Source organism: Oncorhynchus mykiss, chromosome 20, assembly GCF_057628025.1.
Source record: "Oncorhynchus mykiss isolate SJ-2025 chromosome 20, ASM5762802v1, whole genome shotgun sequence".
NCBI classification, from domain to species: Eukaryota; Metazoa; Chordata; class Actinopteri; order Salmoniformes; family Salmonidae; genus Oncorhynchus; species Oncorhynchus mykiss.
Window position 1 is genome coordinate 26,600,572 of NC_143041.1, and position 144,179 is coordinate 26,744,750.

The following is a 144,179-nucleotide window of genomic DNA, read 5'->3' on the forward strand; positions in this document are numbered from 1 at the left end:
AATTCCCTGAGTACTACTGCTTAATCCATGCACCATAAATTCCCCTGGTACTACTGCTTAATCCGTGCACCACAAATTCCCCTGATACTACTGCTTATTCCATGCACCACAAATTCCCCTGGTAGTGCTGTTTATTCCATGCACCACAAATTCCCCTGGTACTACTGCTTAATCCATGCACCACAAATTCCCCTGATACTACTGCTTATTCCGTGCACCACACATTCCCCTGGTACTACTGCTTATTCCGTGCACCACACATTCCCCTGATACTACTGCTTATTCCATGCACCACAAATTCCCCTGATACTACTGCTTATTCCGTGCACCACACATTCCCCTGGTAGTGCTGCTTATTCCGTGCACCAGCTCCGGAGGTTTATATCACCGGCCTATATGCGTCACTGAACTGTTTCATTACGCACACCAGGTTCCCATTCCCCCTGATTAGTAATTGTATATATGTGCCCTCTGTTCACCATTGTTTTGTCGGTTAATGCTCCCATGTCCGTTGGTCTTGTAAGTACCTGTGCTTTGTTGTTTTGGCTTTTGTGCTGCATCTATTGTGTACTTGTTATTACGGGTCTCGTCCCGTGTATTGGTATTACGGGTCTCGTCCCGTGTATTGTTATTACGGGTCTCTTCCCGTGTATTGGTATTACGGGTCTCGTCCAGTGTATTGGTATTACGGGTCTCGTGCCGTGTATTGGTATTACGGGTCTCGTCCCGTGTATTGTTATTGCAGGTCTCGTCCCTTGTATTGGTATTACGGGTCTCGTCCCGTGTATTGGTATTACGGGTCTCGTCCTGTGTATTGTTATTACGGGTCTCGTGCCGTGTATTGGTATTACGGGTCTCGTCCCGTGTATTGGTATTACGGGTCTCGTCCCGTGTATTGTTATTACGGGTCTCGTCCCGTGTATTGGTATTACGGGTCTCGTCCAGTGTATTGGTATTACGGGTCTCGTGCCGTGTATTGGTATTACGGGTCTCGTCCCGTGTATTGTTATTGCAGGTCTCGTCCCTTGTATTGGTATTACGGGTCTCGTCCCGTGTATTGGTATTACGGGTCTCGTCCTGTGTATTGTTATTACGGGTCTCGTGCCGTGTATTGGTATTACGGGTCTCGTCACGTGTATTGGTATTACGGGTCTCGTCCCGTGTATTGGTATTACGGGTCTCGTCCCGTGTATTGGTATTACGGGTCTCGTCCCGTGTATTGTTATTGATGGTCTCGTGCCGTGTATAGTTATTACGGGTCTCGTCCCGTGTATTGGTATTACGGGTCTCGTCCCGTGTATAGTTATTACGGGTCTCGTCCCGTATATTGTTATTACGGGTCTCGTGCCGTGTATTGTTATTACGGGTCTCGTCCCGTATATTGTTATTACGGGTCTCGTCCCGTGTATTGGTATTACGGGTCTCGTCCCATGTATTTATTAGCAGTTTTGTTTGGGTTACATCCCTGTGTTTTTGTATACGTGTTTGTTTTGGGCTTTGGCCCCGTGCCTTCATGGCATGTTGTATTTTTGCGTGGAGTATTAAAACTCCCTATTACGTATTCCTGCGCCTGTCTCCAATCATTTATACAATTTGTCAACACTTCTACTCAAAATAAGCTGTTATTGAATTTAACTTCACAATATTCTCTATAATAGAATACTGCATAAAATGGCTGATTTTCTAAGGCCTACCTGTGATTTGGTTGGCGGAATGGGAGAAAGGAATATACTGTACATGCACAATGATCTGCATGTCAGTAGCTTGGTTTCCATCCAATTTGTGACAGATTTTCATGCAAATATTCTAAAATCTGCCTAAAACAATATGCACATTTTCCCACCAGAGCTGTGCTTCCATCAAACTGACTTTTTGCAGATAAAAGACAGTAATGTTATGTTACCAGAATAACATACTCAATATTTATTGAAAAGGAGCATCAAACTCATCACCTTGCACATTCACCACCCTGTGAAGTACATCATAAATGATTTAATATGTAGCCTAATAAACTGCATGCTTCCCAACAAGTCGTAGTGGGAGGACCACACAACATATCATTGAGTTACTCCATGTCTTCTTCGATTTGATGGTTATTATACTGAACAAAAATATAAACGCAACATGCAACAATTTCAAAGAGTTTACTTAGTTACAGTTCAAACAAGAAAATTAGTCAATTGAAATTAATCAATTAGTCCCTAATCTATGGATTTAATATGACTGGGCAGGGGTGCAGCCATGGGTGGGCCTTGGAGGGCATAGGCCCATCCATTGGGAGGCAGGCCCACCCACTGGGGAGCCAGGCCCATCCAATCAGAATTAGTTTTTCCCCACAAAATAGCTTTATTGCAGACAGAAATACTTGCGAGAAATACTTTTTTTGTGCATATGAAACATGGGACCAACACTTCACGTGTTGCATTTATATTTTTGTTCAGTGGTATATCAATATTTGAGCATAAAGGCGTTTCCACAGCCATTTCTCGCATAGTATATTTTACCGACACAAAAAGATCCCACCATGCCGAATGAACAAATTGTCTGTTGGCATTTCTAAAATGTTGGCATTTCATGATTTCATCAGCCCGGTTGTGACTTTTTTCATGCCTCAGGTAATTAATCTGCATGAAATGGTTGAATGGAAACATGTTTAGTGTGGCAGTAAGGAAAAAACACTGCCTGAAACCTGCTCACTTTCGCACACACACACACACACACACCACTCTCTCTCTCTCCCACAAACACATAAACACATTTCTCTCAACTTTAAAAACGTAACATTAGACACCAAACAGAATGTAAGAAGCACAAGAAAGGGATTGATTTTGATATACTCATAGTTTAGGCTTTACAGGGCTTTTGGGAAGTATTCAGACCCCTTGACTTTTTCCACATTTTGTTACATTACAGACCTTTTTTAAATTCATTAAATAAAAACAAAGTAATCTACACACAATACAGCAATCTACACACAATACCCCATAATGACAAAGCAAACATTTATTTTTGCACATTTATTGAAAATCAAAAACAGAAATACCTTATGTACAATAAGTATTCAGACCCTTTGCTATGAGACTTGAAATTGAGCTCAGATGCATCCTGTTTCCGTTGATCATCCTTGAGATGTTTCTACAACTTGATTGGAGATCACCTGTGGTAAATTCAATTGATTGGAGATGATTTGGAAAGCACACATCTGTCTACATAAGGTCCCACAGTAGACAGTGCAAGTCAGAACAAAAACCATTCCATGAGGTCGAAGGAATTGTTTGTAGAGCTCCGAGACAGGATTGTGTCGAGGCAAAGATCTGGGTAAGGGTACCAAAAAATGTCTGCAGCATTGTAGATCCCCAAGAACGCAGTGGCCTCCTTTTCCTCTCGGGCACTGCTCCGTGACGGCGATCTTGCAAAGCCTACTCCGACTGACCTGGGAACTGGTTATACCAGGGATGAATTTATATACCATATATCATCTTTGCTCGCTCTCCGTGCTGCTCCTACAAAGGTAACAGAATACTGATCAGGGTCTGCATCTCCACTCGCCACCACAGCTAAATTATATTTTAGAAACTGATGGATGAATAGATGAGCAGGAAGAGTGGATGGATAGAAGCAGGTGAGTGATGGCTGGAAGTGGATGCTGCTCGCTGTTGACAGCTGCACTGTGATATGCGCATGAAAGTGAAGTGGACATTATTGGACCAGTGCATACAAGATACTAGTTGCTGTTGCTTCATTTTTTTAACTGAATTTATAAACAAAACTGACTTTAGAAATAGCCAGTTCTTTAGACTAATTTATCTGATCAGGGGAAAAACACACCACCCAATTCACTGAGAATACATGACATAGGATGGAAAAACAATACTCCGAACTGCAGCTCCATACTACTTGTCAAACATACAGAGCTGATACCATATACTCATTGTTGGGGTGTGGTAGATGTGTGTGTGGTTGGTGGCTTGCATGACATGGAACAAACCTTATGTCTTACAAAGCCACTGTCTTTAACACTCATTATGCAAACTAATCCAATGACCATGTCTTGTGTTCGTTGTCATTTGTCTGTATTTTTAATATCAAGCCTGAGAATTCGCTTGGGTGGGAATATTGTTTGTCTAGTCTAGTAGCAGCACTGAATGTCTTTACTGACGAGGGGTACTAGTCAGTGGAGGCTGCTGAGGGGAGGACGGCTCATAATAATGGCTGGAACGGAGCGAATGGAATGACATTAAACCATGTGTTTGATCATTCCACTTATTTCGCTCCAGCCATTATCACGAGCCCATCCTCCCCAATTCAGTTGCAACCAACCTCCTGTGGTAATATTATGACTCTCGACAGCCCTGAGACGACTCCCTGTATGGCTCTATCTTCAACCCCACTCATCCAATCCTCAACTCAACAAATCGTCATGGCAACAGCCGTTGTCCTCCTTGAATGGGTTTGATGGTGGTGCTGGGTGGGCCAACAATAACTCATGACCTCTGCAATGAAGAGACTGTAATAAGATAAACAAGACTCTTTAGTTCCCTTTACTGCAATGTCCTGTCTGTGAAACTGATGTTCTGTACTACTTGTTTTCTCAAGCCTTTCTTCTTGACCTCGTTGAAAACGTGTTGTGTTAGATCTGTGAATTGATTTACTACTTAATAAGTTGGAGTTTGGTCAGGATAATTCCCTAATGAGTTTGTTTACTCGCACTACAATTCCATGTAATGTTCTGTTGTATTTTTTTTAAATAAATAAACATTGGAGTTTAACTATTGCAATGATTATGTAAGTGATGTTGCTGAATTGTTGATCATCAGTCCATATCTGCTACACACACACACACACACACACACACACACACACACACACGTTTTCTGCACCATTCCCTCCCCAGTGCACCCACCCATCTTCTCCCAGTAAAGGTATTGTACTGTGTTCTGAATTGATCAGGACTGGCCTGTCTCTGTGCCCCAGACCCCCTAAACATATCACACATGAATTACTGGACCAAAACACCACAGCAGCTTTTACCTGAACCTATTAGGTGGAGCGGAAATGGTGAACCCAAGAGCAGACTCGGACAAGGAGACGGGGATGAAGTAACCAAAGAAGACCAGGTGCGGAGGCTGAGGCTGGAGCGAGAGAGGTTGAGATAGGGTAAGCAGGTCCGGGGATGAATCCAGGGGAGTAGTGGAGTGGGGAATCCAGGACAGAGTAGCAGAATGACGAGACGTGGGACAGGAGACAGGGACCAGAGTCAGAGTGGGCAGAACTGTAATGGAGAGGAAAACAGCGTCAGGCAGGGAAACAGGATCTGAGTAGTAACAAATAGCTAGAGGCGTAGACTGACTGAGCAGAGATTACGATCTGGCAGCGTGGAAGTGGCAGAACTGAGTATTTGTAGAGGTCTTGATTATGGAACAGATTGCAGCTGGTGGGGATCTGCTCTGACTCCAGCACACTTGTCTCCGCCCACACAATCACACACTGAGAGAGAGGGAGAGACTACTGGGGGAGTGGTGGTAGGTCAAGGAGACACAGGATGAGCAGTAGAGAGCGTTGCAGGAGCAGATGTGACAGGGTATGGGAAGAAGGCGGAGCAGACCGGAAGTGGGTTTAGTGGAGGTTTTGTTGCGGGCACAAATTAACAGGCTGAGACAAACTCCCAAACATCTCTCTCCATGGTGGGCCACCAAAGGCGCTGATGCAGGAATGGCGAGGGTCCAGTTCATACCAGGGTGACAGGTGAGGTGGGTGGAATGGCCTGAGGAACATCAGAACGAACTTAATCTGAAACAAACAGAGCATTACTAGGACCATTACCCGGGTCAAGCTGGTTCTGCCGAGCCTGGCGGATACGGGACTCACAATGGTTTCTGGCTCGGTACCCGTGTTGTCGGTGGTGAACTGGCAAGAGAGGCTTGGTATTCTTCGAACCGGGGTGATAAGTGAGTGTGAAACTGAATCTACCGAAGAACAAGACCCACCTGGCTTGCGGGAGTTGAGATGTTTGGTGGTCTGGATGTAGGACAGTTTTTTTTATAGTCAGTCCACACGATGAAGGGAGTTACAGAGCCCTCCAGCCAGGGACGCCATTCCTCCAGAGCCAGCTTAACTGCCAGGAGTTCCCGGTTTCCAATGTCAAAATTCCTCTCTGCAGGTGAAAGCTTACAGGAAAAGAATGCACAAGGGTGGACCTTCTGATCAGAGGGTGAACGTTGAGACAGAACAGCACCTACCCCGGTGTCAGAGGCGTCCACCTCCACGATGAACTGGAGTTCTGGGTCGGGCTGAGTAAGGACCGGAGAGGAGGTGAAGTGACGCTTGAGAATGCTGCCTCTGCCTCAGGAGTCCAGTGGAACGGAGTGGGGGTGGAGGTGAGAGTGGTGAGAGGTGCTACTAGACGGCTGTAGCTGCGGATGAAACGTCTGTAAAAATGTGCAAACCCCAGGAAACGCTGTAGATGCTTCAGGTTGGAGGGCGCAGGCCCCTCTGTGACTGTCATGACCTTGGCGGGGTTCATACGTAACTGTCCCTGTGCAATAATATAACCCAGGAAAGACACTGAGGCAGCATGGAACTCACATTTTACAGCTTGATCAAAAAGCTTATTCCCCAACAGCCATTGAAGAACTTGGTGAACGTGTTGCTAGTGAGCCTCAGGGTCTTTGGAAAAAATCAGGATGTCATCTAAATAGACAAAAACGAAGCGTCCAATCACATCCCTCAGCATGTCATTGACTAGGTTCTGGAAAACAGCAGGGGCATTAGTAAGACCAAAAGGCTAGACCAAATACTCAAAGTGACCCAGTGTTGTGTTGAATGCAGTATTCCACTCATACCCCTCTCTTATGCGGACAAGGTGGTAGGCATTCCGGAGGTCGAGTTTGGTAAACACTGTGGCACCATGGAGGGGGTGAAAAGCAGAGCTGATGAGTGGCAGGGGGTAGTTCTTAACAGTGATATTATTCAGCCCACGGAAGTCTATGCACGGCCTCAGTGACCCATCCTCCCTCTTCACAAAGAAAAACCCAGCATCAGTTAAACTGACCTGACAGTGGTGGTGATGGGTGGGATAAACAAGACTCTTCAGTTCAGTTTTGTCCTGTCTGGGAACTTGATGGTCCCCATTACTTATTTATTTATGTCTTAAATCTTCTTGACCTAATTGTGAACGTGTTATAAGAAGCCCTGTTTAAGGCTATAACTAGTGCTAGCATGTGTCCTTTGTCCTGATCTTGTTCACAATACATGCTGATACCAGCAACATGAGTGGGTCCGCGTGCGCCATCACAGATGTTGATTTTATCCATCCACATCAGAGGCCATCTTAACACGCAGGTTAAAATATCAAAACCAACTGTGAACCAATTATATTCATTTGGGGGCATTATGAAACATTAATGGACCTTTATCTTGCTATTGCTAAATAATTTGTCCTGGAAGATGAACATTGTGTTATTTCACCTGTAATGTATATTGTCCTTTTTTTAGCTGGATCTTTGTAAGATTTTGACCCAGAGTCGTACAAAATGGTGGGTTTCTCTACTCCAACTATCTACTCCAGCACTAGAGAAGATGGAAATTGAGCAATCCCGTTCTGAACCAATGCATTTTAACAGTCTAATAAATATAATAATTTGGTTGTGTCATTTAGTTGTGTTTATGTTTATGAAGGTCTTAGGTAACATTATAAAATGAAAAAAAAGAATTTTCAATCATTTATGTTACTGTAGGTCGGGTGACCAAATGTCAAGGATTGTGAGGGACAATCTAGCATTTTGTCTCTTTGTCCCAGAACCAAACAATAATTTCCCTAATTTTATCAACAAATTCAAACACCACTCACTTAGAAAAAAAGTTGGATTTGTCCTGTATTTCAGTCAGACATTCCGACCTGTCTTTTGCAATCATGTTGCATATACTCAAATATATACAGTACCCTATATCATAGGGATGTGGTAGCCTAAGCCTACTGGTGATGTTAAACACTTCTCCAATGTTTGTTGAGATCTGATATTCAGCGCAAGACAAAAAGGGGGCCAATGTCATAGGCCTATTCAACCAATCATATTTCTCAAATCTTTTCGGGCAAAATTCCAGTCATGTCTAACTACTTACATGCTTTTGATGAAGAGCTACAAAAGTAAGTAAATAGCCATATTAGACTGAAAGATATAAGTTAATTTAGTCAAACTTTGTGAGGCTCTCCATGTTCATTCATTAGCTGCACATTACAACATATTTCCTGCTACTTCATTCAATCCTGTTTTAAAAGTGTCCCTTCCTGTTTTACATACGATGAGACCAACTGTGTAGAGCTGCCAAAGATTCACCCAGCCACTTCTAACAATGGTGCTGAATCAATGTCTTCTACGGTCACATAATGATTCATTCGTATGACTAAATATTATAGCATAACGTTACTGTTATTCCAAAAACACAACTAAGCAGAATGTGTTTTGATTGAAACAAAATATAGGAAGGCTTTATAGGTAACGCCGTCTGCTCTAATTTGCTCAGGAAACAGTCATTCAAAAAGGTCTAAATGCATATTCCCATGAAACTGATTGAGATCAAATGATTGGTATGTAGACATAGTTTGGACATTTCACTGGTAAAATGTGAAGAATTATCATTCATGATTGACAGTGATGTTGCCATGGCCTGTTTTGAAATTAGGTATGCCTAACTTGGTGTTTGAGGGTATTAAACATATAAAATCTTCTTGAGGCAATATGTGTGGGCATAGGCAGGCATTTTTGCATTTTTATGCACATTCTATAATGATTTCAATAGACCCCTTTCCAGTACATGACACACTGACATCACACACGGATGCGCGCGACTCTTGACAGCAGTAAGCAAGCCATTGCCATCTGCACCCATTCAACATAGCCTAGATTCACGTTTTTATTACTTCTAAACAAAATTACTTTTTAGGTTCTCATACGCACTGGCAATTTTAGCATGTAAATCTTGGTGGGGCAAAACATTTTTTTATTGTTTTTGATGCATGCCACTACAGAACACAACACTAAACAATTCATTAATTGCACTATAGCGGTAACAAATGGTGCCCACAAACTGTTTGGGCCTACATAAAGCTGTCCCAACAGCAGAGTCCCAACAGCAGTCCCAACACCTGACCACTGCTGGCAGCAAAACAGTTCATTCTGCCTCATTTACTGTGACTATTAAAATCTACGCTAACCAGAAACTGTGGATGGAAGGAGGCATTCGCACAAAACTAAAAGCGCGATCCACTGCATTTAACCATGGAAAGAGGTCTGGAAATATGGCTGAATATAAACAGTGTAGTTATTCCCTCTGCAAGGCAATCAAACAAGCAAAAATTCCGGTACATGGACAAGGTGGAGTTGCTATTCAACGACTTAGACACAAGATGTATGTGGCAGGGTCTACAGGAAATCACGAACTACAAAAACACAAACAGCCACGTCACAGACACCGACGTCACGCTTCCAGACAAACTAAACATCTTCTTTGCCCGCTTTGAGGATAATACAGTGCCACCGTCGCGGCTCGCTAACAAAGACTACACCCCCACACTCTCCTTCTCCGTGGCTGATGTAAGTAAAATATTTAAACTTGTTAACCCTCACAAGGCTGCTGGCCCAGACGGCATCCCTAGCCGCGTCCTCAGAGCATGCGCAGACCAGCTGGCTGGTGTGTTTACGGACATATTCAATTGCTCCCTTTACCAGTCTGTTGTCCCCACATGCTTCAAGATGGCCACCATTGTTCCTGTACCCAGGAAGGCAAAGGTAACTGAACTTAATGACTATCGCCCCATTGCACTCACCTCTGTCATCATGAAGTGCTTTGAGAGGCTAGTCAAGGATCATGTCACCGCCACCTTACCGACCACCCTAGACCCACTTCAGTTTGCATACCGCCCCAACAGGTTCACAGATGAAAAAATCTCCACACTGCACACTGCCCTATCCCATCTGCACAAAAATAATACCTATGTAAGAATGCTGTTCATTGACTACAGCTCAGCATTCAATACCATAGTACCCTCCAAGCTCATCATCAAGCTGGAGGCCCAGGATCTCAACCTCGCCCTGTGCAACTGGGTCCTGGACTTTCTGACGGGCCACGGCCAGGTGGTGAAGGTAGGAAACAACATCTCCACTTCGCTGACCCTCAACACTGGGGCCCCACAAGGGTGTGTGCTCAGCCCTCTCCTGTACTCCCTGTTCACCCATGACTGCGTGGCCAAGCACGACTCCAACACTATCATTAAGTTTGCTGACAACACAACAGTGGTAGGCCTGATCACTGACAACGATGAGACAAAGGAGGAGACAAAGGAGCAAGACAAAGGAGCTGATCGTGGACTACAGGACAAGACGGGCCGAACAGGCCCCCATTAATATCAATGGGGCTGTAGTGGAGCGGGTCAAGAGTTTCAAGTTCCTTGGAGTCCACATCACCAATAAACTATCACGGTCCAAATACACCAAGATAGTCGTGAAGAGGGCACGACAACACATTTTCCCCCTCAGGAGACTGAAAAGATTTGGCATGGGTCCCCAGATCCTCAAAAGGTTCTACAGCTGCACCAGAGAGCACCTTCACCAGTTGCATCACTGCCTGGTATGGCAACTGTTTGGCATCTGACCGTAAGGCGCTGCAGAGGGTAGTACATATGGCCCAGTACATCACTACTGGCCAAGCTTCCTGCCATCCAGGACCTACAGTATATACTTGGCGGCGTTATAGGAAAGCCCAAAAAATTGTCAAAGACTCCAGTCACCCAGGTCATAGACTGTTGTCTCTGCTACCGCATGGCAAGCGGTACCGGAGCGCAAAGTCTAGGACCAAAAGGCTCCTTAACAGCTTCTACACCCAAGCCATAAGACTGCTGAACAATTAATCATATGGCCACCAGGATTATTTACATTGACATGTCCTCCCCCTTGGTTTTTACACTGCTTTTTTTCTTTGTCCCATGGCAAAGCGTGTAGAATTTTTTTCCATATATATTTTTTGGACCCACACAAATTTCAGCAGGCCCACCCACCAACGAATTTCTGGCTACACTACTGGTCACGAAAGCTTCCGTTTTCTCTGTGTGCTCTTTGTAAACAAACATGCCATTGACTGGCTCAATCAGCTGCTTTGGGGAACGGCTCCATAATGAACAAATAATGCAACAGGCAAAATTAACAACATGATCTGCAATATCTGCACAAGGTGACTGCAGGATTATTTTTTAAATCGTACCGTGGGTATATATGGTATACCGCCCAAGCCTAGCTGGAAGTGGTCAATAAGATCAGATCACAATCCTATCACAATGCGTCTTTTAATCGTCTACACCTGTCTAAAAATGTGGGCACAATCAGAATGTGGGCACGGTCAGGACAAAGGATACATGTTAGCACCAGGTATTAACAAGGCTTTTTATTTGCACTTTCCTCTTCCCAGCACGCCCACCCATACCCTCCCAACAGAGGTCTTGTACTGTGTTAATGTGTTGACAGGGAGCCTACTCTGTAGTGGTCTATGGGATTATCTCTAAGTGCATACCAAATGTCACCCTATTCCCTCCATAGTGTACTTCTTTTGACCAGGGCACATAGAGTTCTAATGATCAAAAGTGGTGCACTATGTAGGGAATAGGTTGCTATTTGGGATGCAAGCCCTGCCTTGAAAGATGAAAGCTAGCCGTTGTTTATTGATCAGACCTGTCCTGTCTCTGTGTCCCAGAGCCCCTAAACGCATCACGCATGAATTACTGGACCAAACCATCACAGCAGCTTTTAGGAAGCAACATGACAACATGAAAAGACAGCCATGTTTCATATCTCTGTGGTCATCATGGTGGAAGGTAAGTTGATCAGGGAGGGACTTACGGGGTGGACTTCTGTCAGGGAAGTGCAGGAGGTACAGTGTAAGGAACAGAGTAGGGAGGGGTGACATGAATCATTCTGTCTCATATGTGATCCTGTGGTACCTCTGTTCACTAATCTCACGAGAATGATCTTACATTAGCTACAGTATTTGATTCCTTGTGGAATATAGGCAGGTTCCAAACCAAAAACACTTAAAGCATGAGGAGCAACAATACATTGCTGGAGAAGAGAAGTGTTTGAAATGATTTAATGTTACGGATTTAAAGCAGCAATATGTAACTTTTTGGGCGACCCGAACAAATGCACGTAGAAATGTGAGTTATAGATCTGTCATTCTCATTGAAAGCAAGTATAAGAAGCGGTAGATCTATTCTATGTGCACTATTCCTATGCTTCCGGTTCTTTAGTTACATTTTTTTATATTTTACCTTTGGTTGTGTACACCAGCTTCAAACTGTAGCGGTGCTTAGGTAAAATCAATGAGGAAGCCAAGCCAAGCCAGTGAAAAAGGCATATTACAACCTATGTTGTCATAATTGCGCTGTTTGCTCTATAACCCATTCGTTCATATGCCACCGTGATATACAATCATGCTGTGACAACAAAAAGACAACAGTCACACAGTTGCGGAATAAATTCAATAACACATACATTTGTTTCATCACAAAACCGGATAGCAACATCTGTTCAGTGAAGTCCACAACACAAATATTGCATAGAAGAAACAGTTATATCACCTGCAGCATGGTCAAGCAAGTTAATGTTTGACAGTTTACTAAACAACTACTGATTTAGAACCACAAAGTTACTGTAAGTCAGCACAAAGACAACAGGAGCACTGCCTCGACAATTCAAGCACCATTTCAACTTAAACATGTAAACATCATCAAATCAACAAGACTGTATATGCTTAGCTAGTTTAATAGAATCAAAACCAGAGCAATTTCTGCATAGTGCATCTTTAAGTAATGGAAAAAAGGAACTCCTTTTTGTTAAATGATTTAGTTTGATAGGCAACATCGTTTCCCTCTTAAAATAACAAATTATAGTATCTCATCCTCTAATGCGTGAGCTACAGAAAACAGCAGTGACCCTCCTGGTTTGGTTCTAGACACAGCTATTATCTCTCTGTAGAACCTGCAGAAGCCAGAATGAGTGTGACACAATGCTCACCGGAACTAAAACTCTTTATTTCGTTAAGTTTTTGTACAATGTACAAAAAAATAAACGCAACAATGGACATTGATGGGAACTGGAACACACTATTCATACAAGTCAATCAAGAGCATCCCAAACATCAAATCAAACTTTATTTGTCACAGGCGCCAAATACAACAACCTTACCGTGAAATGCTTACTTACAAGCCCTTAACCAACAATGTAGTTCAAGAAAGAGTTAAGAAAATATTTACCAAATAATCTAATGTAAAAAATTATAAAAAGTAACACAATAAAATAACAATAACGAGGCTATATACAGGGGGTACTGGTCAATGTGCGGGGTCCAGGTTAGTCGAGGTAATTTGTACATGTAGGTAGGGGTAAAGTGACTATGTTTAGATAATAAAACAGCGAGTAGCAGCAGTGTAAAATTAAATGGAGGGGGGGGGGGGGGGTCAATGTAAATAGTCCGGGTGGCCATTTAAGTAATTGTTCAGCAGTCTTATGGCTTGGGGGTAGAAGCTGTTAAGGAGCCTTTTGGTCCTAGACTTGGCGCTCTGGTACCGCTTGCCGTACGATAGTGGAGAGAACAGTCTATGATTAGGGTGACTGGAGTCTTTAGAGAATTTTTTGGGCCTTCCTCTGACACCACCTAGTATGTATGTCCTGGATGGCAGGAAGCTTGGCCCCAGTGATGTACTGGGCCGTACACACTACCCTCTGTAGCACCTTATGGTCAGATGCCGAGCAGTTGCCATACCAGGTGGTGATGCAAACGGTCAGGATGCTCTCGATGGTGCAGCTGTAGAACTTTTTGAGGATCTTGGGACCCATGCCAAATCTTTTCAGTCTCCTCAGGGGGAAAATGTGTTGTCGAGCCCTCTTCATGCTCAATGGGTGGTGACATGTCTGGTGAGTATGCAGGCCATGGAAGAACTGGGACATTTTCAGCTTCCTGGAATTGTGTAAAGATCCTTGCAACATGGGGCCGTGCATTATCATGCTGAAACATGAGGTGATGGCGACAAATGAATGGCACAACAATGGGCCTCAGGATCTCATCATGGTATCTCTGTGATTTCAAATAGACATTGATGAAAGGCAATTGTGTTCGTTGTCCATAGCTTATGCCTGCCCATTACCATCAGCCCACCGCCACCATGGGGCACTCTGTTTACAACGTTCACATCAGCAAATGAGCTTCCCTAAGACAGTTTCTGACAGTTTGTGCAGAAAGTCTTTGGTTGTGCAAACCCACAGTTTCATCAGCTGTCAGGGTGGCTGGTCTCAGACGATCCCGCGGGTGAAGAAGCCGGATGTGGAGATCCTGGTCTGGCGTGGTTACACGTGGTCTGTGGTTGCGAGGCCGGTTGGACGTACTGCCAAATTCTCTAAAACGTTGAAAGCAGCTTATGGTAGAGAAATGAACATTCAATTCTCTGGCAACCGCTCTGCTGGACATTCCTGCAGTCAGCATGCCAATTGCACACTCCCTTAAAACTTGAGACATCGGTGGCATTCTGTTGTGTGAAAAAACTGCACATTTTAAAGTGACCTTTTATTGTCCCCAGCACAAAGTGCACCTGTGCAATGATCATGCTGTTTAATCAGCTTCTTGATATGCCACACCTGTCAGGTGGATGGAGTATCTTGGCAGAGGAGAAATGTTCACTAACAGGAATGTAAACAAATTTGTGTGCAAAATGTGAGAGAATTAAGCTTTTTTTGTATATGGAAAATGTCTGGGATTTTATTTCAGCTCATGAAACATGGGACCAACACATTACATGTTGCATTTATGTTTTTGTTCAGTATAGATTAGACAGCGTATCCAATCATGGCCCGGTACTAGGGAGCCACCCTCCACCCCACTGGCCCCATGCCCACAGAGAGTACACCATCTGGGGACCACAGAGCCCTCACCTCTACCCCCACCAGCCCCTCGCCACCCTGCCTTTTTTATTCTGTGTATAGTGTGGAGCCATAAAACAATGTAACTATTAATTAAAGCTCTTCATATCTCTGGACAAATTCTGTACTAAAACACAGTTTGCAGGCTGAAGACATACACTCACTAGCCAGTTTATTTGGTACACCACCCCGTTCACGAAAATGGATCGTTCCTACAGACAGTGAGTCACATGGCCGTGGCTTGCTATATAAAGCAGGCAGACAGGCATCGAGGCATTCAGTTACTGTTCGATTGAACATTAGAATGGGCAAAACGAGTGACCTAAGCAACTTTGAGCGTGGCATGATCGTCGGTGCCAGGAACGCCGGATCCAGAATCAGAAATGGCCGCCCTCCTGGACTTTTCACACACAACAGTGTCTAGGATTTCCCCAGAATGGTGCGACAAACAAACGATAATCATGCAAGCTAACATGCAGACCACAAACAGCATGGACCAACATCCCTTTGGAACATTTCCAACTTGTAGAATACATTCCCCCAGAAAACTTCAGGCTGATCTGGAGGCAAAGGCGGGTCCGACCCGGTACTAGATGGGTGTACCTAATAAACGTTCTGGTGAGTGTACTGTACCAAAGTGATGTTGCAGCAGGAGAGGTGTTAGCGTTTTCCATTATTTCCTTCCCTCTACTTCCTCTGAATTGTCACAGTGCAGTTCCAGGGCTGATTGCCGCCGGTGGGCATGAACACAACTGACAGGGAGAGAACACACATACGTACACACACACAGGGAGTTTAAACTCTATGACTTCATCTGTCTGGGTGGGTTGTTGGCCTCCTCCGTGTAAGCTGTAATTCAGTGTGTCATCGCCCCCCTGCAGCACGTACAGTATGACACACTGACACACACACACACACCACAGTGAGGTAAACATTGCCTCTCTGACATGCCTGATCATCCCCATCTCCTCCTAGACTCAGGAGTGGGATGAAGGGCAGCAGAAAAAAACACATTCCATTTGCCGAGGGGCGTTGGAGCTCCGCACTGTAAACAGTTTTTCACTGTCACTTTCTGCTCCCTGTCTGAGTAGTAAAAATAGGTAACTATTTGTGAGGTTCCCATATATGTATGGATAAAGGGCTGTCTAGTTGTGGATAAACAGGAGTAGGCATCAAGGGAGAAGGGTGTGAGTTTGAAATAAAGACCTGCCACTCACCTTGCACCAAAAGTCTCAGCAACACAGTTCTGTGCCTGAAGAATGTTCCGTGTTTGTTCAGTTCGTCTGGCCTGGGAACAGAAGGCTGAGTAACGGTTAACACGTTGTCATCTTTCACACCACTGACTGGACTCCCACTCTTTGAAAGTCAGTGGGGCTTTTTAACAGCAAGTTATAACAACTTTTTTCTTACCAAACAACCACCTGTTTACTTAGTTTCAATAACAAATTGTATTTATTTTATTTGAGCTTTTTCACTGGTTTGCTCTTTGTGACTGATTTATGGAAATTGGATGGGTGTCTTGTCTTTGCCATTTCAACTAGCCTAACAAACTGTCACGACTTTCCCCAGTCTTGTATAGACTGCAGCTTCAATAGCCCTACAGCCGTTGGTTTTGCAGTTATGAACTCTTAAACTCTATTAACTGTATTCTTCCTCAGGGGAATAAAAAACACAGAAACGGAACAGGTAGCCGAGGTTTGTTTTTCTAAATCTGTCAGTCATCTCTGCTCAACACATGGCCAGCTTGCTGAGTCGTCAGCCCATCTGCATGCCATTACTATAGGCTTCTTTTGACACTAATGGAGCTATTTCAGAAAGCAATAAACTGTGGGGAACATTAGCTGAGATGCAGAGGGGAACACACTGAAATGAAGAGTAGCTGACGTGCGGCACATCGCTAAGATGTCTCCCCCAGGCCTCCAAGGGGAAATTATTATTCCAAATAATACTATTAAATTGAGAAGGGGGAAAAATGAAAGAAATAAACCACATGTATTCGCCAAGAGATAGAGTAACGAGACGGAAGGCAATGGCTCACGTTGAAGACGTGAAAAAAACACTGTGTTGTTATGTAGCCAATCAGGCAGTCTCACCTGTCGTCCTTTATGGTGCTCTGTCTCTTTAATTCTCCCACGTTCCCCTCCATCTATGGTGTTTTTACACATGATTGCATGTGCTTGGCATGCTGACACTGACAATTAATTCCTCCATATTACTAATTGAACGAGCAGAAATAGAAGCAGAAATAGTAGCATAATTAAAAACAGAAATCCAATCAAATATGCTTATTTAATGCAAGTCCACAGATGAGGTTAACTATTCAATAAAGATGTACAGCACACATTTAGAAATAAATCCCTCTCACTGTTCAGCAAGCAATCCCTTCAACAATGCTAATTAATCACACTATCTTTTCCCACACTGGATACATCAGCCCTGGCTCCCCTCTTCAATTAGATTTACCTTCATACTGTAATGTTAGTGTTTGGATTAAGTAGAATTACCCAGGAATACTAATGTTTTAAATCCTCCTTAGCCTTTGACTCATTGTGTATCAGCCGCTTGACAGCTATCTGGGATTTAACATGCTGTGTTGTGGGGTTTTATATAGTATGTTACGCAAAAATATGCCACAGATATTAGCAGGAGCTTCCCTGTTGGGTTGGAACCCTAGTCAGTCAGTTCTGTGTTCCAACTCAGAGCTGTGGAATGATTCCATCATTCTGGAGATTCTTTCCGGGTTCCGTCAGAGGATTTTGCTGTCCCTGTATGGTCTCCTTTAGAATCTCTGGATGGTTATTAAAACCAAAGAGTAATGGGGCAGAAGTGAGGAGGCAAAGGAGAAAATGAGGATATCTGGGGGGAGGAAGAAGAGAGAAGAGAAGGAGGGGCGGAAGGGCTATTGTTCTCTGCCTCTTCAATCTTCTCCTACATGATAGGGTTTGATTTTCAAAAGGCAGCTTTGTTATAAAATGGGTCCAAACAGAGGCGACATAGGGACCCAAGTTGAAACACACATTCAACATTTTCCTAGAGCTGGGGGATTCGTCGTGAGAGGAGAGTGACTGTGGAAATATGTAAATGTTCCCTGATACTCTCCCTGAGCGTCTTGCCTCACCCTCATCCCCACCACACACCCTCTCCCCCATTGTAAGGAGTCATTGACAAACTGTAGTGTGTAAAGTGGCTCCCCTGTAATCCATCACTGCAAACACCCTCCAAACCTCCCTACTCTTGTCTCTTTTTCTGTCTGTCTCTCTCTCCAACTCTGTCTGTCTCGCCATCTCTCTGTGTGTCTGTCTGTCTCTCTGTCTCGTATCTGGCAAGCCTTACTGAATTATTCATACAATATGCTTTCTGATTAGTCCCATCACTGCAGTATTTCAACACTCACTAAATGTATATTCTTTTTTTCCCGGCTGGTTTTTCTTTCTCTCCCCTATTCTATGCCTCCAAACACCATATTCCATTCTCCTTACTGCCATTCACTGTCACACAGATTTGCTAAACTGGATGTGACAGGGGAGAAGCTTTTTCATGCCACTTATAAAAGCCATACATTTGGTTTAATGGACATTTCTCTTCCCTTTCCATTTTCTCTCTCTCCTGTTTTCATGCATTTGCCTTGACCATGAGGATGCTTCTTTTCGTAAGATGTTTAATTTTAGTTTGTCACAGGGATTCAAGGGCTACTATTTGCATATACAGTACCAGTCAAAGTTTGGACACACCTACTCACCAAAGACATCAAAACAATGAAATAACACATATGGAATCATGTAGTAACCAAAAAAGTGTTAAACTAAACAAAATATATTTTATATTTGAGATTCTTCAAAGAATCTGGTGTGTCCAAACCCTTTGCCTTGATGACAGCTTTGCACACTCTTGGCATTCTCTCAACCAGCTTCACCTGGAATGCTTTTCCAACAGTCTTGAAGGAGTTCCCACATATGCTGAGCACTTGTTGCCTGCTTTTCCTTTACTCTGCGGTCCTGTAGGCCAGGTCATCTGATGTAGCACTCCATCACTCTGACTGACCTTCATGTTTTAAAGTAATGATGGACTGTCGTTTCTCTTTGCTTATTTGAGATGTTCTTGCTATAATATTGTAACGACCCTAGGTTTATAAGCGCGGAAATCGGCTCTGCCACACGAGCATGCTTTTGCGGCACAGTCGATAGCGCGCCGGACCTCGGGCTAGAAGGTCGAGGGTTCGAGACCTGCTCCCTGCTGTTTCATTATTTCATTATTTCATGGTGTCAGAAGTGGGATCGGACCTTGCATCCACGACAGTGCGTGTGCTTGGCCGGTGAGCGCGTTCCTGTAAGACGTAGAGCCGCAAGCTAGCACGAGGACACGCTCTTTGAAAGGAGGAAGTAGTGTAACAACCCTGGGTTTATAAGTGTGGAGCGAGCATGCTTTTCCGGCACAGTCGATAGCGCGCCGGACCTCGGGCGCTATTTCATTACAATATGGACTTGGTCTTTTACCAAATAGGGCTATCTTCTGTATACCACCCTGACCATGTCACAACACAACTGATTAACTTTTAACAAGGCACACCTGTTAATTGAAATGCATTCCAGGTGATCTCATGAAGCTGGTTGAGAGAATGCCAAGAGTGTGCAAAGCTGTCATCAAGGCAAAGGCAAAGGCAAAGGGTGGCTACATTGAAGAATCTCAAATATAAAATATATTTTGTTTAGTTTAACACTTTTTTGCTTACTATATGATTCCATTTGTGTTATTTCATCGTTTTGATGTCTTCACTATTATTCTACAATGTAGAAAATGGTAAGAATAAAGAAAAACCCTTGAATGAGTAGGTGTGTCCAAACTTTTGACTGGTAGTGTATATGTGCAAATGGTAGCCCTTGAAAAGTAAGTATATATATTTTTTGGTAATCAGCTCCTGTTTACATAAACAAAGAAATTAACTTGGCGTGTATCATTGTTTCCCAGCAGCTACTCTCAGGCTGCCTGACTTGTTTGAGCAGCCTAACTCTGCCAATATGCTTTTCTCCTCATCTATATTTTAGTGTACAGAGAAAGCAATAAGCTCAATGAATGAATTATAGGGACTTGTTTTTGGTTTGTAGGCTACCATTGTTGAATCAGAAAGGGAGAGTCAATGTGCTTGATACTGTATGTCACTGTGCGCTGAAAAAGTGGGCTGCTTGAAAAGTCTAAATCTTCTGTCCTATTTTTCTTTTTTAGCTCTCACTCTCTCTCTCTCTGTCTCTCTACATGAAACATCTACTGTAAGTAGCCCAGTATATTTTGGTTCCTTTATATAACAATGCACTGCTATTCAAGACCTACACATCTCTCCTTCTCTGTTGCTCTCATAGAAATGACATCCGGTGATCCATTTCTTCACAGGTACTATACATGAAGAAACCTAAACATTCCCCAGGCATTAGCCATAATGCCTTATAATAACTAGACAGATCTGGAGGCAATACAGTTGTAACAGTCCTCAAAATGGTACGCTATTCCCTATATAGGGCACTGTTTGACCAGAGACCTATCAATCCCGGTCAAAAGTAGTGCACTATATAGGGAATAGGGTGCCATTTGGGACAAACCCATTTTCAGACACCCGTTTTAGATGTCTTCCAGTCATATGTGGAAGAAATCATGTAAAATGCCCTATAAAAACTATCCAGTTCTGAAGGCCATACAGTTATCAGACTTGTAGAGCAGCAGACACTCGTTTTAGCCGCCTCCCACAGCTGCGACCTTCCTAATGAGGGTTGGAGGGGAGAGCTGCTGCTGTTTACTCCATCTCTCTGTCTCTCTCTCTCTCCCCCCCCCCCCTCTCTAGTCATCATTAAATATCATCATTTTAAGCTGTTCCCGTGTCATTTACACTGCCACACAACCAGTAATGATGTCAGGAAACTGCAAGGTACGAGCTGACAAATAGTATTTTTTTTTTACTCATCCTATAGGGAGATAAATATGAGTGGAAAATGGATGTGATAGATGCATCTATGACATCCATTTGCATCTATCACATCCCCTGGGACCTGGGGACCTATGCAGTCATAAGTAGCATGTTTATGGATCATTTGATCCCACTTCATGAAACAGGAAGGGAAACGTAATCAAGATGTGAGCAGCTGCCTAGTTTTCCCTAGTCTTTCTGTCTCTTTAATCCTAATCTCTTTTTGCGCTCATCAAACCCTCATCAAGACTCGTCATGTTTGACGATTACACACTTGAATACATCCTCAGAACAGGAAAATGGTTTTTAGAGAAGTTCAGACTGTAAACATTAGATGAGTTCTACAGTACATCGCGGAACAAAGCAATAGAATAGAGAACTATGGAGATTGAGCAACAGTAAAACAGTGCTCTAGTGCTCTCTAAAGGCCATTCTGGAACAGGGCATGACTTCTCTTACTTTACATACTGTATGCTTTCTGTACACATTGGTTACATTGCCTGCTGCTGTATGACCTGGAATCAACACTGAAAAGTGATGAAATGGATATTCCATTTAGTTTCCAGGTTAACTGCTGACTGAAGTTTACTGAAGTTCAGTGATGCCGTGCTAGAGAAGATCTCCTGCTAGAATGGACCCACAATAACAGTGATGCCGTGCTAGAGAAGATCTCCTGCTAGAAGGGACCCACAATGACAGTGATGTCGTGCTAGAGAAGATCTCCTGCTAGAAGGGACCCACAATGACAGTGATGTCGTGCTAGAGAGGGATCTCCTGCTAGAAGGGACCCACAATGACAGTGATGTAACAGACTTTTAGGGCACAGCCAGGCAGCAGATAGTTTGTTTACCCTGGAGGATAATATGTTTGACTGCACCATGGAGATGAACCTATTGAAACATTGATGCCTGTGTTCCATTGAGGTATTCCACAAGCATGGTTTAAGCCTCACAACCTGCCTAAGTTTCTTCTCTGTGGCCACTTCACTTTAAGAACAACAAGAGAAAGGAACTATCTCTTTCTGTGTTGGTAAGTGGAAGTGCTTCACAGCTACTTACCCATATTTTATGGGGAAGGTGAAACAAACTGACTGTTCTGAGAATATCTTTCTCTGTAGGTCTCACAGTATGCATGGCTCTAGATCGGAAATGCACCAAAATGTGAATACCGGTACGAATGTAAATATTAAAGCATGTAAATGCAGGTCACAGTGTTATAGCTACAGTTCTGAGGTGAGTCATGTCAACAACATCTCCATCTGACTAGGAGAGCCAGGGTTGGAAGAGCGGGAGCTGTGTGTGTGTGTGTGTGTGTGTGTGTGTGTGTGTGTGTGTGTGTGTGTGTGTGTGTGTGTGCTGTCTGAAGCAGACAGAACCCTCCCCCACTCCTTCTCCTCCTCATCCAGTGTCATTTACAAGCCTGTCCTATTCTGAGCTACGATTACACACTGCCTCTTCACTGATTATGGAGAAACGTGGGTTGGCAGGACATAGCACAGAACATAGCCCAGCTGGGTACAATTTAGCAGCACAACATACACACACTTATGCAACCACTCTACCTTGTCATGGTCTTTTCACTGCTGTGTTCCCCTATGCCTCCCCAGAGGAATCATTAGTGTTTTGTTAGTGGTAAATATTGTAGATTTTGTCACCTGATTGCATTTCCCTGCTGGCTCTCAAAATCCCCTGAAGGTGGACATTATGCATGATAATAAGTTGGGTTATACAGTACATCACAGGTGGCTGGTGGTACCTTAATTATGGAGGACAGGCTCATCGCAATTGCTTGAACGAAATGAATGGGATGGTATCAAACACATCAAACACGTGGTTTCCATGAGTTTAATACCAATCCATTTACTCCATCCAAGACATTTATGAGCCGTCCTCCTCTCACTAGCCTCCTGTGCAGTACATGTCCAGTCTGTATGATGGATACTGTACATATTCCTACTGTAAACAGTTACTATTCCACTACAGCAGATGGCGCTAAAAATCCTGTCGCTTCTTCCCGCTTCACCGTTACGTGACCGGATATGCGATTTCCAAAACATTGGTGGGATGTGCAGGCTAATACATTGAAGCTCAGAATAACTCCTAATGTATGCACTTGGGGTTATTTTCTTACAACTGATGATATGCAGGTACCCCGAAAGCAGTTTTAGTTAGCAAACAAGTTAAATGTATTTGCTTTACCGACTCGTTCTTGCAGAGTACAACCATGTTGAATAGCTAGCAAGCTAGATAGCATTCAAGCTATATTGTCTGACTGACTGACCAACATTATTACTGACAAAAATGCACAGGACACGGAGGGAGATGGCTGGTCAACTACTTGAATTTGAGACGGAGATGTTCCTGAGTTTGTTTGGCTCGGACGGGCTGCTGGTGACTGCGGAGGGCATGGGGATAGACCGCATCCTGCTGCAGTTCATGCGGGTGTACTCCGAGGAGGGGAGTCTGGTGCTGCTGCTGAACACTACCACGCCCGAGCAGGTGGGTGAATAATAGCGGTGCTAGGGGAACGAATGGTCAGGGGCCCAGTTCAGGAGGGGCCAACGTTACACATCGATTATAGGTGGCTACTTGTCATCACCTGTTTGACTTTCAAGGTTGCATCAGGAGGGCTTCAGCTAGGATGGACGTCCTTGGTTGCAGATCTTGCATGAATCGAACTCTAGGTGAAGTTTGAACAACGTTACATGTCTTTCTATGTAGAAAGTTTGTAACAGTAACCAATAACCCATGTTCCTATTTGTGCTTCTATTTCCTCTGCTAGGAGTTCTTCACAGAGCAGCTGCGAGCTGAGGGAGTGAGCCACCTGCCCCGGACAGTGACCAGTGATGTTCAGAGTACAGAGCGCTACGAAGTTTATACACAGGGAGGGGTCCTGTTTGTCACCAGCCGTATCCTAGTGGTGGACTTCCTCACTGACAGGATACCTGCACACCTCATCTCGGGTCAGTATATAGTGTAGGCAAAACTATAGTTTTTACCTACCAGTTATATTAGTATGGATAATGGTACCAAATGGTCCTGGATACAAATCAGACTGGGATGTGTGAAGACAATGCCCTAAGATGTAGTTGCTCAAAAGGACACTCATATTGCTCTCTCTGTCTAAGCACTATCCTTTCTCTGTTTGTGCTGCTTCACTTTATTTATTTACCTTGTTTACACCGACCCACAACTTTCTCTGTTTTCCCCAGGTATACTGGTGTACCGGGCTCATAAGATAATTGAGTCTTGCCAGGAAGCCTTCATCTTGAGACTGTTCAGACAGAAGAATAAGACAGGCTTCATTAAGGCCTTCACAGACAAGGCCACATCCTTCTCCTCAGGCTTCTGTCAGGTGGAGAGAGTCATGAGGAACCTCTTTGTCAAGAAACTTTTCCTCTGGCCCAGGTGGGTGGGGGAGACCTTTTTATATACTTTTTTACTCCTTTGTGTGGTACCTTCTTGGAATATTGATGATGATGGATAGTTCTCTCTTTCTGCTCCCACCTCTCTCTCTTTTTCTCTCTCTGTTTCCCCGCCTCTCTCAGGTTCCAGGCGTCAGTGAACTCGGTTTTGGACAGACACAAGCCAGAGGTGGTGGAGCTGCATGTGTCTCTGACCCCGGCCATGAGGGCCATCCAGAGCTCTGTTCTGGACATCATGAACGCCTGTCTGAAGGAGCTGAAGCGCTACAACCCCACGCTGGAGGCAGAGGACCTCTCCCTGGAGAATACCCTTGGGAATGCCTTCGAAAAGGTCAGACTTGTTTGTTACATAGGAATTAAGCATCAATACCCACTGGAGTAAACTAACTACAACTTCTTGCAGTTCAGCAATAACCATTGTATGCATAACACAACTCAATGTGAATGTACATTTATTGTTCTTCATATTAGCGTTAGTGATATAAAAATATGACTGCACACTGCTCGTCTCCAGACTAAAGGTCGACCGAATATGATTTTTCAACGGCGATACTGATTATTGGAGGACCAAAAAAAGCCGATACCGATTAATCAGACGATTTTATATACATATTTGTAATAATGACAATTACAACAATACTGAATTAACACTTTTATTTTAACTTAATATAATACATAAATAAAATCAATTTAGTCTCAAATAAATAATGAAACATGTTCAATTTGGTTTAAATAATGCAAAAACAAAGTGTTGGAGAAGAAAGTAAAAGTGCAATATGTGCCATGTAAAAAAGCTAACGCTTAAGTTCCTTGCTCAGAACATGAGAACATATGAAAGCTGGTGGTTCTTTTTAACATGAGTCTTCAATATTCCCAGGTAAGAAGTTTTAAGTTGTAGTTATTATAGGAATTATAGGACTATTTATCTCTATATCATTTGTATTTCATATACCTTTGACTATTGGATGCTCTTATAGGCACTATAGTATTGCCAGTCTAATCTCGGGAGTTGATAGTCTTGAAGTCATAAACAGCTCAATGCTTGAAGCACAGCGAAGAGCTGCTGGCAAATGCAGGAAAGTGCTGTTTGAATGAATGCTTACGAGCCTGCTGCTGCCTACCACCGCTCAGTCAGACTGCTCTATCAAATATCAAATCATAGACTTAATTCTAATATAATAACACACAGAAATACGAGCCTTAGGTCATTAATAAGGTCAAATCCGGAAACTATCATTTCAAAAACAAAACGTTTATTCTTTCAGTGAAATACGTAACCGTTCTGTATTTTATCTAACGGGTGGCACCCCTAAGTCTAAATATTTCTGTTACATTGCACAACTTTCAATGTTATGTCATAATTATGTACAATTCTGGCTCTTCCTGCACAGAACGCAAGAGAAGTGACACAATTTCCCTAGTTAAAATAAATTCATGTTAGCAGGCAATATTAAGTAAATTTGCAGGTTTAAAAATATATTCTTGTGTATTGATTTTAAGAAAGGCATTGATGTTTATGGTTAGGTACACAGTGCTTTCTTCGCGAATGCGCTTGTTAAATCATCACCCGTTTGGCAAAGTAGGCTGTCATTCAATGATAAATTAACAGGCACCGCATCGATTATATGCAACGCAGGACAAGCTAGATAACCTAGTAATATCATCAACCATGTGTAGTTAACTAGTGATTATGTTAAGATTGATTGATTGTTTTTTATATGATAAGTTTAATGCTAGCTAGCAACTTACCTTGGCTCCTTGCTGCACTCGCATAACAAGTGGTCAGCCTGCCACGCAGTCTCCTCGTGGAGTGCAATATAATCCGTGTCCAAAAATGCCGATTACCGATTATGAAAACTTGAAATCGGCCCTAATTAATCGGCCATTCTGATTAATCGGTCGCCCTCTACTCCAGACGTTACTTAAATCAAGGCATCCACTGTACTCTATTGACCACTTACAGATTTTCTCTCATATTCCTGTTTGTTGTGCCTGTTTGACCCCCCAGACCATCCGTCACTACCTGGACCCTCTGTGGCACCAGCTGGGAGCCAAGACCAAGTCTTTGGTCCAGGACCTGAAGATCTTACGTACCCTGCTGCTCTACCTCACCCAGTACGACTGTGTCACCTTCCTCAACCTCCTCGAGTCACTCCGCTCTAGCCAGAAAAACTTTGGAAGCAACTCTGGTAAGAAGTTGTAAGAACTGTCCTTGGAGAGTAAGAGAATATGAATAGCTAACTGCATTGCTTAGTTTCATTGGAGAGCTATCATATGAAGGTCTCTGTGTTTCCCCTTCCATTATGTTCGGCAGCCCTAGATGCTGATTCAAAGAAAAATGTCACTTGACTGTGGTTCATTTCAACAGGGTGGTTGTTCCTGGACTCCAGCACCTCCATGTTTATTAACGCCAGGAGTCGGGTGTACTGCATTCCTGAGTCCAAGAAGAAACTCAAGGTGGGAGCTGACACAGAAAAACAACAAAGCACTTCAGGTAACTAACTGCTCTCAAAATATACATTCAAGCACAATCTCTATGGCTATATTATATGTAATTCTACTTCTTTCAGAGGAAGAGCTTGAACATTTCGCTACATCCACGATAACATCTGCAAAAAATGTGTATGCGAACAATACCATTTTATTTTATGCTTTCTGGAGCTGAAGAAAATGATTTTTGTGTGTCTGCCCCAGAGGTGAAAAGGGTGCTGGTGCTGGAGCAGAACCCAAAGTGGGAGGCTCTGACAGAGGTGCTGCAGGAGATAGAGAAGGAGAACAAGAGCTCTGAACTCAAACCAGGTCAGCCACTAGCAAATTACAATATAGACAAAGTATTGTATATGGACACAGAAAGCGTAACATATTCCTACCAAAGCTATGACATGCGTTGGTAAACTGTTCAGTCCTAGGTGGTGAGTCTCACTATTCTTTGTCTGATTCCCCAGGCCACATCTTGATCTGTGCCAGTGATGACAGAACCTGTTCTCAACTTCATGAGTACATCAGTCGTGGCTCAGACTCCCTACTCAATAGACTCTACACTCGCACCATTGGCAAAAGAGATGCCCTGTTCGACCCAGACGCACACAAACAAGAGGGCCAGAGTTGGGCCAGAAAACAACAGCCTGAGAAAGAGACCAAAGGAAAAAAAGCCAAAGGGAATGCAGCAACCAAGCCAAACTCAAAGAGTAAAAAGAGGCCGTCTCTGACCCTGACTCAAATGGTTGGCAACAGAGAGGGAGAAGTGATGGGCAGCAGTGGGGATGAGGGAGGCCTGTTGGAAAAGGAGGAGGAGGAGGAGCTAAAGTTAGACTTGTCGTCTGACGCCTATTACGGTGTTCTGAAAGAGCCATTGACTGTTATCCACCCTCTGAGGGGTTGCACTGACCCCTACAGTCTGACGCGGGTACTGCACGAGGTGGAGCCCAGTTTTGTGGTGCTTTATGACGCCGAGCTCAGCTTTGTTCGTCAGCTGGAGATTTACAAAGCCTCCAGACCGGGGAAATCACTGAGGTAATCAAACAAAACCTTTATCCCCTCATTCATTTTACACAGATCTTCTGAATTACATGTTGTTGTTTTCCCAGATGAAGTCATTCATGAAGCATTTCCTCCTCCTCTCAGGGTGTACTTCCTGATCTATGGTGGCTCCACAGAGGAGCAGAGGTACCTGACTGGTCTGGCTAAAGAGAAACAAGCCTTTGAACACCTCATCAGGTCAGACATCTGCTGCATTATATTATGATCATCCTTCAGTTTCCATACCATGTGTTAGTTTGTGAGCTGTGCTGACTGACTGGGTGTCTGTGTGTGTGTGATTGCAGGGAGAAGGCCACTATGGTGGTTCCTGAGGAGAGAGAGGGAAGAGAAGACACCAACCTGGATCTGAGCAGGAGTCAGGAGCCTGCTTACTCTACTACCAACACACGCAAAGCAGGTAAGTGATGTGATTAAATTGCATCTGATTTATTACACTGTGGGCGGCTTAGGTCTTACAATCCACATCATCTATCTGAGTCTGATTTGTTGATGTAATTTCATGTCATGTCTCTCCAATCAGGGGGCCAGGAGCAGCCCAAGGAGCCGTCCCGTGTGATTGTGGACATGCGTGAGTTCCGCAGTGAGCTCCCTTCCCTCCTCCACCGACGCGGCCTGGACATCGAGCCTGTCACCCTGGAGGTGGGCGATTACATCCTCACTGCCGACACCTGCGTGGAGCGCAAGAGCGTCAGTGACCTGATTGGCTCGCTTCAGAGCGGACGCCTCTACACCCAGTGCCTGTCCATGACGCGGTACTACCGGAAGCCCGTCCTGCTGATCGAGTTCGACTCGGCCAAGCCCTTTTCCCTGATGGCCCGCACCGACTTCCGCCAGGAGATCTCAGCTAACGACGTCACCTCCAAGCTGACCCTCCTCACCCTGCACTTCCCCCGCCTCAGGATCCTTTGGTGCCCCTCCCCACACGCCACCGCAGAACTTTTCCAGGAGCTGAAGAAAGGTCGACCCGAGCCGGATGCCGCCGCGGCCCAGGCCATCACTGCCGAGTCGGACACGGTGGCAGAGTCAGCTGACCTCTTCAACCCTGGGCCATACGACTTCCTGCTTCGGATGCCAGGGGTTAATGCGAAGAACTACAGGGCTCTGGTTAAACACGCAGATAGCCTGGCACACCTAGCCAAACTAAGCCAGGAAAGGCTAGCACAGATTCTGGGGCATGCTGGCAATGGGAAGTCGCTCTATGAGTTCCTGCATAATACTGTGGACATCCCTGCCCCTGCACAGAAAAGTAAATAGTCATACACTTTAAAGGAACAGATGCTGATATGTGATATCAGCTATGCTCAGGTTTGACTTTTAGAAAGACTATGGAAGGAACTGTGCCTTGTGTATAGACTGAACTCAATTGTGTTGTCATTTTACGTGTTTGTGAATTTTGTTATCCAACTTTGACTTTGTAAATCTTTGAATATGTAAATGGATGTTTTGCTTACATGAGCTGAGTTATATTTAGGATCTGCTGTTGGATTTGATACTTGCAGTACTGTAGTGGAAAACTGCTGATACAGAGGAGTCAGTAAGAAGAAAGTGTTTTAAATCGGGTGTGAAACATCCGGTCTGTGGGTGGTTTCATAAAAACAATCAAATAAATGTGTGGGAGGAACGAAGTCAATATACTTTCAAATTACTAAAACCAAATAGAAACTAAAGCATCAAAAATTCCAGTTTTGACAGCAAGGAAATATAACACATTTTCAGTGCGGCCCTCCAAACCTCATTGATGATCAAATGTGGCCCCCGGGGCTAAATTTATTTGACACCCCTGTTTTAAAACAAATTAAAGTTTATTTGTTGCATTTACAGCATACAACAGATATTAATACTGCCCAGGGAAATGCTTAGTTACAAGCTCTTACTCAACAATGCAGTGTTTAAATACTAGGTTTTATTATGATGAATGAATTGTCTGATAATGTTGGTAATGAAACATGTTTATACTGTTTGTCAGAACTAAACTAGGGCTCTATTAAAATATTCAGGTATTGAACATTGGCTCTACATATATCGTTTGGTCTTATCTCTTGCAAAATAAACTTTCCAGAAAATGCTTCATGATTTGTAATTCTTTGTTTGCGTTAATGATATATTGCTGCCAACGATAAACATGTATTTATTTATACACTTAGGGGGTGTAGAATGATTTGCCATCTAAGTTGAAGACTCGAGCGCCCCCTGTGTCTTGAATGCAGGCGAGGCAACGCAAAGCTTCCGTTTGACTACTGATTACGTCACCAAATTTATCCGAACATATCAGCAGGAGACATTTTATTCCGCGAATGAAACTTCCGATTTCCTAAAAAACACAAGACATTCTCCTCGACATCAATTGCAGTGCGTCGTTGAATCGAATGGTAAACCTTTTCATACGGCAATGCGAAGGAATCGGGTAAGATATTTGAACTGGGTAGGGCTGTCTTGTTTTTAACGTGCGAGCAGAACTAGCAGCATGGCTAGTAGCAGAGTAGCGTCAGTGAGTGCAGAGGTTGTTGATGCAGTCATGCCATGTAGAATACAGCGAGCTAGTTAGCTATCAGTGCGAGGGGTTAAAGCCACAGTAGACAATGTGTAAACTGATTTAAAATACAAGATGACAATATTGTTCCGTGTCTTTTCTTTCACCACCCCCCCCCCCTATATTTTATTCGGTTTACATGCTATCTTGCCTGTCAGATAACCGCACTGACACGCTGTCTCTGTGATGTTGGAAGCTAGCTAACGTTAACTTCTCACAAATTAAAACCAACGTCTCGCAATTAACTGTAGTGCCTTCTCTTTAATCAGTCAGCCTACCAGTAACCGCTAGTGAACTGAATGCAATGTTTTTTGTGTATGCGGTGATATCTCTAGACCTCCCAGTAATGCCACCTGTTACAATGTAACGTTAGCAGCTAGCAAGTCAACACTGATATCCTACGCCATTTGCTTCATTATCACCAAGGATATATGTTAAAGGGCAGCCACACATTTTGTCAATTGTTAGCACTGTGAATGCTTGACTCTGCACACAGACACAGGTAACTCGGTGAGGTCAACGTGGATCTCAGTCATAAATGGGTGAGGGAGGATGAGCCAGCCCCTTGGGAGAACTAGCACCAAAGAGAGAGACTGGCAGATCAAAGAAGCTAAAGATGAAAGTGAGGCTGAGAGTGAAGTGGTTGCTGCCTGCAACACATCACTGGATGATGACACAACACAAACACCTCACCTGACAACAGTCTTGCTTGAAATGGGATAAGGTAGATTTGAGATTTTGCATAGCACTTTGTCAGAGCCACATATGGCGCTGCCTTATGAAGCTAACAGATGGTGAGGAAAATAATAGTGAATTGTTCTGGCGTACTGTGTTGTGATTTATAATCTGTCTTGCCAAACTTTTTACTTCTAACCGATGTTGCCAAGTTTTTAAAGCTCCTCTCCTCATCCTAACAATGTCTTGATTGTTGGTTCATTGGTTGCCAGAGTTAGGTTTTTTTTTCCTGCACAAAAAAAATCTTATCCGGTTCTAACCTTCACACCAGAGTAACCTGAACCATCCACCCAATTTAAACCTCGTATGATGTCTCAATGAACTTTAACCTTTGGTCTATATATTAATGGATGCATTCTCCTCTTGGATTTCTGCCTATTTTCTCTGTTTGTTGTGATATGGCCTCATGGGTCACAGATTAGGCTAGGTTTGTTGTGCCTGTCTTTCTCTAGAAGTCAGTAGAAGAGTCACAGTCAACTGTCACGTTCCACGCAATAACTTATTTCCCTCAAGGAGTAGGTGGGATGTGAGTGTGCTTTGGTTTTGGATTTGCATTCGACTTTCTACTTATTTAGCAGATCTTATCCAGAGCGACTTACGGCAGTGAGTTGTACTAGTCCCCTGTGGTAGTCTAGTTCCCACAACCCTGGAGTTGCAAGTGCCATGCTCAACCAACTGAGCTACACGGGACCTTTTATCTTGTCTGCATTAATAAAAAAAATGTGGGGGGGTGGGTGAAAGCAGTTGTCTAGCGGGAAATGGTTTGTCTGGCCAGCTGGCTGAGGTGATAGAGCAGACTTCCACTGTAGTGAACTCTATGCAGTAAAATACTAAAAAAAGTGTAAATGTATTTGGATTTAAATATACTTTAAATATAAGTATAAATATTAAGCAAATCAGATGCCTCCACTCTTTATTTTATTTATGGATAGCCAGGGGCACACTCCAACATAATTGACAAACAAAGCATTTGTGTTTAGTGAGTCCACACGATCAGAGGCAGTAGGGATGACCAGGGATGTTCTCTTGATAAATGTGTGAATTGGACCATTTTCCTTGCCTGCCAAGCATTCAAAATGTAATGAGTACTTTTGGGTGTCAGAGAAAATGTATGGTTTAAAAAGTACATTATTTCCTTTAGGAATGTATCGAAGTAAAAGTTGTCAAAAAGACACAGTAAAGATGCCCCAGAACTGTTTTTACTTAAGTACTTTACACTACTGACTCTGACATGAACCATAATAACATCAGCATTGGCCTTATCTCAAGAAAAAGCAGTCATTTTTGTTGGACTAGACTTGTGGGCTATTTCGGTCTCTGAGAAACCAACTTCAAATCGCTAGGATTTGGTTTGAGGGGCAATAAATGTCCACAGCACAAGATACTGTTACTGGGCTGTGACTTGCTGCAAAGGGACTGGTTTTATATCTGAGACACACACACACATATCAGGAGATTGTGTGTTTAAGTCTGCCGAGAGAGACTAGACCACCCTGACTGAACGGAGAGGAGAATACTGGGTGGGTATTTTCCTAAAGACTGTGTTAGGAGTTCCTCCCTGTAGTGAATATGAAGAAGCATGTTACCACTGCAGTAGCATAACCCCTTTACAGACTGGAGAGGGGCTTGTGTTGTGTATAGATACTTAGCTGACCTATGACCTCTTCTTTGTAATGATGAGGAAGGGGCAGTCCCAGACCCTGTGGGATAATGTGTTTAGTTCATCTGTGCTCTTGATATACAGGCCAAGCTGTCTTATTGTTTATTTGATATTCTGGAACTATGTTATCCCAGGCTGTAGACTGCTATTATGCAATATTACAATATATTAATTGCAAAGTTATGTTTACTGTTAGGTGTACGTCTCCATCCTGCGTCTGTATGCCCATGGTTGGTGATATGTACCTTGTATCGTTCCTTTAATACTGCTGGTTCAATACATACTGAATCAGTAGGATACTATTAGGCAGGAGCAGAAGGTAATCGATCTGTCGTACCCTCGTGCATTATCATGCACAGCACACTTAGACCCTTGTAGACTTTGCACCCAACAACCTTCAGTTTTATGAAAACGCAAAACAACAGTATTTTAAAGCTGAATTGTAAACACCAGCACATTTACATACACCTATAATCTCCAAAGCCATCTACCATTAGGCCTAGCTGGGCACGACCTTTTCCCTTCTGTGGGTTTCCCTTTGATGAACACATGGTACTTGTTGCTAATGCCTATAGCAGGACAGAGCAGTTGGGTAGGAGCACGGTTGATATTTGCCACACATTGTCTAGTCATGCATGATGTTTGCTTTCCCTCTGACAGGACCAGGTACTTCCCTCTGTTTGAATGTAAGCAAACCTGTTGACCTCGATCTTCAGTGGTCAGTCACCAACTGTTCCTGGAGAGCAACAAGTTTTGTGCATGCTCACTGTTTTGTTCCAGCCCAACAATTAAAAACTCCTACTGATTCAACGATCATCAATACCTTGATGAGTTGAATCAGGTGTTTTAACATGATTCCCGAGCGCGCACACGCTATCCAGGGTGCAGTGATTGTGGCCCAGGACCTGAGGAGAGTGCACTAGATCCTCTGTAGCTTATAAACTGAGTTCTGAGGTGTTTTGTATCTTGTTTGAACTGGTTGGTGCTACTGTCACGGTTTGCTTTTCAGTAAAGAGCCCCTCATGTAGGTGAGAGCTTGTCCCGCTAATGTGTCTCCTTTCTGTCTCTTTCAATTTAAGGGGCTTTGTTGGCATGGGAAACATATGCTTACATTGCAAAAGCAAGTGAAATGGATAATAAACAACAAACATTAATAGTAAACATTGCACTCAAACTCTGGCTCTCTGACTCTCAATTCAATTTCAATGTAAGTCCTTTATTGGCATGGGAAACATATGTTGTCATTGCCAAAGCAAGTGAAGGAGATAATAAACAATCAAATGATCAGTAAACATTATGCTCTCAAAGCTCTCTCTCTCTCCCCCCTCCAGAACACCCTTCATCTCATGCCACAAAGACCGCAGCATGCTGTTGCTATAGCAACCGCCGCTTGCCGCTGCAGTCCCGGTGTTTCTTTGCAATATCTGTTTTTTGTCTCAGGTAGCCTGTATGCTTTGGTACTTTGGCAACTAGTAAGTCTTTTTTTAAATTCTCCGCTTTGGGCTGGGTGTGTCAATGTCTAGTTTATACATGCAGAATTACTGTTACCTCAATTAGTCACGAAATCCCTAGTTTGAAAGTGTCTATTTTCAGTAAGTTGTGCTGTGCCATTTTAAAAAAAACATTTCCCCCCACATGGACCAGCACCCTAGCAATTCAAGTTCCAGCCAATCAGATTCAGCCATTTGAGTGACCACTAGCAAGAATCACATACAGCAGAGCAAGAGTGCAATGACGTGGTGCACATGGCTGTACCAGACAATCCCTTTGTCCTTTTTACTAGTGAACTATAATATCTCTTAACGGTCCCCCCAGCATGAGTTTTCTAATGCGCGTGATGTCAGAATTTACTCACTGTTCATAAATGTGATCTTTACGCAACAGGACAACTGCCCTCAAACCAGGACATGCTAATTATCAATAGGGTGTGTTTCAACTTGTCAATATTACATGATTTTCTAACAACAGTTTGAAATGAGGTATGTTCCCCCTCTTTAATTCACAGAAGTGGTTCCAAAACTTGTTATAATCCCATACCTCTTCAAACATTCAACCTCCAGCTGCGTACCCTCTCTAGCACCAGGGTCACCACACTCACAAATTTTGTTTTTTTGCCATAATTATAAACCTGCCACACACACACATACATTTATTAAACATAAGAATGAGTACGTTTTTGTCACAACCCGGCTCTTGGGAAGTGACAGAGTTCTTATAGGACCAGGGCACAAATAATAATATAATAATCATCTTGCTCTTTATTTAACCATGTTACATATTAAACCTTATTTGTTCATCGAAAGTTGTGAATAACTCACCACAGGTTAATTTGAAGGGTGGGCTTGAAAGGATGCACGTAACTCTGCAAAGTTTGGTTGCATTGGAGAGTCTGTCTTAAATAATTTTCCACACACAGTCTGTGCCTGTATTTAGTTGTCATGATAGTGAGGGTTGAGAATCGTGGTTGCAAAGGGCATCAGTGTCTTAGCACGATTTGCCAAGGAAGGACACACTCGGCGCAGGCCAAAACAGAAATCTGGCAGTGGCTTCTGATTTTAAATTCAATTTTCACAGAACCTCTTGTTCAGATATTGGTAAGTGGACTGGAGGCAGGGCATGAAGGGATAATGAATCCAGTTGTGTCATCCGTCTCGGGAAAGTACCTGTGTAATTGTGTACCCAACTCCATCAGATGCTTCGCAATCTCACATTTGACATTGTCCGTAAACTTGAGTTCATTTGCACACAAAAAATCATAATGATTGGAGTACCTGTGTGTTGTCCTTGTTAATGCAGACAGAGAAGAGCTCCAACTTAATCAATTTTGTCCCGCACATTGAATATAGTTGTGGAGAGTCCTTGTAATCCTAGCTTCAGATCATTTAGGCGAGAAAAAACATCACCCAGATAGGCCAGTCGTGTGAGAAACTTGTCATCATGCAAGCCGTCAGACAAGTGAAACTTATGGTCAGAAAAGACCTTTAAGCTCATCTCTCAATTTAAAAAAAAAACATGTCAATACTTTGCCCCTTGATAACCAGTGAACTTCTGTATGTTGTAAAAGTGTTACATGGTCGCTGCCCATATCATTGCATAGTGCAGAAAATACATGAGTTCAGGTGCTTTGCTTAATAAAGTTAACCATTTTCAAAGTAGTGTCCAAAACGTCTTTCAAGCTGTCAGGCATTCCCTTGGCAGCAAGAGCCTCTCGGTGGATGCTGCAGTGTACCCAAGTGGCGTTGGGAGCAACTGCTTGCACACGTGTTACCACTCCACTATGTCTCCCTGTCATGGCTTTTGCGCCATCAGTACAGATACCAACACATCTTGACCACCAAAGTCCATTTGACATCACAAAGATGTCCAGTACTTTAAACATATCCTCCTCTGGTTTTCAGTGGTTTGCAGAAGAGGATGTCTTCCTTAATTTACCCCCCCCCCCCCCCCATAAATGTAACAGACATATACCAGGAGCTGTGCCAGGCCTGCCACATCTGTTGACTCATCCAGCTGTAATGCATAGATTTCACTGCCTTGTATGCGATGCAGGAATTGTTTCAAAACATCTAATGCCATGTCACTGATGCGTTGTGAAACAGTGTTTGATGAAGTCATGGCCTGCATACTGTGTTGTGTGATGTGCATCTTAGTGGCCTTTTATTGTCCCCTGCACAAGGTGCACCTGTGTAAGGATCATGCTGTTTAACCAGCTTCTTGATTTGCCACACCTGTCAGGTGGATGGATTATCTTGGCAAAGGAGAAATGCTCAGTAACACAACATTTAAGAGAAATAAGCTTTTTGTGCATATGGAACATTTCTGTGATCTTTTATTTCAGCTCATGAAACATGGGACCAACACTTTACATGTTATCTATTTTTGTTCTCCTTTTTTGAAGGTTGTACTGATTATGATGAGCTAATGCTAAGCCATTTGCTGTCTGTGTGGAGTTATGTTTGTTAACATCATTCAATGCATTCTGTGTGTCACGTAAATGTCTGTCAGACACACAATGTTTATAGCAAAACGAGGAGAAGGGATGGTTCACTCGCCTTTCAAGTAAACTTCCGTTAGTGAATGATGGTAGATTACGCACTCCCTTCAACATGCATACTGCAAATAGACCCAACTCATCTTGTTTAGTTGACGCAGAAAAACTAACATGGTGGCACGCACAAACTACCCACTGTGGGATTACTTTTGACTTTTAGAAAGTATTTTACTCAATTATTTCAATATACTGGTTAGCTCACCCATGATGTGATGAATTGTACGTAGTATTTGATATTAGCTAACTCATATTATGGTTTCTATCAGCCGATTTGTTGGCTATATATGACCGCTAGTGTTAGCTGACTCTTTACTCAGTTAGCATTAGGACTATTGTAGCCTACATTTTCAGATTTGGATGAGTATTGTGTTATGCTACTTCTGTGACTGTCTGAACATTGCATTGATAATAAACTGTTCACATTGAGGACATAATATTGTAAAGACTGTGTAAAATGTTTCTGTGAAATAAGTGTGGCCAGCTCAAATGCTGACTGTTGTGTCAATTGTAACTACACGTTCTAATCACACTGGTTTGAGTCTACGCTGCAGGGACCGCTGTGTTCATATGCGTTAATGATTTTCTGATCTGATACAAATCTTACAAAGGTTGGTGGTCAAGGTCTTTGACATTCAAATTTGCACAAAATGCTTTCTTTGTTCTGATAGCGCATTAATTATATTTTGTAGCGCATTAATTATAGTTTGTAGTAGAATGTCATTTTAAATCGTCTGTCTTCTGTTCCCAGGTCTGTCTCCATGGCTTAGTGTGCTGTAGCATTTGGACCCAGGCAGAAGTCTCTCTTCATCTTCTCCTAGCGGTGGTAAGGAATGGCATTATGAGAACGTTTCCATACCAAATGGTACTATATCGACAACCTTTTACATTTTTATTAAGACTCCTATTAGGCTATATAAACACATTTTGGCCAACATTCAGTTGTCTAGTAACAGGTAGGCTTTTTACTAAAAATTAACAATCCATGGTAGAAAAGGTACCTACACCATTCAAACAGAAAGATTAGGCTGCATCAACCTACATTTAATTTAATTTTTTTAACCTTTATTTAACTAGGCAAGTCAGTTAAGAACAAATTCTTATTTTTCAATGACTGCCTAGGAACAGTGAGTTGGTTCCAATGATATTAGGCCTAAGTCTGATATTTAGGGCCAAGTACTTAAATCTGGAAGATAGGAATCTGGTGTCTTAAATTTCACCTGAACTCCTTTTTCCTTTATTAAGAGCTGAATCTGAGACTCAACAGCCTCTTTTGAAATGTCCTCTTTTAGAAACTCAGAACCAGCTGTGGCGGGCTGCACTCCCCTCACTAGGGCACAACACTAGAACTTTCAGACTCATGTTGTGTAGAACAGACTAGGGCTGTTGCAGTGACCGTATTACCGCCACACCAGCAGTCATGATCACAGTAAAATTCCACATGACCATTGAGTCACGGTAATCTCTTATACACTCTGGACATGCGTTGATAGTAGCCAACTTGCTAACGACCATCAGGTCGCTAATGGCTTGGTACTCAGTGCTCTATTGTCCCTCTAACCACTCTGACATTAGTGTAAATGCAATGAAAAATCACGTCAAACACTTAAGCCTGATACTGTTTCGCAGTTAACACTCACCTCACTGTGATTGATCAATTTGAAGAAGTTCAACAACATTTTTATTTCACTTTTATTTAACCAGGTAGGCCAGTTGAGAACAAGTTCTCATTTACAACTGCGACCTGGAGAAGATATAGCAAAGCAGTGTGACAAAACAACAACAGAGTTACACATAAACAAACACACAGTCAATAACACAATAGAAAAATCTATGTACAATGTGTGCAAATGTAGAGGAGTAGGGAGGTAAGGCAACATGGTTGTTGTGGATGTTGTTTCACAGCCTAACACAATGAAATGGACCCTGCTTTCTGAGGTGATGATTAATTCATAACACCCAGACGCATAAGCTCTAATACTCATAGTCCTATACAGTGCAGACTCCAGCCACCCTTGTCCCCCCCCCCCCTCACACCACTGCCACTATCTGTTGTCATCTATGCATAGTCACTTTAATTAACTCTACCTACATGTACGTACTACCTCAACTAACCGGTGCCCCTGCACATTGACTCTGTACCGGCTCCCCCTGTATGTTATTTTTTTACTGCTCCTCTTTAATTACTTGCTACCTTTTATCTCTTATTCTTATCTGTATTTTTTGAAACTGCACTGTCGGTTAGGGGCTCGTAAGTAAGCATTTCACTGTAAGGTCTACTACGTCTCTATTCGGCGCAAGCGACTAATAAAATTTGATTTGCATTCAAAGTATTCAGACCCCTTGACTTTTCCACATTTTGTTGTTTAACAACTTTATTCTACACTTGATTAAATAAGTTGTTTTCCTCATCAGTCTACACACAACCTCATAATGACAAAGCAAAAAAAGTTTTTTAGAAATGTTTGCAAATTTATTACAAATTAGAAACAGATACCTGAAAGGGCTCAAATTCTAAATCCAATAGCTAAATTATCCATGGTATGACCATCTAAACAATTCCGTCTTTTTCTTGACTGACCGCCTGACAAAGTCATGACAGCCACATCCCTAGAACACACATAATTTAGTAAGGGATCATGTCATGTGGAGTTGGGGATCATGTCAGCTCTATTCATTAAATCTCTAATGGGTTTTCTGCTATGTTCAGAAACTTGCACCCTCTTCAGCGCAACCCTAATATCACAGTCGGTCTCCAGCCCATCTTTCCTCTACCAGACAGACTGACGTTATTGTTCTAACCTGGGTCTAGTCTCCAGTGACATACGTTGAATACAAAGAGCCTCAAGATAAAGTAACATTTAATTTGAACTGTTTTTAAACTGGCTCATGTGGTGGGCTCGACTACCTCTGTTTGGCTGAGGAGAGGTGGAAGACGAGTGCTGACTGACCAGGTTATAGAAATTGCTTGCCTCTTGAAATGTGAATATTTGTGTGTTTAGATGTACTTGTGTTGATACTTTGGTCAGTACATGTGATCTGAAATAAAGACTGCTGTAGATTGACAGTCATGTAAACCAATGCATAGAGGGGTTGATAGCTGCTTGGTTACTCATCGACGTCTGTAGTATCTAGTGTCCCCACTGTCACCAGTTTTTCTTCTTGGAAAAGAAAACATAACCATAGATACTGATAATGGATATTTGTCTCTTGAGGCACACTAAAGTCAGCCATGGCAGAACAGTGGTTGTCTTCTGTATTTGTGTGTGTGGGTGAGACTGCTGGGTCTCTTAGCAACAGTGGTCATTTAAGGAGTGGCTGCTCTCAAATCACTGTCTTCTGGACCATGTAAGATAATGTTTATTATCCCACAGATGTAACAGTTAAGTTATTGAAACGATTGGACCACAGCAACGGAAAGGCAACAAACATCCCTCTCTTCGTTCATTACTATGTGGAGAATCAACAATCCTCAAGGGATTCACAGAAAATCCCTGATATGGTCTTAAGTATTGTATTCTGAAGTTGGTTACAGGTTTTTACATTTAAAAAAGAAATGTGGTTGTTGTGAACAAAAGTTATGAAGTGTGTGAGTCCATGTACAGCCATATACCTAGATGCTTTTAAAATCTTTGTCCTTTAAGTTGGTACATTGGTTGGAATGTTGGTGCTGTTTCTGAGTCCAGAGGTGAAGCAAAGTAAGAACAGAGCTGCATGGTGCAATGCCAATACCAACATGTCAGGATTGTGCCCCTTAGCCCTAGATGGATGTGGTTTGAATGGCTGAACGGAGCTGATGGTGGGACCCGGAACCATCATCATAAACCGGTTATTCGGAACTATAGTTGCCAAACTGTTTGATTATTTTTTTTTAATCCTTAACACTAGAACTGCCTGGCCTTTCAGCCTATAGGTACCCGCTAGAGAACGTTGCTGGGCATCCCATTTATCATATGCATCAGATCGTGGTGTGAAGTACTACCTAAGTAGTTTTTGGGGGTATCTGTACATTACTATTTTTGACAACTTTTACTTCATTTACATTTTTTTTTTTTAAGTACTTTTTACTCCAGACACCCAACAGTACTTGTTACATTTTTAATGCTTAGCAGGACAGGAAAATGGTCCAATTAATACACTTATCAAGAGAACATCCCTGGTCATCCCTACTGGCAGACTCGCTAAACACATGTGTTGTTTGTAAATTAGTGTTGGAGTGTGCCCCTGGCTATCCTAAATAAAAAATAAAAAAAATTATGCCCTAAAGTTTGCTTAATATAAGGAATGTGAAATGGTTTATACTTTTACTTTAAAACCTCTTAAGGATCGTACCCCCCTTTTTTTATCATTTCACCTAAAATGACACGCCCAACTCTAACTGCCTGTAACTCAGGACATGTATATTGTTGATACCATTTGAAAGGAAACACTTTGAAGTTTGTGGAAATGTGAAATTCATGTAGGAGAATATAACACATTAAATCTGGTAAAAGATAATACAAAGAAACATTTCTATTTATTTTTTGTTCCTTTGAAATGCAAAAGGTCCATTATATGACTAGCCACAATATTTTGGCCAATAGATGGCAGCAGTGTGTGTGTGCAACATTTTAGACTGAGCCAATGAACCATTCATTGCATTACTGTTCAAAATGTTGTATCAAGTCTGCCCAAATGTGCCTAATTTGGTTTATTTATACATTTTAAAGTACATAACTGTGCATGGCATTATTTCACTGTAATACCTACTGTAAATTGGAGAGTGTAGTTCAATTAGCAAGAACGTCAACTTTCTGCCCGTATAATACATGTCTATGTCCTGGAAAGTTTGCTGTTACAACTGTCATGCTAATCACATTAGCTCAACTGTCCCGGTATAGAGACACTGATCCTTTATATTTGAGCAGTTACATTTAATTTGGATTCTTAAGTATATTTAAAACCAAATACTTTTAGACTTTCACTCAAGTAGTATTTCACTGGGTGACTTTTACTTGTCATTACTCAAGTATAACAATTGGGTACTTTTTCCACCACTGCATCAGATGCATATCAACCCGCAAGGTGTGCAAACATAAGCACCAACGCTTGATAAATAGTGCATAAACTATTAGAAATAATTAATTGCATGAAGAAATATTTGTGCAAATGTATAATTAAATAACAATAGTGTTTAGATAGTCAAGGATATGTTTTGTATAATTCTACAAACGGCTCCCGAGTAGCGCTGCAGTCTAAGGCACTGCATCTCAGTGCTAGAGGTGGCACTGCAGACCCTGGTTCTATCCCAGGCTGTAGCACAACCGGCTGTGATGGAGAGTCCCATAGGGCGGCGCACAATTTGGCCCAGCGTCGTCCGAGTTAGGGGAGGCCGGGTAGGCCATCATTGTAAATAAGAATTTGTTCTTAACTGACTTGTCTAGTTAATTACATTTTTTTTTTTTAAGTCCTAGAAACAAGTAGGCCTATAGCCTGTTTTTGTTTCCCTTACAATAATAATGTAATCCATTTAATCAACTTTATTTGTTGATTTGATTCATTATACGTTCCACTTACAGCTTATTTTGACAAAATAGAAAGGAAAATATGAATAATTAAACCAGCCAGGTGTACAGGTGAAATTATTTCCATATTCCAAAACAAAAGCACCAGTACATGAACAATTGTAAAGGATGAATTGCATAAAAAAAAATTGTGGAAATATATTCATAAGTCATTTATTTTATCTGTGCCCGTATATACGCATGCCTTTAACTTCTTATGGCTGCAATCCCGTTAACGGGATATGACAACAGCCAGTGAAAGTGCAGGGCGCCAAATTCAAAACAACAGAAATCTCATAATAAAAATTCTTCAAACATACATGTATTTTATATCGTTTTAAAGGTCATCTTGGTGTTAATCCCAGCACAGTGTCCGACTCAAATATGCTTTACAGCGAAAGCACCACAAACGATTATGTTAGGTCACCACCAAGCCACAGAATAAACACAGCCATTTTTCCAGCCAAAGATAGGAGTCAAAAAGCACAAATGGAGAGAAAATTAATCACTAACCTTTGATCTTCATCAATGACACTCATAGGACTTCATGTTACACTATATGTATGTTTTGTTTGATAAGTTCATATTTATATAAAAAAAATCTGAGTTTACATTGGCGTGTTACGTTCACTAGTTCCAAAAACATCCAGTGATTTTGAATAGCCTCATTGATTCAACAGAAATACTCATCATAAATGTAGATGATAATACAAGTTATAGACATGGAATTATAGATATACCTCTCCTTAATGCAACCGCTGTGTCAGATAAAAAAAAAAAACTTTACGGAAAAAGCAAACAATGCAATCTGAGACGGCGCTCAGAAAAATAATCAAATTAGCCTCCATGTTGGAGTCAACAGAAACCAGAAATTTACATGATAAGTATTCCCTTACCTTTGATCTTCTTCAGAATGCACTCCCAGGAATCCTAGTTCCACAATTAATGTTTGATTTGTTCGATAATATCCGTTATTTATTTCCAAGTAGCTACTTTTGTTAGCGCGTTAGGTATACAAATCCAAACGCTCGTGCATTACTTTGGACAAAATCTTCAAAAAGTTATATTACAGGTCGAAGAAACATTTCAAACTAAGTATAGAATCAATCATTAGGATGTTTTTATCATAAATCTTCAATAAAGTTCCAACCGGAGAATTCCTTCCTAGAGGAGCAGGTCGATATCATGTGGAATGCGCGTGACCAGGAAATGATTCATTCAGGTCTTATTCAGTCCCACAACACAGTAGAAGCCTCATTCAAGTTGCTAAAGACGGTTGAAATCTAGTGGAAGCCCTAGAAAGTGCAACTTCATTCATATCCCACTGTGAATTCAATAGGGCCTGGGTTGAAATTCAACCAACCTCAGATTTCTCACTTCCTGTTTTGATTTCTTCTCAGGTTTTTGCCTGCCATATGAGTTCTGTTATACTCACAGACATCATTCAAACAGTTTTAGAAACTTCAGAGTATTTTATATCCAATAATAATATGCATATATTAGCAACTGAGACTGAGGAGCAGGCCGTTTACTCTGGGCACCTTTCATCCAAGCTACTCAATACTGCCCCTGCAGCCATAAGAAGTTAAGCATGAATCAATCTGGTCTTCTCTTTATACTTCGGGTCCACAGTCAGCACACAGCTTCGGGGCTTTGTGTGAGCAAGCCCCACAAACAAATAGTTTGCACTGCACCCAGTTTTCATTGCCCTTGTTTCGTGTGCACCTGCCGCAGGTGTCTCATCTCTGAAGCGGCTGAGTGTCATGGTCTCTCAGAATTGTCCACCCCATACCTATCAGACCAAAAAGACTCCACATCCACACTGAATGTCACACACTCGTCACTCTTTTCTACCCAAATTGTGCCATCCCTCCCAGACTCCTGTCTCTTGGCAGTTGGGATCACCGTCTCCGTTGGCTCTGTTCTGGTTTCTCTGCAGCAAGGCTCGAAGTCAACATCAGAGTACGACGAAGACTCTTCATCAGCGAAGTCGATTTTGAGCTCAATCGCCAATCCAACTCTTGCTATTTTCTGTAGCATTTACAATGCTGTCAGTGCGTCCATTTGTTTTGGTTCGGCTTGCCATTGTGAACTACACACTGTATGCTGTACTAAGTGTCTGATTTGCCTCTGCAAGGGGCAATGATATACCATTTCCAGTCTTTTCATAATAAAATAATTAGACCCCCACAATTCTTCATTACACTGTTCTAAATTCAATCATCCTATTCACTCTTATCATTCAGATCAATCAATCACCCTCCAGTTCATTGAAGTAACATGCACCATTGCGTTTCTATCGCCTGTTCAGCCATTGACGACCAAATAGCATATTTACATTTTAAGTGTGTTACTAGTGTTTGCGTAGTAGCCAGATCAATGCTGCTGCGCGAGTGGTCGTGCTGAATGCATGGATATTCTTGGGAAAAGTGAAATTTGGAAATCAAGCTGCACCTCTTAATTTTGAGCTCTTTCTGATACTATATAGGAATCAACATGTTTTACCTGCATGTGACTCGGAAGGAGGATTTTATAAAGTTTTGCTCCTTTCCCTGCATCTCTCTATTACAGATGAGGCACCCATCTATTCATATACAATTTGTTAACTGATAGGCCTAATATAGTCACTCATCAGATTGTCAATTTAATATTGTCTATGGGCTAACTCTTGTGTGTGAAAATGTGTACTTATGATGAGCCGGCAGTGCAGGCTGACTGGCATCGTTTTCTTCCTACTGCCTACTGCAACACAGCATGTTTTACTTTCCCTTACAATACATTTGATTAGTAATAGTTATAGTAAATATAACTTCCATAACAGCTTCTTTTTACAAAGTAAAACATAAGAGAATGGTATCAACTAGAGGTCGACCGATTAATCGGAATGGCCGATTTCAAGTTTTCATAACAATCGGAAATCGGTATTTTTGGGCGCCGATTTATTTTGTATTTTTATAAATAATAATAATAATAAATACATTTTTTTATATATTTTTATTTAACTAGGCAAGTCAGTTAAGAACACATTCTTATTTCAAATGACGGCCTAGGAACGGTGGGTTAACTGCTTTGTTCAGGGGCAGAACGACAGATTTTCACCTTGTCAGCTCGGGGATCCAATCTTGCAACCTTACAGTTAACTAGTCCAACGCAATAACAACCTGCCTCTCTCTCGTTGCACTCCACAAGGAGACTGCCTGTTACGCGAATGCAGTAAGCCAAGGTAAGTTGCTAGCTAGCTTTAAACTTATCTTATAAAAAAACAATCAATCATCACTAGTTAACTACACATGGTTGATGATATTACTAGATATTATCTAGCGTGTCCTGCATTGCATATAATCTGACTGAGCATACAAGTATCTGATTGAGCGGTGGTAGGCAGAAGCAGGCACGTAAACATTAATTCAAACAGCACTTTCGTGTGTTTTGCCAGCAGCTTTTCGTTGTGCGTCAAGCATTGCGCTGTTTATGACTTCAAGCCTATCAACTCCCGAGATGAGGCTGTTGTAACCGAAGTGAAATGGCTAGCTAGTTAGCGTGCGCTAATAGTGTTTCAAACGTCACTCGCTCTGAGCCTTCTAGTAGTTGTTCCCCTTGCTCTGCATGGGTAACGCTGCTTCGATGGTGGCTGTTGTCGTTGTGTTGCTAGTTCGAGCCCAGGGAGGAAATAGGAGAGGGACGGAAGCTATACTGTTACACTGGCAATACTAAAGTGCCTATAAGAACATCCAATAGTCAAAGGTTAATGAAATACAAATGGTATAGAGGGAAATAGTCCTATAATTCCTATAACTACAACCTAAAACTTCTTACCTGGGAATATTGAAGACTCATGTTAAAAGGAACCACCATGTTCTGAGCAAGGAACTTACTCATTACACTATTGTCTTTCTAAATTAAATCAACCTCTTTACCTTCATCATTCAGTTAGGCCAAATTTCAATTTAAATGTGAATTAAGGTGCACAATTATCATCCATTCATCCGTTTGTCATTCAGTGAGGAGAGCGAGAGACTCATTAGCGCCTGGCTGGGTACCAACATCCTCTAGCACATTGTCATGGGGGGGTTACGTTGGGAATAGGTGTGAACTGGTAAAAAGGCTCAATACTTTTCTGTTTGTGATTTCAAAATTCAGACATGAGCAGTGTAAAATACAAACATTTAGGAAGTCATGGAAGGAGCAGGGCAGATGTTTTTTTTTTTTCAGTGTCCTATGGCGGTTCTAGTGTTTTCATTCCCACTGTTTCAAACCACCATCAGTTAGGCAACTCTGGACACGATTCATTCATCTTATTGACTGGGCTTCTTTCTTATAACGGTTGGTTAAAACGTGTGTGCGTGTGTGTCTGTGTGTGTGTGAATAAAATACCCATCAATACCTCCTAAATGAATAATACGGTTAGAAGTCTTCCAGGTGGTTGGTTCTGTATTCCACACCACCACTCCCAGTAGGGAGTTTAGAAGAACACTCTTGTCCCAGGGCATGTTGTAACATTCTTTACTCATTTATAAGTGTAAAAGTTGATTTTGCCTTTCAACACATCCCTGTTCTGTTCTTTGTGTCTTGTAAAAAAACAGATGGGGGGAAAAAAAGATCCTATTCTCTCTTCCCATGCAGAGATCGTGACATCACACCGGGACGGTAACTGCCCCTGCTGGTTACTAGGAAGCCCCCTGATTTCCTCCCCCCCCCCCCGTGGAGATGGAGCCCCAGGGGCTGCCCAGAGCAGAGGGGGATTATGAAATGTTGGGTCTGCTGGTGCCCAGTCCCCAGAGTGAGGCGGTCACCCATGAGCTGGAGGAGCTGACCCTACAGCCCAGCAACAACCTGCCTCCCCTCAACGAACGCAAGAACGGTGAGTGGGGAGGAGAAACAAGCACACACTATGGTGATCGTCAAATTGATTGTCCTTTTCTCATACATAATGATCATTTGTTTTGCTCCACTGTGATAGATGTGGTTGATTGGTTCCTCACTTGAGCAGTGAGATGCTTGAAAATACCTTCTAACTCAAAGCCTGGAAGATGGAACTCCAGTGAACCTGCCATAATCATGTTTATAGTGTCTTTACAACTGTGATTGGTTTTTTACCCCTTAACACTTGTATATGGGTTAAAAATAGCAGATGTAGGTACTGATAAGTGTATAAATTGGAACCCTCCAGCTCAGTAACATGCTATATATTACGTCATAGCTCAGGCTCTGCACTTCACAGCGTTTTATGGGTTTTGACTGCCAGCCGTCCTGAACTTGAGCACTGCATGCGACAAGAGGTTGACCCCCTCACTCCCCCAATTGGGTAACTTTGCTATTTTTTGGGTAGTCGGAGTGAGGTAAATGGAGGACTTTATGTATTTTAAAAGATGAGACGGTGAGGATTAGAATATTTACCAAAGAATGGAGTTTCGCTGAGCAACTATCATCTTTACTGCCCTTGAGACCGGTATGTACTTCCAAAAAATGTCTAAATAAGTTGCATGCAACTGAAAGAGAGAGAAATGCCTTTGCTGGAAAAAATCAGGTGTTATTTGAGATGCAGAAGAGGTGGATTTGGCTCATGTGAATTTAGTCTAAGTAATGACTATAGTTGCTCAGCAAAACCCCATTCCTTGGTAAGTACCAAATGTATTTTGACATTAAGCTTGAAATGCTGGTGAATGGTACATTTAATGGCTGCTTCCTAGGCTTAAAGGAGAATCTCCATATTCAACGTTTCATGTAAACCCAGATTCTGATTCATCAATAACACATCCCATGCACTTCAGACGTTGTACTGTTGGATGTTGAATCACGGGGGAGTGGTGAAAGTGTCAAGCATGTCAGACTCCTTGGAATCCTAGTCTGAATCTCTCACCCTCTGAGCTGACCGGGACTGTGGTCACTGAGCCGACCCACAGCTGAGGAAACACTGCTTAGTGTGTGTGTGTGTGTGTCTCTCTCTCTAACTCTCTCTCTTTCTGTGTGTGTGTTAGGGCTGGGAATTGCCAGGAACTGCAGGAATACGATATTATCACGATAGTTAGACTACTGTTCAAAAGTTTGGGGTCACTTAGAGATTTCCTTGTTTTGAAAGAAGCAAAAAAAATGTTTGTCCATTTTTTTTAAATAACAATAAAATTGATCAGAAATAGTGTTGACATTGTTAATGTTGTAAATGACTTGTAGCTGTAAACTGCTGATTTTAAAAATATATTTTTTAAATGGAATATCTACAGAGGCCCATTATCAGCAACCATCACTCCTGTGTTCCAATGGCACGTTGTGTTAGCTAATCTAAGTTTATCATTTTAAAAGGCTAATTGAGCATTAGAAAACCCTTTTGCAATTGTTAGCACAGCTGAAAACCTGCTGTTCTGATTTAAAGAAGCAATTAAACTGGCCTTTAGACTAGTTGAGTATCTGGAGCATCAGCATTTGTGGGTTTGATTACAGGCTCAACATGGCGAGAAACAAAGAGCTTTCTACTGAAACTTGTCAGTCTATTCTTGTTCTGAGAAATTAAGGCTATTGAAGATCTGGCACAACGACTACTCCCTTCACAGAACAGCGCAAACTGGCCCTAACCAGAATAGAAAGAGGAGTGGGAGGCCCCGGTGCACAACTGAGCAAGAGGACAAGTACAATAGTGTCTAGTTTGAGAAACAGACTCCTCACAAGTCCTCAACTGGCAGCTTCATTAAATAGTACCCGCAAAACACCAGTCTCAACGTCAACAGTGAAAAGTCACGTTTAGTGTGTGTATTTACATCGAATGTGTCGTCAAATTGAATGAGACGGAATTCACGACAAGCGGTTCACAAAATGTTTCTTCTTAGGCTACAAAAATTGATTTTATCGAACAAAAGACCTTTCATTGTGTAACAATGAGCATTGGGATTGCAAACAGAGGAAGATTGTCAAAGGTAAACAATTTATTTTATTGCAATTTGTGATTTTGTTACGCCTGTGCTGGTTGAAATAGTTGTTTTTATGGGGCTCTATCCTCAGATAATCGCATCGTATTCTTTCGCAGTAAATCCTTTTAAAAATCTGACAACGCAGTTGGATTAGCAAGATTCTAGGCTTTCGAAACATGAGACACTTGTGTTTTCATGAATGTTTAATATGACTATGTAGCGATCACCGTATTGTCGAATTTAATCCCGCTAACGGGTTCGGTGCGCAGAGGTTAAATCACCAGTTTGGCGAAGAAGGCTATGATTCAATGATAAATTAAACAGGCACCGCATCGATTATATGCAACGCAGGACAAGCTAGATGATTGACACACATGGTTGACAATATTACTAGTTTAACTAGTGATTGTTAAATGTGATTTGTTTTTTTATAAGATATGTTTAATGCTAGCTAGCACCTTACCTTGGCTCCTTGCTGCACTCGCATAACAGGTAGTCAGCCTTCCACGCAGTCTCCTCGTGGAGTGCAATGTAATCGGCCATAATCGTGTACAAAAATGCTGATTACCGATTTGTATATGAACTTGAAATCGGCCCTAAATAATTGGTCGACCTTTAGTCCAATCTATTGAATTTACCACAGGTGGACTCCAATTTTGTATTTTAACTAGGCAAGTCAGTTAAGAACAAATTCTTATTTTCAATGACGGCCAATGTTCAGGGCAGAACGACAGATTTGTACCTTGTCATCTCGGGGATTTGAACTTGCAACCTTCCGGTTACTAGTCCAATGCTCTAACCACTAGGCTACCCTGCCGCCCCAATGAAGTTGTAGAAACATCTCAAGCATGATCAATGGAAACAGGATGCACCTGATCTCAATGTGGAGTCATAGCAAAGGGTCTGAGTACATGTAAAATAGTCAATTCTGTTTTTCATTATGGGGTTTTGCGTGTAGGTTGAGTTTTTATTTATTTTTTTTAATATGAATGAATAAGGCTGTAACAAAATGTGAAAGTTAAGGGGTCTGAATACTTTCTGAATGCACTGTATATATTTTCTGTATTTTTATATTGTATTCTAGAGGGCACATTTAGAAAAGAGAGACCTAGGTATCTTTGTCTATCCTGTCAAAATATTAAAATACTGTCAATGATTTCTTTGAAGTTTTTCAATAAATATTCATATTTGTAGCTACTTTTTAAGTTAATACCTGCAATCAACTTGTGCATATGTTAGGAGATTGAGCAGACTGTATTCTTCATTCCACCTGTCACATTACTTTACAGTAAGAAGCTTATCTCAGATGAGCCAGTCACATGTTTTTTGTAAATAGCACAACGGGAGAAAGCGTTCGTAGCGTTCTAGTGTCTATCGGCGAATCTCTGTTGTGCGGTGCACATGAGGTGATGTTACACTTGTATGCAATTCACTACTAAATGTTTGCCATCAGATAGCCTATAATGTCTATAAAGCTCTGGATTAGTTATTTCTTCCCTGTGCTTCCTACTAGTGTTTTTCTCCCATGCTTTTCTGAAGAGCAGCGCAGCACATAACTTTGTTCATTTGCACAATTTCTCTCATTCACTTTCGCATGTAAATGTTCACACTCACCGAAAATGACATTTGGTAGCTATTGGCTATGCTTGTATAACTTTTGATCTGTATTTTGCTGTGTTTGCAATTTAGTTTATGTTCATTTTCACTCATTAGCATTTAGCTGACAGCGTCTGTGCTCTCGCTATTAGTATGCTAATTTTGTTAGCTTTCTGGTACTAGAGGCCCAATGGGCTTTTCTTGTGTGCTATGCCGGTAATACCATAAATCCTGGGATGAGAGAAGGACGGTATGAAAATCTAGATACCGCCCAAACCTAGTAATCAAGTACATTTAGGCTAGCTGATTTAGCTGTTTGAAATCATGTTTTGCCTGTTTTAGCTATTTGAGATAAATCACAATTCCCCCTGATATTTGTTCCTGTGCAATTTTCAAATGCTTTTGATTATTGAAATTAGTTTGCCGGATTTGATTAGCCTTGGCTGCAGCCAAAAAGAACAAAGAATGCAACGGTATTAAGTAATTAAATTATTGTTCAGAAAAGGGATTCAAGTGAAACCAACCAGGCTTGTTAACCACTGCTGGTGGTAAAGGAAGTGAGTTGTGGTGGCCGTGGGAGTCCAAACTCTGCTGGTCTGTGTGTCTAGCCTTCTAACAGAACCACATCCTCTTGTGAAAGCCTCAGTTACTCATGATGACTTCAGACCCGCAGATGCAGGCAATTTCTGGTTGTGTTTACTGAAGTGTCTACATTTCTCTCTCGCCCCCCTCCCCCAACAGTCCTTCAGCTGAGGCTACAGCAGAGACGCACCCGTGAGCAGCTGGTAGACCAGGGCATCATGCCTCGTGAGTATGGGCACTGCCACTTTATGTAGTCATAATTGAGTTATGTGTTCGCGTTAGAGGTGTCTGTTGAGAAGCTGACAATGTGTTTCTCCCCATGCAGCTCTAAAGAGCCCAGCGGCATTTCATGAGCAGATACGCAGCCTGGAGAGAGCCAGGGTAAGAGCTCAGCCTTGCAAATACATTCCCCAATATATTCCATGTTCTTGTATGGACATTTCTTGAAAATGCCCTGTCCCCGTTTTCCCTTTCCCAGACTGAAAACTTCCTGAAACACAAGATCCGCAGCCGACCAGAGAGATCTGAACTGGTCAGAATGCACATCCTTAAGGAGACTGGGGCAGAGCCCTCCCTGCAGGCCACCCAGATGAAGCTGAAAAGGGCCAGGCTGGCTGACGACCTGAATGAGAAGCTGGCCCAGCGCCCCGGCCCCATGGAACTGGTAGAAAAGAACATTCTGCCTGTAGAACCCAGCGTCAAGGAGGCCATCATTGGTAAGGCCTGGTAGAGAGAGAAAGTGATATGGAGCCGTATCAGGAGTCTGAGTGTAGGAGTGCTGAATTAGGATCAGGTTTGTTTTTTAGATCATAATAAATACGATTAGATGGGCAGCCTGAACCTGCCTAAATCACAGAATTCTGAGGCCTGTTCACCTTTACCCCTTTCTAAACTTGATGTGGACCTTTTGGTTAATGTGCTGTGTTAATGTTGAATGTGTTGGTCCCTCAGTAAACTACCCCAAAGCGCTGGACACGTACGGGTTTGATGAGGACAGCGGGGACGCCCTGTCTCCAGAGCAGCCAGCCAGCCATGAGTCCAAGGTCTCCACACCCTCCCCTGGGGAACCTCGGGCCCTAGAGGCCCCCTGCCCACCACCGCTGCCCACAATCACCAACAACCACACAATCCTACAGGTAGGACATGGGAGGTTCTTTATCCACTTGAATTTCCTTTTGAAGGACAATACATATGCTTCATTATACCTAGAGTTGCAAAGAGAAGGTATATTACTTGAAACTTTCAGAGTTTGCCAGTAAAATACTTGAATTTTGGTAGCTTTCAAGTTTTGGGGGGGAATTTTATAAGATTAATACCATTGGTGTTTTAATATGAGGGGTTCAGCATGAAATATATTGTATATTTCTTTACAGTTATTTATTTTACAATGTCAATATGTCTTTTATCAATGTTTTGCCACCAAACTGGTGGCAGTTGTGAAAAAAGTTAATAGTTGAAAGACATTCAGTTAATTGAAAATGATGTTGATTTTAGATGATTTTTTTCATTACTTAGGCTATTTTGTCTTGAACAATATGGTCTATCCACTAGAGCAGTGTTTCCCAGCTCCAGTCCTCGGCTACCCTCCAAAAGTACACATTTGTTGTAGCCGTGGACAAGCACACCTGATTCAACTTGTCAATGAATCATCAAGCTCACAATGAGTTGAATCAGGTGAGTTTCTCGGGCTACAACAAAAATGTGTGCTGATGGGGGTACTTGAGGACTGGAGTAGGGAAACCTGGACTAGAAACTCATGGACAATATGGACACAAATGTATAAAAAAATGAGTGTTTATATGAATACATTTATTTTTTAAAGTTATCTAAGTATAAATGACCAAAGTAACTTTGGTAAATTACCAGTAGCTTTGCAACCCTAATCATACCTCACATTCTTTATCTACCCCTGAATGATTGTAAAAATGTAAGTAAATGTTCAGAGAAATGCAAATTATTAACAAGAAACTTAGTTATGTAAGTTATATGCTTAGAGTTATGACTGAAATCTGTTCTTCTGTCCCAGCCCTTTCCTGTTGTCACCCAGGCAACGGCAGACTTCCTCAAAGCTCTCTCCACCCAAGAGCTGCCAGTCAGTCGCCCAGCACCCGCGTCTCAGCCTATCATCACTGTCGTTCCTTCAAAGCCAGGGCCCACCCTAGTGAAAGTAAGCAGACACATTGTTCGGTCTACTGTTTGGGAAAGTATACTTTCTAAACATTAAACTTCACATTGAAACAAAAGCTCAGTCTTTGAACTAGCATTGAATCCAAATCACTGAATAAATAAATGTCAATATATCTTTCTGTGCTAAAATCTGGATTGTCATCTTTCAGTCATAGAAAAAAAAACAGTACTTGAGTCACTTCTAAACACTGTTCATTAAAACAAGTCTGTAAGGCAGACTGACTAGTTTTCAATCATGTGCAACTTCTTTATCTTGATGTTTCTCTTCTCTCATCCCACAGCAGAGCCAGCCCAAACAGCCGGGAGAGAGGAATCGCAGTAAGAAGGGCAAGGACCCAAAGCCCCGGGTCAAGAAGTTAAAGTACCACCAGTATGTCCCCCCAGACCAGAAACAGGAGGCCAGCGATGCCCCCATGGACTCATCCTACGCCAAGATCCTCCACCAGCAGCAACTCTTCCTCCAGCTGCAGATCCTCAACCAACAGCAGCAGCAGCACTACAACTACCACACCATCCTCCCAGCACCCTTAAAGTAGGATATTACTGTCATATCAGGGCAAAAGAAGTAACACTCCTGGGGTCAAATCGAAACTTCCACTTAAGTCCGATCTCCACTTTGTCAGTGGGAGACTAAGTGAAAATGTGATTTAATTTAGCATTTGCCCCAGAGGCTCAACAGACCTGAAATTCCGAGATCCGACCCGAGCGGGTCCGGCCTCGCTGGTGTGCGTGCTATGACACTGCTTGTAACTTAAAGGAAAATTCCACCTAAACTATATTTTGATATTTTTCTTTAGTCCATTGTTGACATAGTCAATGTTTTGTTTGTCAGCAATCAAGATACTGTATGTAACTTTCAAAATACAGAAATCATCCCTGTATGAGGCATTTAGCATCATGTGATGCTGTGTTTTACATCATATGGTGGTGATTTCTGTATTTTGAAAGTTACATACAATATCTTAAACTTGATTGCTGACCAGCAAAACATTTTGTGTATGTCTACAATGGACTAATGAAACAAATACTAAAATAGTTTTTGGGTGGAATTCTCCTTTAAGTGAAGTATAACTATACGAAATCTGTGTCAAATTATATCCAGCTCAGGGCTCCAGCTATGTATTTGGTTTTCTAAATTGCTAGGAAAGTTTTCTAGATTTCAAGATGAACCTTGGTTACAGCAGAGACATTCATTCAACTCTTGGATCAAGATCCTGGTTGCCTAAATTGTTTTGGGCATAATTATTTTTGAAATAGCGCCGCTTGTGTGTATATTCGGTAATACCTTATACCCCAGTAGGGTACAAAAACGGTATGACAGTATGAAAATCTGGATGCTGCCCAACACTAGGTCCGGGTCCTAAATTCAGACTTTTGTCTCGTGTCGGGTCGGGTCTGGTCTGATATAATTGTGTGTGAAGTGATTAGAACTGTGCAAGCTTGTTATTTGTGTCAGCCAATTGCAACTCAATAAAATGTATAGATCATGTCCATTTGAAACTGGTTCTGGCTGCTCACCTCACATGCCCCTGCTGCTGAGGGGAGAGAGAGAATGCGAGTGGTATAGGCCAGTGGTTCCCTTCCTTTTTCACTTACTGTACCACCAACTGTATTTTGCTCTGCCCGGAGTACCCCTAAAGTAACCCCCTCGTGCATTTTACCAGTAAGCCTATGGTCTCATGAGTCCTGGTTGGGAACCACTGGTCTAGGCTACTGTTGATTGCGAAGATGGAGGCCTTTTTCTTTTGAAGTAAAACTAAAGTTAGGAGAAGGAGTACGGTGAAAAGAGGCCAAGGGGGAATGTCCTCAGTGACAAGTTCTAATATTATAGTGGACAAAGATGAGAAGAACGTTGGCACGGCCAGGTGGACTGTGTGCAACTCGCTATTCAGGTTTCATGTCATTTTCTAACTTTTATTTTCTGTATTTTTCATTTGTTTGATCATCATTATTGTTGTTTATTATTGTCGGCCTATTTAAGAATCTAAACCAGCTGTTTTAAAAATAATTTACACCAGTTCACTTAAAATAATGGAGACATAAAATACCTGATTGACTTCTTATCCCTTGCACAAATAGCTTACAGCTGTGTCCGTTGATACAATGTTTCAAGTTCATTGCAGACAGGCCACGCGTAGCCAATGTGAGGTGGACATTTATGGCTATAAAGTTTTGAATATGCTACACATAAAAATGCAACGAATAGTTAAAAAAATGTTATAGGCAGTTAAGGACACTTAACTGTGCATTATTTGCCCAATATCACTTGTTTATTGATTGCGCTGGCAGCACCCAGTCGGAGGTTTCTTCCTCCCTCTCTTTCTACTCTTGGATCTGAACGGATCTCTCGGATCCAACCCAGCACGGGTCTGTTTTTCCACGGGCCTTTTCGTAACGCTTCAGGCTGTACTTCGTTATTTAAAAAAAAAATATTTAAGCATATCGGGTCGGGTGGGAAAGTCATGGATCCATTTCAGAACGAGTCCAACTATTTGGACCTGTGAAGACCTCTAATTTCCCCTTACTAGGTTAATAACCTCTGTCATTACGTCAATCTGTCTACCTGTTGTTCAAACAAAGGTTTACACGAGAATATTATGTTAGCTGGAAAGCACCTAAAAAGCAAACCAACTGTTGTTTCCAATGGCCTGAATGACAAACTGACAATTAGCTAGTTTCCAATAACAAATCCGCTATAATGATATTAATAACCTGCAGGATGTTGTTTTGGCCTTTTCTATAATTTCCCTGTTAGTCGGAGTTGATCCAAGGTCAGTTATTGTTGGAACTCTGCATTGTTCTATTGATTGATTGTGTACTAAGATGCAGGGCAGAGGAGGCTCCTAATATATATTGCTAACACATTTCCCTTCTCCCTCTCTCTCCACCCCTCTTTCCCCCACATTTCCCCTCTCCCTCCTTCGCCATATCTCACTCCACCCTCTTTACACTCTGTTTTCCTCTTGTTTCTCTCTCCATTCACTTCCCTCTCCTCCTCCAGACCTGTAGCTGAGGGTCAGAACAGCGGTGTGAGCGGCCTGCCAACCTCTATAGTGCTGTCCCTGCCTCCTGCCCCCCATGTCACTGTCCCTCTTCCCACCCCTGTCCGTCCCAACAACAGCCTATCCAACCGCAAGCCTGGCCAACTGCCTCCTAACCTGGAGGACATGAAGGTGGCCGAGTTGAAACTGGAGCTGAAATTGCGAAGCCTCCCTGTCTCAGGGACCAAGACTGATCTCATCGAGAGGCTGAAGCCCTACCAGGAGAGTCCAAGCACCCCGGCCCCTACCACAGTCCCAAACCCCGGCCCTAAAACCCTCCCCTCAGTTCCCATAGAGGTTGGCTCATCCCCTGCACTTCTACCTGCCCACCAGGTGGCACCAGAGAGCATGAGCGCCACAGCCCCAGTGTCCCCAATCCCCACAGACCTCGCCACCTTCAGAGACGACGGAGGGATGCCCAGGGTATCCAAACTCCTTTGCGACCCCCAGAGGGTGAGCCTCTGTCGGACAGGCGCGGGGATGTCCCACCTTGGCCTGGGTGTTGTCCCGGAGGAGAAGGACCGGCGGCTCCATGAGAAGGAACGTCAGATTGAGGAGCTGATGAGGAAGCTGGAGCAGGAGCAGATGCTGGTGGAGGAGCTCAAGATGCAGCTGGGGGTGGAGAAGAAGACCCAGCCCCTCCAGGGACCCTCAGACCCCGTCCCCATGATCCAGACCTTCAACGCAGTCAAAATGGAAGGCAGGGTCCTTCCTAACTGCTCAGCCATGATTAACTCAACCCTGGCCCCCCAGACTCTCCCCACTGTGGTGAAGGTAGAGGATGTCATTTGTAACTCCAGACCCCATTCCCAGCCCAATCCGGCCCCCAGTCTGCCCCAGTTTTTCATCAGCCACCAGGGGAGAGTGTCCCAGGTTCTAGGCCAGCCTGTTTCCCAGACCCTACTCACGGCCCAGGATGGCTCTACTCAGATCCTCCTTCCTGTCCTCCAGGCTACGTTGTCAAATCAGGCCTCAGGTCTGATGCAAGCCTCCATCTCCCAGCTGCATACCACCAAGATGGAGACAGCCTCCACTCAGCAGATAACTAATCACAACCACATTTTGCAGGTGATTTCAAGTTACATAGATGCACATCTTAAATCAGGTTACAGACCAGTTAACTAGGCGTAAGACCCCTAGACTTAGCGAGTGCAGTGATATTAGCAGGCTAGTTAATTGGTTTCTTAACACTACGATCCTGTATTTTTACCCCCTTCTGTGTCTTTTCTACAGACTGTTACAGTTTGTAACGGCTCTGGGATGGTGGAGAACCAGACTATGCCCGACATGCCTCCCCAGTGTTTCCTGAGCAGCTCCCCAGATAACAGGCTCTCTCCCCGTGGGGCTTCACCCAGCCACAACCTTTCCAATGGGCCTGTTAACAAGGTACGCTTTCTCTATTTATTATTTGGAAAACATCATACTCTATCCTAAATGTGATGCAAAATACATATTGCAAACCTGCCTTTCTCTCTCAAATCCTTTCAAATCTTACATTCGGTATATGAGTTCTTATTACAGACCAGGTAGGTTGTGTTAAATGTTTTCCTCTTCTCTCAATTCCTCCAGTCCCCCTCTCCATCCCAGCCCACCTTCATCCTCCACCCCTCCTCCCTCGTTACCCAGCCCCCCAAGACCAGGGAGCCCCCTCGCTACGAGGATGCAGTTAAACAGACCCGCAACCTGCAGCAGGCCAACAACCTCACACAGGTGAACACTAGGGTTGATTGGCATTTACCAAGATTTACTGCCAAAACCACTCCCTTTTCCCGGCATAAATAACTGCGAGAAACCGGTAAATTAGAATCAAATTTGTATGAACAGCATGACGTTTAATTATATGCAATGTCTACATCTGAGTTCTCTATGGCCTTCTCTCTGGTCAATGCATGATGAATCATCAATGCTTAGGTTGGGGACAGACAGCCCATCTAAGTATAGTCCTATCATCTCATCGTGGTAACATTCTATTGTGACAGGTAGACCTACATTTGCTGGAGCATAGCCTGTGCTACAGTAATATAAAGACCGAATGAGCATCTAATTTACACATCGCCATCTGTCTTTCGGGGGTCAACTTATTATTTTATTTGTATATAAGATTATTATTTTTTATTTTATTGCAGCTGCAGACTTTTAAAACAGGTCTAAGGCACTGCATTTCAGTGCAAAAGGTGTCAGTACAGACCCTGGTTTGATTCATGCCAGCAGCATACCACCCTGCATTCTACTGCTGGCTTGCTTCTGAAGCTAAGCAGGGTTGGTCCTGGTCGGTCCCTAGATGGGAGACCAGATGCTGCTGGAAGTGGTGTTGGAGGGCCAGTAGGAGGCACCCTTTCCTCTGGTCTAAAAATATATATGATTGGGGACATTGCCCTGTGTAGGGTGCCGTCTTTCGGATGGGATGTTAAACGGGTGTCCTGACTCTCTGTGGTCACTAAAGATCCCATGGCACTTATCATAAGAGTAGGGGTGTTAACCCCGGTGTCCTGGCATACCATCATGGTCACTTAATCATCCCCAGTTTACAATTGGCTCATTCATCTCCCCTGTAACTATTCCCCAGGTTGTTGCTGTAAATGAGAATGTCTTCTCAGTCAACTTACCTGGTAAAATAGGGGTAAAATAAAAAAGGGGTTATGGTTTGGACAGGGTAGGCCGTCATTGTAAATAAGAATTTGTTCTTAACTGACTTGCCTAGTTCAATAAAGGTTAAATTAAAAAATGTAATAGAAATATTAATTCCTTAAAACCTGTTATGGCTGCTGTCCCTGTACAGGGACCAACATCAGGGGAAATTTCAGAGTGACAACTAAAAATACAATTTCGTAACATTAAACATTATTGAAAATGCAAGTGTCTTACACCCTTCAAAAGATTAGAATCTTGGTAATCAAACTATGTTTTCCAATTTAAAATAGCTATTACAGAGAACAAATCCCATGCTTTTGTTTGAGAAGAGCAATCAACAACAAACATTTTCTGCCATGACAGTTTACACATTTACATCTGAAGGTAAAATTATGAGTTACATTCTGATATCTTGCTCTTATTTCTCTTCCTGAGTATCCCATTGATCAAATGAAGTGCCGTTTTTCTTTGATAAAATCCATTTTTATAGCCTAAATCTAAACATTTTGTAAACTATTTGTGCAGTGAATTCCATCTCTATCATTTTTTTACGGAGCATTCAGCGTGATTCGCCCCTGTAAACAATAGTTTACATAGTCATGGTGGGTGTCAGTGCATTCCTCTGGATGTTTGCAACGCAGTCAAACAACGTTGTTTTTTTTTTGCGGGGAGAATTGACCGAATTGACCGAAGTGAGCTGATTTGAAGACAACGATAAATGACTACCTGACGCACCAATAATTTTAGCGAAGCTTCATTGATTGACTATATTTCTGCCCAATGACCACTGATCTTCTTGAAATCTAGCTGGGTAGATAGCCAATGAGCTGAGGTAAACGCCAGTATGTAATGGTTTGGGGTTGGACCACAATTCCTTGGCTGTAATCGCACGCGCAGGGAACTCCATTTTCGCCTTGACGATCAGAGGGGTTGCTGTAAGGCTTTTTACGCGCAGCTGTATTTCGGAAAGTTGTTTCAACGATTTCATTGAAGATATCCTGGCGAATACTTCATGTAAAGCGAAGTCAAACTCTAAAGTAAAAGTGAGACAGATTTTTTGTTTGAGGAATCTTGGTGTTATCATTCAAACGAACTGAGGAGCTGTTTCTGCAAGGACAGGACGTACTTCTGGACGGGTAAGTGCTAATGCCGTTTTATGAAATATAAAATATATATATATATAATATATATATATTTTTGCAATGAAATGTGTAGTTTGTTTTTGTGTGTGTGTGTATATACAGTGCCTTGCGAAAGTATTCGGCCCCCTTGAACTTTGCGACCTTTTGCCACATTTCAGGCTTCAAACATTAAAGATATACAACTGTATTTTTTTGTGAAGAATCAACAACAAGTGGGACACAATCATGAAGTGGAACGACATTTATTGGATATTTCGAACTTTTTTAACAAATCAAAAACGGACAAAGTTTGAAATATCCAATAAATGTCGTTCCACTTCATGATTGTGTCCCACTTGTTGTTGATTCTTCACAAAAAAATACCGTTTTATATCTTTATGTTTGAAGCCTGAAATGTGGCAAAAGGTCGCAAAGTTCAAGGGGGCCGAATACTTTCGCAAGGCACTGTATATATATATACACACACACAACAATGGCCGTAGTTGAATGGAACACCTTAGTGACTGTTCCCTCTGCTCTATACAATCAATACATATCTGTTTATTTTATGTGATGATAAAAGGCTCAGACAATACAAATATTTTTTTAATGTTTTCTTTCACAGTGATAGCGACTCCGACTGGGAGGCCCCGGTGCCAAGCTGCCCGCTCTACCTGTGCCCCCAGTGGTGTTCATATGCCACAGTTCATTACTGCAGGCATGACTGTGCCTCAGGGCCAAAAGGGCACAGCATGGAGGCGTTGTTGTGTTCCGTGTCGCATGAAATGCACCACTTGTTCAGTTTGCCTCTGCTTTACATCAGAAAGAGACTGCTATGGGACAGGGCACAGGCAGCAAAATACTGTGACGAGGACTTCTAAGGGGTGTACTGTTTTTTAAATATTTTTTTCTATTTATTTTCTAATATTTTTTTTTAAACATTTTTTGTGTGTGTGTGTTAGAATTGCTTTTTGATATGTTGTATATAGTTATTTGCACTGCTGTATATAGTTATAGGTCATTTCACCAATTCGGCCACTTGGGTACATTTGGGCAACTTGTGTGGGACACCTGGGTGACTTCATGCTAAATGTCAAGTAGCTCACCCATTCCAGAAGTTATCTGTCTCAAACTTTGCACACCTACAGTTGCCCTCTTGTGTTATCCATCAAAATTATCTCCAGCATCCTATCTGACTGTGTGGCTATTCTAGTACATGTGAAAGATGGTACTACAACAATAAAAAACAGAAAACATATATATATTTTTCTCTTTTCTTCCACCAGATCTACTGTGTTATATTCTCCTACATTTCATTAACATTTCCACAAACTTCAGAATGTTTCCATTCAAATGATACCAAGAATATGCATATCCTTGCCTCTGGGGCTGAGCTACAGGCAGTTAGATTAGGGTATGTCTTCAGGCGGAAATTAAGAACAAAGGGTTGCAGCCATAACAGGTTAAGTCGGTGCACATGCGAACACTCTCTTGCAGTCTTTATCTCTCCAACTCTATTCAAATTGCATCCAAAATAGATCATCCTGTTCAAGATTGATATATAGATAGCTAGCTTTGCGGACCTTTAACAAAATGTGACTGGCAGAACGGGTGTTGTATGTGGAGGATGAGGGCTGCAGTAGATATCTCAGATAGGGGGGAGTTAAGCCTAAGAAGGTTTTATAAATAAGCAAAGAACCAGTGGGTCTTGTGACTGGTATACAGACCTGACCAGTTTACAGAGGAGTATAGAGTGCAGTGATGTGTCCTATAAGGAGCATTGGTGGCAAATCTGATGGCCAAATGGGAAAGAACATCTAGCCGCTCGAGAGCACCCTTACCTACCGATCTATAAATTATGTCTCCGTAATCTAGCATGGGTAGGATGGTCATCTGAATCCGGGTTAGTTTTGCAGCTGGGTTGAAAGAGGAGTGATTATGATAGAGAAATCTAGACTTGGTTAACTTTAGCCTGCAACTTTGATATGTGCTGAGAGGACAGTGTACCGTCTATCCATACTCCCAAGTACTTGTATGAGGTGACTACCTCAAGCTCTACTACCTCTGAAGGTTTAATCACACCTGTGGGAAGAGGGGCATTCTTCTTACGAAACCACATGACCTTTGTGTTGGAGGTGTTCAGAACAGGGTTATGGGTAGAGAAAGCTTGTTGGACACCAAGAAAGCTTTGTTGTAGAGCATTTAACACAAAATCCGGGGAGGGGCCAGCTGAGTATGACTATCGTCTGAACAGTAATGGATGAGAGAGCTTCTTCAGCTATGTTGATGTAAATGGAGAAGAGCGTGGGATCGAGCCTTGGGGTACACCCTTGGTGACAGGCAGTGGCTGAGACAGCAGATGTTCTGACTTTATACACTGCACTCTTTGAGAGAGGTAATTAGCAAACCAGGCCAAAGACCCCTTGGACACCAATACTCCTTAGCCGGCCCACAATAATGGAGTGGTCTACCGTATCAAAATACTTTGGCCAAGTCAATAAAAATAGCAGCACAACATTGCTTAGAGTCAAGGGCAATGGTGACATCATTGAGGACCTTTTAAGGTTGCAGTGACACATCCATAACCTGAGCGGAAACCATATTGCATACCCGAGAGAATACTATAGACATCAAGAAAGCCAGTCAGTTGATTATTGACAAGTTCTTCCAACACTGTTGATAAACAAGGCAAACTAGAAATAGGCCTATAACAGTTTGATCTCCCCTTTAAATAAAGGACGAACCGTGGCTGCCTTCCAAGCAATGGGAACCTCACCAGAGAGGATAGACAGGCTTGGCGGTTATAGGGGCAGCAACCTTTAAAGAATAATGGGTCTTAACCATCTGACCCAGATGTTTTTTTTTGCGTCAAGTTTAAGGAGCTTCTCTAGCACCTCGGACTCAGTGACTGCCTGCAGGGAGAAATTTTGTAGTGGGGCAGGGGGGAAAAGGGGAGGAGCATCGGGGCTAGTAGCATTATAAGGCGCTAGCGTCCCACCTCGACAACAGCCAGTGAAATTGCAGGGCGCCAAATTCAAACCAAAAGAAATCCCATAATTAAAACTACTCAAACATACAAGTATTATACACAATTTTAAAGATAAACTTCTTGTAAATCCAACCACAGTGTCCGATTTCAAATAGGCTTTATGGCGAAAGCACACCAAACGATTGTTAGGTCAGCGCCTAGTCACAGAAAACTATACAACCATTTTCCAGCCAAGGAGAGGACTCACAAAAGTCAAAAATAGCGATTAAATTAATCACTAACCTTTGATGATCATCAGATGACACTCACAGGACTTCATGTTACACAATAGATGTTCGTTTTGTTTGATAATGTCCCTATTTATGACCAAAAAGCTAATTTGAAATTGGTGGGTTATGTTCAGAAATGCATTGTCTCAAACAAACATCTGGTGAAAGTGCAGAGAGCCACATCAAATAACAGAAATACTCATCATAAACATTGATAAAAGATAAGTGTTAAACATACGAAAAAAGAAACTTCTCCTTAATGCAACTGCTGTGTCAGATTTCAAAAAGGTTTTACGGCGAAAGCACACTTTGCGATTATGTTAGCCACAGAAACTAGCCACAGAAACCCATACAGCCATTTTCCAAACAAGGAGAGGTGTCAGAAATAGCATTAAAATGAATCACTTACCTTTGAGCTTCATCTGGTGGCACTCCCAGGTCTCCATGTTAGACAATAAATGTTATTTTTGTTTGATAATGTCCCTCTTTATGACCAAAAACCTCCTTGTTCGCACGTTTTGTCCAGTAATCCGAATGCACAAGGCATGGGCACTAAGTCCAGATGAAAACTTTTTTAAAAGTACAATAAAAGTTCGTAGAAACATGCCAAACGATGTTTAAAATCAATCCTCCAGTTGTTTTTGTCATAAATAATATTTCGACCGGACAAAAGCTTTGTCAATAGAAAAGGAGAAACAAGAAAGGCGCGTTCCTGATCAGGCGCATGGCTGATGTCTGGAAATTTCCGCTGTCCACTGATTGAAAGTGGTGTATCGCCCTCATTTTTCAGAGTAAAAGCCTGAAACAATGCCTAAAGACTGGCCACATGTAGAGGAAGCCATAGAGCTTGTGAACTGGGTCTTTATATGGTGGATAGGCTTTCAATGGAAAAACAGCCTTTCAAAATAATAGTACTTCCTGGTTGGATTTTCCTCAGGTTTTTGCCTGTCATATCAGTTCTGTTATACTCACAGACATTATTTTAACAGTTTTGGAAACTTTAGAGTTTTCTATCCAAATCTACTAATATGCATATCTTAGCTTATGGGCCTGAGTAGCAGGCAGTTTAATATGGGCACGCTTTTCATCAGGAGGGGAAAATACTGCCCCCTTCCCAAGACCGGTTAAGGGACATGGGCAGCTGTGTTTTAACCTGTCTTTTAACCATTTTCCAGAACTTCTTGGGGTTAGACCCACAAAGGGAGAACTGCTTCTTAAAATAACTAACTTTGGCCTTCTGGATAGCCTGAGTGCACTTATTTCTCATTTGCCTGAACGAGAGTATGCCTGAGTATGCATGTGCTGTGCCTTTCACCAAATGCAATTCTCGTGATGGAGTAACTCTGCAAGATCACGGTCGAACCAGGGGCTGAACCTGTTTTTAAATCTTATTTTCTTTATGGGGGCGTTTTGTTAACAAAATCACTTACAATATTGAAAAATAAGGTCCAAGCGTCTTAGACAGAGGGGATCAAGCGGATTCTTTACCAATTTACAGAGGCCAGGTAATGCATTCAATGCCTTATATTTAGGTAATTAAGGACGGCTTATGCATAAAAAGCTTTTAACTTATAGCCTCTGTCTCTTGCGCAATACGCAAGCATCTATGCTCCGTTGGCCTCTCTGTTAAAAAGGCTCCTTAGCTCTTGGAGTCTCATGCAAATAAAGCTAGACTATAATAGCTTGCTGGACGTTATGCTTTGAGAGTTTCTTATACGTATAGTCTGTTTGAAGAGGGACGGAAGCTCTTTTTTTCTGAATGTTAAATACAGCAGCCCAATAGAACTCCCAGTTAGATTGAAAGAAGAGCGAACTCTCAATGGCGGTAGGCAAAAGCAGTTATTTATTCAGACCCATAACAATTCAATGCTCGTGGAGAGAAGTGAAAGCCGTCTGCATCTAATTCTAGTCATACATTATTCAAGCATGTCAGAATGATGAAGATAAGGACAACAAAATGTATTTAATTTAACTGTTGAAAGTGAGGAAGGAATGAAATGACACTAAAGAGAGAGGGGAGGAAGGCTAATTAACTTTTGTGGAAATATTATGAGAAGTGTAAATCCAACTCGCTAGCCTGTACTTGTAACTTTATAGGCCTCTTGTGCTGCACCAGAATTCAATGTTCTGGCTCTGCTTTATCGTGGTTTGAACGAGGTGTGTAATTTCAGTCCATATAATACAATCCAGTAATAGTCTACACTCAAAAAGATTTGCCTACCGGAGCTAGTTTAATTTATTTACCCAAGAGAGCATATAGCTAGCAACATCTATGTGCTTTTATGTTTTTCTGTCGTGCGTAATGTGGAGTAGCAAATATCATAAAGGCTATGTATTGAATAACGGCACAATCATTTGAGTTTTTGGGGCTTGGGCTCATTAAATGTCTTTTTAATGTAGGGCTCATAAAATGTATTTAATCAGGCTCAGGTTGCATCAGATTTGAATTTTCAATCAAAGCTCTAATCAAATCCAGACAGGCCTATTTATATGTTTTATAACGCTTTTGAATGACACTTCTGGTTTTGGCGGAAAATATCGGGTTACATGGGAGAAAAGTGATTTATTCTCTGGATGAAACATTTTGTGAAATACTGGGAAAATATTCAACCCCAGTTGAACACACACGCTCGTACAGTAAGACAGACACACAAACACATTCACAAATGTATGATGTGCGCTCTGTAATGCAATTGGTCACACCCAAGAGTCATGTTATTGGTCGTGCATCTCCACCCCCTTACCTTATTGGCTCTCTCAGGTTTCCACGGCAACCAGCCAGCAGATGGACGACCTGTTTGACATCCTGATTCAGAGTGGAGGTGAGAACTCACAGCATGAAGAAGCATTTACACCTTTAGCTCCTTGTTCTAACCCTGAAGTGACTAAGTTACAGCCATCTGGTCTTTTCAAACAGTGATAAGGTTGGCGTTTCTTTTTAGACTTCAGCCTGTGTTACAATACAGGTAAATAATCTTTCCTATCCTATTCCTGTCTCTTTTCTCCTCCAGAGATCACGCCATTCATCCAGCAGGACCTGCCTTCTCTAAGCACTAAGACTGTCCCTGTCACAGCCAACATCACTACCCTACCTGTCAACACTGCCCTGTTCAGAACCCCTCCACAGATCCAGGTTGCTCCCCCTCCCACCCCTCCCTTCAACCCCCTGCCCCTCCCCAGCCTGGCCTCCGACAACCAGCTGGAGGCCTTCCTGGAGGGGACTCTGAACAACCCGTCCCCAACCACGGATCCCCGCACCCTGGGTCTGATCGAGGAGTTGCAGTCCCAGCTCCTGGATCAACCCTACTCCCCAATGGACACCTCAGAGCTGTCCTTCTGCGACTCCACGTCTCCCCCTTCCTCCCTCAACATGGGCTTGTCCGACACAGTCCTGGACAACATGGAGTGGCTGGATCTAACCATGCCGTCCGACCCCGCGGGGGGGCTCACACCCCTGGGGATTCCTTCAGACTTCCTGGATACACACGACCTGCAGCTGCACTGGGACTGAGGGAGAAGGGGATGGATGGAGTGAGGAAGGAAGGAAGAGGAGGAGTGGTGTAGGGATAGAGGGACTCAATGTAACAAATACAGACTTGGTGAGGTGAGGTTAGTCCTCCTTGTGTATTTAAAACATAAAAAATATTTAACATTTTATGCCATATAATAAGATTAGCCAGCTGGTGATCGGGGCAGTGGATGTTTAATAGGAGTACTGGGACCAGAGCCAAATGAACAAGGAGGCAGGTGGTATGTAAATATCCTGTAAATGTTAGCTGTTCCCTCAGCCCTACTGGAGTTGTTATTGAATTGGGCAAAGCTTTCACTATACAACACATGGCAGTCAGCCGTACGCTGTTCAGCTTTCCTTGCGGTGAACACGTGGATGTGTTAACTTAGCATGCGTTTCAAATTGGTCATGCTACAGGGTCTGGATCTACAGCCATTGCTCTGTGGAAGCATGCTGCTGTGCCATACAGTCAGTCTGAGAATGTGGTTTGTTTATTACAGATCTGCTGTGCACAAGCCACGACAAACAGCATAACTGACCCAAGTAAAACTGACAAGAGTACAAGGCTGTTTTACACTGGTCTTTTTTTTTGCGACATACCTATATTTGGTATTGCGACATACCTATATTTGGTATTGCGACATACCTATATTTGGTATTGCGACATACCTATATTTGGTATTGCGACATAGCTACATATAGTTTTGGATGAGACTGTTTTTTTCCTGAACAAAACAGACGCTGTGGTCAGTTGGACTATTTAAGCAACTGAACTGACACTGAGAACAAAGACTCACTCCTATTGGATGAGGAGGAGTGGACTCCTCCCACTCTGAGCTATGCACTAAGGAGGCGGGCCTTACACCTGCCCCTCACACAAGGAAATCTGAATCACAGATAAAGATTTTAATGAACCGTTTATTGAAAAAAACGTCGATCCACGTGTTGGTTATCTTTGTGTACTTTCAATTCAAGGATTCCAAGTTGATCCGTCTGAAAGAAAGTGGAGACTACATTGTTGGCAGCTTTATCTTCTGAAAGACAACTGACGTATCAGTGGCAAGGGAACAATTATGCTATCACACAGGTACACTACATAGAGGTTAATGTGTATATACTTACTGTATGCTAGCCTGGTCCCAAGGCTGTTTGTGCTCTTGCCAACTCCATTGCTTATTGCCAAGCATGTTTGACATGACAATGAGTGACAAGAAGTTGGCATGATAGTCTGAGTGCCAGTTGTTTTGTATGCTACAAGTGTTTGTGACATGTTTTAATGTGGCTGCATGACCTCTGGCAGAAAGAGGTGCTATACTGTAATCTTCTCTGTCTGTCCTGAAATCTGTCTGTCAAATCTCTGCATTTGTCTCGGTCTCTCAGCATTCTTCTGTCTCTCATTGTGTGTCTGTGGTTCTGTCTGAGAAATGATGCATGATGTCTCTGTCTGCATGTGTGTCTATGTGTGCCCTTTCTGTGTGTCTCTGTGTTGTTGAACGTTTTAAACCATGTCTGATATCGGGCTATATTTGTCTCTGTCACTGAGTTGGCTGCAACTCACTTGAGTCGTCTTTATTTTTATGAAGTTGGACGTTCATAAGACAAATGAACAACTTTTATAGGCTGAGTTTTAAAAAGGTTTGTCTCACAGAACAGCTTTGTAGGACTGTTCCCTCTGTCCTGTTTGGTTTGTGTTATGTGGTAAAACGCACAGTAAACACCCACAGTGGTGTGACCAACAGAGTTAAACTAAAAGGGATGACATTAAGCTTCTGGTATAGCTACCATTTTGTGGCTGAATTTGATGATGGTGTTTGTGTATAATGTATAATTTTTTTAAAAATTTGCGTTGTGTAGTTCTTTCTACCTGGCATATCATGTCAAACGACTTTAGTAGTACTCAGCATCTCAATCCAAATATTATTCTGATCAATATTGTATAGAACTAATACGGTTGTACTGTATAGCACTTTGGAATATCATGGCTTTATTTTGATGTTTGAACAATCATTCTTATCCAACAAGTCAAACACTAAGGATAACATATAGGCAGGTAATAATGCCAAATACTGTCCACACTGTCTGTTACCATTAGGAACCAGATGCTTGTAACTGTGGTTTAGGGCTATCAAGGAATTATTTGTTTTTCAATTGTTGCCTAATAAGGCAGTGAAACATTGGTGAAAATCTATTGTTGCCACTTTTTTAAAATTGTATTTATCACATTTTTGTGTTCTGAAATCCAATAGTTTTTTCTGTATATATGCAAGAGGAAGATTACTGTAAATGTTTTTTTTTTACCACCCATACCAGAAATATATGGCCAAAAGCATCTATATACATGGGTATGCTGTAAAATATGACGGTTGGATTCTAAAACATTTAGATTCTGAATCATGTCAAACCTGTGTACTACTACTGTTAATAGGATGTTAGTGAAGCAATAAGGCCATAGCCTTACACTTACAGCACTGGTTCATTTGTGTTGTCGCTATCTCATAACAAGATGTCATCGTGTTGATCATTGCAAGCGGATCTTGATTTCGGCCTTACCTAATTCTGTGTCTTCTGTATGGTACTTGTCTCCCGTTCAACCCTGGTTCTTTGTCTGAAATGTAACTACACTGAACAAAAGTGTAAACGCAACATTTTCAAAGATTTTAGTTCATATAAGGAAATCCGTCAATTGAAATACATTCACTAGGCCCTACTCTATGGATTTCACATGACTGGGAATAAGATGTGTATCTGTTGGCCACAGATACCTTAAAAAAGGTAGGGGTGTGGATCAGAAAACCAGTCAGTATCTGGTGTGACCACCATTTGCCTCAGGCAGCATGACACATCTCCTTCACGTAGAGTTGATCAGGCTGTTGATTGGGGCATGTTGTCCCACTCCTCTGGATATTGGTGGGAACTGGAACATGCTGTCATACACATCGATCCATAGCATCCCAAAAATGCTCAATGGGTGACCTGTCTGAGTATGCAGGTCATGTAGGAACTGGGACATTTTCAGTTTCCAGAAATTGTGTACAGATCTTTCTGACAGGGGCTGTGTATTTTCATGCTGAAACATGAGGTGATGGTGGCACGACAATGAGCCGCAGGATCTCTGTGCATTCAAATTGCAATCAATAAAATGCAATTGTGTTCGTTGTCCATAGCTTATGCCTGCCCATACCATAACCCCACCGCCACCATGGGGCACTCTGGTCACAACGTTGACATCAGAAAACCTCTAACTCACACATCGGCCATGTACCCGGTACAGTTGAAACCTTGATTCAACCATGATTAGCACCAGTGGGAATCGAGGGTGCGCCTTTGCCCACTGCAGTCTTTTACGACGCCCAAACTGCAGTCAGGTCAAGACTCTGAGCACACTGATGAGCTTTCCTGAGACGATTTATGACCTTAAGGTCAGAAATTATTCGGTTGTTCAGACCCGCAATTTCTTCAGCTGTCCGGTTGGCTGGTCTCAGACGGTTACGCAGGTGAAGAAGCGGATGTGGAGGTCCTGGGCTGGTGTGGTTACACCTGGTCTAACTGGATGTGGAGGTCCTGGGCTGGTGTGGTTACACCTGGTCTAACCGGATGTGGAGGTCCTGGGCTGGTGTGGTTACACCTGGTCTAACTGGATGTGGAGGTCCTGGGCTGGCGTGGTTACACCTGGTCTAACCGGATGTGGAGGTCCTGGGCTGGCGTGGTTACACCTGGTCTAACCGGATGTGGAGGTCCTGGGCTGGCGTGGTTACACCTGGTCTAACTGGATGTGGAGGTCCTGGGCTGGCGTGGTTACACCTGGTCTAACTGGATGTGGAGGTCCTGGGCTGGCGTGGTTACACCTGGTCTAACCGGATGTGGAGGTCCTGGGCTGGTGTGGTTACACCTGGTCTAACTGGATGTGGAGGTCCTGGGCTGGTGTGGTTACACCTGGTCTAACCGGATGTGGAGGTCCTGGGCTGGTGTGGTTACACCTGGTCTAACCGGATGTGGAGGTCCTGGGCTGGCGTGGTTACACCTGGTCTAACTGGATGTGGAGGTCCTGGGCTGGCGTGGTTACACCTGGTCTAACCGGATGTGGAGGTCCTGGGCTGGCGTGGTTACACCTGGTCTAACTGGATGTGGAGGTCCTGGGCTGGCGTGGTTACACCTGGTCTAACTGGATGTGGAGGTCCTGGGCTGGCGTGGTTACACCTGGTCTAACCGGATGTGGAGGTCCTGGGCTGGTGTGGTTACACCTGGTCTAACTGGATGTGGAGGTCCTGGGCTGGTGTGGTTACACCTGGTCTAACCGGATGTGGAGGTCCTGGGCTGGTGTGGTTACACCTGGTCTAACTGGATGTGGAGGTCCTGGGCTGGCGTGGTTACACCTGGTCTAACCGGATGTGGAGGTCCTGGGCTGGTGTGGTTACACCTGGTCTAACTGGATGTGGAGGTCCTGGGCTGGTGTGGTTACACCTGGTCTAACTGGATGTGGAGGTCCTGGGCTGGCGTGGTTACACCTGGTCTAACTGGATGTGGAGGTCCTGGGCTGGCGTGGTTACACCTGGTCTAACTGGATGTGGAGGTCCTGGGCTGGCGTGGTTACACCTGGTCTAACTGGATGTGGAGGTCCTGGGCTGGTGTGGTTACACCTGGTCTAACTGGATGTGGAGGTCCTGGGCTGGCGTGGTTACACCTGGTCTAACTGGACGTGGAGGTCCTGGGCTGGCGTGGTTACACCTGGTCTGTGCTTGTGAGGCCGGTTGCCAAATTCTCTAAAACGACGTTTAGGCCGCTTATGGTAGAGAAATTAACGTTCCATTCTCTGACAACCGCCCTGGTGGACATTCCAGCAGTCCGCATGCCAATTGCACGCTCCCTCAAAACTTGACTGCAAATTTCAGAGTGGACTTTTATTGTCCCCAGCACAAGATGCACCTTAGTAATGATCATGCTGTTTAACCAGCTTCTTGATATGCCACACCTGTCAGGTGGATGGAGTATTTTGGCAAAGGAGAAATGCTCAGTAACACAACATTTGAGAGAGATAAGCTTTTGGTGTGTATGGAACATTTCTGCAATCTTTTATTTCAGCTCATGAAACATGGGACCAACACTTTATATGTTGTGTTTTATATTTTTGTTCAGTGTAGTAAGACATTTGCCCCCCCCCCCCCCCCCCCCCCACACACACACACACACTGTCAAGTCTGTCATCTGTACACCATACATACATTTTGCACATTGTGTACACACTTGTCATGCATATTTTTATACATGTGTAGCACATCCATTGTATCTATTTTGTAAATAATATGAAAACGTATGTACTGAATGCCTTTTGTGTCAATAAAATGTGGTGCATTGTGAGTCTCCTAACATCTGCGGCTGGAGGCCAGCGCTCACGTGAGGTTTGGTCCTGGGCTGCTGAGATTATTGTTAAAGTTCTACTGTGAATATCTTTTGAAATGATGTTAAGCTGTCAAAAACAAACACAGCATCATACTCCGTTGTATAATTGTACTATATAAAAGTAGTAAGCATTTGAGGCATTATTAGATTTGATGTTCTGTAGTTCCACAAGATTAAACAAAACACTTGAAAGGAAAATAGAAAATTACAGTTCACAACATTTGCCAGGTTAATTCACTTACGTTGACCTTTGTCACTGTAAAGAAAGAGGGAAGTAGAATATACAGGCTATTGTTGCTTGCTGGTAAATGTTTGTCTTCATTTTCATAAATCCTAGGTGGTTGTGTGGTAAATGGCTTACTGTCAATGCATCACCTGCTTTCCCTTTGACATTTGCATGAACAATGCGTTGATTAGCCTTCAATGATCATGTTCTCATACAGTCTCTGGTGAGTAGAAACATTTTCTCTCTTAGAATATACAAACGTATGTTCTACAGATAATGAAGCAAGGAACGCTATATTCTTTCAGTATGTGTTATTCCAGTCCATTTTGGTCAGAAAGTCTTCTCAGGTTCTGTTGGATTCTGCACCGTTGATAGAACCAAATGCTGTCACAGCTGGACACTGCTCAAGATTCATAGTGCTTTTTAGGATCATCCTCCCAACTTTTTCAAGAAAGAAACTATCACCCCAACAACAATCTCCATCCCCTCAAACTGTGATCATAACACAGTACTGTACGGCATCTGCCACCAGGTGTCATTAGAGCTGTCCAGTCTCTCGCCTTCTAATGTCCCACAGTTCAGAGGGCATAACGCCCATCCAACCACTCCATTCACTGTCTCCCTCCATCCAACACCAAAGAAACAGTAGCCAGTGATATAGTATCTGTAGAAGTACCATTCTGTCTTCACATCCGTTCTGCGGTGTAGATGTTGCTGTGACACTCAGGGCATCGATGTCTGACGTCCTTTAGGTTGTCCAAGCAGAAGGGGATGAGACAGCACCCAGCCACACACCTGGCAGAGGGGGTTTATACAGTATTATGAACTGGGTGGTTTGAGGTCTGAATGCTGATTGGCTAAAAGCCATGGTATATCAGACCTTATACCACGGGTATGACAAAACGTGTCTTTTTACTGTTCTAATTATGTTGGTAAACAGTTTATAATAGCAATAAGGCATCTCGGGGTGGTGCAATATACCATGGCTAAGGGCTGTATCCATTTACTCTGCATCTTTGTGCATAAGAACAGCCCTTAGCCCTGGTATATTGGCCATATACCACACCCCCCCAGGCCTTATTGCTTAATTAAGACAGACTAAAATAAGAGCACATCTGGTTTCTGCTTATCTGGTTGTAGGATAAAGTTGCCCCTAGACTTTGATCTAAGGACGGATGTTTTAGAGGAGTGCTGACCTATGGTCAGTTTTGCTTTTTATACAACAATGAATAAGACCACATGAACAGGGAGCAGCTCCTAAATCATCACTCCTCTGTGACGTTTGATACTAGAACTTGTCTGACAGGACTCACCCTAACATGCTGGACACAAGGCATAGCATCCAGGCTGCCCCTCCTATTTTGCGATATGTTTCCGTGGTGATGACCTGCTCGCAGATAGGGCATTGGACGATCGCTGGGTCACTATTGAGCTTCTCCACCTCCACTATGTCCTCTGGGGCCTCTGGAGGAGAGGAGAAAGCAGGCATTGTCGTTGCCATCTATGCTCACCTGGACATACTGTAGATGGAGAAATTACAAGTACTGTAGAGCTTATGTCAGAGCTTGTCTCATGTATCCACTCTACCTAATTGTTCATCCTACCAATGCTCACACACACATACCTGGCGCAGCAGGAGGTGTAGTCTGTGTATATTGTTTCATGTTCTCTGGTGTGTTACTCGGTAGGACATACACTCCTTGATAGGGGGCAATGAGATCCTCTGTATAGTCTACAACAACAAAAAAAGTGTGCTCAGTGATGAGGAAATAAAGTTATGAAACATCATATTGACATCTATCCAAACATGAATGGAAAGCATAAATCAATAGTTAGTTTTTACAGACAGGACAAAGATCTCTGCTGCACTTTAGGCTCAAGCAAACAATCAAGCTTAAAATATCTAAGATAAGGCAGCTTGTTTCAAAATGTATTTGCTGTGTACAGGACTGGTATAGTGAGCAGGTGTCTGTCTACCTGACAGTGGTTTATGATCCGGTCCAATGTTGTTGTCTGTCTGTATCTGTAGTAGCTCCTGTTCTCTTTCCACCAGATCATGTAGCTCCTGTTCTATGGCCTCCAGCTCTGTAGGCTCGGACTCCTCTGGGAAAGAGACTGTAGGGGACAGAGCTGGGCGACGGAGGGAGACAGAGTAAGATGTGGTTGAAAAGCTTTGGGATAGCTTCAGAACACAAGAAACCAACACTGCTTTTCAGTTCCTCAATAAGTAGAGGAGACCGGGGTTGGTTGTCTCCCTGGGTTGGTGTTCACAGTGCTAGTTACTCACAATCTAAATGGCACTCATTTATATTTCAACCTGGACTCGGGTACACAACATAGTAAATGTCTGGGACACTCCAATTAGTCTATTTTATGTTTCGTTTTAATTACTTGGATGTCCATCCATTTTGAATATGTTACGAATTACAATTCCTACAATATGTTACACATTTGCTAAACCTATGTTATGAATTCCAATATGTTGTCGCTAATGTTAGCGAGGTGGCTAACGTTAGTTAGGCTAGGGGTTAAGGTTAGGGGAAGGGTTAGCTTATATGCGAAGTTGCAAATTAGCTAAAGCTGTCCGTGATGAGATTCAAACACGCAACCTTTGGGTTGCTAGACGTCCCAACTTTAATATTTGCCTAAAGTACCTTGTGTCTTTTGTAACCAAACCAAATATAACATATCATACTAATTTGATTGCCCCGGATTGATGTTTACTATGTTACGTCTAGTCTATGAGACCAGGCCGGCTATTTAGAAATTGAATGTGTGAATTTCTTTGAAAGAACTAATCCACTTGGTCAATTCATGTCAGCATGAAGTGAGGAGAATGTATGTGTTTCTCATAGGTTAAAGTAATGTGTGCGTGTGTGCCACCTACACACAGTACACTATATATACAAAGTATATATACACCCCTTCAAATGAGTGGATAAGCCACACCCGTTGCTGACAGGTGTATAAAATCGAGCACACAGCCATGCAATCTCCATAGACAAACATTGGCAGTATAATGGTCTTACTGAAGAGCTCAGTGACTTTCAACGTGGCACCCTCATAGGATGCCACCTTTCCAAGTCAGTTTGTCAAATTTCTGCCCTGCTAGAGCTGCCCCGGTCAACTGTAAGTGCTGTTATTGTGAAAACATGGAAACGTCTAGGAGCCACACAAGCTCACAGAACGGAACGGCCGTGTGACGAAGCTCTTAGCGCATAACAATCGCCTGTCCTCGGATGCAACAATCACTACCGAGTTCGAAACTGCCTCTGGAAGCAGTATCGGTGCAAGAACTGTTCATTGGGAGCTTCATGAAATGGGTTTCCATGGCCGAGCAGCCGCACACAAAGGTAAGATCACCATGCACAATGCCAAGCGTCGGCTGGAGAGGTGTATAGCTCACTGCCATTGGACTCTGGAGCAGTGGAAATACATTCTCTGGGGTGATGAATCATGCTTCTCCATCTGACAAATGAATCTGGGTTTGGCGGATAGCAGAGAACGCTACCTGCCCCAATGCATAGTGCCCACTGTAAAGTTTGGTGGAGGAGGAATAATGGTCTGGGGCTGTTTTTCATGGTTTGGTCTAGGCTCCTTAGTTCCAGTGAAGGGAAATCTTAACGCTACAACATACAATGACATTCTAGGCAATTCTGTGCTTCCAACTTTGTGGCAACAATTTGGGGAAAGCCCTTTCCTGTTTCAGCATTACAATGCCCCCGTGCACAAAGCAAGGTCCATACAGAAATGGTTTGTTGAGATCGGTGTGGAAGAACTTGACTAGCCTGCACAGAGCCCTGTCCTCAAACCAATCGAACACCTTTGGGATGAATTGGAACACTGACTGTGAGCCAGGCCTAATCGCCCAACATCAGTGCCCGACCTAATTAATGCTCTTGTGGCTGAATGGTAGCAAGTCTCCGCAGCGATGTTCCAACATCTAGTGGAAAGCCTTCCCAGAAGAGTGGAGGCTGTTATAGCACCAAAGGGGGACCAACTCCATATTAATGCCAATGATTTTGGAATGAGATGTTCGACAAGCAGGTGTCCACATGCTTTTGTGTGTGTGTGTGTGTGTGTGTGTGTGTGTGTGTGTGTGTGTGTGTGTGTGTGTGTACATTGCTCAAAAAAATAAAGGGAACACTTAAACAACATAATGTAACTCCAAGTCAATCACACTTCTGTGAAATCAAACTGTCCACTTAGGAAGCAACACTGATTGACAATACATTTCACATGCTGTTGTGCAAATGGAATAGACAACAGGTGGAAATTACAGGCATTTAGCAAGACGCCCCCAATAAAGGAGTGGTTCTGCAGGTGGGGACCACAGACCACTTCTCAGTTCCTATGCTTCTCGCTGATGTTTTGGTCACTTTTGAATGCTGGCGGTGCTTTCACTCTAGTGGTAGCATGAGACGGAGTCTACAACCCACACAAGTGGCTCAGGTAGTGCAGCTCCTCCAGGATGGCACATCAATGCGAGATGTGGCAAGAAGGTTTGCTGTGTCTGTCAGCGTAGTGTCCAGAGCATGGAGGCGCTACCAGGAGACAGGCCAGTACATCAGGAGACGTGGAGGAGGCCGTAGGAGGGCAACAACCCAGCAGCAGGACCGCTACCTCCGCCTTTGTGCGAGGAGGAGCAGGAGGAGCACTGCCAGAGCCCTGCAAAATGACCTCCAGCAAGCCACAAATGTGCATGTGTCTGTTCAAACGGTCAGAAACAGACTCCATGAGGGTGGTATGAGGGCCCAGCGTCCACAGGTGGGGGTTGTGCTTACAGCCCAACACCGTGCAGGACGTTTGGCATTTGCCAGAGAACACCAAGATTGGCAAATTCGCCACTGGCGCCCTGTCCTCTTCACAGATGAAAACAGGTTCACACTGAGCACATGTGACAGTCTGGAGACGCCGTGGAGAACGTTCTGCTGCCTGCAACATCCTCCAGCATGACCGGTTTGGCGGTGGGTCAGTCGTGGTGTGGGTAGCATTTCTTTGGGGGGCAGCACAGCCCTCCATGTGCTCGCCAGAGGTAGCCTGACTGCCATTAGGTTCTGAGATGAGATCTTCAGACCCCTTGTGAGACCATATGCTGGTGTGGTTGGCCCTGGGTTCCTCCTAATGCAAGACCATGCTAGACCTCATGTGGCTGGAGTGTGTCAGCAGTTCCTGCAAGAGGAAGTCATTGATGCTATGGACTGGCCCACCCGTTCCCCAGACCTGAATCCGATTGAGCACATCTGGGACATCACGTCTCGCTCCATCCACCAACGCCACGTTGCACCACAGACTGTCCAGGAGTTGGCGGATGCTTTAGTCCAGGTCTGGGAGGAGATCCCTCAGGAGACCATCCGCCACCTCACCAGGAGCATGCCGATGCCCAGGAGCATGCCCACACTACTGAACCTCATTTTGACTTTTTTTAAGGACATTACATCAAAGTTGGATCAGCCTGTAGTGTGGTTTTCCACTTTAATTTTGAGTGTGACTCCAAATCCAGACCTCCATGGGTTGGTACATTTGATTTCCATTGATCATTTTGGGGTGATTTTGTTGTCAGCACATTCAACTATGTAAAGAAAAAAGTATTTAATAAGAATATTTCATTCATTCAGATCTAGGATGTGTTATTTTCGTGTTCCCTTTATTTTTTTGAGCAGTGTATATGTAATATATATCACACATATAGTGTGTCTCTGTGATATATATATGTGTGTGATATACAGTTGAAGTCAGAAGTTTACATACACCTTAGCCAAATGCATTTAAACTCAGTTTTTCACAATTCCTGACATGTAATCCTAGTAAAAATTCCCTGTCTTAGGTCAGTTAGGATCACCACTTTATTTTAAGAATGTAAAATGTCAGCTTTCATTTCTTTCATTATATTCTCAGTGGGTCAGAAGTTTACATACACTCAATTAGATTGTTTAACTTGGGTCAAACGTTTCGGGTAGCCTTCCACAAGCTTCCCACAATAAGTTGGGGGAATTCTGGCCCATTCCTCCTGACAGAGCTGGTGTAACGGAGTCAGGTGTGTAGGCCTCCTTGCTCGCACACGCTTTTTCAGTTCTGCCCACAAATGTTCTATAAGATTGGGGTCTTGGCTTTGATGGTCACTCCAATACCTTGACTTTGTTGTCCTTAAGCCATTTTGCCACAACTTTGGAAGTATGCGTGGGGTCATTGTCTATTTGGAAGACCCATTTGTGACTAAGCTTTAACTTCCTGACTGATGTCTTGAGATGTTGCTTCAATATATCCACATAATTTTCTTCCCTCATGATGCCATCTATTTTGTGAAGTGCACCAGTCCCTCCTGCAGCAAAGCACCCCAGAAGCTTTGCTATCAGAAGCTTCTAAAGTCATGACATCATTTTCTGGAATTTTCAAGCTATATAAAAGCACAGTCAACTTAGTGTTGTTAACAAGAAATTTGTGGAGTGGTTGAAAAACGAGTTTTAATGACTCCACCCTAAATTTATGGAAACTTCCGACGTGTGTGTGTGTATACGTGTGTGTATATACGTGTGTGTGTGTGTGTGTGTGTGTGTATATACACATATATGTGTGTGTGTGTATGTATATATATATATATATATATATATATATACACACACAACTGTTCCAAAGTTTGGGGTCACTTAGAAACGTCCTTGTTTTTGAAAGAAAAGCACACTTTTTGTCCATTTTAAAATAACATCAAATTGATCAGAAATACACTGTAGACATTGTTAATGTTGTAAATTACTATTGTAGCTGGAAATGACAGATTTTAAAATAAAATACAGTTTAAAAAATGTAATATCTACATAGGCATACAGAGGCCCATCAACAAGCATCACTCCTGTGTTCCAAAGGCACGTTGTGTTAGTTAATCTAAGTTTATCATTTTAAAGGGCTAATTGATCATTAGAAAATTATTTTGCAATTATGTTAGCACAGCTGGAAACTGTTGTTCTGATTTAAAGAAGCAATAAAACTGGCCTTCTTTTAGACTGGTTGAGTATCTGGAGCATCAGCATTTGTCGGTTCAATTACAGGCTCAAAATGTCCAGAAACAAATAACTTTCTTCTGAAACTTGTCAGTCTATTCCTGTTCTGAGAAATGAAGGTTAATCAAGAAACTGAAGATCTCGTACAACACTGTGTACTACTCCCTTCACAGAACAGACTGGCTCCAACCAGAATAGAAAGAGGAGTGCACAACTGAGCAGAAGGACAGTTGAGCTCAGTCCATGTTGGATTAAGATGGGAGGATAAAACAGGTCCCCTGAAATCAAAATCCAATCCAATTTTATTAGTCACATTCACCGAATACAACAGGTACCTTACAGTGAAATGCTTATTTACGAGCCCCTAACCAACAATGAAGTTTCAAAAAAATACAGATAAGAATAAGAGATTAAAGTAACAAGTCATTAAACAGCAGCAGGGAAATAACAATAGCGAGACTTCTTACAGGGGGCTACTGATACAGAGTAAATGTGCGGGGCACCGATTATTTGAGGTAATATGTACATGTAAGTAGAGTTATTAAAGTGACTATGCATTTCAACCCAAGACCTTGATCTTTTTCCTAATATTGAAAATGGTCTTGTGTAAAATATACTGGTCCTGAGAAATACACATGAGTAAAAAGTCGGACAACCAACCCTGGTTTCCTGGTATGGTTATTATGTTTGTGTATGCACACGTGTGTGCTATCTGTCTGTTTGATTCCCCCATAGCCCCACTCTTATGATTGTCTTGACCAGACCACTCACCTTCCCTGTCTTTTCTCTTATTTCTGAACTGCTGCATCTTCAGCAGCATGATCCGCCGGTTGTGGAGCAGCTGCCTCCGGAAGGTGATGAAGGCCAGCTGAGAGTACACCCTACCCAGATCGGCGGAGACCTGGTTGGGCTCGGAGGAGACGCTCGCAGCCTCTATGGAGAGCTGCGCTGAGTCTTCAGAGATTGTCTCTACCTGCTCTGTGTCAGGCTGCAGGTCTACCCCTGATCCAGCTGATGAAAGGAACTCTGGGTCCTGAGCAGAAAAACTCTCCTCCATTTCCATTCTAGTTTCAGTGTTGCTCCATTGATTAAGAAGAGAATGCTTAGAAGCTCCAAGATGGAAAAAGACCTAAGGTTCTTCAAGCTAACATGTTGAACTGACCTCTATTCAATGCCACCCAGTGGGAGAAAAACCCCCAGCTATCAGCTTATGAAGGGCTAAACATAGGTTTTCATGCATTTGCATGTTTTATTACTCATGATGACACAAACCATTCCAGTGAAGATGGTGGATGGGCACCTGTTTTGAATAGCCGCATGCACACAACCAAATGAGACTAGCGTTGGCACAGAAACCACTTTATGTCACCACATTTTTGGGGTGACGTTGATCTTGCTGAACTTACAATTTAATTTACATTTTTTAAGTCACTCCAACTGAGTTGGGCGGAAATTTGACGAACTGACTTGTTGAAAAGGTGGCATCCTATGACGGTGCCACATTGAAAGTCACTGACAATGTTTGTCTACGGAGATTGCATGGTTGTGTGCTCGATTTTATACACCTCTCAACAACGGGTATGGCTGAAATAGCCGAATCCATTAATTTGGAGTGTCCACATACATTTGTGTGTGTGAATATATGTATGTACAGTTGAAGTTGGAAGTTTACATACGCTTAGGTTGGAGTCATTTTTCAACCACTCCACACATTTATTGTTAACAAACTATAGTTTTGGCAAGTCAGTTAGTACATCTACTTGTCACGACTTCTACCGAGGGTAACTTCTCTCCCTGTTCGGGCGGCGCTCGGCGCTCGGGGTCGCCGGTCTACTAGCCACTACCGATCTCTTTTTCTGGTTGTTTTGTCTGTGTTCCTTTTCACACCTGGTTTTCAATTGCTTTGATTTCTGTGGGTATATAGGGCAGCTGTTACCTGCCGTAATTCGTGCAGGATTAGACTTGTGTGTATTGCGTTCGATGGTATTTGATGTTTGTTGTTTTTTTCGCATTTACGCACGTGTATGTAAAGTGTCGGAACTGTGTTAGTTCCTCCGTGTGTTTGCACGATTATTCGAGAGCGTAGTTTTGGGATTTTTGTTCTGTGCCATTTGCATTGCTGGACTATTATTAAACACGCTCCTCAGACATCCCTGCTCTCCTGCGCCTGACTCCTACACCTCTCACCAAGACGCATGTTATCACAGAATCCTGCACCAATATAATTATGGAGTCAGCAGGAGCGGACGCACTTCCAGGGTCCGTGGAGGAGCGAGTTCAACACCACACGGCAGTGTTACACCGACTGGGGACCGCCATGGATCAGGTGATGGCGACGATGGAGAGATGGGAGAGAGGTGGCCTTCCCACACCGTTATCAGCTACACCCCAACCAGTACCACTACCCTCTCCTTCATTGCCTGAGCACAGTGGAATTCGACTCGCCCTCCCGAGGGAGTATGATGGGACGGCGGCCGGGTGCCAGGGCTTCTTACTCCAGATGGACCTATACCTGGCGACCGTTCGTCCGGCTCCTTCGGGGGGTGAGAGCGTGAACGCCCTCGTCTCCTGCCTCGCAGGTAAAGCCCTGGAGTGGGCCAACGCGGTGTGGAACGATCCTGACTCGGCGAGGGACCACTACCCAGAGTTCACCCGCCGCTTTCGGGCCGTGTTTGATCACCCACCTGAGGGTCGAGCGGCGGGTGAACGGCTGTTCCATCTGAGGCAGGAGAGGAGGAGTGCTCAGGACTTTGCTCTAGAGTTCCGGACCTTGGCCGCTGGCGCGGGATGGAACGACAGGGCCTTGATCGATCACTATAGGTGTAGTTTGCGTGAGGACGTCCGTAGGGAGCTGGCCTGTAGAGACACCACCCTGTCCTTGGACCAATTGATCGACATGTCCATTCGGTTGGACAACTTGCTGGCGACCCGCGGACGTCCAGATCGGGCTCTGTCAGTTCCATCTCCCAGCTCCACCACTCCAACACCCATGGAGCTAGGAGGTGCTTCAGCGAGGGCGACCGGAGGAGGGGGCCTTTCCTGTGCCAGCTGTGGTCGCAGAGGGCACACTGCTGACCGGTGCTGGGGGGGTCCCCCCGGGAGTCGAGACGCCAGGCCGAGCACTGCCCGGACACCTCAGGTGAGTCGGCACCAGGCTCACCCAGAGCCCCCTGTTTGTCACGTGTATGTATGGATTGTTTTTCCTAAATTTTCCCCTCTTTCCCGGCATAAGGCGCTAGTAGATTCAGGCGCAGCGGGGAATTTTATTGACCGCGGTTTAGCGAACAGGTTAGGGATTCCCCTTGTTCAGCTGGATAAACCCTTCCCAGTGCACGCCTTAGATAGCCGACCATTAGGGTCAGGGCTAGTCAGGGAGGCCACGGCTCCACTGGATATGGTTACGCAGGAGGGTCATGAGGAGAGAATTAGTCTCTTCCTCATTGATTCTCCTGCGTTTCCGGTGGTGTTGGGGATCCCCTGGTTGGCCCGTCACAACCCCAGGATTTCGTGGCAACAGAGGGCTCTACAGGGGTGGTCGGAGGAGTGCTCAGGCAGGTGTGTAGGAGTTTCCATCGGTGCTACAACGGTGGAGAGTCCAGACCAAGTCTCCACCGTGCACATTCCCTCAGAATATGCCGATTTGGCTATCGCCTTCTGTAAAAAGAAGGCGACCCAATTACCACCTCATCGACGAGGGGATTGTGCGATAAATCTCCTGGTAGGCGCTGCACTTCCCAGGAGTCACGTGTATCCCCTGTCACAGGAGGAGACGGTGGCTATGGAGACATACATATCGGAATCTCTGGGGCAGGGGTTCATTCAGCCCTCCATCTCACCTGCCTCCTCGAGTTTCTTTTTTGTGAAGAAGAAGGAGGGTGGTCTGCGTCCGTGCATTGACTATAGAGGTCTAAATTCCATCACGGTGGGGTATAGTTACCCGCTACCTCTCATTGCCACGGCGATTGAGTCATTTCACGGAGCACGGTTTTTCACAAAACTGGATCTCAGGAGTGCATATAACTTGGTGCGTATCCGGAAGGGAGATGAGTGGAAGACGGCGTTTAGTACCACATCCGGCCATTATGAGTACCTCGTCATGCCGTACGGTTTGAAGAATGCTCCAGCAGTCTTCCAATCTTTTGTGGATGAGATTCTCAGGGATCTGCACGGTCAGGGTGTGGTGGTTTACATCGATGATATTCTGGTCTATTCCGCTACACGGGCCGCGCATGTGTCTCTGGTGCGCAGGGTACTTGGGAGACTGTTGGAGCATGACCTGTACGTCAAGGCTGAGAAATGCTCGTTCTTCCAACAGGCCGTCTCCTTCCTTGGATATCGCATTTCCACATCGGGGTTGGTGATGGAGGATGACCGCATTGCAGCCGTGAGTAATTGGCCGACTCCAACCACGGTAAAGGAGGTGCAGCGGTTCTTAGGGTTTGCCAACTACTACCGGAGGTTTATCCGGGGTTTTGGGCAGGTGGCTGCGCCCATTACGTCACTGCTGAAGGGGGGGCCGACGCGTCTGGGGTGGTCGGCTGAGGCGGACAGGGCTTTTGGTCGCCTGAAGGCTCTTTTTACCTCGGCTCCCGTGCTGGCGCATCCGGACCCCTCTTTGGCATTTATAGTGGAGGTGGACGCATCCGAGGCTGGGGTTGGAGCCGTGCTCTCCCAGCGCTCGGGTGCGCCACCGAAGCTCCGCCCCTGTGCTTTCTTTTCTCAGAAGCTCAGCCCGGCGGAGCGAAACTATGACGTGGGGGATCGGGAGCTGCTAGCTGTTGTCAGAGCCCTGAAGGTGTGGAGACATTGGCTTGAGGGGGCCCAGCACCCTTTCCTCATCTGGACTGACCACCGTAATCTAGAGTACATTCGGGCAGCGAGGAGACTGAACCCTCGTCAGGCAAGGTGGGCCATGTTTTTCACCCGATTTAGGTTTACCATCTCCTATAGACCAGGCTCCCAGAACACTAAGGCAGACGCACTGTCCCGACTATATGATACGGAGGAGCGGGCCATTGATCCTGCGCCCATCCTCCCGGCTTCTTGTCTAGTGGCACCTGTAAGGTGGGAGGTGGACGCAGACATTGAGCGAGCATCGCGTGTTGAGCCCACTCCACCACAATGTCCAGCGGGACGGGTGTATGTTCCGCTGGAGGTTAGAGACAGGTTAATTTGGTGGGCTCACACATCCCCCTCCTCTGGTCATCCGGGGATTGGGAGGATGGTGCGATGTCTTAGTGGGAAGTACTGGTGGACCACTTTAGCCAAGGACGTGAGGGTTTATGTGTCCTCCTGCTCAGTGTGCGCTCAGTGCAAGGCTCCTAGGCACCTGCCCAGAGGGAAGTTACAACCCCTTCCCGTTCCACAGCGGCCTTGGTCACACCTGTCGGTTGATTTCTTGACCGATCTGCCACCGTCACAGGGCAACACCACAATCCTGGTCGTTGTGGATCGGTTTTCTAAGTCCTGTCGTCTCCTCCCTTTGCCCGGTCTCCCTACGGCCCTACAGACGGCGGAGGCCCTGTTTACTCACGTCTTCCGGCACTACGGGGTGCCTGAGGATATTGTTTCTGATCGGGGTCCCCAGTTCACGTCCAGGGTGTGGAAGGCATTCATGGAACGTTTGGGGGTCTCGGTCAGCCTGACCTCTGGGTTTCACCCCGAGAGTAATGGGCAGGTGGAAAGAGTGAACCAGGATGTGGGTAGGTTTCTGCGGTCGTATTGCCAGGACCGGCCAGGGGAGTGGGCGAAGTACATCCCCTGGGCGGAGATGGCCCAGAACTCACTCCCCCACTCCTCTACGAACCTGTCGCCCTTCCAATGTGTGTTGGGCTATCAGCCGGTCCTGGTACCATGGCATCAGAGCCAGACCGAGGCTCCTGCGGTGGACGATTGGGTGAAACGCTCAAGGGAAACCTGGGAGGCCGCCCATGGGTACCTTAAACGGGCCGAAGCACGGCAGAAGGCCAGTGCCGACCGCCATCGCAGCGAGGCCCCGGTGTACACACCGGGGGACCGGGTCTGGCTCTCGACCCGAAACCTGCCCCTCCACCTGCCCTGCCGGAAGCTGGGTCCGCGGTTTGTGGGGCCATTCAAAGTCCTGAGGAGAATAAACGAGGTGTGTTATAGGTTACAGCTCCCCCCGTATTACCGTATTAACCCCTCGTTTCATGTGTCTCTCCTCAGGCCGGTGGTGGCTGGTCCGCTTCAAGAAGATGAGGTGCGGGAGGTCCCTCCGCCCCCCCTGGACATCGGGGGGGCGCCGGCGTATGCAGTTCGGTCCATACTGGACTCGAGGCGTCGGGTGGGGGGTCTTCAGTACCTCGTGGACTGGGAGGGGTACGGTCCGGAGGAGAGATGCTGGGTGCCGGTGGAGGACGTACTGGATCCTCCTATGCTAAGGGAGTTTCACCGCCTCCATCCGGATCGCCCTGCGCCTCGTCCTCCGGGTCGTCCTCGAGGCCGGCGTCGTCGCGCTGCGGGAGCCGCGCGTCAGGGGGGGGGTACTGTCACGACTTCTACCGAGGGTAACTTCTCTCCCTGTTCGGGCGGCGCTCGGCGCTCGGGGTCGCCGGTCTACTAGCCACTACCGATCTCTTTTTCTGGTTGTTTTGTCTGTGTTCCTTTTCACACCTGGTTTTCAATTGCTTTGATTTCTGTGGGTATATAGGGCAGCTGTTACCTGCCGTAATTCGTGCAGGATTAGACTTGTGTGTATTGCGTTCGATGGTATTTGATGTTTGTTGTTTTTTTCGCATTTACGCACGTGTATGTAAAGTGTCGGAACTGTGTTAGTTCCTCCGTGTGTTTGCACGATTATTCGAGAGCGTAGTTTTGGGATTTTTGTTCTGTGCCATTTGCATTGCTGGACTATTATTAAACACGCTCCTCAGACATCCCTGCTCTCCTGCGCCTGACTCCTACACCTCTCACCAAGACGCATGTTATCACACTACTTTGCATGACAAGTAATTTTTCCAACAATTGTTTCACTTATGATTTACTGTATCACAATTCCAGTGAGTCAGAAGTTTACATACACTAAGTTGACTGCCTTTAAATAGCTTGAAAATTCCAGAAAATTATGTCATGGGTTTAGAAGCTTCTGATAGGCTAATTGACATCATCTGAGTCAATTGGAGGTGTATCTGTGGATGTATTTCAAGGCCTACCTTCAAACTCAGTGCCTCGTTGCTTGACATCATGAGAAAATCAAAAGAAATCAGCCAAGACCTCAGAAAAAAATTGTAGACCTCCACAAGTCTGGTTCATCCTTGGGAGCAATTTCCAAACGCCTGAAGGTACCACGTTCATCTGTACAAACAATAGTACGCAAGTATAAACACCATGGGACCACGCAGCCGTCACACCACTCAGGAAGGAGACGTGTTCTGTCTCCTAGAGATGAATGTACTTTTGTGCGAAAAGTGCAACTCAATCCCAGAACAACAGCAAAGGACCTTGTGAAGATGCTGGAGGAAACCGGTACAAAAGTGTATATATATCCACAGTAAAACGTGTCCTATATCGACATAACCTGAAAGGCCACTCAGCAAGGAAGAAGCTACTGTTCCGAAACCGCCATAAAAAAGCAAGACTATGGTTTGCAACTGCACATGGGGACATAGATTGTACTTTTTGGAGAAATGTCCTCTGGTCTGATGATACAAATAGAACTGTTCTGCCTGTGATTATTATTATTTGACCATGCTGGTCATTTATGAACATTTGAACATCTTGGCCATGTTCTGTTATAATCTCCACCCGGCACAGCCGGAAGAGGACTGGCCACCCCACATAGCCTGGTTCCTCTCTACGTTTCTTCCTAGGTTTTGGCCTTTCTAGGGAGATTTTCCTAGCCACCGTGCTTCTACACCTGCATTGCTTGCTGTTTGGGGTTTTAGGTTGGGTTTCTGTACAGCACTTTGAGAGATATCAGCTGATGTACCAAGGGCTATATAAATACATTTGATTTGGCCATAATGACCATCCGTTATGTTTGGAGGAAGAAGGGGGAGGCTTTCAAGCTGAAGAATAACATCCCAACAGTGAAGCACGGGGGTGGCAGCATCATGTTGTGGGGGTGCTTTGCTGCAGGAGGGACTGGGGCACTTCACAAAATAGATGGCATCATGAGGGAGGAAAATTACGTGGATATATTGAAGCAACATCTCAAGACATCAGTCAGGAAGTTAAAGCTTGGTTGCAAGTGGGTCTTCCAAATGCACAATGACCCCAAGCATACTTCCAAAGTTGTGGCAAAATGGCTTAAGGACAACAAAGTCAAGGTATTGGAGTGGCCATCACAAAGCCCTGACCTCAATCCTAAAGAACATTTGTGGGCAGACCTGAAAAAGCGAGTGTGAGCAAGGAGGCCTACAAACCTCACTCAATTACACCAGCTCTGTCAGGAGGAATGGGCCAAAATTCACCCAACTTATTGTGGAAGGCTACCCAAAACGTTTGACCCAGGTTAAACAATTTACAGGCAATGCTACCAAATACTAATTGAGTGTATGTAAACTTGGGAATGTGATGAAAGAAATAAAAGCTGAAATAAATAATTCTCTCTACAATTATTCTGACATTTCACATTCTTAAAATAAAGTGGTGATCCTAACTGACCTAAGACAGGACATTTTTTACTAGGATTAAATGTCAGGAATTGTGAAAAACTGAGTTTAAATGTATTTGTCTAAGGTGTATGTAAACTTCCGACTTCAACTGTATATATGTGTGTGTGTGTGTGTTTCTAAGCTCTATCAAATGTGTTATACACTGAGTGCACAAAACTTCAGGAACACCTTCCTAATATTGAGTTGCACCCCCTTTTGCCTTCGGAGCAGCCTCAATTTGTCAGGCCATGGTGTCGAAAGCACTTCACATGGGTGCCCATGTTGACTCCAATGCGTCTCGCAGTTGTGAAGTTGGTTGGATGTCCTTTAGGTGGTGGACCATTGTTGATACACATGGGAAACTGTTGAGTGTGAAAAACCCAGCAGCGTTGCAGTTCTTGACACACTGAAACCGGTGCGCCTGGCTCCTACTACCATACCCCGGTCAAAGGCACTTAAATGTTTTGTCTCAAGGCTTAACGGTTTGTTTTTTTACCTCCCCTTCATCTACACTGATTTAAGTGGATTTAACAGGTGACATCAAGGGATCGTAGCATTCAACTGGATTCACCTGGTCAGTCTGTCATGAAAGGTGCAGGTGTTCCTAATGTTTTGTACACTCAGTGTGGACTCCCATACCTTTTTTAACCTAGGTATTTGAAAATTGCATTTTAAACTGTTTGAAAATCATTTCAAATACTATTTGGTTTTTACAAATAGATATTAAAATACTCAAATTAAAAGTACTTGTTTTGGGCTGTGTATTTGAAAATACTCAAATACACAGATACGATTTTAAATAACAAATATTCAAATGCATATGTATTTGAACCTAGGTCTCAAATACCCCTAATATAGAGTAAACAATAAACATCATACTGTACCCAGTGAGACTGGCTCTGTTTGACCCCAGCAAGCCACCATAATCATAATCAAGTCAATAAAACATGCAGCCACTTCATCAGAATAGAACAGGAAGTGAGCTAATTCCATCCTGACCTATATTCACAATAATAACTACTGTACACAACTTCCCATTCATATTGCAACACAATCACCAGCTGCTTTAATCATAAATCATTGTAGCTGTAGTCAGTTTATGCAGATAAGAATAGCAGTTGCTGTAGCCTTATTGTGTTGGCCTTATTTATTTATATTGAAGCCTCTTAAATAGTGGTATAGAGTGGGTACCTTATGATACAATATATATTGTGGTTTTTACCACCACTAGAGGGCAGCCTCTCATAGATGCCAATGCAGCCTGCAGCATGTCATATTGAAGAGTTCTCTGGTATGTCTTCAGTAGAACAGCTATCTGTGTTACATGCCTCCCCCCCCCTGCCTTGCTGCATCATACAGAGATGGAATATTAACTACCAGACAAAGAAGTCTGCCCCCTTTTCTCTGCTTCCTCCTTTCCACTCCTCCACCCACACTCTACCAATCCTCCTCCCTCTCTCCCTCTCATTCCAACTCTTCCTTGATTCTCTCTCTCCATTCTCTCATGAGGGATCCTAGTTCAGGTATCCTCCCACAGGGTGTCTACTAATCGCCATTCATTAGCAACAATTACACAGACACGCGCGCACAGACACACACAAAACATCTCTTCATGGGTGATCTGTCCTGCTGCTCCCTATGCCCTCCTGTGAGATGTGACACAGATCGAGTGACAGGAAAAGAGCATCCATGTCAGTGATGCCAGCTGTTTGTGTTACCTCCCATGGACAGTGGCATATATTCATGGATGTCAAAGGAAGCCAGGCTTCCCCAAATATTTTACCAATAAAAAAAATACAATTTGAACATAATTAGTCTTTTGTCTCTGTTTTTATCATTTTCCTTCAATTCACAAGTGGCTGAATCTGGAGAAATCATCCGAGCGAAGGAAACAGTGCCCCTCTGTGTCAGTATGTGTAGCCCATGTATCTGATGCTGTCTGGACAGGGAAACAGCGCCCCTCTGTCTCAGTATGTGTAGCCCATGTATCTGATGCTGTCTGGACAGGGAAACAGCGCCCCTCTGTCTCAGTATGTGTAGCCCATGTATCTGATGCTGTCTGGACAGGGAAACAGAGCCCCTCTGTCTCAGTATGTGTAGCCCATGTATTTGATGCTGGCTGGACAGGGAAACAGAGCCCCTCTGTCTCAGTATGTGTAGCCCATGTATCTGATGCTGTCTGGACAGGGAAACAGTGCCCCTCTGTCTCAGTATGTGTAGCCCATGTATCTGATGCTGTCTGGACAGGGAAACAGAGCCCCTCTGTCTCAGTATGTGTAGCCCATGTATTTGATGCTGTCTGGACAGGGAAACAGAGCCCCTCTGTCTCAGTATGTGTAGCCCATGTATCTGATGCTGTCTGGACAGGGAAACAGTGCCCCTCTGTCTCAGTATGTGTAGCCCATGTATCTGATGCTGTCTGGACAGGGAAACAGTGCCCCTCTGTCTCAGTATGTGTAGCCCATGTATCTGATGCTGTCTGGACAGGGAAACAGAGCCCTTCTGTCTCAGTATGTGTAGCCCATGTATCTGATGCTGTCTGGACAGGGAAACAGCGCCCCTCTGTCTCAGTATGTGTAGCCCATGTATCTGATGCTGTCTGGACAGGGAAACAGCGCCCCTCTGTCTCAGTATGTGTAGCCCATGTATCTGATGCTGTCTGGACAGGGAAACAGCGCCCCTCTGTCTCAGTATGTGTAGCCCATGTATCTGATGCTGTCTGGACAGGGAAACAGCGCCCCTCTGTCTCAGTATGTGTAGCCCATGTATCTGATGCTGTCTGGACAGGGAAATAGCGCCCCTCTGTCTCAGTATGTGTAGCCCATGTATCTGATGCTGTCTGGACAGGGAAACAGCGCCCCTCAGTCTCAGTATGTGTAGCCCATGTATCTGATGCTGTCTGGACAGGGAAACAGCGCCCCTCTGTCTCAGTATGTGTAGCCCATGTATCTGATGCTGTCTGGACAGGGAAACAGCGCCCCTCTGTCTCAGTATGTGTAGCCCATGTATCTGATGCTGTCTGGACAGGGAAACAGTGTCCCTCTGTCTCAGTATGTGTAGCCCATGTATCTGATGCTGTCTGGACAGGGAAACAGCGCCCCTCTGTCTCAGTATGTGTAGCCCATGTATCTGATGCTGTCTGGACAGGGAAACAGCGCCCCTCTGTCTCAGTATGTGTAGCCCATGTATCTGATGCTGTCTGGACAGGGAAACAGCGCCCCTCTGTCTCAGTATGTGTAGCCCATGTATCTGATGCTGTCTGGACAGGGAAACAGCGCCCCTCAGTCTCAGTATGTGTAGCCCATGTATCTGATGCTGTCTGGACAGGGAAACAGCGCCCCTCTGTCTCAGTATGTGTAGCCCATGTATCTGATGCTGTCTGGACAGGGAAACAGAGCCCTTCTGTCTCAGTATGTGTAGCCCATGTATCTGATGCTGTCTGGACAGGGAAACAGAGCCCCTCTGTCTCAGTATGTGTAGCCCATGTATCTGATGCTGTCTGGACAGGGAAACAGAGCCCCTCTGTCTCAGTATGTGTAGCCCATGTATCTGATGCTGTCTGGACAGGGAAACAGAGCCCTTCTGTCTCAGTATGTGTAGCCCATGTATCTGATGCTGTCTGGACAGGGAAACAGTGCCCCTCTGTCTCAGTATGTGTAGCCCATGTATCTGATGCTGTCTGGAACAAAAATAGTATGACATGTTGCTGCTGTATCATTTGATTGATGCCAGAAAGTATTTGGCCTCCCTTGATCATTTTTTTTCAGTAAAATAATTAGCCAATCCGCATCGGACTGAGCTGAACTGTGGGTTGTCCTGGCGTGCCGAAACGCCCCCCTAAGGGAGGCCAGTTTGGATTCGGCTTCACACCAATCAAATCACATTTGCGGTAGCTACCTTGCTATATCGGCCTTTTACTAACCCATGGATGGAGATGGGGATTTGAAAAGGAATTTAGGCTAGCAAGCATTTTAGCTAGGTAGCCAAATAAAACCAGAACTAAAAGTGTACAGAGACATTGACCATTTTTCCAACATGGAAGAGAGGAGGACGGCATTGGCGTTCAACAAGTCTACAAGTAGGGTGAGTCCCCAAAATTATTTTTACTGGACAGCCACATGATATTTAGCAACACTGATTAGACTAAATTGTTTTTGGTGTCTTTTAAGTCTGTTTTCAGTGTAGTAAACAGAATATATACAGTGCATTCGGAAAGTATTCAGACCCCTTGATATTTTCCACATTATGGTATGTGACAGCCTTATTGTGGGGTGGCAGGTAGCCTAGTGGGTATAGCGTTGGGCCAGTAACCGAAAGGTTGCTAGATTGAATCCCCGAGCTGACAAGGTAAACATCTGTCTTTCTGTCCCTGAACAAGGCAGTTAACCCACTGTTCCTAGGCTGTCATTGTAAATTACAATTTGATCGTAACTGACTTGCCTAGTTAAATAAAGGTACAAAACAATTCTGCGACCAAAACAATTCTGCGACCATGTAACGCTTTTACAACATACAGAAGTGCTCTGGTTTTCAAGGGGCAAATATTGACACGTTTTTTTTTTAATAGAGAGACGAGCTTAAAGTTTTCTTTACTGACCATCATTTTCACTTGTCTGACCGCTTGTGTGATGAGTTTCTCACACGACTGTCCAATCTGGGTGATGTTTTTTCTCTCCTGAATGATCTGAATCTAGGATTACAGGGACTTTCCGCAACTATATTCAATGTGCGGGACAAAATTGAGGCTATGATTAAGAAGTTGGAGCTCCTCTCTGTCTGCATTAACAAGGACAACACACAGGTATTTGCAACATTCTATGATTTTTTGTGTGCAAATTAACTCAAGCTTACGGACAATGTCAAATGTGATATAGCGAAGCACCTGAGTGAGCTGGGTGCACAATTATGCAGGGACTTTCCCGAAACAGATGACACAAACAACTGGATTTGTTATCCCTTTCATGCCCTGCCTCCAGTCCACTTACCGATATCTGAACACGAGAGCCTCATCCAAATTGCAACCAGCGGTTCTGTGAAAATGTAAATTTAAATCCGAAGCCACAGCCAGATTTCTGGATAGGGCTGCGCTCAGAGTATCCTGCCTTGGCAAATCGCGCTGTTAAGACACTGATGCCCTTTGCAACCATGTACCTGTGTGAGAGTGGATTCTTCACTCTCACTAGCATGACAACTAAATACAGGCACAGAATGTATGTGGAAAATGATTTAAGACAGAGACTCTCTCCAATACAACCCAACACTGCAGAGTTATGTGCATCCTTTCAAGCCCACCCTTCTCATTAACCTGTGGTGAGTTATTTGTTCATCAAAAATTGTGAATAAGGTTTTATATGTAAGATGGCTAAAGAAAGAGCAAAAGTATTGATTATTATTATATAATTATTTGTGCCCTGGTGCTATAATCTTTGTCACTTCCCACGAGCTGGGTTGTGACAAAAACTCACACTCATTCTTATGTTTAATACATGTATTGCATAGAGTGTGTGTGTGTGTGGCAGGCTTACATTGATGGCAAAAAACAACATTTGAGAGTGCGCTGACCCTGTATGCAGCTGGAGGTTGAATGTTTGAAGGGATACGGGACTATAAAAGTTTGGGAACCACTGATCTGGAAGATTGCATCATGGCCGGATTACACCACAGAATTCTGTTCCTATTCAGCCTCTGAGTTCTCATCAATAAACTCCTCTGTACTCAGTTGGTGTGTGTGTGTGTGTGTAATGTTTGTCTGAATTAAAACATTAAGGTTACTTCCCCATGTAGCACTAAGCAGCTGGCCTCGAGGTGAGTAATGCCATGAGAATGAAAGAACTGACGCATAACATAAGAGACTCACAGCCACTAGTCACTCTTCTGCTTTCTTTCTTTCTTTCTTTCTCAATCTCTTCCTCCCCCTGTCTCCTCTTCCTTTTCCCCTCCCTCCACCTCTCTCCTGCTGCAGCATATTCAGGACACAGAAGAGCAGCTGCCTCCCCAACGACACATCATCACAGTAGAACATACTTGGTGCTGGTCTAGTCCATTGCACCACACACACGCACACACACACACACACACACACACACACACACACACACACACACACACACACACACACACACACACACACACACACACACACACACACACACACACACACACACACACACACACACACACACACGCACACACAAAAATATCAATAAATTAGATGTCAGAACGAGCAATATCAGAATGAGCCATGTCAGGAGATAGAAGCTGTCTCTCAGTCTCTCGGTCCCAGCTTTGATGCACCTTTACTGTCTCTGCCTTCTAGATGGTAGCAAGGTGAACAGGCCTTTACTGTCTCTGCCGTCTAGATGGTAGCAAGGTGAACAGGCCTTTACTGTCTCTGCCTTCTAGATGGTAGCAAGGTGAACAGGCCTTTACTGTCTCTGCCTTCTAGATGGTAGCAAGGTGAACAGGCCTTTACTGTCTCTGCCTTCTAGATTGTAGCAAGGTGAACAGGCCTTTACTGTCTCTGCCTTCTAGATTGTAGCAAGGTGAACAGGCCTTTACTGTCTCTGCCTTCTAGATTGTAGCAAGGTGAACAGGCCGTTGGTCAGCTGGCTGAGGTCTTTGATGATCTTCTTGGCCTTCCTGTGACACCGGGTGCTGTAGATGTCCTGGAGGGCAGGCAGTGTGCCTCCAATGATGCGTTGGACTGACCGCACCACCCTCTGGGGAGCCCTGTGGCTGCGGGTGATGCAGTTGCTGTACCAGGCGGTGATACAGCTTGACAGAATGCCCTCGATGGTGCATATGTGGACGTTCGTGACGGTCTTAGGAGCCAAGTTGATTTTTTTCAGACAGGTCTAGGCCTTCACTGTGTGTGTGTGTGTGTGTGTGTGTGTGTCCAGCCCTGTCCAGCCTATATCTGCAGTGTTAAGAGGCGTGCTAATGTGTTTACTCAGGCAGTACTGACACGCCACAGAACAGAGGCACAATAAACCAGCCTTTTGTGCCCCACTTAGGAAGTGGACCATGGAAGGGCTGAAGCTACATGGGGCATTGTCATGCTACTGTAGGTTCACAGGGTGCATGTCAAGGCCAGTTAGTACAGGCTACTGCTGACTGTAGCTACTGATACTGCTGCTGTAGAGAATAACTGGAGCATCTCATTCACATGGTAGGCTACATACAGTACATTGCACAGAGCCATTGCACTGTGAAATGTACAGGTCCATCTCTCTAACAAACATGGATAATAAAGCACTGTACCTATTGTACTATCTTATTATGTGTATGAGTTATATGTCTGTTCATGAGAGTATTTAAGTATATTTGAATGGTATCCTGGCTAGTGTTTGTAACGGTGATTTGCTGTGAGTGTGAGGGCAGTGAGGTGAGTAGAGATATCTCCCTGTAGTCTTCTCTCTGGCTGAGTTTCAACACTATAAAACACTAGAATGGACCAGCAGAGAGTTGGACTAGATTTTTAATGGATCCATCTATATTAATCTCTCCCTCTCCCGTGCAGTCTATTTCTCTCTCTTATTGACACACTCACAATCTTTCTTTTGTCTTATTTCTCTCTTTCCCTCCTGCCCCTCCCTTCCAGCATGTTACAAACTTTGTCCCATTTTCTGCTAACTCGTGGACATTTATTAAGGAACCAACCGTCCTCAGCCTCACCCGGAGAGACTCAGGGGCCAGGTTACCAACGCACCCAATACCACCATGCCCTCCACTCTCCCCTGCTCTCCTTTACGCGCCTCTACTAGATGTTATCTCTCTTTCTCTCTCGCACCTGTTGTCTCAGCCTCTGAACGCTCAGTTAAGAAATTAAGAAAAAACAACTGACATTTACACCTCAGGTGCTGACTGGTTGCACCCTCTATAAACACAGTGATTATTATTTGACCCTGCTGGTCATCCATGAACATTTGATCATCTTGAAGACTGGTTTGGCCTTAATAGCCATGTACTCTTACAATCTCCACCCGGCACAGCCAGAAGAGCACTGACCACCCCTTCGAGTCTGGTTCCTCTCCAGGTTTTTTTCTAGCCACTGTGCTTCTACATTTGCATTGCTTGCCGTTTGGGGATTTAGGATGGGTATCTGTGTGACAACTGCTGATATTAAAAGGGCTTTATAAAAATAGATTTGATTGATACTCTCCCTTTATCTCTCCTGCCTGGCTGGCCTACTCAGCCTATGATGAAATTACCCCTAGGACACCAAGGTCAGTTTTGAGTTTCCCACCCTAGGATTAGGGTTGGGTAGGCTGATCCTAGATCTGTGGTGAAGGGCAATTTGCGCCTGAAACTGCTATCTCAGTGTGGTCCAGTGCCAGCTCCAGTGAAAGCGTACACTAAAGTCCAGCATTCCTGACTAGAGTGGTTGGACTCGAAGGCTGCTTTCTAATATTGGTGGCCTTGCAAATGGTTTGCCCGCTGAATAAGAGAAGCCTATGTATGAAACTCTGACTTTGTCATTATTAGAATATATGCAATTTTCCTGTAAGCGTTGCTATAAGGTTTTAGTCTAACATTGGATATGCTGTATTGAGTTTCTGTGAGCAGTGCTACTGTGCTGTGTAATGTGGTTGGCTGTGTCATGGAAAATCTACACCATAGCCTACTCTTCTGTAGCAACCAACTAAACAGGTATCCAACCTGGGTGGTCTGGTCTGCGTGACTCAGTACCGTGTTAGCACGCTGAGCTAAAGCCTTGATGTTAGTCTTCAGGTCTCATTATCATGTGAGTGTATTTTGGCCAACTGCCTCCACTGCACCATACTGTACCAGGCTGTGCTGTTCTGTGGTGCTCTAAACACAACAGTGTGTGTGTGTTATGGTGTGTGTGTGTGTGTGTGTACGAGACAGAATACTCTGGGTACTGTTAGTCAGGCTGGGTCCCATGCCTGCTCCCACAGGCTCAGAGCCGCAGCCCAGTGCCAAGTTGGCAGTGCTTTGAATCACTCACACACACACACAACGCTGTGTTGGGAAGGGCAGGGCTCACAGGAATCAAAGGAGCTCTCACTCATTTCCTGCTGAGGAGTGTGAAGCAGGCAGCGGTGAGCTGAGGACAAATTCAAAACTCAGTGACCTCACCGTTACTATGACGATAGGACGGATGTGTTTGTATGTGTCTGTTTATGAGTGTGCGTCTCGTGTGTGTGTGTGTGTGTGTGTTGGAAACAGCTGGTGTTTGTGTTTACATGGACAACTCTTTTATTCTGGGAGGTAAAAGGAGGGATGGCTGCCTTCTTGATCAAACCCTCTATCAAATCAAATGACGGTCTCTCTCCTACTCTTTAATCTATTCTCTGTCGGACTCCACACCTTCCCTTTTTATGTGTCATCCTTTCCGTCTGTTGGATCAGTTGTATCTCATCCAATACTTACAGCTCAGCGTTGCTACAGTAGGTATGTATGTGGCTCTTTCTAATAAGGTGGTAGTGAGGAAGAAAAACTCACACAAACGAATCTCGGAACCCAGAACCTAATCTTGCACGTTACCAGCCTGTCACGAGAGCCTACACACGTCCACACACACCCCCTCCCCACAGCCTTGATGACCTCACATGCAGGAGAGCCTAAACATAATCATCAGTGCCCAGTCAGCGTAGTTGTCAGACCAGTATTGAGGGAAAAGCAGGCGGTAGCCTACTGGTTAAACAGGAGTTAGGAGTCTTTCTGTCTGACACTGGTCCGGTGGATTAAATTCCTTTTCCTCGCTTGAGTAGCCAGGCGTGATAATTAGGATTCATCCATCTTCTCTGTGTCACTGTTAACACATTCCGGTTCACCCAAGCTGACTCTCCCTTTCTTTCTCCTCCAACTCTTTTCTCTATCTATACTGAACAACATTATAAACGCAACATGTAAAGTGTTGGTTTCATGAGCTGAAATAAAAGATCCCAGAAATGTTCCATACCCACAAAAAGCGTATTTCTCTCAAATTATGTGCACAAATTTGCATCAAATCAAATGTTATTTGTCACATACACATGGTTAGCAGATGTTAATGCGAGTGTAGCGAAATGCTTGTGCTTCTAGTTCCAACAGTGTATTAATATCTAACAAGTAATCAAACAATTTCCTAACAACAACCTAATACACACAAATCTAAAGAGGTGAATGAGAATATGTACATGTAAGTATATGGATGAGCGATGGCAAAGGTGCAATAGATGGTATAAAATACAGTATATACATGTGATATGAGTAATGTAAGATATGTAAACATTATTAAAGTGGCATTATTTAGTGGCATTGTATAAAGTGACTAGTGATCCGTTTATGAAAGTGGCCAGTGATTGGGTCTCAATGTAGGCAGCAGCCTCTCTGAGTTAGTAATGGCTGTTTAGCAGTCTGATGGCCTTGAGATAGAAGCTGTTTTTCAGTTTCTCGGTCCCAGCTTTGATGCACCTGTACTGACCTCGCCTTCTGGATGAAAGTGGTGTGAACAGGCAGTGGCTCGGGTGGTTGATGTCCTTGATGATCTTTTTGGCCTTCCTGTTACATCGGGTGCTGTAGGTGTCATGGAGGACAGGTAATTTGCCCCCGGTGATGCTTTGGTGAGCATTTCTCCTTTGCCAAGATACTCCATCCACCTGACAGCTGTGGCATATCAAGAATCTGATTAAGCAGCATGATCATTACACAGGTGCACCTTGTACTGGGGACAATAAAAGGCCACTCTAAAATGTGCAGTTTTGTCACACAACACAATTCTACAGATGTCTCAAGTTGAGAGAACGTGCAATTGGCATGCTGACTACAGGAATGTTTACCAGAGTTGTTGCCAGATAATTGAATGTTAATTTCTACCATAACCCGCCTCTAACGTTGTTTTAGAGAATTCGGCAGTACCGCCAACTGAACTAAATACCCCAGACCGTGTGTAACCATGCCAGCCCAGGACCTCCATATCCGGCTTCTTCACCTGTGTGTCACACCCTGGCCATAGAGAGGTTTTAATTCTCTATTTTGTTTAGGCCAGGGTGTGACTAGGGTGGGCATTCCATGTTCATTTTCTATGTTTTGGATTTCTGTGTTTGGCCGGGTGTGGTTCTCAATCAGAGGCAGCTGTCTTTCAATGTCTCTGATTGAGAACCATACTTAGGCAGCCTGTTTTCCCACTGTTAGTTGTGGGTGGTTATTTTCTGTTTAGCGTTTGTTGCACCTGTCAGAACTGTTTCGGCTATTCTTTTAGTTATTTTGTATTCAGTGTTCAGTCAGAATAAATAATATGAACACGTACGACGCTGCACCTTGGTCTTCACCTTCTTCTTATGAATGCCGTGACACTGTGGGATCGTCTGAGACCAGCCACCTGAACAGCTGATGAAACTGAGGAGTATTTCTGTCTGTAATAAATCCCTCTTTGTGGGGAAAAAACTAATTCTGATTGGCTGGGCCTGACGCCCCAGTGGGTGGGCATATGCCCTCCCAGGCCCACCCATGGCTGCGCCACTGCCCAGTTATGTGAAATCCATAGAATAGGGCCTAATGAAATTATTTCAATTGACTGATTCCCTTATATGAACTGTAACTCAGTAAAATCTTTAAATTGTTGCATTTATATTTTTGTTCAGTATATATCAATCTCTCTCTACCCCTCTCGTCTCTAAATCTCCATCTCTCTTTCACCCACCAGCTAGAGTAAATTCAGTCACAACTAAAGAGACATACGTCATACCTTGAAGGTCAACATAAGATATTTATTTAGGAACACAAAAAATGATAAGTTAATTATCAGGTAGTCCACAAATATTGTGGAAATGGTATATCAATACAGTCATACAGGGGGAAACCATCCCGAGACGCCCGGATTCAAACAAAATGGTGAATAAGGGATGAACTGAAACATTATTTAGTCAATTTAAAGATGGTTTACTCATAATCATTATTATATTGTCCAAAGAAGTTATTCCTTGTTTATTTATTTCTTCCTAAAAAAAAAAAAGAAAAAATATTTCTAGCTAGGTTTTATTTTATATACTTTATTCAATTTAAATAACCCAATGACAACAGAACTGAATGGGGCCGACCCTGCATGTGAATATTGCCTTGAATCAATGCCTTTCATAGCCTGCTATAGGCAGGATCACAGTGCACGGGATGCCCAGTTGTATAATGCTGCAATACAAATGATACACCAGAGGGAATGGAAAACACCATGTAGACCGTCATTGTGAATAAGAATTTGTTCTTAACTGACGTGCCTAGTAAAATAAAGGTTCAAATGTAGTATCCCCTACCCCCACAGCCAGAAACACATCTCGGTTTCATGTACGTTTGCTACAAAAAAACAGTATACATTATGAGCACATCATGCAAAGTGGCAAGTTCTGCTTTACAAATAGTATAGTAGTCTGTTTTTTCTCCTCGCCGATCAGCTCTTCCCAAACACAACCTAAAGAAACCCCGCCCACTCCCAAATCCCACCCACCAAGAAAAAAAACATATTAAACTATAATATATCAAACCATGATTTTTATATAATACCCAAATCTGCAGAAACCTTGCAGTGGACAGTTCTATCTTCCAGACCAGGTTAATAGGAAAGCATCACCCCTCGTTGGAAAGAAAAGCTATAGCAGTGAACAATATCATCGTCAACATGAGCAAATACCAGAGCTGAAAAATCACAATTGTTTAAAAAAAAAAAAAGTCCTGTGTTGTCAAACAGTTGAGAATCCCTGATAGGCTGAAAGAAGTCAGGTGACGACTAGGTGAGGTAAGAAGAGTCCCATCTTACGATGGGTAATGAAAACTAGGTTGCTGTTTCTTCTGCTCTGCAAACACGTTCGTGATGAGTAGAGTATAAACACTGTACTGCCAGATCCCCTCTCTCCATGAAGTGTACACACTCTTTATAACATGTTCCTAGTAGAGTATAAACACTGTACTGCCAGATCCCCTCTCTCCATGCAGTGTACACACTCTTTATAACATGTTCCTAGTAGAGTATAAACACTGTACTGCCAGATCCCCTCTCTCCATGCAGTGTACACACTCTCTATAACATGTTCCTAGTAGAGTATAAACACTGTACTGCCAGATCCCCTCTCTCCATGAAGTGTACACACTCTTTATAACATGTTCCTAGTAGAGTATAAACACTGTACTGCCAGATCCCCTCTCTCCATGCAGTGTACACACTCTCTATAACATGTTCCTAGTAGAGTATAAACACTGTACTGCCAGATCCCCTCTCTCCATGCAGTGTACACACCACTCTCTATAACATGTTCCTAGTAGAGTATAAACACTGTACTGCCAGATCCCCTCTCTCCATGCAGTGTACACACTCTTTATAACATGTTCCTAGTAGAGTATAAACACTGTACTGCCAGATCCCCTCTCTCCATGCAGTGTACACACTCTTTATAACATGTTCCTAGTAGAGTATAAACACTGTACTGCCAGATCCCCTCTCTCCATGCAGTGTACACACTCTCTATAACATGTTCCTAGTAGAGTATAAACACTGTACTGCCAGATCCCCTCTCTCCATGCAGTGTACACACCACACTCTCTATAACATGTTCCCAGTAGAGTATAAACACTGTACTGCCAGATCCCCTCTCTCCATGCAGTGTACACACTCTCTATAACATGTTCCTAGTAGAGTATAAACACTGTACTGCCAGATCCCCTCTCTCCATGCAGTGTACACACTCTCTATAACATGTTCCTAGTAGAGTATAAACACTGTACTGCCAGATCCCCTCTCTCCATGCAGTGTACACACCACACTCTCTATAACATGTTCCTAGTAGAGTATAAACACTGTACTGCCAGATCCCCTCTCTCCATGCAGTGTACACACTCTCTATAACATGTTCCTAGTAGAGTATAAACACTGTACTGCCAGATCCCCTCTCTCCATGCAGTGTACACACTCTCTATAACATGTTCCTAGTAGAGTATAAACACTGTACTGCCAGATCCCCTCTCTCCATGCAGTGTACACACCACACTCTCTATAACATGTTCCTAGTAGAGTATAAACACTGTACTGCCAGATCCCCTCTCTCCATGCAGTGTACACACTCTCTATAACATGTTCCTAGTAGAGTATAAACACTGTACTGCCAGATCCCCTCTCTCCATGCAGTGTACACACTCTTTATAACATGTTCCTAGTAGAGTATAAACACTGTACTGCCAGATCCCCTCTCTCCATGCAGTGTACACACTCTCTATAACATGTTCCTAGTAGAGTATAAACACTGTACTGCCAGATCCCCTCTCTCCATGCAGTGTACACACCACACTCTCTATAACATGTTCCTAGTAGAGTATAAACACTGTACTGCCAGATCCCCTCTCTCCATGCAGTGTACACACTCTCTATAACATGTTCCTAGTAGAGTATAAACACTGTACTGCCAGATCCCCTCTCTCCATGCAGTGTACACACTCTCTATAACATGTTCCTAGTAGAGTATAAACACTGTACTGCCAGATCCCCTCTCTCCATGCAGTGTACACACCACACTCTCTATAACATGTTCCTAGTAGAGTATAAACACTGTACTGCCAGATCCCCTCTCTCCATGCAGTGTACACACTCTCTATAACATGTTCCTAGTAGAGTATAAACACTGTACTGCCAGATCCCCTCTCTCTATGCAGTGTACACACCACACTCTCTATAACATGTTCCTAGTAGAGTATAAACACTGTACTGCCAGATCCCCTCTCTCCATGCAGTGTACACACTCTCTATAACATGTTCCTAGTAGAGTATAAACACTGTACTGCCAGATCCCCTCTCTCCATGCAGTGTACACACTCTCTATAACATGTTCCTAGTAGAGTATAAACACTGTACTGCCAGATCCCCTCTCTCCATGCAGTGTACACACTCTCTATAACATGTTCCTAGTAGAGTATAAACACTGTACTGCCAGATCCCCTCTCTCCATGCAGTGTACACACTCTCTATAACATGTTCCTAGTAGAGTATAAACACTGTACTGCCAGATCCCCTCTCTCCATGCAGTGTACACACCACACTCTCTATAACATGTTCCTAGTAGAGTATAAACACTGTACTGCCAGATCCCCTCTCTCCATGAAGTGTACACACTCTTTATAACATGTTCCTAGTAGAGTATAAACACTGTACTGCCAGATCCCCTCTCTCCATGCAGTGTACACACTCTCTATAACATGTTCCTAGTAGAGTATAAACACTGTACTGCCAGATCCCCTCTCTCCATGCAGTGTACACACCACTCTCTATAACATGTTCCTAGTAGAGTATAAACACTGTACTGCCAGATCCCCTCTCTCCATGCAGTGTACACACTCTCTATAACATGTTCCTAGTAGAGTATAAACACTGTACTGCCAGATCCCCTCTCTCCATGCAGTGTACACACTCTTTATAACATGTTCCTAGTAGAGTATAAACACTGTACTGCCAGATCCCCTCTCTCCATGCAGTGTACACACTCTCTATAACATGTTCCTAGTAGAGTATAAACACTGTACTGCCAGATCCCCTCTCTCCATGCAGTGTACACACTCTTTATAACATGTTCCTAGTAGAGTATAAACACTGTACTGCCAGATCCCCTCTCTCCATGCAGTGTACACACTCTCTATAACATGTTCCTAGTAGAGTATAAACACTGTACTGCCAGATCCCCTCTCTCTATGCAGTGTACACACCACACTCTCTATAACATGTTCCTAGTAGAGTATAAACACTGTACTGCCAGATCCCCTCTCTCCATGCAGTGTACACACTCTTTATAACATGTTCCTAGTAGAGTATAAACACTGTACTGCCAGATCCCCTCTCTCCATGCAGTGTACACACTCTTTATAACATGTTCCTAGTAGAGTATAAACACTGTACTGCCAGATCCCCTCTCTCCATGCAGTGTACACACTCTCTATAACATGTTCCTAGTAGAGTATAAACACTGTACTGCCAGATCCCCTCTCTCCATGCAGTGTACACACCACACTCTCTATAACATGTTCCCAGTAGAGTATAAACACTGTACTGCCAGATCCCCTCTCTCCATGCAGTGTACACACTCTCTATAACATGTTCCTAGTAGAGTATAAACACTGTACTGCCAGATCCCCTCTCTCCATGCAGTGTACACACTCTCTATAACATGTTCCTAGTAGAGTATAAACACTGTACTGCCAGATCCCCTCTCTCCATGCAGTGTACACACCACACTCTCTATAACATGTTCCTAGTAGAGTATAAACACTGTACTGCCAGATCCCCTCTCTCCATGCAGTGTACACACTCTCTATAACATGTTCCTAGTAGAGTATAAACACTGTACTGCCAGATCCCCTCTCTCCATGCAGTGTACACACTCTCTATAACATGTTCCTAGTAGAGTATAAACACTGTACTGCCAGATCCCCTCTCTCCATGCAGTGTACACACCACACTCTCTATAACATGTTCCTAGTAGAGTATAAACACTGTACTGCCAGATCCCCTCTCTCCATGCAGTGTACACACTCTCTATAACATGTTCCTAGTAGAGTATAAACACTGTACTGCCAGATCCCCTCTCTCCATGCAGTGTACACACTCTTTATAACATGTTCCTAGTAGAGTATAAACACTGTACTGCCAGATCCCCTCTCTCCATGCAGTGTACACACTCTTTATAACATGTTCCTAGTAGAGTATAAACACTGTACTGCCAGATCCCCTCTCTCCATGCAGTGTACACACCACACTCTCTATAACATGTTCCTAGTAGAGTATAAACACTGTACTGCCAGATCCCCTCTCTCCATGCAGTGTACACACTCTCTATAACATGTTCCTAGTAGAGTATAAACACTGTACTGCCAGATCCCCTCTCTCCATGCAGTGTACACACCACACTCTCTATAACATGTTCCTAGTAGAGTATAAACACTGTACTGCCAGATCCCCTCTCTCCATGCAGTGTACACACTCTCTATAACATGTTCCTAGTAGAGTATAAACACTGTACTGCCAGATCCCCTCTCTCCATGCAGTGTACACACTCTCTATAACATGTTCCTAGTAGAGTATAAACACTGTACTGCCAGATCCCCTCTCTCCATGCAGTGTACACACCACACTCTCTATAACATGTTCCTAGTAGAGTATAAACACTGTACTGCCAGATCCCCTCTCTCCATGCAGTGTACACACTCTCTATAACATGTTCCTAGTAGAGTATAAACACTGTACTGCCAGATCCCCTCTCTCTATGCAGTGTACACACCACACTCTCTATAACATGTTCCTAGTAGAGTATAAACACTGTACTGCCAGATCCCCTCTCTCCATGCAGTGTACACACTCTCTATAACATGTTCCTAGTAGAGTATAAACACTGTACTGCCAGATCCCCTCTCTCCATGCAGTGTACACACTCTCTATAACATGTTCCTAGTAGAGTATAAACACTGTACTGCCAGATCCCCTCTCTCCATGCAGTGTACACACTCTCTATAACATGTTCCTAGTAGAGTATAAACACTGTACTGCCAGATCCCCTCTCTCCATGCAGTGTACACACTCTCTATAACATGTTCCTAGTAGAGTATAAACACTGTACTGCCAGATCCCCTCTCTCCATGCAGTGTACACACTCTCTATAACATGTTCCTAGTAGAGTATAAACACTTGGACAGATGAAAAGAGAGAGCAGAAACAGTTGCTGCTTTAAGTCCTTGTCTCAGAAAACATCAGAAGTATAATCCTTGGACTTGAAGATGTTTTGTTCCATACATTTCTCTTATCTATGCATTTACTGAGAATATTTTTTTCTAAACAAAGATTTCAGTTGCTCTCTTTCTTATTACTAAGTGTGTGCGCTTCTTAAAAAAAAAAAGTTTGATTTCTTATTTGCATTGTTTCCACTTCTTGAATTGTCCACGTTTAGTACTTGCTTGGTTTTTCTTGGTTTGTGTAGCTGTCTCTATCTCCACCCTACCACCCTCAATTGGAAAGAGACACACCTTCACTTCCCCCCCCCCCCCCCCAGGGCCGTCTAGTCCTGGCCCCTCATCTCTCGGCCTCCATGGCCACACTCGCCTTCTGTTCGGTGGCTGGGTGCTGGTGGGGGTTAACGGTGACCCCCGTGGGCCAGACTGCGGGGTTGGAGGGGGGCTGCGAAGGGGGCTGCCCCTGAGTCCAGAGTCCCTGACCCTGTGGACCACTCATGGGCATGGGGAGTGGGGGCACGCCCCAGCAACCGTGTGGAGGAGGGGGAGAGGTGGCCATGGAGGCCATGGGGCTGCTGGAGGTGAAGCTCTCTGAAGCCTTGAGACGGGAGAACATGGTGAGGGCATCAGGGAAGTTGGGCGGGGTGGCCGGTGTGTTGGCTGGGGTGCACATCTGGAAGAGAGAGATGAAGAGAGATTTTAGGGGGCGAGAAGACGTACGGAGGAGCACATCCATATACATCACACAATGTGATATAATTATCATTATCACACTTATCACTATACGTTTCACACTATCACTGCCGTGCATCCAGTTTGTTTCACACCATCACTACATCCAGGATGAGGATGCCTGTATATCTAAGCCTGTATACGGTCCGTCCAAAACAGAGAGGGGAATGTAGGGGGATCCTGTCCTCTCTGTCCCTGAGGATCCTGATGACATTCCTCTCCTCCTCTTTGTTCTGTTCCTAACAACGTTTTTTGTTGTTGTTTTGTACACATTACAAATATCAGGCACAAATATTCATTCTACAAATGATCAGCAATCAACAACTTACATCAGTAAATCAAACATGTCTAACAAAAAACAAAGTCCACCGGTAAAAACAACAGACTCCAAACACATGATCTCATAATGATTCAAGAAGATGTCATTATGTTTGTTATTAAGTAGGAATAATGTGTTAACTAGATGATTCAATGAAATCAAATATTTGTCATTTTGGTATAGAATTCTGGAATTGTTGATTGTGTATTTGTGTATTGATTGTGTATTTGTGTATTGATTGTGTATTTGTGTATTGATTGTGTATTTGTGTATTGATTGTCTATTTGGCAACAAGAATGTTAAAAAAATCACAATCATTTCAATGGTCTTGTCATCCTCGCAATAGTAGCATAGTATAACCTTCATGTCAAAAACATGGGTGGTTGCCTAAAAGTTGCAAGGTTTTCCCAGAAATCTATCACAGACTTACCCTCATACAGTAGAACCTAGTGTGTCAGATCTTCACCTTTTTTTTGCAGATAACACATATCAACATCGACAAATTTGGACAACATGGAATTACATGGATACGTGATATCTTATGTAAAATCTTAGGAGAGCACTTCCTTAAGTTTGTTTGGTATACAGTATTTGTAAGGCATCAACCAACATGTTACAATATTTGGTTTTACCTCGAAGGTATAAATTGGTTGTTTGACTGGAAATGTGTCTTATGTATTTGTAACAAGATTTCTCAAGTAAGCCCACGCCTTCCAGACTGAGTTCTGGATCAGCTCTGTGATCATCATCAAAGCTCATATTATTTTTCATTAGTGCAGTTAGTCCACTGGGAATGGCTTTGATCACATAAATATACTCTCTGAAAGGTATTGGAAACTCATTCAGTGTTATATTTCCCTATTAACAAGGTGACCCTCCATGACCTCACATCATGTTAGCAGATCACCTGATTGTCACGGTGCCATCTCTGGTAGTAGCTCCTTCAGTGACGACGATGGTGGTGTGGGTGAGGACAACAATGTCAGAAAGAACTCCCCCCTATCCAGCCCAAAACAACATGGACCAACCAACCAGCACCTCCCTGCAGGTCACAAGCCAGGTCAAGTAGATTGAAACAATATTTTTCAGAACACACTCCTCAAAAAGTGTTGTGGCAAAAACAAAAAGGATCTCACTCCAAGAGGCCTGGTTGGTCCAGGGCCAGTTTCCTTTACTCCACATAGATAGGCCTATTATTATAGACCTACTGTTTCTAGCTGACCACAACAACAAGCTGTTACACAGGCAGCCCCATAGACCTACTGTCTACTTCTGAAGGAGGGCTCAAAACTGGGGTGCCAGTGAAATATGTTTTTGTTGGTAAAGTTTGTTTTTGTTTCACTTTTTCTTTTTTTTATGATGCAGGTTTATTCAAACAGCAATGGGTACGCAACAATGGGCATGAAGACCAGGTTTATTCAAACAGCAATGGGTACGCAACAATGGGCATGAAGACCAGGTTTATTGAAACAGCAATGGGTACGCAACAATGGGCATGCAGACCAGGTTTATTCAAACAGCAATGGGTACGCAACAATGGGCATGAAGACCAGGTTTATTCAAACAGCAATGGGTACGCAACAATGGGCATGAAGACCAGGTTTATTCAAACAGCAATGGGTACGCAGCAATGGGCATGCAGACCAGGTTTATTCAAACAGCAATGGGTACGCAACAATGGGCATGCAGACCAGGTTTATTCAAACAGCAATGGGTACGCAGCAATGGGCATGCAGACCAGGTTTATTCAAACAGCAATGGGTACGCAACAATGGGCATGCAGACCAGGTTTATTCAAACAGCAATGGGTACGCAACAATGGGCATGAAGACCAGGTTTATTCAAACAGCAATGGGTACGCAACAATGGGCATGCAGACCAGGTTTATTCAAACAGCAATGGGTACGCAACAATGGGCATGCAGACCAGGTTTATTCAAACAGCAATGGGTACGCAACAATGGACATGCAGACCAGGTTTATTCAAACAGCAATGGGTACGCAACAATGGGCATGAAGACCAGGTTTATTGAAACAGCAATGGGTACGCAACAATGGGCATGCAGACCAGGTTTATTCAAACAGCAATGGGTACGCAACAATGGGCATGAAGACCAGGTTTATTCAAACAGCAATGGGTACGCAACAATGGGCATGCAGACCAGGTTTATTCAAACAGCAATGGGTACGCAGCAATGGGCATGCAGACCAGGTTTATTCAAACAGCAATGGGTACGCAACAATGGGCATGCAGACCAGGTTTATTCAAACAGCAATGGGTACGCAGCAATGGGCATGCAGACCAGGTTTATTCAAACAGCAATGGGTACGCAACAATGGGCATGCAGACCAGGTTTATTCAAACAGCAATGGGTACGCAACAATGGGCATGAAGACCAGGTTTATTCAAACAGCAATGGGTACGCAACAATGGGCATGCAGACCAGGTTTATTCAAACAGCAATGGGTACGCAACAATGGGCATGCAGACCAGGTTTATTCAAACAGCAATGGGTACGCAACAATGGACATGCAGACCAGGTTTATTCAAACAGCAATGGGTACGCAACAATGGGCATGCAGACCAGGTTTATTCAAACAGCAATGGGTACGCAACAATGGGCATGCAGACCAGGTTTATTCAAACAGCAATGGGTACGCAACAATGGGCATGAAGACCAGGTTTATTCAAACAGCAATGGGTACGCAACAATGGGCATGCAGACCAGGTTTATTCAAACAGCAATGGGTACGCAACAATGGGCATGCAGACCAGGTTTATTCAAACAGCAATGGGTACGCAACAATGGGCATGAAGACCAGGTTTATTCAAACAGCAATGGGTACGCAACAATGGGCATGAAGACCAGGTTTATTCAAACAGCAATGGGTACGCAACAATGGGCATGCAGACCAGGTTTATTCAAACAACAATGGGTACGCAACAATGGGCATGCAGACCAGGTTTATTCAAACAGCAATGGGTACGCAACAATGGGCATGAAGACCAGGTTTATTCAAACAGCAATGGGTACGCAACAATGGGCATGCAGACCAGGTTTATTCAAACAGCAATGGGTACGCAACAATGGGCATGCAGACCAGGTTTATTCAAACAGCAATGGGTACGCAACAATGGGCATGCAGACCAGGTTTATTCAAACAGCAATGGGTACGCAACAATGGGCATGCAGACCAGGTTTATTCAAACAGCAATGGGTATGCAACAATGGGCATGCAGACCAGGTTTATTCAAACAGCAATGGGTACGCAACAATGGGCATGCAGACCAGGTTTATTCAAACAGCAATGGGTACGCAACAATGGGCATGCAGACCAGGTTTATTCAAACAGCAATGGGTACGCAACAATGGGCATGAAGACCAGGTTTATTCAAACAGCAATGGGTACGCAACAATGGGCATGAAGACCAGGTTTATTCAAACAGCAATGGGTACGCAACAATGGGCATGCAGACCAGGTTTATTCAAACAGCAATGGGTACGCAACAATGGGCATGCAGACCAGGTTTATTCAAACAGCAATGGGTACGCAACAATGGGCATGCAGACCAGGTTTATTCAAACAGCAATGGGTACGCAACAATGGGCATGAAGACCAGGTTTATTCAAACAGCAATGGGTACGCAACAATGGGCATGCAGACCAGGTTTATTCAAACAGCAATGGGTATGCAACAATGGGCATGCAGACCAGGTTTATTCAAACAGCAATGGGTACGCAACAATGGGCATGCAGACCAGGTTTATTCAAACAGCAATGGGTACGCAACAATGGGCATGCAGACCAGGTTTATTCAAACAGCAATGGGTACGCAACAATGGGCATGAAGACCAGGTTTATTCAAACAGCAATGGGTACGCAACAATGGGCATGAAGACCAGGTTTATTCAAACAGCAATGGGTACGCAACAATGGGCATGCAGACCAGGTTTATTCAAACAGCAATGGGTACGCAACAATGGGCATGCAGACCAGGTTTATTCAAACAGCAATGGGTACGCAACAATGGGCATGCAGACCAGGTTTATTCAAACAGCAATGGGTACGCAACAATGGGCATGCAGACCAGGTTTTCAAAAAGTTTAGTCCGAAGTCCTGGTTAAATCTTTGCGACGCTCAATTCAGTCATGCGCTGTTTGAATGAACATTTGGAAATGCTTTCTCAAAAAAACTTCCCAATTACAGTACATTTTGATGGCAAGGTAGGCCTGCTTACCTGGCAGAATGATATCATGATGATTTGTATCAATCACGGGGCATTTGTTTTGCTAACTCTGCCATCACACATTGTACAGTACGAAAACACCGCTAGCTAAACAAGGTCTCTAGCTACAATTGAATTAAAAAGGCAACAACACACTCCACATTTTTTTGGTAATGTTTCCCGACCTTAAAAGGGGTCTCCATAAGCATTGTTGTGGATTTAGAATATCCAGATTTTGTAATTTTTCTATTAAAAAAAGACCGAATACCTCATAAACATAGAAAAATTTTACTTCAAAAACTGAATTTATGAAAAGATCAAACACATTAAGGGCTCTACAACTGTAGTGTCTGTTTAAAAACACTAACAATAACACCCTTTTTGAGATTGTGCAATCAATGTAATTGTGATACTGCCAAGTTAAAATGTAATTATTTGTGTATGGAGGGTAGGTCATTATAGGCTACTATAGCACTCAGATTAAAGATTAAATTAAAGATTTAAATGATGCACGCATCATCCGCTTTCCCAGGCAAGTGTTATTTTCATTTGGTCCAGTAGCTTTCAGATGGCACTGGCCCTGGGTGCCACTGCCAAATGTACCTGAATGTCAAGCCCTGCAAGGGCATGCTAATTTAAAAGATGGCTAGTCATTATTATCCTGGTTCTGTATGGAATGCAGCTACATTATGAGACAGTTATTGTTGCCAAGTAGCAGTGAAAAAATGGTGCGACCAAATCATGTGCTGGTGCTATCAACTGAAAAGGTTTGTCTAAAGACCTGGAACTACAACAAGCCAGTATTACACAGCGTTCAACTCCCAACAGCAGGTAAACAAGGTCCAAAGAACAAAACTAGTGTAAGAAAAGCCCAACGCGTGATGAATGCTCATTTTGAGAATGTGTCATGTATGCATCCAGATTTAGCCCCGATGAGCGGCATGATATGAAGGGTGAGCATGTCTCTGTTGCCCTCTAACAGGAAGTGCTGTGTCATGTCTCCGGTCTATTTCCTGTCCTATGTGTAAAGAGACACCCTGCAGCGAGAGGTAACTTCCTGTCCTTCATGGTTACCCCCTCTACTTCCTCCCTATTCACTCTACTCAGATATCTAACACAGCCACCGTTAAACAGACCACCCCAGATTGTTTTACTGCTGAGCTCACATATGCCCTTCACACACACACACACACACGAGCTGGAACGATGAACCGAAAAATGTACGACACCGGCCATACCGATTACTTTTGCTGATATTTTTAGTAGCCTTTACTAGAGAAATGTGAAGTTTGAAATGTATCAAGTTTGCTAACATGGATGATTGTTAATGGGACAATTGATTGCTACAAGCATCAAGTTACTAGAAAAAACTGTGATGTACATTAATAAACTAATCATTCTATTTATCGTTATCGCATCAATTCAGACAATTTATCGCAATATGGATTTTTGTCCATATCGCCCAGCTCTAACGCACGCACACAACAGGACAGAGAGTGATTATGTATTGCTCCATTGGGGAAATTAAAATGATCTGTTCTCAGTGTAGACAGCACACTGTAGAGGTCTAGTCTCTGTGCCCTCAACCTAGCAGTCATTGTCTAGGTGCTGCTTTTGTTTACCCAAAGAGAAACGAAGCAGGCCTAGCCTAGATGTTTTCGGTGCAGTCCCAAACAATGTCAATATATCCTAAGATGAAGCACATGCTCAGAGAAACTATATGTACAGTTTATTCCCACATATCAGTGGTAGCCAGGCAGCACACACAGGCTAGGACTGTGCAGACTGCAGCATTAAGGGCCTGCTGTAAAGCCATAGTAGCTTGATTAGGCTGGCAGCAGATTTAAACGAGGAGGTGTCAGTCTGTGAAGGACACGGTCAGGTAATACTTCAAAAGGCTGCTGGGACAGTGTGTGCGGGCAAAGCATCAAATCCGATTGGCTGAGGTGACTGGGGGCATGTGCATTTAAAATGAGAAAAGCACATTCATGCATGCACATTTGGGGAAGGGAAAGGCATACCTAGTCAGCTGCATAACAATGCACTCAATGGAAAAGTGTCTTCCACATTTCACCCAACCCCTCAGAAGCCATTTTTTCCCCATTTTTTCATCCAATCAGGTGGAAATGGATGTTACCTAAACTAAGTGAAATGCATGTTACCGACCGCAGCATTCATTATTTAGAGAACTGGTGAATATTTGTTCTAGGAGTGTGTTCTAAACACGGCAAACACTGAGGCGTTGCCTTGGGGACGGTCCGTTGCTATGAGGAAGACAGACCTGGTGGTGATGGATAGGACTAGAGCAAGCTTAGACACATCTGTCATTAACTTTCTACAGATCTGTTTACTGAGTGCAGTTTACTGTGGACTCCAATCTGAAGTTTCACCCTGCACTGCTCTAGACATGCCTGCCTGTCTGTCTGTCCAACCAGCCCTCCACTTTGGTGAAGCTTAAGCCTCAGTCGCTCACTCCTCACTGCTCTCTCTGTGCTTCTCCTTGCAAGACTGATGAGCAGTCATTTCCAGTCTGACCGACAACATTCCTGAGTAAAACCCTGTTTACAGGGAGCAATTTGTATTGAATTTGAAAGGGGAAACAGATATTCCTCCCTATAACTATCCAGCCTGCATTCACAGACTGGAGGGGTTCAAACGTTACCCCTCTGCCTTGTAACGTCACATGAATGCTGTAGCACTGCATATGATTCAACCACATGTTACAGGTCTCTGTCTCTCCTTCTGGTAGCTGTTTCATGTCATCACCTGCAGACAGATCCATTAGTTTAACTAGATAACCACAAAGCTCTGGGTAGAAGTTGCCCTTAGGCACAGACCTAGGATCAGCTTACCCTCCCTGAATCCTAATGCTAATCATTAGGGGGGAAAACATCAAACTGACCATAGATCAGTGTCTAGGCGTAACTTCACCTTTCACCATCATTATCTTTCCCGCCACCCACATTTCTGCTATTTTTTAAATTTTATTTAACCTTTATTTAACTAGGCAAGTCAGTTGAGAACAAATTCTTATTTACAATGACAGCCTACCCCGGCCAAACCCGCAATTGGCACAATTGGCCCAGCGTCGTCCGTGTTTGGCCGGGGTAGGCCGTCATTGTAAATAAGAATTTGTTCTCAACTGACTTGCCTAGTTAAATAAAGGTTAAATAAAACATTTTAAAAAATAAATCCTAACCCGGACGACGCTGGGCTAATTGTGCGCCACCCTACGGGACTCCCAATCACGGCCAGTTGTGACACAGCAAGGAATCAAATCAAATCCAATTGTATTTGTCACATGCACCGAATACCTTACAGTGAACTGCTTACTTACAAGCCCTTATCCAACAATGCAGTTTTAAGAAAAATACATGTTAAGTAAAAAAAATTAAAGTAAAAAATAATTATAGAGCAGCAGTTAAATAACAGTAGCGAGGCTATATACAGGGGGTACCGGTACAGAGTCAATGTGGAGGCTATATACAGGGGGTACCGGTACAGAGTCAATGTGGAGGCTATATACAGGGGGTACCGGTACAGAGTCAATGTGGAGGCTATATACAGGGGGTACCGGTACAGAGTCAATGTGGAGGCTATATACAGGGGGTACCGGTACAGAGTCAATGTGGAGGCTATATAAATATCATGTTAGCAGGCAATATTAACAAAATATTCAGGTTTAAAAATATATACTTCTATGTATTGATTTTAAGAAAGGCATTGATGTTTATGGTTAGGTACACATTGGTGCAACGACAGTGCTTTTTTCTTGAATGCGCTTGTTAAATCACCACTCGTTTGGTGAAGTAGGCTGTGATTCAATGATAAATTAACAGGCACCCCATTGATTATATGCAACGCAGGACAAGCTAGATAACTACACACGGTTGATATTACTAGAGATTGTTAAGATTAATAGTTTTTTATAAGATATGTTTAATGCTAGCTAGCACCTTACCTTGGCTCCTTGCTGCACTCGCATAATAGGTAGTCAGCCTGCCACGCAGTCTCCTCTTGGAGTGCAATGTAATCGGCCAAGATCGGTGTCCAAAAATGCAGATTACCGATTGTTATGAAAACTTGAAATCGTCCCTAATTAATCGGCCATTCCGATTAATCGGTCGACCTCTAGTTGTGACAGTCATTGACTGAAGCAGGATGGTCTGTTTGAGTAGGCGATGCATCTTAACAGAGTAGCTTCTGCTCTTTGTCTCCTCTCCTTCATCAGCACTGCTTTCACCTGTCCAGTCCTTTTCAGGTCAGTGCAATTACAGGAAAGGAGATAAGCAATATAATTAACCTTAAGACTATTGGGATGCTTCCTCTGACTATCAGGAACCCTTAGGGCTAGGTGACTAGGACGTCCTGTAGTTCATATAATATTATGGTAGTTAACCTGTTGGATCTCTAGGGGCGCTATTTCATTTTTGGATAAAAAACGTTCCCGTTTTAAGCGCGATATTTTGTCACGAAAAGATGCTCGACTATGCATATTCTTGACAGTTTTTGAAAGAAAACACTCTGAAGTTTCAGAATCTGCAAAGATATTGTCTGTAAGTGCCCCAGAACTCATTCTACAGGCGAAACCAAGATGATGCGTCAAGCAGGAAATTAGCGGAATCTCTGAAGCTCTGTTTTCCATTGTCTCCTTATATGGCTGTGATTGCGCAAGAATGAGCCTACACTTTCTGTCGTTTCCCCAAGGTGTTTACAGCATTGTGACGTATTTGTAGGCATATCATTGGAAGATTGACCATAAGAGACTACATTTTCCAAGTGTCTGCCTGGTGTCCTGCGTGGAATTCGGTGCGCAAACGCCAGCTGCTTGTACTTTTCCATTTGATTGAGGGAAGAAACCATGCTTCCACGAACGATATATCATTGAAGAGATATGTGAAAAACACCTTGAGGATTGATTCTAAACAACGTTTGCCATGTTTTCAGTCGATATTATGGAGTTAATTTGGAAAAAAGTTCGCGTTTTGAGGACTGAATTTTCGTTTTTTTTTTGGTAGCCAAATGTGATGTACAAAACGGAGCTATTTCTAATACACAAAGAATCTTTTTTGGAAAAACTGAGCATCTGCTATCTAACTGAGAGTCTCCTCATTGAAAACATCCGAAGTTCTTCAAAGGTAAATTATTTTATTTGAAGGCTTTTATGTTTTTCATGAATAGTTAACGTTGCGTTATGGTAATGAGCTTAGGTCTGTAAATAGAATCCCGGATCCGGGTTTGGTCGACGCAACAGGTTAATGTGATTACATGGTTGGTAATGGAATAATTGATGAGTCTCTGTACCACCGTAAAATGACATACTGTATCTGTTAAATGTTTAAAGTAGGAGTGCTCAGTGCTACTATGCAGCACATTTGCAGTGTTCTTTGTTCACACACTGCAGCTCTCACTGAGCTCTGACAATCATACTGCTTATGATCATATGCAAACAACAAAAATCGTATATTAAACATTCATGAAAACAAGTGTCGTACATAATTTAAAAGCTTAACACAAAAGCATTACGTACATCTTCTAACCAAGCAGAGGTGTCACGAAAGTCAGAAATATCGATAAAATAAATCACTTACCTTTGAAGATCTTCATCTGGTTGCAATCACAAGGGTCCCAGCTACATAACAAATGGTCCTTTTGTTCGATAAAGTCCTTCTTTATATCCCAAAACAGTATGTTTCATTGGCGCGCTTGACTCAGGAATCCACCGGTTTCCCTCATTCAAAATGCATACAAATGAATCCCGTCAGTTACCAATAAACTTCTTCCAAACATATCAATGTTCCTAATCAATCCTCAGGTACCCTAATATGTAAATAAATGATACAATTTAAGACGGAGAATACCAGAGACCATTACTGGAGATAAATAATGAAGTACGCACCCTCACCAGAATGCGCAACAAACACTACAGCCAAAATGGGAGCCACTTACTAAACTACTTCTAGCAAATTTTTTAAAAAACAAGCCTGAAACTCTAAAGACTTGACATCTAGTGGAAGTCCTTGGAACTGCAATCTGGGAGATATTCCTTTTATATTACGTTGACAGCCATAGTAACCAAGGGTGAGCTGAACAAAAAAAAAAATCTGGATGGATTGTCCTCGGGTTTCGCCTGCCATATCAGTTCTGTTATACTCAGACATTATTTTAACAGTTTTGGAAACTTTAGAGTTTTCTATCCAATACTACCAATTATATGCATAGCCTAGCTTCTGGGCCTCAGTAACAGGCAGATTACTTTGGGCACCTCATTCATCTAAACTTCCGAATACTGCCCCTAGCCCAAAGAAGTTAAACTGTATTTTTTTATCTTGGTTTTCCATTAAAACAACACAAAACCTTCATAAAATTCCACATCAATTCACAATGCAGCTGTGCTGCTGCCAGCAACGGTTTGGGACTTAAGGTGCGTCCCTTTCAGCATTGCACCTAAACAACTTCCTTCTCCTTTAACATCTCAAAGTATTGACTTTGCTACTGCTGCTGTTCTTTCTCTGCCATTCTTCCAACTGTTAACGACAATGACGTAGTGGTGGAGAGTCGACTCCAAAATAATTGATTCCTTGACTCCTTACACATCAACTCCCGGTGTCGACTCCCATTTCTGAGTGTCAATAAATCTTAGGACTCCTAAGATTCTGTATTTTTGGAAGAGAGGAGATTGATTAGTTGCCATAATTCAGAGAACAGAGACACTTGCATCTTCCATTGCGAGCTAACTAGGGGCACAGTATAGGCAGGTCAGCCACCAGGCAGACAGTCAGCACCTACGCCTATCTATTGGTAATCAAAAGCTGTATCACTCAATGGAATGCTGCATCTCACAATTTCTTGGCTTGCAATGTCTCGCAACTTCAGTAAAGCTGGGCCTATCATCAATGGAAAAACCTAGGATATTCTACACGCAACAAACCAACCACCGAACACACACTCGCATTATTAGCAAAGATAAAGAGAACAGCAAGCCAGAGAGGAGGGGGCAGACTGTGCGCATACAGTGCATTCGGAAAGTATTCAGACATTTTGTTACATTACAGCCTTATTCTAAAATGTATTCAATTGTTTTTTTCCCCTCATCAATCTACACACAATACCCATAATGACAAAGCAAATACTGTTTTTTGGAAATTGGAGCAACTGTATTAGATTAAAAAAACTATCACATTTACATACACGTGTTCATACCCTTTATTCGGTACTTTGATGCACATTTGGCAGCAATTACAGTCGAGTATGACGCTACAAGCTTGGCACACCTGTATTTAGGGAGTTTCTCCCATTCTTCTCGGCAGATCCTCTCAAGCTCTGTCAGGTTGGATGGGGAGCATTGCTGCACAGCTATTTTCAGATCTCTCCTGAGATTTTAGATCGGGTTCAAGTCTGGGCTCTGGCTGGGCCACTCAAGGACATTCAGAGACTTGTCCCAAAGCTACTCCTGCGTTGTCTTGGCTGTGTGCTTAGGGTTGTTGTCCTGTTGGAAGGCAAACCTTCACCCCAGTCTGGGGTCCTGAGCGCTCTGGAGCAGGTTTTCATCAAGGATCTCGCTGTACTTCATTCCGTTCATCTTTCCCTCGATCCTGACTAGCCTCCCAGTCCCTGCCGCTGAAAAACCTGCCGTAGGGATGGTGCCAGGTTTCCTCCAGACGTGAAGCTTGGCATTCAGGCTAAAGAGTTCCATCTTGGTTTAATCAGACCAGAGAATATTGTTTCTCATGGTCTGAGTCTTTTAGGTGCATTCTGGCAAACTCCAAGCGGGCTGTTATGTGCCTTTTACTGAGGAGTGGCTTCCGTCTATCCACTCTACCATAAAGGCCTGATTGGTGGAGTGCTGCAAAGATGGTTGTCCTTCTGGAAGGTTCTCCCATCTCCACAGAGGAGCTCTGTCAGAGTGACCATCGGGTTCTTGGTCACCTTCCTGATCAAAGCCCTTCTCCCCCGATTACTCTGTTAGGCCGGGCGGCCAGCTCTAGAAAGAGTCTTGGTGTTTCCAAACTTATTCCCCTTAAGATTGATGGAGGCCACTGTATTCTAGGGGACCCTTTCTAGTACCCTTCCCCAGATCCTCGACACAATCCTGTCTCGGAGCTCTACGGACAATTCTTTCGACCTCATGGCTTGGTTTTTGCTCTGACATGCACTGTCAACTGTGGGACCTTATATAGGCAGGTGTGTGCCTTTCCAAATCATGTCCAATCAATTGAATTTTCCACAGGTGGACTTCAAGGTTCAAGGTTTCTGCCCTAGCACTACACAGCTGATTCAAATAATCAAATAATCAACTAATCATCAAGCTTTGATCATATGAACCAGCTGTGTAGTGTTACGTCAACTAAACGTAAACGTGCACCACTTGGGGTGCCGAGGACCGAGTTTGGGAAACGCTGGTTTAAACGTTCACACCCCTAACATGCTGACCAGTCCGGACACGTCGCGTGCGCGAGCGTCGCAAATTCAATTTAGAAATCCATGTTATTCAATTATTGCACCCACACTGCTCACGTGCGCCAACGAGCGTCTGCGACGCCAAGGGCTAAAATAGAAGTCATTCCTATTTCTGACACAGATCGCGCTGAAAGTCCTGCCTCTCCTCATTGGTTTATAGAAGCAGGTACCCATGTGCCATCTCCTCATTGGTTATACCCACGTGGGTGACTGAAAGATGAACTGTTTTGCCGGTAGTCGTGGTAATACAATGAAAGTTCAGATGCGATCACCATATAAGTTAAACGATGAAAAAGCTTGGAAGGAGGAGAGATGACTAGAAACGATTCGGTTGGCCGTTTTATGTGTGGATGAATTGTCGGAGTAGAAGTCCTTGTGCATTTCAGGTAAAATAACAACTCAATGTTTATATCCCAGGACAAATTAGCTAGCAACAGGACAAATTAACGTTAGCTAGCAAGTGCAAGCTAACTAGCTAAATTGCCATACATGTTTAATGATTTTTGACCTGTCTCCAAATTAATGTCATTGGTTCAGAGTTTGTTTTGATATTTTAACCTGCGTGTGTTGATCGTGGGGGGGGGGGGGGGGGGGCAAAATCAATGTATGCACAATAGCGCACGATGGCGCACGCGCGCAGCCGGTTTGGGTTCCATGTGATTAGAACCTGATTCACCGTGAGAAATGGCCTATAGATTCATTGCTAGTTTGCCTAAATACCCTGGTAAGTCTGTCAGTCAGTCAGGCCTGTAGAACTGATATTCAGCAACACAGTCTGGGATTTTCCATGATCCATCAGACACTGTCAGCTGACCCAATGAACACTCACATTTACAGGTTGGGAAAAGTAGTGTGTGTGTGTGTGTGTGTGAAACCAAAGAACACCACTGCTAATGAACACATCTGCTCCTCGCACTCCCCCACGTGTCTTGTGTCGCCTGAGCCAGCCAGCGCGTGTGTGTGTGTGTGTGCCTGTGTGTAGGTGTGGTTAGCCAGGCCCAGTGTTCTCGGAAGCGGTGCTCTTGGAAACACGCAGGGCAGCATGCTGGAACATGCTGAGCTCAGGCCAAGGCTCTTCTGATGTGGCTGACTGCCTGGCACTGTGAAAGGCACAAGGAAATACTATACACACTGTGTGGCCTGAATCACAAGATGGCGCCGTGTGTGGAGGTAATGTTTCTCGCATTATTACCTACAGTCCTAAAAAATGACTTTTGGATATCAGATCGCCGGTCACTCTCTAGCTTTGTGGTCACTCACCAGAAATTTGACTTTCCTGAATTGGATCCTATGTTCTTACCCCCAACCAGCGAGGTTCGCTGTACATTGCACGGACAGGAAGAAAGAACTCTCTGGGAAAGAAGGTGGAGGTGTATGTTTTATGATTAACTACTCATGGTGTGATTGTGGTAACGTACAGGAACTCAAGTCCTTTTGTTCTCCAATGTGAGTAAGACATTTAAGCGTGTTAACCCTCGCAAGACTGCAGGCCCAGCCAGACTATCTCTAGCCGCATCCTCAGAACATGTGCAGACCAGCTGGCTGGAGTGTTCAGACATTTTCAATCTCCCCATATCCCAGTTCATTGTCCCCACCTGCTTCAAGATGTCCACTACTGTTCCTGTACCCAAGAAAGTGAAGGTAACTGAAATAAATGACTATGGCCCTGTAGCACTCACTTCTGTCATCATGAAGTGCTTTGAGGCTAGTTAAGGATCATATCACCTACACCTTACTGACTGACACCTTTAGACCCACTACAATTTGCCTACCACAACAGATTCACGGATGATGCAATCGCCATCGTGCTGCAAACTGCCCTATCTCATCTGGACAAGAGGAATACCTACTGTATGTACAAATGCTGTTCATCGACTACAGCTCAGCCTTCAACACCATAGCACTATCCAAGCTCATCACTAAGCTCGAGGTGGTGAAGGTAGGCAACAACACCTCCACTACGCTGGTCCTCAACAAGGGGCCCCCACAAGGGTGTGTGCTCAGCCCTCTCCTGTACTCCATGTTCACCCATGACTGCGTGGCCACGCACATCTCCATCATGTTTGCAGACAACACAACAGTGGTAGGCCTGATTTACCAATAACTACAAGACAGCCTAGAGGGAGGTGAGTTCCCTGGCAGAGTGGTGCCAGGAAAATAACCTCTCCCTCAATGTCAACAAAATGAAGAAGCTGATTGCTGTCTCCTAAAGTCGACAGAGGGAGCACGCACCCATCCAAATTGACAGGGCAGCTGTGGGGAGGGTGAAAAGCTTCCAAGTTCCTTGGCGTGCACATCACTGACAACCTGAAATGGTCCATCCACACAGACAGTGTGTTGAAGAAGGAGCAACAGCGCCTCTTTAACCTCAGGAGGTTGAAGAAATTTGTCTTGGCCCCTAAGAACATAAACTTCAACAGATGCACCATTGAGAGCATCCTGTTGGGCTGAATCACTGCCTGGTACAGCATGTGCATCAAAACTTGGACCGAGAAAACGGCTTCGATCTCCAGGCCATCAGACTGTTAAGTTACAGGTCTGTGAGAGCCAGAAATCTTGCTTGTTTGTAGGTGACCCAATATTTATTTTTCCACCATAATTTGCAAATAAATTCATAAAAAAAATCCTACAATGTGATTTTTCTGGATTATTTTTCTCATTCTGTCTGTCATAGTTGAAGTGAACCTATGATAAATTACAGGCCTCATCTTTTTAAGTGGGAGAACTTGCACAATTGGTGGCTGACTAAATACTTTTTTGCACCACTGTATATACTGTATTCTAGTCAAGGTTCATCCTATATAACTAATGCTGTACACCTTTTCTATTCATATACTGTCCACAATGTCTATACACATACACACCATAATATGTGTACAAAACATTAGGAACACCTTCCCAATATTGAGTTGCACCCCCTTTTGCCCTCAGAACAGCCTCAATTCGTTGGGGCATGAGACTACAAAGTGACAAAAGTGTTCCACAGGGATGCTGGCCCATGTTGACTCCAATACTTCCCAGTGGTTGTGTCAAGTTGGCTGGATGCCCGTTGGGTGGTGGACCATTCTTGATACGCACGGGAAACTGTTGAGCATTGGGGGGGGGTTGCAGGTATTACTGTACTGTTGGAGCTAGGAACGCCCGCAATAACATCTGAAAAAATGTTACCAATTACCAACTGAAAAGAATGATCCCTTCTCCAAATAATTCATCATCGTTACCCTGTTATTACCCTATTCTACCCTGCTGGAAAACGAAGTGCTCCCCCTTTCTCTTCCCCCTTTTCTCCAATCCTCATTTCTTCCCACTGTTGCTACCTCACTTCTTTCCTCCATTCCATCTCTTGACTTGCTACCTCACTTCTCTCCCTCCTTCCCTCCTGCCCTGGTGATAAACTGACCATGGGCCAGGCAGACAAAGGGATAGGACAATTTCTCTCCCTTCTTCCCTCCTGCCCTGGTGATAAACTGACCATGGGCCAGGCAGACAAAGGGACAATTTCTCTCCCTGCAGCCATTGCAACAGTACAGTCAGCCATGTTGTGATTTATGACTGATTGTGCATCTCTTACCATCTGAAACACAACCAGATCTAGCGTAATGGAGACTTCAAAATACAGTTGTGTGTGTGCTCTTGTTCTTCTATCCTCGAGGGGACCTAAAATCCCCCAAAGTCCCCACGACAGGGTTTCCGTTAGGAAAATGTGGCGCAGGACATTTGACCAGCAGTATTTTAAATTTACCGGACATTTGAGAAATTTACCGGACCCATAGGCATTGGGTTCGTAACCTGATTAGGGCGTCCACCCACGGTGCTCAGAATGACAGAAATCACATTTAGTTGATAGTAATTCAAATTAACAGAACATGCAATGTGCGGTCCTTCTTACCTAATTCTGATGCACACTTTGATGTTAAAATGACTGTCCACATTTACTTTTCCTCAGCCAACAAGACGAGTAACTAACAGCAAAATCACTAGCCTATGCCAATCTACTATCCAACATAGTAGAAATGTTTACCTAATCTGTTGGTCAGCTTGTCAAGAAAGAATTAGCCTATTCCAAACAGACTCTGGGACAGTTGGGGGACGATAGATCCCAAATTCATACAACCAGTAAGCCTAGGCTACATTTAAAAAAAAAAGTTCAAAGCAATGAGTTTGATGCAACAGATCAGAAAGTTTAGCTTAAAATGTTGATAAACTATTATTTCTTCACATTTTAAATCGCAGCAATACACACAAGGCCGTAAGCAACTCGCGACTGTTCGTTCCATAATGCAATTAGCGGGAAAACAGTGTTGTCAACAGCACATGCGAGCGGTTTCATGTGACAGACATGAAAATATCCATTAGAAATTTAGAAAGCTCTAGCATGGGCTGCTTATATGACTAGGATTGTGCCTTTGGCTACTGGACAATGAAAGTTTCTATAAAATAATTGCCTCCATGGATAGGCTAGGCTACTTTGAAGCAAGGTAAGACATGGCTCATAATATGTAGTAAAATATTCCGGTTTCAAATAATGAAGTATATGTTTTCAAAATACATACTGCCTCCTGCTCATTGCAAAGTGGTGTGTGACGAGCTGATGAAGGCTGCCTTCCATTGCCTATGCATTTGCTGTTTGAGATGCTGCAGAAGCAGCTCTCACGCTGTCTGACAGATTTGCACTCAAAGGCTCTGTATCTGTATGCTGTACGTGTGCGATAAATAAGATGCATAGTGAATATACTGTACACACACTAACGGTTTTGACTTAAGGTTATTCTTTATAGGGGTGCCAGGTAGGTTGTGCCTACCAGAGAAAACATTGGTTTCTCCTTTTGGTTTGGGAGGGAATGAGTCCCATCTGGTCCGTCAAGTCTTGTTGTTCAGGCGGCGATCGACGTCACCGGCTTTCTAGCCATCGCCGCTCCATTTTTCATATATCCATTTGTTTTGTCTTGTTCCATACACACCTGGTTTTCATTCCCTATCACACTGAATGTATTTATTCCACTGTTCCCCTCCGTGTCTTTGTGTGAAATTGTTTTGATGTTGTGGGTATTGTTACGCGCCAGACTTTTGTTTATGTTCTGTGTTTTGGGCATGTTATATGTACTTATGTGCTTTCGTTTGGACCGGAATAAAAAGTGCGCCTGTTAACTACACTCTGCTCTCCTGCACCTGACTTTGCCTCCAGTACACACCCGTAACACATACACTTTTCATAAACCCTTAAAACATTGAAAATAACTTCAAAACAACTATTCTTTTGCGTGGGTTGTATTACCAACATAAATGATCACACACATATAATAATATGATCCTCCAGAAAGGTTCTGTACCACTAAATGTGAATGAATGCAAATTAACCTATAGTCCGATAAGCATAACCAGTCAAATGTATTTACATTAATTAAAGCATTCTTTTGCAATGGGATATTTTCTTCTCCAGAGAATTGGCTGGTGCCAGTTTTATTTATCGGCTTCTCAAAAATAAAATATAGACAAAATGCCTGCTATTACCGGCTAATGTAAACCCTGCTCCACAAGGATAGTACAACAAGAAAATTCTACCTGGTGGGGACATTTCCCACGTCCCCACGAGGACAAAGGCTATTTTAAGATTAGGGTTTAGGTTTAGGGCTACATTTGAGGTTAGGGTTAAAATTACAGTTAGGGTATTTTATTAAGGTCCCCAATAAGCCGGGGCCAAGGCAGCTACTACTCTTCCTGGAGTCCAAACAGGAAACTAAACACAACAAATAAAATATAATATACATAACACTACATAAATGAAAAATACAATGCAAAATATATATATATATATATAAATGCCTGCCTCTTCACAGTCCCTGTTGTGCCGTAAGGTGTTCTTTATCCGTTTTTTAAATCTTATTTTATTTTTGCCTAGAATTTCATTTAAGGTGCTCCAGAGTTGAACTATCATTCATCTTTGTTTGGGGTTAGGGTTACGGTTAGGGTTAGTGTTAGGGAAAATAGGATTTTCAATGGAAATCAATTTTAGGTCCCCACAAAGATAGAAAAACAAGTGTGTGTGTGTGTGTGTGTTATTGACCGTCTGCTTTGCTGGAGAGGGGTACTGAAAGCAACGTGTCTGATCTATACCTCTATCTGGGCCTTACAACTGTAGTAAAGTGAATGAAGCATCATGTGACCTGGGAAGAGGAAGTGGATTGACTTCCACTACATCACATGTGACCCATGTGACCGATAACTAACCTAGACAGCCAGCTACACTAACAACCAGGAAATACAGTTTATAAAGGCTAATACAACATAAGCCTGTGGATTTGACTACCAGGGGAAATGACTCACTCAAACACAAATATACAGTGTGCAGATATGGATGTCATTGTTCATTCATGTCTGGTGTGATATTGTAGGTCTAGGGCAGGTCTAGCTGATCAATGAACAAACCAATAGGCTCCATATGTCATTTTGAGGTCAAATGAACCACTCTTTACAATGCTGGCATTCACAGTCGCTGGCTAACTATCATCTGGGTACAGTGACGTAGTCAAGAAAGGATTGGACCGCAGAGCATGTTAAGAGTAGTTGAAAGATTATTTCCTGGCACTATGCATACTCTGAGGTTGTGAGGGAGGGGATGGAGGGATGGGGGAGGGAGAGGGATGGATGGAGGAATAGTTTCTGGTAAGTATATGCATGTGATTTTGTTTCTCGTGTAAATATAAATAGCGTTCGCATTAATGCGCACGTGCACATACGTACACACACACACACACACTTCACTGAGTCAGTGGCTTCACCACCTCCCATTCAGAAAGTCACCCAGATACACCCAGAGACCGACACTATGGCCTCTGTCGAGGCTCTACCAAAACATAGCCAGATAGTTAGCTCTGTGTCTGCAGCCTAACTAGCCCCTGCTGCTCTGAAAGAGTCCATTTTGGGGAAGCCGGAGCCTGGCTTCCTGTTGGAATGTGTTGCGGTGGCACTGTTTGTATGGGCAGAGAGTGTGTGGAGAGGGAAACCGCTGAGGGGAGAGCCGACGAGACACAACAAAAAGGCAAATCTAAACATGGCCGAGCACAGACCGGCTGCTTAGGACCGGAGTCAGGAGGGACAGGGGCAGTGTTAATTTTGGCAGCTATTTTAGATTTTGTTTAAATCTAACAATACATTTTTAGTTTTAGTCACATTTTTGTCATTTCATCCTTCTTTAGTTTTAGTTATATAGAGCTTCTAATGTGATCAAAGCAAAAATAGCCTACATGAAAGTAAAAGAGAGTAAACATTGTTTCTAGTTGAGGTTAGTTACAAGTGCCCAGGCATCACATCAGTTCAAAAGACTGCCTGAGAGCTGTGCAGGGAAAGCCGGGCAGATCAGCTCAATCATACCCCGCAACTGAAAGATGTAAATCCTGCCCATGAGGAGACTGCATTAAATATTCTGCATGCCTGCTTAGGACATGAGGAGACTGCATTAAATATTCTGCATGCCTGCTTAGGACATGAGGAGACTGCATTAAATATTCTGCATGCCTGCTTAGGACATGAGGAGACTGCATTAAATATTCTGCATGCCTGCTTAGGACATGAGGAGACTGCATTAAATATTCTGCATGCCTGCTTAGGACATGAGGAGACTGCATTAGATATTCTGCATGCCTGCTTAGGACATGAGGAGACTGCATTAAATATTCTGCATTAAATATTCTGCATGCCTGCTTAGGACATGAGGAGACTGCATTAAATATTCTGCATTAAATATTCTGCATGCCTGCTTAGGACATGAGGAGACTGCATTAAATATTCTGCATGCCTGCTTAGGACATGAGGAGACTGCATTAGATATTCTGCATGCCTGCTTAGGACATGAGGAGACTGCATTAAATATTCTGCATGCCTGCTTAGGACATGAGGAGACTGCATTAAATATTCTGCATGCCTGCTTAGGACATGAGGAGACTGCATTAAATATTCTGCATGCCTGCTTAGGACATGAGGAGACTGCAATTAATATTCTTCATGCCTGCTTAGGACATGAGGAGACTGCATGCCTGCTTAGGACATGAGGAGACTGCATGCCTGCTTAGGACATGAGGAGACTGCATGCCTGCTTAGGACATGAGGAGACTGCATGCCTGCTTAGGACTCTGGACAAAACAGATGGAAAGAAGCTTCACGTCAAATGAAATGTCCATTAGACTCACGTGGAATTCTCGTCTCATCACATTTTCATCAACTAAAATAGTCATTTGTAATAGTTAGTGTTTTTTTCCAGGGCATCGCGTCTCGTTATCGTCATAGTTTAAGTCAGAAAAAATAGGTTATTGACGAGTATTGTTCGTCCGAGTTATTGTTGATGAAATGAACACTGGGCCAGGAGGAAGAGACAGCCAAGGTGAGGCAAGGGGAGCAGGAAGGGCAGGGGGACTACCCAGACAAGAGTATGGCAAGTACGAGTAAGATTCTCCTTGCCACTGATCTGGAAGTCTGTAGTTCTCCTAATGGTTAAGGTTAGGATTTAGGGAGGGAAAGCTGATCCTACTTAGGCCCGTTACTCATGCAAGCTCCTCACTGAGTGGTTGGCTCCTAACTCCACCATGGCTAGGCTAACTCTCACTTTAATGACAGACACAATGCTTGTCCCTAGGCCCTTTATATCAATATGAACAGGCTCAGAGAAGAGAAAGTCCACATTAAAGAGTCTGCTTTCACGGCCTTTAGTCTTTGTGTTGTCAATTAGAGGATCCTTCATTAGTATTCTACCCATAGCCACATGACTCGTTTGAAGCCTGTCATGCTCTCTAAAAAAACATTGTGTACAAAACACATCCCACATTACCATCCCTTTCCCTCTCTGACACACACACCTCAAATACGTGTCTGTGCAAAGATGAACGTTTGTTTATGTTGTGCCAGGGAACGGGCAGGGCTAAATCTACCATGTTTCACAACCTAATGCAGGAAGAAAGAGGGGAGCTGCATTCCGCTACTGGAGATGGTTGATATTAAATTGGTCATCTGTGGCTGAAAAGACTCATGGGTAGAATGTGTTGATTCTAGGGTAAATCCTAATACAATTTAGACTTGATAAGGAGAATATTTTATAGCATAGTCTGGAACAGTTATCATCTCATCATACTGAGGATGATGAACATTTTATGGGAATTCATGAGCATAGACTAAAGAAACGTATGGCGCTGAGCTTTTCCCTGCATCCATCAGGTTTGTCAATCACAATAAAATGTGCCAGTCGGAGGAAATACTGAAGCAAAGTGGATTAAGTCTCTATAGCCAAGCTACGCTGATAAGCTCCAGGGAGTTGGCATTGGCAATGGCTGCAGCCTGCCATGAAGTAGACTAACACACACAGGGATTTTTTTCTGCCATTGAAATACTTGGGCGGGCGTTTTTTTTTCCAAACAGTGAAATTCATTTTTGGGATGGAAAAAAGCTTTCAGTGTAAACTTCAATTACTAAAACCAGATTTTAAAAGTATGTAGAAAAGATAATGTACAATTGTAAATTCCAAAAACAATGAATTTAGCAGTATATCTAGAACACAGCAATTAGCCATGGAAAATGCATAGAATTGAAGAAAATTTGCTTTAAAACGACAACATTTTCTCTCAATGGCATAATGTGTGGAATTGCAGGAAATTTGCATTAGAACTGCAAAAATTTCTCTCGGCTCCATGGAGAAATATGTACAATTGCAGGAAATTGGCTTAAAAATTGAAAAATGTCTCTACACTGCCAAGATGGGGGCCTATAAAATTATCTCTTACATTCAGCTGCGCAGGTGGGCCGATCGCCATGCCCAACACCTAAGCCCCTTTTTGATCCATGCTTCGTAAACAGCAGGTGTAGACTAACAGTGAAATGCTTACATAATGGTCATTTTCCAACGATGCAGAGTTAAAAATAAAGATATATGTATACAGAAATAGTGACACGAGGATCTAATACACAGTGAATAATGAATAACAACGAGTAAAAATAACATATAAAGGGAGTATCAGTACCAAGTTGATGTGCAGGGGTATGATGTAATTGAGGTAGCTATGTACATATAGGTAGGGGTAAAGTAGGCAACACGATAGATAATCGAAAGAAGCAGCAGCCTGTGAGGGTGAGTGTGTGTGTGAGTGTGTGGGGTCAGTATGCATGTGTGTGCATGTTATGTGTGTGTGGGCTAGTGCTGTGCGATGAACCAAAATGTCATTTTTTTGTGAGCTCAACGTACTGTTTCTCTAGAGAGAAATCAAATAATTCACAATAGAAAGTCAAGAACTATGTGGGACGCTGGGCTGAAAGGAGATGTCATTTTTACTGAGCAAATATTCAAAAAAGTTTTGCGCAGAAACGTGGTACCACAATGACCAAAATCCATTGCGCCTGTTCTTTCCGGCTCGGACAAAAATGGATACACTTTTATGCCAGCTGCATTAGGTTAGATAAACACAGATCGCATAGACCGCATGAGAGGGGAATGTACACAACACAACAAGGAGAGAGGGAATAGAGACAGTTTGTGAAAGTATGCCTTGTCTACTTTGAAGAACTAGGTTAGCCTAAGACTACAGTATGGGGAGCACAGAGATAATGCTGTTTGGCTGGCTGGCTGCTACTGCCTGAGCAGAGATGAGGACTTTAAGGAATTAAAAATATTAAAGTAATTCAATAAAATATAGTTATTTCCTATTTTTCTATTGACGTCTAACCAATGTGGACTTGACAGAGACAATGGAATATTTTCAATGTTTTGACAATTGAATGTTCACTATTTTTGGCTTTGGAATTTTCAGAAAAAACAGGGATGTCGATATTTTTGGCCGATACCAATATCCAATATTTTCCTTGCCAAAAAAACTGATACCGATAACCAATATTTAAAATTCTTGAGTCCTTTCAAGCATTCTAGTACAGTTATATAGTTGAAACACACACACATACATACACACACACACTGACCCAAAAATTATTTTGTTGGCATTACCAGTAAAACATAATCAAAACATATTTATTTCACTTACTTGCTGTGCTGTTTCGTTTGCTCAGTGATTTTTGATCAGTTGCTTCATTCTCAACCAGTTTTTCATCATACATGTCAAGCAGTTAGGTTTCAGCTCTGTCTGTCCATGACCTCTTCTGTCGTGGGTTCTCTTCCTCGGTGCACACAGTCACAGTGTCTGTTTCCATCTTGTCCAGCTGTGTCTAACATTTCACGTAAACCCTGTTTCTTGTCTGCATCGAAGTAGCGGTCCTTGTACCTAGCATTGAGCATGATGGCGACACCGTAAAAAGGCTCGGAGAGAATGCCACCGAATCGCTTGTTCACAGCCTCTAGTAGAGTACTTTTGTAAGTTTTAACCCCACGGTCTGTCTGCAGTTTTGTTGAGCAGGTGTTTCAATGCCATGACAGAGGGTATGACGTCTGCTGCAGACGCAGTTGATGAGCTTATTTCTGGGGTCAGTTGATCGAATGGAGCTAGGAGTGTTCATGTTTCCAAGTTTCAAACATGTTCTCAAATGCCATTGAAATGGCAGCAGCTGTATGAGAACCAGCACATTCTTGAGCAATACGGCTTTCCTCAGTACGAAATCCTTGTTGAACCACTATCCTGTCAGACTCTGCATGCTCGTGGGGCTGACATCGCTGGTCCAAATGTCAGTCGTGAAGCTAATAGCAGTGAAGCCCATAGCAAGTAGCTCATGGATGTGGTTTCAACAATATTGTGCAACTCCGGTAGGGCAACATCTGAAAAATAGCGCCTACTTGGTAGTGTGTACCGGGGCTCGGGGTGCTCGACCAGTCGGCGAAAGCCAACATCATCCACAATAGAGAACGGTTGATTGTCAAGGGCAATGAATTCCATTTTCTTGGCATTAATGGATTTCGCCTTTGAGTTGTCTTGCTGAAATGTTCTTACTCTTTCAAATGACTGTTCAACTTGAACTTGTTTAGTTGTTGGAAGTGTTTGCTTAGTTTTGTTCTGCTTTTGTTCTAAGTAGTCTCTGAACGTCTGGGGGTGATGCACTTTCAAATGAGTAATCAGGTTTGTGGTATTGAAATATTTCACTTTCTCCCCTCCTCTGGAAATAATAGCAGCGCAAACGTTGCATATGGCCTTCCTGTTATCTTCCTTTGAAACGTCATAATAGATCCACACAGCAGACATTGTGGGCTAGGTTAGGAATGCTGTGTTGCACGTGTAGCGCTGTATTTTTCGTGGCGTCATTGCATCCTCTACCAATGTTATACAGGTATGCACGTCAGCGTTAAACTAGACATCGGGCTAATGCCGATGTTGACATTTTTAGCTAATATCGTCCGATTCCGATATGCTTACCGATATATCGTGCATCCCTAATAAAACATCTCTAAAATCCTTTAAAGTCATTATTTCATAATGCATTTAATGTTCCACAAAAAAAATTGAAACCAAAATTGAAAACTATTCTTATTTTTTTCTTAAATAATCTAACCAAAACCAAACCAACCTCAAAAAGCACGAATCACTCAGCACTAGTGTATGTAGTGTGTGTGTGTGTGTGTTGGGGTGTCAGTGTAAGTATGTGTGAGTGTGTGGGTAGAGTCCAGCATGTAGAGTCAGTGCAAGAGAGTTAATGCAAAAAAAGGGTCAATGCCGGTAGTCCGGGTAGCCATTTGATTGGCTATATAGCAGTCTTGTTTAGAGGTCTTACACAGGACAACACAGAGACAGAGAGCAAGCTGTTTTGTATTGAAATTGAAAAGTTATTTATTCTGTCTCTATGGACAGAGCGATATGAAATACCCTCCACTGATATGATTCAGGCTACTGTACACAAAGACGTGTGTACAACCCAGGTTCACCCATATCCGAGCCTATGTTGACTTACTAAATTAAAGTAATTTCAGGTGACACACATATAGGCTAAATAAAGGTTGGAGGGTAGACATATAGTTTCTGCACAGCTAATAGATGTTATCAGCTCTTGATTTTAAATCACTCCTACTGGATTTTATTTTCAATCACAAAAGCTGCAGGTAAAACACTATATTCTCCAGCTCGAACAATGTTGTATGAATACACTGTACTGTGAGCAACATGCACCCACATCAAACGTATCTGAAACCAATCATTGCATTCACAGACCAGCATGAACACTAAAATGTCCACTAGTATGGTGAGGCCACCTGACATGAGAGAATCTGGACAGACACATGAATGGGTTTCTGCTCAGCTCCAAACTGATCAACATTTCCCCAAATCCTTTATTTAGCCTATATGTGTGTTCCAGAATGCAGCTGTTGCTAGATGCTGCCATGCCATGCAGCTCAACACAAAGGCTTATGTGCCACTGAGTAGGCAATCCAGGGCGTGCAAAACCATAACAAGTGTTCTATAATATTCAGGCACTGTTGACAGACTGACTGCCAATTTTATGCTTGATATTTTCTTTACACTATTCCCAAAACATCACAGCTGCACTACTTTATGTATGTAATACCGTTATAACAACTCAAAATGATGTAATAAAATAGGCAGACAAATGGAATACAACATCAGCCTTCGTTTAACGGGAAATATACATTTTCCCCAGAAACACAAGGACATGGTGTTTGGGGCACACAGAATGTGGATTCCGTTCACGTGTATGCACCACTGTGCAGTACACATATATCACGGACATCTTCTTCGAATCCACCTTCAACATCACTCTTTCCATTCCAAAATCATCAACATTCTAATCGAACGCAGGCTGTGCTGGCTGAACCAAACGTGGCTGCTGCTGCTAAACGCGTGTGTTTATTTATGGGAACCCCGACTCCACAACATGGCCGACATGTGCTTTGTTATTGTTACTACATCATCATCATTATGGGGTCTTTACGCATCGTTTTCTAAGTAATTAATGAACTAAGAGAAGGCGTATCGGTACTATTGACACAGTTAGTAATACTATTGTAATAACACCATTACATTAAAAAAAAGATTAGGGTGAAGAGTTGACTGCATTCTAATAGAGAGCCCATACTCACCATCTGATGATGGTGACCGTATGGAATATTCGTTTCTTGAAAAAAGGCACTGAGGGCAGTCTAAAACATACAAAAATAAAATATAATTTGATCAATTATATTTAGCCTTTACTACATAGAAAATGTATTTAAAAAATAAATATATACAAATACAAATTGTGTAGAGAATTGTGTAATATAGGTAACACTGTGTTTACAAAGCATTCAGCACATAAGCAATGGAGCTGAATCAAATTTGATGTGAAAAATATATTCCACTGTTCAGACTAAACAATCACCTGCAGACAATACAAACGAACATGTATCTTCATTGCATAATAGCATTTTCTAGCCTCACCTAGCCGCTGCATGGGAACAGGATTAGCTATAGCTAGTACATTTAATCTCTAGAGTAAATTCTAACGGGTAAACTTTTCCCAGTCGAGCCTTACTTCATGGATATGTATAACATACATAAATACAACAGAACAATTATATATAACACAAATAAATAGACGCTAGAAGTTGAGTTTAAAAGTGTTGATACTGATCTCTATTTTCTAATGTTCTTATGCAACATCAAATGTCAGCCATGATAATAACGAACATCGCAGCACAGTCAAAACTAAAAGTACTGTCTGTCACAATGGCAGACAGACATAAAAATTAGCTAGCCATCTCGCTACTGATCGTAAACCCCTTACCTCAAATTGCCAATGTGCCGCTTGCAAAAGCTGCTTCGCCTGATCTGCCGCACAACCTGCTGTCAAGACGAACTGGTTTATCATTACTTGGTGTTTGAGTTCCTCCATTTTGCGACGATGCTTTATTCCTACTCAGGGCTCGTAGTGTTGTGTCTGGACTTCGTTTTCGTGGTTTTAGTCCTCTCTTTTCTGTCTCAGTCATCCACCATTACAACCGGTTGAGCAAACACAAATATTTACTGTAAGAGTGCTGATCAGTAGCGTAAGTAGCGCCCCCTTGAGTGACACCAGCCGGTAGCCAATCAAGACAGAGCGGTGCAAATGGGATATGTATGCCACAAAATTCCTGCCACAACACGAGCGCCGCTGATGAAATGATTCCATTCTCTCGAATCACAAGATAAGATGGTCAGTACAGTGCAAAAACAATATGGAAAAGATTGGAATTTAGACAGTTCACGTGTTCATGAAAATATAATATAGAATAATTATATTAAGTAATATCAAATATGAGAGGATTACCATGTTCCCCAAAATAAGGATGTCTTATTTTTATTTGTTTTGGACCACAAGTCCCGTGAGCCAACGCTTTGTTTGTACATTTCTAGCGCATACAGTGGTCCTAGGGGACTGAATTTTGTGAATGACGGCCACCCCTGTCCAATTCCCATACGCGCTGTGTTGCTATCTGGCCAAATATGGTAAACAAATCTACCACCACCAATTACATTTCACGGAGTTACATTATCGACAGTCTCGCGGCGGGTGTATTTAAAGTACATTCAGACGCGTCATGTCTGCGCAGTGAGGTCAATAATGCAGCCAAAACCACACAGCGCAAGCTATATTACCAATATACATTCACTAAATAACTTATGGCATGTTTATAAACAATGTGTTTAATATCCTGCTGTCATTTGAAATTAATCTCTCGGTGTTTTGTGCTATGAATAATTTGTGTTTACAATATGTTTCCACTGGCCTACTGTTTTTTTCTCTCTGTCATTCACCATGCAACTCATAAGAATACCTCATAAGAATACCCAATAACAACAGTCCCTGTTGCCTGTACTTAAAATGGCATTGATGGGGATGCAGGGTGAAAGGAAAATAGCACTGTAGCCACAGGGTGTAGACTGTGTGTATATAGAACCCTCAATACAATCAATAAACTGCCAAGGATTGTGGGAAACTGTAAACATCCTGTTATTGGCCGTGTGCTTATGGGTGTGTGTGTGTTTTTGTGAGCACGATTTAGGCTTTGGAAATAGAGACACCTGCTGGTGAAATGGTCCTTTTGAGCAGTGCATAGGTCAGAGATCAAAATAAAATAGATTTCCTATTACTGTATAGCCATCCTTAGAGCACAGCCAAACCCCCAAATTATAGTTTTGGACTCTATGAATATGGAAAATGTTGCCTCTTTTAGTACTGTAATTCCCTTTTTGTTTGATCTGCTTACCTTTATGAAGACCCTTTGATGACATCATAATTAGACCAAACACCCTGGCATGATTTCAGTTTCCTGAAAGAAAGTGGGCTAGACGTCATGCAGGACTAGGTGCATAATGATAGATTATAAGACATCCCCGATTACAATAGACCCCTGTCTGTACACTGTACACATACTGTATGCCATAGGCCTCTCTTGAGAAACATTGCTGCTGCCTCTCACAGCAATAAGAACAGCTGGTCAAACATTTACCCTGTTTCACCAGGGCCCTTTGTGAATGAACTGAAACTAACCTGGAAGCATTTTGAAACCATGTGATGCCTCCTTCCTTCCGTGACAGACAGCAGCATGTGACAGCTGGATTGGCTTATCTCAGTTTTTAAATGCAGTGATGCGACCCACTCCTCCTTTGACCCAGCATTCAGAGCTCTACTTTGCCCCAGATCTGTACAGGCAGCTAGGCCTACTGATTGTGAACCCCCTCTGCTATCCAGTCATATACAGTCCTGGATGGTGCATGGACCAAAGGCTCCTTAGTACATGAATGTCCACTATTAATAGTGTAATGATTAAGAGACTCTAGTATTATCCCACCACTGCCACCAATGTAACAAATGAGGGGGTACAGCCAGCTCGGGGTTCCAACCATCCTGTTCTGTGTCATAAGGTCCAGATTTCTTGAGAGAGGCATTAGTATAGGATTCTAAGGCCAACATACAAAGATTCAGAGAAACTACATCAGAGGCTAAATTAGGTGAAAGTGCAAAGATTGTGTATGATGTGTAACCAGTCCAGGGATTATGAAAGGGAAACTGCCATAGAGTGTACACATGGTCCAGGGTTGAGCAACAGGGTTACAGCACAGGTCACTGTAAAGCCGTCAAATGCATGAGGGAGAGTTGGGTCAGGTCAGGTTATGATCCGTAATCTGTTTGAACCTCTAGAAAATGCCTGATCTATCGCTGGCTCTGGTCTGGGGCCATCTGTTTGAAGGTACTGAAACCACCATAGGGAGCATCTCAAAAGTCTAGTGGGGTTTCCTCTGCTCATGCCCTATACTTCATTTGCATTGATCTACATGCACGTACAGTGCATTTGGAAAGTATTCAAACCTATTCCGTTTTTCCACATTTTGTTACGTTACAGCCTTATTCTAAAATTGATTAAATAAAACATTTTCCTCATCAATCTACAAACAATACCCCATAATGACAAAGCAAAAACATATTTTTTAAACGTTTGCCAATTTATAAAAAATAAAAACAGACATACATTTAGAAACACAGTCTTCCTAGAGCTGGCCGCCCGGCCAACCTGAGGAATTGGTGAAGGGCCTCGGTCAGGGAGGTCACCGAGTACCCGATGGTCACTCTGACAGAGTTCCAGAGTTCCTATGTGGAAATGGGAGAACCTTCCAGAAGGACAACCATCTCTGCAGTACTCCACCAATCAGGCCTTTATGGTAGAGTGGACCGACAGAAGCCATTCCTCAGTAAAAGGCACATGACAACCCGCTTGGAGTTTGCCAAAAGATGGAACTCTTTGGCTTGAACGCCAAGCATCACGTCTAGAGGAAACCTGGTACAATCCCTACACTGAATCATGGTGGTGGCAGCATCATGCTGTGGGGATGTTTTTCAGCACCAGGGACTGGGAGACTAGTCAGGACCGGGGGAAAGATGAACGGAGTAAAGTGCCGAGTGATCCTTGATGAGAACCTGCTCCAGAGCGCTCAGGACCCCAGACTGGGGCGAAGGTTTACCTTCCAACAGGACAACGACCCTAATCACACTGCCAAGACAATGCAGGAGTGGCTTTGAGACAAGTCTCTGAATGTCCCTGAGTGGCCCAGCCAGACCCCAGACTTGAACCCATTCGAACATCTCTGGAGAGACCTGAAAATAGCTGTGCAGTGACACTCCCCATCCAACCTGATGACAGAGCTTTAGAGGATTTGCAGAGCTTTAGAGGATTTGCAGAGAAGAATGGGGGAAACTCCCCAAATACAGGTGTGCCAAGCTTGTAGCGTCATACCCAATTAGACTTGAGGCTGTAATCACTGCCAAAGGTGCTACAACAAAGTACTGAGTGAAGGGTCTGAATACTTATGTAAATGTGATATTTCAGATATATATTTTTTTATACATTTGAAAAATTTTCTAAAAACCAGTTTGGGGTATTACGTGTAGATTGATGAGGGGGGGAAAAAACATTTAATCCATTTTAAAATAAGGCTGTAACATAACCAGTGGTGTAAAGTATTTCAGTGTAAATACTTTAAAATATTACATAAGTAGTTTTGGGGGGTATCTGTACTTTCCTTTGCTATTTATATTTTTGACTACTTTTACTTTTACTTCACTACATTCCTGAAGAAAATAATGTACGTTTTACTCCATACATTTTCCCTGACTCCCAAAAGTACCAGTTACATTTTGAATGCTTAGCAGGACAAGTAAATGGTCACGTACATCCCTGGCCATCTCTGCTTCCTCTGATCTGATGGACTCACTAAACACAAATGCTTTGTTTGTAAATTATGCCTGAGTGTTAGAATATGGACCTGGCTATCCATACATTAAAAAACAACAAGAAAATGGTGCCGTCTGGTTTGCTTAATATAAGGAATTTGAAATGATTTATACCTAAGTATATTTTAGCAATTACATTTACTTTTTCCACCACTGAACATTCGGAATACGGAATACTTTCCGAATGCACTGTACAAACCAGGAATTTTCTTTCACCTGTGCAGTTCTTTCATATCAATACAGATTGATTCAGCTCTCTGGGTAGAGGTGCATTATCTTAATTTGATCACCCTGTTGCAGGAGAACTGTCCTGCAATGCAGGACATATAATTACTTGAAGTTTATTTGAGGTTTTAAAAAGCTCCTGCAGTTTGTATTTTCCACTTTGAAATTTTAGACTTACCCTTACGAAATATGTATCAAGCCCTACAAAAATGTACCTTAATTATAATCCACATAATAATTCACATTTCCTGTCTCTGCAAGATTATTTTCCTGCTGTAGCAATCTGGCTCAAATTAAAATAATCTGTAGGTACTGGAAGTGAGTCTCAGCTGCAGTACACTTTATTTCCACAGAGTGGCAGTGCATCTCTATGAGTGGAGCTGAGGTAGTTTTCAATAGGCAATAGATGGAAACAAGGTTTTTTCCTCTGGTTTTTTGTAAACTTATCAGTATCACTACATTCATAACAACCTCAGCACTACAAAACTTATATTCCATCAAATAAACCACCATTTTGTTTTTTACCATTATTCGGCACTCTCGCTGACCTCGTTTGGTGAGCGGAAAAAACGAAACAACGCCACATGCTGTAGAAGACAGATGTTGGGCCCAGTTATCCCTCTTGCTTCGTGTCTTCCTGTCTGGTGTGACAAATAAATGATTTACTATAGCTCTCACCTTGGGCCAATCAGTGTAATCTTGTAAATGCCGGATCTCTATGGCAAGACGCATCATTTACCCAAGTTTGGTCAAAATCGGGCCAGTGCTGTCTGAGATATCGTGTGTGACTAATGTACGAACTGACAGACAGAGACTGATCCCTCGCCGATTTCATTGTGGGGGACAATAATAACAAGAGGAATAAATACACAATGAGTAACGTGGCTACAGTATATACACTGGGTACCAGTAAAGAGTCAATGTGCAGGGGTATGAGATAGAGGTACTGTAGATACAGTTGAAGTCTGAAGTTTACATACACTTTAGCCAAGTACATTTAAACTCAGTTTTTCACAATTCCTGACATTTAATCCTAGTAAATATTCCCTGTTTTAGGTCAGTTAGTATCGTCATTTTATTTTAAGAATGTGAAGTGTCAGAATTATAGTAGAGAGAATAATTTATTTCAGCTTTTATTCTTTCATCACATTCCCAGTGGGTCAGAAGTTTACATACACTCAATTAGTATTTTGTAGCATTGTCTTTAAATTGTTTAACTTGGGTCAAACGTTTCAGGTAGCCTTCCATAATCTTCCCACAATAAATTGGGTGAATTTTGACCCATTCCTCCTGACAGAGCTGGTGTAACTGATTCAGGTTTGTAGGCCTCCTTGCTCGCACTCACCTTTTCAGTTCTACCCACAAATGTTCTATAGGGTTGAGTTCAGGGCTTCGTGATGACCACTCCAATACCTTGACTTTGTTGTTCTTAAGCCATTTTGCCACAACTTTGGAAGTATGCTTGGTGTCAATGTCCATTTGGAAGACCCATTTGCAACCAAGCTTTAACTTCCTGACTGATGTCTTGTGATGTTGCTTCAATATATCCACATAAATTTCTCGCCTCATGATGCCATCTATTTTGTGAAGTGCACCAGTCCCTCCTGCAGCAAAGCATCTCCACAACATGATGCTGCCACCCTCATGCTTCACGGTTGGGATGGTGTTCTTCGGCTTGCAAACTTCCCCCTTTTTCCTCCAAACATAAAAATGGTCATTATGGATAAACAGTTATATTTTTATTTAATCAGACCAGAGGACATTTCTCCAAAAAGTATGACATTTGTCCCCATGTGCAGTTGTAAACGGTAGTCTGGCTTTACTATGGCTGGTTTGGAGCAGTGGCTTCTTTCTTGCTGAGCGGCCTTTCAGGTTATGTCGATATAGGATTTGTTGTACTGTGGATATAGATACTTTTGTACCTGTTTCCTCCAGCATCTTCCCAGGGTCCTTTGCTGTTGTTCTGGGATTGAGTTGAACTCTTTGCACCAAAGTACATTAATCTCTAGGAGACAGAACACGTCGTGCTACCTTCAGGTGTTTGGAAATTGCTCCCAATGATGAACCAGATTTGTGGATGTCTGTTTTTCTGAGGTCTTGGATGATTTCTTTTGTTTTCCCCATGATATCAAGCAAAGAGACACTGAGTTTGAAGGTATGTCTTGAAATACATCCACAGGTACACCTCCAATTGACTCAAATTATGTCAATTAGCCTATCAGAAGCTTCTAAAGCCATGACATAATTTTCTGGAATTTTCCAAGCTATTTAAAGGCACAGTCAATTTAGTGTACGTAAACTTCTGACCCACTGGAATTGTGATACAGTGAATTATAAGTTAAATAATCTGTCTGTATACAATTGTTAGAAAATTACTTGTGTCATGCACAAGGTAGATGTCCTAACCGACTTGCCAAAACTATAGTTTGTTAACAAGAAATTTGTGGAGTGGTTGAAAAATACGTTTTAATGACTCCAGCCTAAGTGTATGTAAACTTCCGACTTCAACTGTATGTGTGACTAGGCAACATAATAGATAATAAACAGTAGCAGCAGCGTATGTCGTGAGTCAATAGAGTAAGTTAAAAAAGGGTCAATTCAGAGAGTCAGGGTAGCTATTTGGTTAACTATTTAGAAGTCTTATGGCTTAGGGGTAGAAGCTGTTCAAGGTCCTGTTGGTTCCAGACTTGGTGCATGGTTCCGTATGCCGTGCGGTAGCAGAAAGAACATTCTATGAGATGGTTGACTGGAGTCTTTGACAATTTTTAGGGTCTTCCTTTGACACTACCAGGTATAGAGGTCCTGGATGGCACGGAGCTCGGCCCCAGTGATGTACTGGGCCGTACACACTACCCTCTGTAGCACCTTGTGCTCGAATGCCAAGCAGTTGCCATACCAAGCGGTGATGCAGCCAGTCAAGATGCTGTCTCCGGTGCAGCTGTAGAGCTTTATGAGGATCTGAGGAAATCGTCAGACGATGCGGATCATTGTGCGGCTGGCTGGTAAGGCTGCTGGCAATCTGAAGTACCAGGGCCAGAGAGTGCACATCTACCTGGATGTCTCTGCTGAACTGATGAAAGACAGGGCATCGTTCAACAAAGTGCGTACCCACCTGCGGGATACAAAAGTCAGATATGCCCTGCTATTTCCCTGCAGGCTGATTGTCACTTTCCGGGACATCACAATATCATTCAGAGACTCCAAAGACACCGAGAATCACTATGGTATTCAAACCAATTCTTGGCCCAATGAGCAACAGCTCCGTCCATCTCCCGTCTGATAATTTGGACATTAGCCTAGCTCCACTTCCAGTCTGATGGAAATATGTATTTTATTTTTGGGTGCTCTCATTTGTGGGTTATGCTGCCTCTTAAGATTCAAGTAGGCCTAGGCTACAGCCAGTGGCGACCCGTCATTCAGGGCAGAATGGGCTGAGCCTGTTATTGCATGTTATTTTGAAATTAATACATGTCACATATCAGTTTGCAAATAATGTTAAAAAATATATATTGAGTTAATAAAGCTACATACAGACAGCCTAGCTCTGTGCTTTCTGTGGTGGAGGGCCAGCCAGTGGAAAATACAGAGCATAGGGTTTGGTACATCTCTAGTTGCACTGTGATTGGCTCAGTGTTCTGTCACATTACCTCACCACAAAATCTACAGGGAGAGCTAGAAAGTTTAAGCCCCCTTGGGTGCTGCCATAGATTTACATTTAGAAGTGTCCATCCAAAAAGGCTCAAGGTCATTGGCCACAGATAAAACTAACGTATCGGTGCTCATCGGCCATTGGACATAAACATAACACACCAAGTACGAAATCGCAAATTCAACAATGAGTGGTTTGGAAGGAATCAGTGACTAACTGCAAGCATTGCAAAGCAATCACTGTTTTGCTTCCCCTGCTATTCAGTGGAGAGGGTGTGTGGTCCAAGTCTGGGTTTAATTCGTCTATTTTCCACGTTAAAAGGATTAACATTCACACGCAACCCCATGGGCCAGAAAAGGTTGAATACATTGGCCATGCTGTCAATCCAGCATGCCTTTTTGCGCGTTCACAACAACTGGAAACTCGGAACAGGGAAATATCCGATTTCAGGGAGTTCAAGACAGCTGGGAACTTGGGAAGAAATGTACTCCGACTGGGAATATACATTTTGAATGATCATCCAACTCGGAATTCCAAGTCGGGAACTCGGCGTCTTTCTAGAGCTCCGACCTGAAGATCACTGATGTCGTGATTCGACCTTGTTTTTTTCAGAGTTCCCAGTTGTCTTGAAAGCCCCATAAATCCAGAGAATGACAGACTTTGATGATCAAGTATCATGACAAAATCTGGCCACAAGTAGGACTGCCGCACCACCTTCCTGTACAAGTGAGTACAACACAATGGTGGGTCCAAAATGTCTTGTATGCTGCTGCATAAATTATGTAATATGCCAGGGAGATATGTATACTGTAGCTAATAAAGTAATACTAACTGTATGTTGTGTAGTAAGCTGTTTGTAGCCCATGTGCCTCACCCTAATAATTTGGTCCCTTTCCCCCTCATAACTTAGCCTACTGTTCTAATTTGGTGGTGCACATGTAGCATATAGCCTGTTTAGAGAAATGTAATCATCGAATGTTGTAGGAGCTTTCATTGTCTGCTTATATGCCTCTTTTATATATCCTACAGTTCTGACTTGGTGTACAGGGAGAATACTGTAAGAACAGTCCATCTTCTGAATTCTGTTGCTGTACATTTCAAAAGTGCTGGACAAATAGTTATGTTGACTATGTTAGTCTTAGCTGCGCTGTTAGGCAGGTGTAGCGGTGGTAAGGATTCACTCAAAGGTGCTAAAAAGAAAGCTCTGCTGTTGGGACAGCTTTATGTAGGCCCTAACACTTTGTGGGCACAATTTATCACATTATAGTGCAATTCATGTATTGTGAAGTGTTGTGTTGTGTTGTGTAGTGGCTTTGCTGTCATACAGCTAAAAAAAAAATGGAGTTTGCCCAACCAAGATTTACATGCTAAAATCGCCACTGGCTGTTTGGCCGAAATGCTTCACAGATGCGATTTCTTTTGTTGTATTAGCTAATTAGGCTAATGACCTATCAGACGATAAATCGAATTATTCTGTAGATTCAATCTGAGTCTGTTGATAGGGCCAAATTATCAACAAGCTATTTCTATTTTTGGGTGCTATTATTAGCATTTTTGGGGGCCATAATGAACAATCAATTCTCTGGTTATGGACATTGCGCAGCTCTGTGGAATCAAGCAGAGCAGACCACTCCGACTAGTTCTAATTTACTGAGACCTGGTCTAATAATTGAGACTTGTTGTGTTTGAACGGATGATCTGCCAAGAATGAAATAATTTTGTTTTGTTTGGAGCCCTGTTA

At 43.3% G+C, this 144,179-nt stretch overlaps 4 protein-coding genes and 1 long non-coding RNA gene across 8 annotated transcripts; 3 read left to right on the forward strand and 2 right to left on the reverse strand.

Moving 5' to 3' along the window:
• Positions 1-22,939: 22,939 nt before the first annotated feature.
• LOC110499162 (ERCC excision repair 4, endonuclease catalytic subunit) lies at positions 22,940-29,945 on the forward strand. Of its 3 annotated transcripts, XM_021576114.3 has the most exons (12): positions 22,940-23,059; positions 23,222-23,411; positions 23,695-23,875; positions 24,125-24,320; positions 24,461-24,668; positions 26,346-26,526; positions 26,706-26,831; positions 27,032-27,136; positions 27,283-27,850; positions 27,962-28,054; positions 28,162-28,274; positions 28,398-29,945. In XM_021576114.3, the coding sequence occupies exons 1-12, from the start codon at positions 23,016-23,018 to the stop codon at positions 29,129-29,131; spliced, it is 2,739 nt and encodes a 912-aa protein (XP_021431789.3). In that variant the 5' UTR covers positions 22,940-23,015; the 3' UTR covers positions 29,132-29,945. The 3 variants fall into 3 exon arrangements, with proteins under 3 accessions (XP_021431789.3, XP_090068067.1, XP_090068068.1); XM_090211941.1 differs by lacking the exon at positions 22,940-23,059 and having other exon boundaries at positions 23,078-23,411; XM_090211942.1 differs by lacking the exons at positions 22,940-23,059; positions 23,222-23,411 and adding an exon at positions 23,514-23,596.
• A 171-nt stretch (positions 29,946-30,116) lies between these two features.
• On the forward strand, positions 30,117-42,423 carry LOC149974501 (uncharacterized). Its single transcript, XR_016489450.1, has 2 exons — positions 30,117-30,281; positions 37,602-42,423. It is a non-coding gene; the product is annotated as an uncharacterized LOC149974501 (long non-coding RNA).
• A 4,553-nt stretch (positions 42,424-46,976) lies between these two features.
• On the forward strand, positions 46,977-72,577 carry LOC149974502 (myocardin-related transcription factor B-like). The gene is made up of 12 exons (XM_090212734.1): positions 46,977-47,254; positions 51,633-51,698; positions 51,799-51,854; positions 51,952-52,189; positions 52,425-52,609; positions 53,500-53,640; positions 53,942-54,192; positions 56,662-57,769; positions 57,935-58,087; positions 58,271-58,411; positions 66,473-66,533; positions 66,723-72,577. Exons 1-12 carry the CDS (start codon positions 47,101-47,103, stop codon positions 67,220-67,222), a joined length of 3,054 nt encoding a protein of 1,017 aa, XP_090068860.1. The 5' UTR covers positions 46,977-47,100; the 3' UTR covers positions 67,223-72,577.
• On the reverse strand, positions 72,174-75,252 carry LOC110499164 (lipopolysaccharide-induced tumor necrosis factor-alpha factor homolog). The gene is made up of 5 exons (XM_090211977.1): positions 75,237-75,252; positions 74,823-74,975; positions 74,470-74,577; positions 74,159-74,309; positions 72,174-73,640 (listed from the first exon to the last, which is right to left on the reverse strand). Exons 1-5 carry the CDS (start codon positions 75,250-75,252, stop codon positions 73,532-73,534), a joined length of 537 nt encoding a protein of 178 aa, XP_090068103.1. The 3' UTR covers positions 72,174-73,531.
• A 31,058-nt stretch (positions 75,253-106,310) lies between these two features.
• LOC149974503 (UBA-like domain-containing protein 1) lies at positions 106,311-134,857 on the reverse strand. Of its 2 annotated transcripts, XM_090212735.1 has the most exons (3): positions 134,581-134,857; positions 133,898-133,957; positions 106,311-106,825 (listed from the first exon to the last, which is right to left on the reverse strand). In XM_090212735.1, exons 1-3 carry the CDS (start codon positions 134,686-134,688, stop codon positions 106,493-106,495), a joined length of 501 nt encoding a protein of 166 aa, XP_090068861.1. In that variant the 5' UTR covers positions 134,689-134,857; the 3' UTR covers positions 106,311-106,492. The 2 variants fall into 2 exon arrangements, with proteins under 2 accessions (XP_090068861.1, XP_090068862.1); XM_090212736.1 differs by lacking the exon at positions 133,898-133,957 and having other exon boundaries at positions 134,581-134,820.
• Positions 134,858-144,179: the final 9,322 nt, after the last annotated feature.

What these genes read in the sequence shown, in the direction of transcription:
- LOC110499162 (XM_021576114.3), top strand. Translation starts at nt 23,016, where the DNA reads ATGTATGCACTTGGGGTTATTTTCTTACAACTGATGATATGCAG. An exon ending in TTGGGAATGCCTTCGAAAAG is followed by an intron (nt 24,669 to 26,345) that starts GTCAGACTTGTT and finishes TTGACCCCCCAG; the next exon opens with ACCATCCGTCACTACCTGGA. An exon ending in AAAACAACAAAGCACTTCAG is followed by an intron (nt 26,832 to 27,031) that starts GTAACTAACTGC and finishes TGTCTGCCCCAG; the next exon opens with AGGTGAAAAGGGTGCTGGTG.
- LOC149974502 (XM_090212734.1), top strand. Translation starts at nt 47,101, where the DNA reads ATGGAGCCCCAGGGGCTGCCCAGAGCAGAGGGGGATTATGAAATGTTG. An exon ending in ATCCTCCCAGCACCCTTAAA is followed by an intron (nt 54,193 to 56,661) that starts GTAGGATATTAC and finishes CTCCTCCTCCAG; the next exon opens with ACCTGTAGCTGAGGGTCAGA. An exon ending in CCAATGGGCCTGTTAACAAG is followed by an intron (nt 58,088 to 58,270) that starts GTACGCTTTCTC and finishes CAATTCCTCCAG; the next exon opens with TCCCCCTCTCCATCCCAGCC.
- LOC110499164 (XM_090211977.1), bottom strand. An exon ending in GGATCATAAACCACTGTCAG is followed by an intron (nt 74,578 to 74,822) that starts GTAGACAGACAC and finishes TTGTTGTTGTAG; the next exon opens with ACTATACAGAGGATCTCATT. An exon ending in TACACCTCCTGCTGCGCCAG is followed by an intron (nt 74,310 to 74,469) that starts GTATGTGTGTGT and finishes CCTCTCCTCCAG; the next exon opens with AGGCCCCAGAGGACATAGTG.
- LOC149974503 (XM_090212735.1), bottom strand. Translation starts at nt 134,688, where the DNA reads ATGGAGGAACTCAAACACCAAGTAATGATAAACCAGTTCGTCTTGACA. An exon ending in CGGCACATTGGCAATTTGAG is followed by an intron (nt 133,958 to 134,580) that starts GTAAGGGGTTTA and finishes TGTATGTTTTAG; the next exon opens with ACTGCCCTCAGTGCCTTTTT. An exon ending in ACGGTCACCATCATCAGATG is followed by an intron (nt 106,826 to 133,897) that starts GTGAGTATGGGC and finishes TCTCTCTTCCAG; the next exon opens with ATGTGCACCCCAGCCAACAC.